The following is a 132535-nucleotide window of genomic DNA, read 5'->3' on the forward strand; positions in this document are numbered from 1 at the left end:
CCCCAATCGCTCTCTCTCTCTCTTCCCCCAGTCGCTCTCTCTCTCTCTTCCCCTAAGTCACTCTCTCTCCTCTTCCCCCCAGTCGCTCTCTCTCTCTCGTCCCCGCAGTCGCTCTCACTCTCTCTTCCCCCAGTCACTCTCTCTCTCTTCCCGCAGTCGCTCTCTCTTTCTCTCTTCCCCCCAATCGCGCCCTCACTCTCTCTTCCCTCCCAGTCGCCCTCTCTCTCTTCCCCCAGTCGCTCTCTCTCTCTCTCTTCCCCCAGTCACTCTCTCTCTCTCTCTTCCCCCAGTCGCTCTCTCTCTCTTCCCCCCAGTCGCTCTCTCTCTCTCTCATCCCCCCAGTCGCTCTCTCTCTCTCTTACCCCCAGATGCTCTCTCACTCTCTTCCCCCCAGTCGCTCTCTCTCTTCCCCCCAGTCGCTCTCTCTCTCTCTTCCCCCCACTCGCTCTCTCTCCCCCCCAATCGCTCCCTCTCTCTCTTCCCCACAGTCGCTCTCTCACTCTCTTCCCCCCAGTCCTTCTCTCTCTCTCTCTGTCCCCAGTTGCTCTCTCTCTCTATTCCCCCCAGTCGCACTCTCTCACTCTTCCCACCCAGTCGCACTCCCTCTCTCTTCCCCACAGTCGCTCTCACTCTCTCTTCCCCACAGTCGCTCTCTTTCTCTCTTCCCCCCAGTCGCTCTCTCTCTCTCTTTCCCCCAGTCGCTCTCCCTCTTTTTTCCCCCAGTCGCTCTATCACTCATCCCCCAGTCGCTCTCTCACTCTCGACTCCCCAGTCGCTCTCTCTTTCTCTTCCCCCCAGTCGCTCTCTCTCTCTCTTCCCCCCAGTCGCCCTCTCTCTCTTCCCCCAGTCACTCTCTCTCTCTCTTCCCCGCCGTCGCTCTCTCTCTCTCTCTTTCCCCCAGTCACTCTCTCTCTCTCTTCCCCCCAGTCGCTCTCTCTCTCTTCCCCCCAGTCGCTCTCTCTCTCTCATCCCCCCAGTCGCTCTCTCTCTCTCTTACCCCCAGATGCTCTCTCACTCTCTTCCCCCCAGTCGCTCTCTCTCTCTCTTCCCCCCAGTCGCTCTCTCACTCTCTTCCCCCCACTCGCTCTATCTCTCTCTTCCCCCCCAATCGCTCCCTCTCTCTCTTCCCCCCAGTCGCTCTCTCACTCTCTTCCCCCAGTCCTTCTCTCTCTCTCTCTTTCCCCAGTTGCTCTCTCTCTCTATTCCCCCCAGTCGCACTCTCTCTCTCTTCCCCCCAGTCGCTCTCCCTCTCTCTTCCCCACAGTCGCTCTCTCTCTCTCTTCCCCACAGTCGCTCTCTTTCTCTCTTCCCCCCAGTCGCTCCCTCTCTCTCTTTCCCCCAGTCGCTCTCCCTCTTTTTTCCCCAAGTCGCTCTATCACTCATCCCCCAGTCGCTCTCTCACTCTCGACTCCCCAGTCGCTCTCTCTTTCTCTTCCCCCCAGTCGCTCTCTCTCTCTCTTCCCCCCAGTCACGCTCTCTCTTGCCCCCAGACACTCTCTTTCTTCCCCCCAGTCGCTCTCTCTATTCCCCCCAGCCGCTCTCTCACTTCCGCAGTCGCTCTCTCTCTTCCCCCCAGTCACTCTCTCTCTTCCCCCAGTCGCTCTCTCTCTTCCCCCCAGTCGCTCTCTCTCTTCCCCCCAGTCGCTCTCTCTCTTCCCCCCAGTCGCTCTCTCTCTCTCTTCCCCCCACTCGCTCTCTCTCTCTCTTCCCCCCCAGTCGCTACCTCTCTCTCTTCCCACAGTCGCTCTCTCACTCTCTTCCCCCCCAGTCGCTACCTCTCTCTTCCCCCCAGTCGCTCTCTCACTCTCTTCCCCCCAGTCCTTCTCTCTCTCTCTCTTTCCCCAATCGCTCTCCCTCTTTTTTCCCCAAGTCGCTCTATCACTCATCCCCCAGTCGCTCTCTCACTCTCGACTCCCCAGTCGCTCTCTCTTTCTCTTCCCCCCAGTCGCTCTCTCTCTCTCTTCCCCCCAGTCACGCTCTCTCTTCCCACCAGTCACTCTCTCTCTTCCCCCCAGTCGCTCTCTCTCTTCCCCCCAGCCACTCTCTCACTTCCCCAGCCGCTCTCTCTCTTCCCCCCAGTCACTCTCTCTCTTCCCCCAATCGCTCTCTCTCTTCCCCCCAGTCGCTCTCTCTCTTACCCCCAGTCACTCTCTCTCTTCCCCCAGTCGCTCTCTCTCGCTCTTCCCCCCACTCGCTCTCTCTCTCTCTTCCCCCCAGTCGCTACCTCTCTCTCTTCCCACCAGTCGCTCTCTCACTCTCTTCCCCCCAGTCCTTCTCTCTCTCTCTCTTTCCCCAGTCGCTCTCTCTCTCTCTTCCCCCCAGTCGCACTCTCTCTCTCTTCCCCCCAGTCGCTCTCCCTCTCTCTTCCCCACAGTCGCTCTCTCTCTTTCTTCCCCACAGTCGCTCTCTCTCTCTCTTCCCCCCAGTCGCTCTCTCACTCTCTTCGCCCCAGTCCTTCTCTCTCTCTCTCTTTCCCCAGTCGCTCTCTCTCTCTATTCCCCCCAGTCGCACTCTCTCCTCCCCCCAGTCGCTCTCTCTCTTTCCCCCAGTCGCTCTCTCTCTTCCCCCCAGTCACCCTCTCTGTTCCCCCCAGTCGCTCTCTCTCTTCCCCCCAGTCGCTCTCTCACTCTCTTCCCCCTAGTCACACTCTCTCTCTCTTCCCCCCAGTCGCTCTCACTCTCTCTTCCCCCCAGTCGTTCTCCCTCTCTCTTCCCCCCAGACGGTCTCTCTCTCTCTTCCCCCCAGTCGCTCTCTCTCTCTCTTCCCCCCAATCGCTCACTCTCTCTCTTCCCCCAGTCGCTCTCTCTCTCTCTTCCCCTAAGTCACTCTCTCTCCTCTTCCCCCCAGTCGCTCTCTCTCTCTCTTCCCCGCAGTCGCTCTCACTCTCTCTTCCCCCAGTCACTCTCTCTCTCTTCCCCAGTCGCTCTCTCTTTCTCTCTTCCCCCCAATCGCGCTCTCACTCTCTCTTCCCTCCTAGTCGCCCTCTCTCTCTTCCCCCAGTCGCTCTCTCTCTCTCTTCCCCCCAGTCGCTCTCTCTCTCTCTCTTTCCCCCAGTCACTCTCTCTCTCTCTCTCTTCCCCCCAATCGCTCTCTCTCTCTTCCCCCCAGTCGCTCTCTCTCTCTCTCATCCCCCCAGTCGCTCTCTCTCTCTCTTACCCCCAGATGCTCTCTCACTCTCTTCCCCCCAGTCGCTCTCTCTCTCTCTTCCCCCCAGTCGCTCTCTCTCTCTCTTCCCCCCACTCGCTGTCTCTCTCTCTTCCCCCCCAATCGCTCCCTCTCTCTCTTCCCCCCAGTCGCTCTCTCACTCTCTTACCCCCAGTCCTTCTCTCTCTCTCTCTTTCCCCAGTTGCTCTCTCTCTCTATTCCCCCCAGTCGCACTCTCTCTCTCTTCCCCCCAGTCGCTCTCCCTCTCTCTTCCCCACAATCGCTCTCTTTCTCTCTTCCCCCCAGTCGCTCTCTCTCTCTCTTTCCCCCAGTCGCTCTCCCTCTTTTTTCCCCAAGTCGCTCTATCACTCATCCCCCAGTCGCTCTCTCACTCTTGACTCCCCAGTCGCTCTCTCTTTCTCTTCCCCCCAGTCGCTCTCTCTCTCTCTTCCCCCCAGTCACGCTCTCTCTTCCCCCCAGTCACTCTCTTTCTTCCCCCCAGTCGCTCTCTCTATTCCCCCCAGCCGCTCTCTCACTTCCGCAGTCGCTCTCTCTCTTCCCCCAGTCACTCTCTCTCTTCCCCCAGTCGCTCTCTCTCTTCCCCCCAGTCGCTCTCTCTCTTCCCCCCAGTCGCTCTCTCTCTTCCCCCCAGTCGCTCTCTCTCTCTCTTCCCCACCACTCGCTCTCTCTCTCTCTGCCCCCCCAGTCGCTACCTCTCTCTCTTCCCCACAGTCGCTCTCTCACTCTCTTCCCCCCCAGTCGCTACCTCTCTCTCTTCCCCCCAGTCGCTCTCTCACTCTCTTTCCCCCAGTCCTTCTCTCTCTCTCTCTTTCCCCAGTCGCTCTCCCTCTTTTTTCCCCAAGTCGCTCTATCACTCATCCCCCAGTCGCTCTCTCACTCTCGACTCCCCAGTCGCACTCTCTGTCTCTTCCCCCCAGTCGCTCTCTCTCTCTCTTCCCCCCAGTCACGCTCTCTCTTCCCCCCAGTCACTCTCTCTCTTCCCCCCAGTCGCTCTCTCTCTTCCCCCCAGCCGCTCTCTCACTTCCCCAGTCGCTCTCTCTCTTCCCCCCAGTCACTCTCTCTCTTCCCCCAATCGCTCTCTCTCTTCCCCCAAGCCGCTCTCTCTCTTCTCCCCAGTCACTCTCTCTCTTCCACCCAGTCGCTCTCTCTCGCTCTTCCCCCCACTCGCTCTCTCTCTCTCTTCCCCCCAGTCGCTACCTCTCTCTCTTCCCACCAGTCGCTCTCTCACTCTCTTCCCCCCAGTCCTTCTCTCTCTCTCTCTTTCCCCAGTCGCTCTCTCTCTCTCTTCCCCCCAGTCGCACTCTCTCTCTCTTCCCCCCAGTCGCTCTCCCTCTCTCTTCCCCACAGTTGCTCTCTCTCTTTCTTCCCCACAGTCGCTCTCTCTCTCTCTTCCCCCCAATCGCTCTCTCACTCTCTTCCCCCCAGTCCTTCTCTCTCTCTCTCTTTCCCCAGTCGCTCTCTCTCTCTATTCCCCCCAGTCGCACTCTCTCCTCCCCCCAGTCGCTCTCTCTCTTTCCCCCAGTCGCTCTCTCTCTTCCCCCCAGTCACCCTCTCTGTTCCCCCCAGTCGCTCTCTCTCTTCCCCCCAGTCGCTCTCTCACTCTCTTCCCCCCAGTCACACTCTCTCTCTCTTCCCCCCAGTCGCTCTCACTCTCTCTTCCCCCCAGTCGTTCTCCCTCTCTCTTCCCCCCAGACGGTCTCTCTCTCTCTTCCCCCCAGTCGCTCTCTCTCTCTCTTCCCCCAATCGCTCTCTCTCTCTCTTCCCCCAGTCGCTCTCTCTCTCTCTTCCCCTAAGTCACTCTCTCTCCTCTTCCCCCCAGTCGCTCTCTCTCTCTCTTCCCCGCAGTCGCTCTCACTCTCTCTTCCCCAGTCACTCTCTCTCTCTTCCCCCAGTCGCTCTCTCTTTCTCTCTTCCCCCCAATCGCGCTCTCACTCTCTCTTCCCTCCTAGTCGCCCTCTCTCTCTTCCCCCAGTCGCTCTCTCTCTCTCTTCCCCCCAGTCGCTCTCTCTCTCTCTCTTTCCCCCAGTCACTCTCTCTCTCTCTCTCTTCCCCCCAATCGCTCTCTCTCTCTTCCCCCCAGTCGCTCTCTCTCTCTCTCATCCCCCCAGTCGCTCTCTCTCTCTCTTACCCCCAGATGCTCTCTCACTCTCTTCCCCCCAGTCGCTCTCTCTCTCTCTTCCCCCCAGTCGCTCTCTCTCTCTCTTCCCCCCACTCGCTGTCTCTCTCTCTTCCCCCCCAATCGCTCCCTCTCTCTCTTCCCCCCAGTCGCTCTCTCACTCTCTTACCCCCAGTCCTTCTCTCTCTCTCTCTTTCCCCAGTTGCTCTCTCTCTCTATTCCCCCCAGTCGCACTCTCTCTCTCATCCCCCAGTCGCTCTCCCTCTCTCTTCCCCACAGTCGCTCTCTCTCTCTCTTCCCCACAGTCGCTCTCTTTCTCTCTTCCCCCCAGTCGCTCTCTCTCTCTCTTTCCCCCAGTCGCTCTCCCTCTTTTTTCCCCAAGTCGCTCTATCACTCATCCCCCAGTCGCTCTCTCACTCTTGACTCCCCAGTCGCTCTCTCTTTCTCTTCCCCCCAGTCGCTCTCTCTCTCTCTTCCCCCCAGTCACGCTCTCTCTTCCCCCCAGTCACTCTCTTTCTTCCCCCCAGTCGCTCTCTCTATTCCCCCCAGCCGCTCTCTCACTTCCGCAGTCGCTCTCTCTCTTCCCCCCAGTCACTCTCTCTCTTCCCCCAGTCGCTCTCTCTCTTCCCCCCAGTCGCTCTCTCTCTTCCCCCCAGTCGCTCTCTCTCTTCCCCCCAGTCGCTCTCTCTCTCTCTTCCCCCCACTCGCTCTCTCTCTCTCTTCCCCCCAGTTGTTCTCTCTCTCTCTTCCCCACAGTCGCACTCTCTCTCTCTTCCCCCCAGTCGCTCTCATTCTCTCTTCCCCACAGTCGCTCTCTCTCTTTCTTCCCCACAGTCGCTCTCTCTCTCTCTCCCCCCAGTCGCTCTCTCTCTCTCCTTCCCCCAGTCGCTCTCCCTCTTTTTTCCCCCAGTCGCTCTCCCTCTCATCCACCAGTCGCTCTCTCACTCTTGACTCCCCAGTCGCTCTCTCGTTCTCTTCCCCCCAGTCGCTCTCTCTCTCTCTTCCCCCCAGTCACGCTCTCTCTTCCCCCAGTCACTCTCTCTCTTCCCCCCAGTCGCTCTCCCTCTTCCCCCCAGTCGCTCTCTCACTTCCCCAGTCGCTCTCCCTCTTCCCCCCAGTCACTCTCTCTCTTCCCCCAGTCACTCTCTCTCTTCCCCCCAGTCGCTCTCTCTCTTCCCTCCAGTCGCTCTCTCTCTTCCCCCCAGTCACTATCTCTCTTCCCCCAGTCGCCCTCTCCCTTCCGCCCAGTCGCTCTCTGTCTTCCCCCCAGTCGCTCTCTCTCTTCCCCCCAGTCGCTCTCTCTCTTCCCCCCAGTCGCTCTCTCTCTTCCCCCCAGTCGCTCTCTCTCTTCCCCCCGTCACGCTCTCTCTCTCTCTCTTCCCCCCAGTCACTCTTTCTCTCTCTTCCCCCCAGTCGCTCTCTCTCTCTCTTCCCCCCAGTTGCTCTCTCTGTCACTTCCCCCCAGTCGCTCTCTCTCTCTTCCCCGCAGTCGCTCTCTCTCTCTCTTCCCCCCAGTCGCTCTCTCTTCCCCCAAGTCGCTCTCTCTGTTCCCCCCAGTCGCTCTCTCTCTTCCCCTCAGTCGCTCTCTCACTCTCTTCCCCCCAGTCACACTCTCTCTCTCTTCCCCCAGTCGCTCTCACTCTCTCTTCCCCCCAGTCGTTCTCTCTCTCTCTTCCCCCCAATCGCTCTCTCTCTCTCTTCCCCCAAGTCACTCTCTCTCTCTCTTCCCCCCAGTCGCTCTCTCTCTCTCCCCCGCAGTCGCTCTCACACTCTCTTCCCCCAGTCACTCTCTCTCTCTTCCCCCAGTCACTCTCTATTTCTCTCTTCCCCCCAATCGTGCTCTCACTCTCTCTTCCCCCCAGTCGCCCTCTCTCTCTTCCCCCAGTCGCTCTCTCTCTCTGTTCCCCCCAGTCGCTCTCTCTCTCTCTCTTCCCCCCAGTCGCTCTCTCTCTCTCTTCCCCCCAGTCGCTCCCTCTCTCTCTCGTCCCCCCAGTCACTCTCCCTCTCTCTTACCCCCAGTCGCTCTCTCTCTCCTGTCCCCCCAGTCGCTCTCTCTCTCTCTTCCCCCAGTCACTCTCTCTATCTCTTCCCCCCCCTCGCTCTCTCTCTCTCTTCCCCCCAGTCGCTCCCTCTCTCTCTTCCCCCCAGTCGCTCTCTCACTCTCTTCCCCCCAGTCCTTCTCTCTCTCTCTCTTTCCCTAGTCGCTCTCTCTCTCTCTTCACCCCAGTCGCACTCTCTCTCTCTTCCCCCCAGTCGCTCTCCCTCTCTCTTCCTCACAGTCGCTCTCTCTCTCTCTACCCCAAAGTCGCTCTCTCTCTCTCTTCCCCCCAGTCACTCTTTCTCTCTCTTCCCCCCAGTCGCTCTCTCTCTCTCTTCCCCCGAGTTGCTCTCTCTGTCACTTCCCCCCAGTCGCGCTCTCTCTCTTCCCCGCAGTCGCTCTCTCTCTCTCTTCCCCCAGTCACTCTCTCTCTCTTCCCCCCGTCGCTCTCTCTATTCCCCCCAGTCGCACTCTCTCCTCCCCCCAGTCGCTCTCTCTCTTTCCCCCAGTCGCTCTCTCTCTTCCCCCCAGTCACCCTCTCTGTTCCCCCCAGTCGCTCTCTCTCTTCCCCCCAGTCGCTCTCTCACTCTCTTCCCCCCAGTCACACTCTCTCTCTCTTCCCCCCGGTCGCTCTCAATCTCTCTTCCCCCCAGTCGTTCTCCCTCTCTCTTCCCCCCAGACGGTCTCTCTCTCTCTTCCCCCCAGTCGCTCTCTCTCTCTCTTCCCCCCAATCGCTCTCTCTTCCCCCAGTCGCTCTCTCTCTCTCTTTCCCGAAGTCACTCTCTCTCCTTTTCCCACCAGTCGCTCTCTCTCTCTCGTCCCCGCAGTCGCTCTCACTCTCTCTTCCCCCAGTCACTCTCTCTCTCTTCCCCCAGTCGCTCTCTCTTTCTCTCTTCCCCCCAATCGCGCTCTCGCTCTCTCTTCCCTCCCAGTCGCCCTCTCTCTCTTCCCCCAGTCGCTCTCTCTCTCTCTTCCCCCCAGTCGCTCTCTCTCTCTCTCTTTCCCCCAGTCACTCTCTCTCTCTCTCTTCCCCCAGTCGCTCTCTCTCTCTTCCCCCCAGTCGCTCTCTCTCTCTCTCATCCCCCCAGTCGCTCTCTCTCTCTCTTACCCCCAGATGCTCTCTCACTCTCTTCCCCCCAGTCGCTCTCTCTCTCTCTTCCCCCCAGTCGCTCTCTCTCTCTCTTCCCCCCACTCGCTCTCTCTCTCTTCCCCCCCAATCGCTCCCTCTCTCTCTTCCCCCCAGTCGCTCTCTCACTCTCTTCCCCCCAGTCCTTCTCTCTCTCTCTCTGTCCCCAGTTGCTCTCTCTCTCTATTCCCCCCAGTCGCACTCTCTCTCTCTTCCCCCCAGTCGCTCTCCCTCTCTCTTCCCCACAGTCGCTCTCTCTCTCTCTTCCCCACAGTCGCTCTCTTTCTCTCTTCCCCCCATTCGATCTCTCTCTCTCTTTCCCCCAGTCGCTCTCCCTCTTTTTTCCCCAAGTCGCTCTATCACTCATCCCCCAGTCGCTCTCTCACTCTTGACTCCCCAGTCGCTCTCTCTTTCTCTTCCCCCCAGTCGCTCTCTCTCTCTCTTCCCCCCAGTCACGCTCTCTCTTCCCCCCAGTCACTCTCTTTCTTCCCCCCAGTCGTTCCCTCTATTCCCCCCAGTCGCTCTCTCACTTCCGCAGTCGCTCTCTCTCTTCCCCCCAGTCACGCTCTCTCTTCCCCCAGTCGCTCTCTCTCTTCCCCCCAGTCGCTCTCTCTCTTCCCCCCAGTCGCTCTCTCTCTTCCCCCCAGTCGCTCTCTGTCTTCCCCCCAGTCGCTCTCTCTCTCTTTTCCCCCCACTCGCTCTCTCTCTCTCTTCCTCCCCAGTCGCTACCTCTCTCTCTTCCCCACAGTCGGTCTCTCACTCTCTTCCCCCCCAGTCGCTACCTCTCTCTCTTCCCCCCAGTCGCTCTCTCACTCTCTTCCCCCCAGTCCTTCTCTCTCTCTCTCTTTCCCCAGTCGCTCTCCCTCTTTTTTCCCCAAGTCGCTCTATCACTCATCCCCCAGTCGCTGTCTCACTCTCGACTCCCCAGTCGCTCTCTCTTTCTCTTCCCCCCAGTCGCTCTCTCTCTCTCTTCCCCCCAGTCACGCTCTCTCTTCCCCCCAATCACTCTCTCTCTTCCCCCCAGTCGCTCTCTCTCTTCCCCCCAGCCGCTCTCTCACTTCCCCAGTCGCTCTCTCTCTTCCCCCCAGTCACTCTCTCTCTTCCCCCAATCGCTCTCTCTCTTCCCCCCAGTCGCTCTCTCTCTTCCCCCCAGTCACTCTCTCTCTTCCACCCAGTCGCTCTCTCTCTCTCTTCCCCCCACTCGCTCTCTCTCTCTCTTCCCCCCAGTCGCTCTCTCTCTCTCTTCCCCCCAGTCGCACTCTCTCTCTGTTCCCCCCAGTCGCTCTCCCTCTCTCTTCCCCACAGTCGCTCTCTCTCTTTCTTCCCCACAGTCGCTCTCACTCTCTCTTCCCACCAGTCGCTCTCTCTCTCTCTTTCCCCCAGTCGCTCTCCCTCTTTTTCCCCCCAGTCGCTCTCCCACTCATCCACCAGTCGCTCTCTCACTCTTGACTCCCCAGTCGCTCTCTCTTTCTCCTCCCCCCAGTCACTCTCTCTCTCTCTTCCCCCCAGTCACGCTCTCTCTTCCCCCAGTCACTCTCTCTCTTCCCCCAGTCGCTCTCCCTCTTCCCCCCAGTCGCTCTCTCACTTCCCCAGTCGCTCTCTCTCTTCCCCCCAGTCACTCTCTCTCTTCCCCAGTCACTCTCTCTCTTCCCCCCAGTCGCTCTCTCTCTTCCCCCCAGTCGCTCTCTCTCTTCGCCCCAGTCACTATCTCTCTTCCCCCCAGTCGCCCTCTCCCTTCCGCCCAGTCACTCTCTCTTCCCCCCAATCGCTCTCTCTCTTCCCCCCAGTCGCTCTCTCTCTTCCCCCCGTCACGCTCTCTCTCTCTCTCTTCCCCCCAGTCACTCTTTCTCTCTCTACCCCCCAGTCGCTCTCTCTCTCTCTTCCCCCCAGTTGCTCTCTCTGTCACTTCCCCCCAGTCGCTCTCTCTCTCTTCCCCGCAGTCGCTCTCTCTCTCTCTTCCCCCCAGTCGCTCTCTCTCTTCCCCCCAGTCGCTCTCTCTGTTCCCCCCAGTCGCTCTCTCTCTTCCCCTCAGTCGCTCTCTCAGTCTCTTCCCCCCAGTCACACTCAGTTCAGTTCAGTTCAGTTCAAATGCTTAATGGCATGAAAGTTTACAGAGAACCATATTGCCAAAGCTTACATAGCAAAAAGGTACAGTTTTCCAACATTCTGTACGTGTCAATCGATTTGACATTTGTTGGGTATATACAATATTACTTTTAAACAATATTAATTTTAAACAGTCTTTCTACTTCATTTGGTACGTTCAATATTAATTTTAAACAGTCTTACTTTTAAACAGTCCTCAGGTTGTGACATGTTGTTACATATTTAGCCCCAAGGTATGGTCTGTCTCCTTCTCCTAGGACTAATCTCAATTTTGACAGATCATCCAATTCCTTGAAATCTGGGGTTGTTTGGCTTAGCTTGTTGAATAATATGTTTCTTGATGTGTTGAATTTTTCGCATTTTAGGAGGAAATGCATTTCTGTTTCAACCTCGCCAGCCAGACATTGATCGCATATTCTATTCTCTCTAGGCTGCCAGGATTTCTTGTATCTGCCTTTTTCAATTTCCAGTTGGTGGTCGCTTAGTCTGTACCTGGTGAGGGTCTGTCTCTGTTTTGTGTCTCTGATGGTCGTGAGGTAGTCTGCCAGTTTATATTCTCTTTTTAGGGCCCGGTAACATTCTAATCTGCTTTGGCTTTCGGTTATTTTGTTCCAATGTTCCAGGTAGGTTTCTTTGCATTGTTTAATGATTTGGTTCACTCGGATTGGTGTTTGGACGGCTGTGTTGGTCTGGGGCTGGTCAGGGTCCGGCTGAGTACTTAGTTTCAGTAGCAGCTGACTCAGGGGACTCTTTTCTGGGTTTAGCTCTTGGGTCTGAAAGGCTTTGAAATGAAGGGTGTCTGGGGAGCTAGATTTGAGGTGATTTAGGAAGTTTAGTGCTCGTTTTTGGATGTTTATTATCAGTGGGTATCTGCCTAGTTCGGCTCTGCATGCATTTGTTGGCGTTTTTCTTTGGGTGCGAAGGATGCTTCGGCAGAATTCTGCATGTAGGGCTTCCATTGTGTGTTTTTCTCATTTAGTGTAGCTTTGGTGATTTAGCGGGCCCCATACTTCACTACCGTACAGTGCAATGGGCAGGATTATGCTGTCAAAAATTTTGAGCCAGATTTTGATTGGGATTTGGATGTTGTAGAATTTTCTTTTTATTGCATATAGGGCTCTTCGGGCTTTTTCTTTTAGTGCATTCACTGCTATGCTGAAGCTCCCTGATGCTGTAATAGTTAGACCAAGGTAGGTGTAGCTCATAGTGTGTACTATAGTGGTATCACTGAGGGTAAACTGGTATTTGTTTTCCTGACATCTGGGTCTTTTCTGAAAAATCATGATGTTGGTTTTCTTTAGATTTACTGTTAGAGCCCAATTTTGGCAGTATTTGTCGAGTAGGTCTAGTTGTTGCTGTAATCCCTGTTCTGTGGGAGACAGCAGAACCAGGTCGTCCGCATAGAACAGGGACTTCACTTCTCCATCCAGGAGACGGAGACCTGGTGACTCGCTTTGCTCCAGCATGTCTGCTAATTCATTTATGTATATGTTGAACAGGGTCGGGCTCAAATTGCAGCCCTGCCGGACGCCTCTTCTCTGGGTGAAGAAATCGGTGCGTTTGTCTCCAATTTTGACCCCGCATTTGTTTTTCAGATACATTGATTTAATAAGGTCATAGACTTTGCCCCCTATTCCACACTGAAGAAGTTTATAATAGAGCCCTTCGTGCCATATAGAGTCAAAGGCTTTCTTGAAGTCGATGAAACAGGCGAATATTTTCCCATTTTTTGTTTGGTGTTTATGTTTTTCAATGAGGGTGTGAAGGGTATAGATATGGTCGGCGGTGCGGTGTTTTGGAAGAAAGCCTATTTGGTTTTTCTGAGGATATTATGTTTGTTAAGAAAATCAAGTAATCTACTATTTAGAATACTGCAGAATAACTTCCCTAGACAACTGTTGACACAGATGCCGCGGTAGTTATTTGGGTCTGATTTGTTTCCACTTTTATATATGGGGGAGATTAGTCCTTGGCACCAGATATCGGGAAAAAGCCTGAGCGTAATATGATGTCTTCCCCCAGTCGCTCTCACTCTCTCTTCCCCCCAGTCGTTCTCTCTCTCTCTTCCCCCCAGACGGTCTCTCTCTCTCTTCCCCCCAGTCGCTCTCTCTCTCTTCCCCGCAATCGCTCTCTCTCTCTCTTCCCACCAGTCGCTCTCTCTCTCTCTTCCCCAAGTCACTCTCTCTCTCTTCCCCCCAGTCACTCTCTCTCTCTCTTCCCCCAAGTCACTCTCTCTCTCTCTTCCCCCCAGTCACTCTCTCTCTCTCTTCTCCGCAGTCGCTCTCACTCTCTCTTCCCCCAGTCACTCTCTCTCTCTTCCCCCAGTCGCTCTCTATTTCTCTCTTCCCCCCAATCGTGCTCTCACTCTCTCTTCCCCCAGTCGCCCTCTCTCTCTTCCCCCAGTCGCTCTCTCTCTCTGTTCCCCCCAGTCGCTCTCTCTCTCTCTCTCTTCCCCCCAGTCGCTCTCTCTCTCTCTTCCCCCAGTCGCTTCCTCTCTCTCTCGTCCCCCCAGTCACTCTCCCTCTCTCTTACCCCCAGTCGCTCTCTCTCTCCTGTCCCCCCAGTCGCTCTCTCTCTCTCTTCCCCCAGTCACTCTCTCTATCTCTTCCCCCCCCTCGCTCTCTCTCTCTCTTCCCCCCCAGTCGCTCCCTCTCTCTCTTCCCCCCAGTCGCTCTCTCACTCTCTTCCCCCCAGTCCTTCTCTCTCTCTCTCTTTCCCTAGTCGCTCTCTCTCTCTCTTCACCCCAGTCGCACTCTCTCTCTCTTCCCCCCAGTCACTCTCCCTCTCTCTTCCTCACAGTCGCTCTCTCTCTCTCTACCCCAAAGTCGCTCCCTCTCTCTCTTCCCCCCAGTCACTCTTTCTCTCTCTTCCCCCAGTCGCTCTCTCTCTCTCTTCCCCGAGTTGCTCTCTCTGTCACTTCCCCCAGTCGCGCTCTCTCTCTTCCCCGCAGTCGCTCTCTCTCTCTCTTCCCCCCAGTCCTTCTCTCTCTCTCTCTGTCCCCAGTTGCTCTCTCTCTCTATTCCCCCCAGTCGCACTCTCTCTCTCTTCCCCCCAGTCGCTCTCCCTCTCTCTTCCCCACAGTCGCTCTCTCTCTCTCTTCCCCACAGTCGCTCTCTTTCTCTCTTCCCCCCATTCGATCTCTCTCTCTCTTTCCCCCAGTCGCTCTCCCTCTTTTTTCCCAAGTCGCTCTATCACTCATCCCCCAGTCGCTCTCTCACTCTTGACTCCCCAGTCGCTCTCTCTTTCTCTTCCCCCCAGTCGCTCTCTCTCTCTCTTCCCCCCAGTCACGCTCTCTCTTCCCCCCAGTCACTCTCTTTCTTCCCCCCAGTCGCTCTCTCTATTCCCCCCAGCCGCTCTCTCACTTCTGCAGTCGCTCTCTCTCTCCCCCCCAGTCACTCTCTCTCTTCCCCCAGTCGCTCTCTCTCTTCCCCCCAGTCGCTCTCTCTCTTCCCCCCAGTCGCTCTCTCTCTTCCCCCCAGTCGCTCTCTGTCTTCCCCCCAGTCGATCTCTCTCTCTCTTCCCCCCACTCGCTCTCTCTCTCTCTTCCCCCCCAGTCGCTACCTCTCTCTCTTCCCCACAGTCGGTCTCTCACTCTCTTCCCCCCCAGTCGCTACCTCTCTCTCTTCCCCCCAGTCGCTCTCTCACTCTCTTCCCCCAGTCCTTCTCTCTCTCTCTCTTTCCCCTGTCGCTCTCCCTCTTTTTTCCCCAAGTCGCTCTATCACTCATCCCCCAGTCGCTGTCTCACTCTCGACTCCCCAGTCGCTCTCTCTTTCTCTTCCCCCCAGTCGCTCTCTCTCTCTCTTCCCCCCAGTCACGCTCTCTCTTCCCCCAGTCACTCTCTCTCTTCCCCCCAGTCGCTCTCACTCTTCGCCCCAGCCGCTCTCTCACTTCCCCAGTCGCTCTCTCTCTTCCCCCCAGTCACTCTCTCTCTTCCCCAATCGCTCTCTCTCTTCCCCCCAGTCGCTCTCTCTCTTCCCCCCAGTCACTCTCTCTCTTCCACCCAGTCGCTCTCTCTCTCTCTTCCCCCCACTCGCTCTCTCTCTCTCTTCCCCCCCAGTCGCTCTCTCTCTCTCTTCCCCCAGTCGCACTCTCTCTCTGTTCCCCCAGTCGCTCTCCCTCTCTCTTCCCACAGTCGCTCTCTCTCTTTCTTCCCCACAGTCGCTCTCACACTCTCTTCCCCCAGTCGCTCTCTCTCTCTCTTTCCCCCAGTCGCTCTCCCTCTTTTTCCCCCCAGTCGCTCTCCCACTCATCCACCAGTCGCTCTCTCACTCTTGACTCCCCAGTCGCTCTCTCTTTCTCCTCCCCCCAGTCGCTCTCTCTCTCTCTTCCCCCCAGTCACGCTCTCTCTTCCCCCAGTCACTCTCTCTCTTCCCCCAGTCGCTCTCCCTCTTCCCCCAGTCGCTCTCTCACTTCCCCAGTCGCTCTCTCTCTTCCCCCAGTCACTCTCTCTCTTCCCCCAGTCACTCTCTCTCTTCCCCCCAGTCGCTCTCTCTCTTCCCCCCAGTCGCTCTCTCTCTTCGCCCCAGTCACTATCTCTCTTCCCCCCAGTCGCCCTCTCCCTTCCGCCCAGTCACTCTCTCTTCCCCCCAGTCGCTCTCTCTCTTCCCCCCAGTCGCTCTCTCTCTTCCCCCCGTCACGCTCTCTCTCTCTCTCTTCCCCCCAGTCACTCTTTCTCTCTCTTCCCCCCAGTCGCTCTCTCTCTCTCTTCCCCCCAGTTGCTCTCTCTGTCACTTCCCCCCAGTCGCTCTCTCTCTCTTCCCCGCAGTCGCTCTCTCTCTCTCTTCCCCCAGTCGCTCTCTCTCTTCCCCCCAGTCGCTCTCTCTGTTCCCCCCAGTCGCTCTCTCTCTTCCCCTCAGTCGCTCTCTCACTCTCTTCCCCCCAGTCACACTCTCTCTCTCTTCCCCCAGTCGCTCTCACTCTCTCTTCCCCCCAGTCGTTCTCTCTCTCTCTTCCCCCCAGACGGTCTCTCTCTCTCTTCCCCCCAGTCGCTCTCTCTCTCTTCCCCGCAATCGCTCTCTCTCTCTCTTCCCACCAGTCGCTCTCTCTCTCTCTTCCCCCAAGTCACTCTCTCTCTCTCTTCCCCCCAGTCGCTCTCTCTCTCTCTTCCCCGCAGTCGCTCTCACTCTCTCTTCCCCCAGTCACTCTCTCTCTCTTCCCCCAGTCGCTCTCTATTTCTCTCTTCCCCCCAATCGTGCTCTCACTCTCTCTTCCCCCCAGTCGCCCTCTCTCTCTTCCCCAGTCGCTCTCTCTCTCTGTTCCCCCCAGTCGCTCTCTCTCTCTCTCTCTTTCCCCCAGTCGCTCTCTCTCTCTCTTCCCCCCAGTCGCTCCCTCTCTCTCTCGTCCCCCCAGTCACTCTCCCTCTCTCTTACCCACAGTCGCTCTCTCTCTCCTGTCCCCCCAGTCGCTCTCTCTCTCTCTTCCCCCAGTCACTCTCTCTATCTCTTCCCCCCCCCCTCGCTCTCTCTCTCTCTTCCCCCCCAGTCGCTCCCTCTCTCTCTTCCCCCCAGTCGCTCTCTCACTCTCTTCCCCCCAGTCCTTCTCTCTCTCTCTCTTTCCCTAGTCGCTCTCTCTCTCTCTTCACCCCAGTCGCACTCTCTCTCTCTTCCCCCCAGTCGCTCTCCCTCTCTCTTCCTCACAGTCGCTCTCTCTCTCTACCCCAAAGTCGCTCCCTCTCTCTCTTCCCCCCAGTCACTCTTTCTCTCTCTTCCCCCCAGTCGCTCTCTCTCTCTCTTCCCCCGAGTTGCTCTCTCTGTCACTTCCCCCCAGTCGCGCTCTCTCTCTTCCCCGCAGTCGCTCTCTCTCTCTCTTCCCCCCAGTCGCTCTCTCTCTCTCTTCCCCCCGTCGCTCTCTCTATTCCCCCCAGTCGCACTCTCTCCTCCCCCAGTCGCTCTCTCTCTTTCCCCCAGTCGCTCTCTCTCTTCCCCCCAGTCACCCTCTCTGTTCCCCCCAGTCGCTCTCTCTCTTCCCCCCAGTCGCTCTCTCACTCTCTTCCCCCCAGTCACACTCTCTCTCTCTTCCCCCCAGTCGCTCTCACTCTCTCTTCCTCCCAGTCGTTCTCCCTCTCTCTTTCCCCCAGACGGTCTCTCTCTCTCTTCCCCCCAGTCGCTCTCTCTCTCTCTTCCCCCCAATCGCTCTCTCTCTCTCTTCCCCCAGTCGCTCTCTCTCTCTCTTCCCCTTAGTCACGCTCTCTCTCTCTTCCCCCCAGTCGCTCTCTCTCTCTCTTCCCCGCAGTCGCTCTCACTCTCTCTTCCCCCAGTCACTCTCTCTCTCTTCCCCCAGTCGCTCTCTCTTTCTCTCTTCCCCCCAATCGCGCTCTCACTCTCTCTTCCCTCCCAGTCGCCCTCTCTCTCTTCCCCCAGTCGCTCTCTCTCTCTCTTCCCCCCAGTCGCTCTCTCTCCCTCTCTTTCCCCCAGTCACTCTCTCTCTCTCTCTTCCCCCCAGTCGCTCTCTCTCTCTTCCCCCCAGTCGCTCTCTCTCTCTCTCATCCCCCCAGTCGCTCTCTCTCTCTTACCCCCAGATGCTCTCTCATCTCTTCCCCCCAGTCGCTCTCTCTCTCTCTTCCCCCCAGTCGCTCTCTCTCTCACTTCCCCCCACTCGCTCTCTCTCTCTCTTCCCCCCCAATCGCTCCCTCTCTCTCTTCCCCCCAGTCGCTCTCTCACTCTCTTCCCCCCAGTCCTTCTCTCTCTCTTTCTTTCCCCAGTTGCTCTCTCTCTCTATTCCCCCCAGTCGCACTCTCTCTCTCTTCCCCCCAGTCGCTCTCCCTCTCTCTTCCCCACAGTCGCTCTCTCTCTCTCTTCCCCACAGTCGCTCTCTTTCTCTCTTCCCCCCAGTCGCTCTCTCTCTCTCTTTCCCCCCGTCGCTCTCCCTCTTTTTTCCCCAAGTCGCTCTATCACTCATCCCCCAGTCGCTCTCTCACTCTTGGCTCCCCAGTCGCTCTCTCTTTCTCTTCCCCCCAGTCGCTCTCTCTCTCTCTTCCCCCCAGTCACGCTCTCTCTTCCCCCCAGTCACTCTCTTTCTTCCCCCCAGTCGCTCTCTCTATTCCCCCCAGCCGCTGTCTCACTTCCGCAGTCGCTCTCTCTCTTTCCCCCAGTCGCTCTCTCTCTTCCCCCCAGTCGCTCTCTCTCTCTCTTCCCCCCACTCGCTCTCTCTCTCTCTTCCCCCCCAGTCGCTACCTCTCTCTCTTCCCCACAGTCGCTCTCTCACTCTCTTCCCTCCAGTCCTTCTCTCTGTCTCTCATTCCCCAGTCGCTCTCTCTCTCTCTTCCCCGCAGTCGCACTCTCTCTCTCTTCCCCCCAGTCGCTCTCCCTCTCTCTTCCCCACAGTCTCTCTCTCTCTCTCTTCCCCACAGTCGCTCTCTCTCTCTCTTCCCCCCAGTCGCTCTCCCTCTCTCTTTCCCCCAGTCGCTCTCCCTCTTTTTTCCCCCCACTCACTCTCTCACTCATCCCCCAGTCGCTCTCTCACTCTTGACTCCTCAGTCGCTCTCTCTTTCTCTTCCCCCCAGTCGCTCTCTCTCTCTCTTCCCCCCAGTCACGCTCTCTCTTCCCTCAGTCACTCTCTCTCTTCCCCCCAGTCGCTCTCTCTCTTCCCCCCAGTCGCTCTCTCACTTCCCCAGTCGCTCTCTCTCTTCCCCCCAGTCACTCACTCTCTTCCCCCAGTCACTCTCTCTCTTCCCCCCAGTCGCTCTCTCTCTTCCCCCCAGTCGCTCTCTCTTCCCCCCAGTCGCTCTCTCTCTTCCCTCCAGTCGCTCTCTCTCGTCCCCCCAGTCACTATCTCTCTTCCCCCCAGTCGCCCTCTCCCTTCTGCCCTGTCACTCTCTCTTTCCCCCAGTCGCTCTCTGTCTTCCCCCCAGTCGCTCTCTCTCTTCCCCCCAGTCGCTCTCTCTCTTACCCCCAGTCGCTCTCTCTCTTCTCCCCAGTCACTCTTTATCTCTCTTTCCCCCAGTCGCTCTCCCTCTCTCTTCCCCCCAGTCGCTCTCTCTCTCTTCCCCGCAGTCGCTCTCTCTCTCTCTTCCCACCAGTCGCTCTCTCTCTCTCTTCCCCCCAGTCGCTCTCTCTCTCTCTCGTCCCCCCGTCACTCTCCCTCTCTCTTACCCCCAGTCGCTCTCTCTCTCTCTTCCCCCCAGTCGCTTACTCTCTCTCTTCCCCTAGTCACTCTCTCTCTCTCTTCCCCCCCTCGCTCTCTCTCTCTCTTCCCCCCCAGTCGCTCCCTCTCTCTCTTTCCCCCGTCGCTCTCTCACTCTCTTCCCCCCAGTCCTTCTCTCTCTCTCTCTTTCCCCAGTCGCTCTCTCTCTCTCTTCCCCCCAGTCGCACTCTCTCTCTCTTCCCCCCAGTCGCTCTCCCTCTCTCTTGCTCACAGTCGCTCTCTCACTCTCTTCCCCACAGTCGCTCTCTCTCTCTCTTCCCCCCAGTCGCTCTCTCTCTCTTTCCCCCAGTCGCTCTCCCTCTTTTTTCCCCCTGTCGCTATCTCTCATCCCCCAGTCGCTCTCTCACTCTCGACCCCCCAGTCGCTCTCTCTCTCTTACCCCCAGTCGCTCTCTCTCTCTCTTCCCCCAGTCACGCTCTCTCTTCCCCCCAATCACTCTCCCTCTTCCCCCCAGTCGCTCTCTCTCTTCCCCCCAGTCGATCTCTCTCTTCCCCAGTCGCTCTATCTCTTCCCCCCAGAAGCTCTCTCTCTTCCCCCCAGTCTCTCTCTCTCTTCCCAACATTCGCTCTCTCTCTTCCCCACAGTCGCTCTCCCTCTTCCCCACAGTCACTCTCTCTCTTCCCCCCAGTCGCACACTCTCTTCCCCCCAGTCACTCTCTGTCTTCCCCCCAGTCGCTCTCTCTCTACCCCCTAGTTGCTCTCTCTCTTCCCCCCAGTCGCTCTCTCTCTTCCCCCCGTCACTCTCTCTGTTCCCCCGTCGCTCTCTCTTTTCCCCCCAGTCGCTCTCTCTGTCTACACCCCAGTCGCTCTCTCTTTTCCCCCAGTCGCTCTCTCTCTTCCCCCCAGTCGCTCTCTCTCTCTCTTCCCCCCAGTCGCTCTTTCTCTCTCTCCCCCCCAGTCGCTCTCTCTCTCTCTTACCCCCAGTCGCTCTCTCTCTCTCTCTTCCCCCCAGTCGCTCCCTCTCTCTCTTCCCCCCAGTCGCTCTCTCTCTCTCTTCCCCCCAGTCGCTCTCTCACTCTCTCCTCCCCAGTCGCTCTCTCTCTCTCTCTCTGCCCCCAGTCACTCACTCTCTCTCTTCCCCCCAGTCGCACTCTCTCTCTCTTCCCCCAGTCGCTCTCCCTCTCTCTTCCCCACATTCGCTCTCTCTCTCTCTTCCCCCCAGTCGCTCTCTCTCTCTCTCTCTTCCCCCCAGTCGCTCTCTCGCTCTCTTCCCCCCAGTCGCACTCTCTCTCTCTTCCCCCAGTCGCTCTCTCTCTCTCTTCCCCCGGTCACTCTCTCTCTCTCTTCCCCCCAGTCGCTCTTTCTCTCTCTTCCCCCCAGTCACTCTCTCTCTCTCTTCCCCCCAGTCGCTCTCTCTCTCTCTTCCCCCTGTCACTCGCTCTCTCTCTTCACCAAGTCGCTCTCACTCTCTCTTCCCCCCAGTCGTTCTCTCTCTCTCTTCCCCCCAGACGCTCGCTCTCTCTCTTCCCCCCAGTCGCTCTCTCTCTCTTCCCCCCAGTCGCTCTTTCCCTCTCTTCCCCCCAGTCGCTCTCTCTCTCTCTTCCCCCAAGTCACTCTCTCTCTCTTTCACCCAGTTGCTCTCTCAATCTCTTCCCCCCAGTCGCTCTTTCTCTCTCAACCCCCCAGTCGCTCTCTCTCTCCCTTCCCCCCAGTCGCTCTCTCTCTCACTTCCCCCCAGTCGCTCTCTCTATCTTCCCCCCAGTCGCTCTCTCTCTCTCTTCCCCCCGTCACTCTCTCTATTCCCCACAGTCGCGCTCTCTCTTCCCCCCAGTCGCTCTCTCTCTTCCCCCCAGTCGCTCTCTCTCTTCCCCCCAGTCGCTCTCTCTCTTCCCCCCAGTCGCTCACTCTCTTCCCCCCAGTCACTCTCTCTCTCTCTTCCCCCCAGTCGCTCTCACTCTCTCTTCCCCCCAGTCATTCTCTCTCTCTCTTCCCCCCAGACGATCTCTCTCTCTCTTCCCCCCAGTCGCTCTCTCTCTCTCTTCCCCCAATCGCTCTCTCTCTCTCTTCCCCCCAGTCGCTCTCTCTCTCTCTTCCCCCAAGTCACTCTCTCTCTCTTCCCCCCAGTCATTCTCTCTCTCTCTTCCCCACAGTCACTCTCACTCTCTCTTCACCCAGTCACTCTCTCTCTCTTCCCCAAGTCGCTCTCTCTTTCTCTCTTCCCCCCAGTCGCTCTCTCTCTCTTCCCCCCAGTTGCCCTCTCTCTCTTCCCCCCAGTCGCTCTCTCTCTCTTCCCCCCAGTCGCTCTCTCTCTCTCTCTTCCCCCCTGTCGCCCTCTCTCTCCCTCTTCCCCCCAGTCGCTCTCTCTCTCTCTTCCCCCCAGTCGCTCTCTCTCTCTCTCATCCCCCCAGTTGATCTCTCTCTCTCTTACCCCCAGTCGCTCTCTCTCTCTCTCTTCCCCCCTGTCGCTCTCTCTCTTCCCCCCAGTCGCTCTCTCTCTTCCCCCCAGTCGCTCTCACTCTTCCCCCCAGTCGGTCTCTCTGTTCCCCTCCCGTCGCTCTCTCTCTTCCCCCCATCCCAGTCGCTCTCTCTCTTCCCTCCCCCCAAGTCGCTCTCTCTCTTCCCCCCCCCAATTCGCTCTCTCTCTCTCTTCCAACAACAACATGCCCTCGAAAAAGCCTCGGCACCGCCGGGCACTCCAGCTAGTCTATCTATCTATATATATATATAAACGAGTCGATCTGTCTGTCTATCTGTCTGTCTGTCCTTCTGTTCTCGGGTGTGCATCTGTCCGGCTATGCGCTCGAAAGTTATAGAGCGTACCGACGCGCGCGTTACCTCCGTTGAAAGCTTACGGTTCTGGGACAGTCGTAAGCGTATTTACTTTTCGGTCGGACGAAAATTGTTCGCACCTTATGCAAAAAACTTTCAAAATTTTACTCATTTTCTGCTACTTAGCATTGATTGACTGACGTCAGGGTTCGACCAATCCTGTGCCGTCACGATTGACCAATCCTGCAGTACGGTCCGCTGATGGTTGGCCAATCGGTGTGTGTGTGTGGGCGGGACTAATCGTTTTCATCTCAGGGATGTGGCAGCCATTGTTTCACTGCCATTACTTCAGCTTCCAGCTCAAACTACTTTGATCATCCAGCTTTGAAAAAGTTAGTACCTCTTTTAAAAATAACATAAAATTTACCAAAAACGTTTTATAAGTGCTTTCACTTTCATCTTTCAAGGTATTAAAAGGTAGAAATGTTGCCCGGCAGCAGATTGAGAGAGGGACACAGACAGGGCCCAAAAGCCTGGGACTCGATTTAAAATGTTGCCCGGCAGCAGATTCACAGAGTGACACAGAGAGGCCCCAAAGCTTGGCACTCGATTTATACCGCCCGGCCCAAAACAGCCCTGGCAATGCGGGACCCCCCCCAGCTAGTATCTATATATATAAATCGGTCCTTCTGTCTGTCCTTCTGTCTGTCCATCTGTCTGTCTGTCCTTCTGTCTGTCTGCACGTGTGCGTCTGGGCGGCTATGCGCTCGAAAGTTACAGGGCATACCTACGCGTGCGTTACGTCGAAAGAAAGCTTACCTTTCCAAAACGGTTTTAAGCGTATTTACGTTTCGGCCGGGCTAAAATCGCGCCCGCGGTATCCGAAACGCCTTAACATTCCGCTCATTAACATCTCATTATCCGCTCATTAGCGACAGAGTGACCTCGAGCTCGACCAATCGTACGCCGGGTTGCTGGCGTGTGCCGCCGGGCCAATCGGTGTGTGTCTGGGCGGGCGTTTTCGTTCTGAACCGAGGTGAGTCGTCCCCATTTTGATTCCAAGCTGTTCCTTTCTATTTCCCGCGTTCTGCGTCTTTAAAAAAAACGTTGCTTTTAAAACACATATTGGGCCAGAAATTCCAGGCCAGAAGCGTGAGTACGGTCGGCTTACTCACGCTTCTGGCCGTTGGAAATGCCGGCGTTCAGCATGACCAGCGCATGCGGGAAATGCCGGCATTTCCAGACCTCGAGCGCGTGCGACTGCACAGGCAGCGCTTGCGCAGTGAACTTCGTGGATTTCATTCATGAAATCCGTGAGGTTAAGTCCTTAGAAGTTACACTGAAAAAAAGCAAGTGTAAAGTGGTTCATTGGCTGCGGAGGAAGATATATTTTATCGTGGAGCTTTTGAAATGCAATATTTTTGTTTGGGAAAGGGAGGGAAGTTATTTTAAGAAATTTTAAGTAAGTTTTAAAGTTAAATTTTTTTTTTTTTAAAGGTTTTTCAGAATGGTAGGTAGAAGGAGCAATTGTGGCTGTGTGAATGGAATGTGAGAATGAGTTATGTATGTATGTCCACATATATTCCTTTACGTATATGTATGTATGTTTTATATTCCTTTACTATGAATGTATGTTTTTAATTATGATTTTCCAATAAGTTACTTTCTCTGAAAGTCATAATTAAATAATACATTAATGCACATAAGTAAAGGAATATATACATAACACGCACAGGAATATATACAGACATACATACTTTCAGAAGCTCCACGATAAGAAATATCTTCCTCCGCAGCCTCTGTAGCAACTGTACCCATGCTTTTTTCATGTGTAAGTTGTAATGACTGGACCTCACTGAAAGCATTAATGAAAGCGGCGAATTATACTGCGCACGCGCTGCCTGTGCAGTCGCACGCGTTCTGCCTCTGAACCCCTTCGTTCAGAGGACAGGAAATGCCGGTTTTCCCCACATGCACTGTGCATGCTGAAAACCGGCATTTCATCCGGCCAGATGCGTAAGTACCCCGACCATACCAGCGCATTTGGAAGGGAATTATTGGGCCAACATTTTACATGTCAATAAAATAAAAAAATTAACACTTGCACGACTTGTCCCCTCGCATCTGCGACTGAGGGTCCAAGGAGGTGCATTGCGCAAGAGGTCATCATCGCACGTATCCTCACACTGTTCCCTTTGGGGAACTGTATGAAGTGGTGGAAGGATTTATGGCCGTGATTAACGCTCATTCCGTGACCGTAACCATCTTTGAACCAGCCATTAGGGTGGTTAGTCCTATGGCGGGAGGGTTTTACGGGCTCCCACAACCCATCTGAGGGGGGGGGGCACCAACACCCACGGACGCAAGTATCCCGCTGGATGTCCACCCAGAATTTAAAGTTGGAGCTCCGACTCCACTTGCTGGGACTGTCTGGAGTGGGGTTCAAAACCCTACTCCTTCTGGCCCAGCGGCGGGGATGCTTACTGCTACGCAAATGGCCCACTCCGCACAAAAGGTGACACCCATACGTTTCCTGCGCCTTTTCCCTCCCCGTGACTGGAGCCCTATGCTGCCATTTCACGTTGCTAATCGGATTGGGCGTTTGTCATAGCGGTAGGATCCCCGCCGCTGGCCAGATCAGGGTAGGGTTTCGAACCCCGCTCCAGACAGTCCCGGCAAGTGGAGTCGGAACTCCGGCTCTAAATTCTGGGTTGACATCCAGTGGGATATTTGCGTCCGTGGGTGTTGGTGGCCCCCTCCTTGTATAGCTTGTGAGAGCCTGTAAAACCCTCCCGCCATAGGACTAACCGCCCTAATGGCTGGTTCAAAGATGGTTACGGTCACGGAATGAGCGTTAATCACGGCCATAAATCCTTCCACCACTTCATACAGTTCCCCAAAGGGAACAGTGTGAAGACACGTATGACGACGACATTGCTAAATAAATAAATGAAATTTAAAAAATTCTTTTAGGGCTTTTAAAAGTCTTTAAATTGCTTTAATTCTCTTTAAAACTACTTCTGATTACTCAAAATAATGTAAACATTTAAAAAAGTTTATAAAAGTTACCAAAATCTTCAAAAAACTTCCAAAAAACCTATTTAAACTGCTGCTTTGCATGTAAAAAAGCAAAGCAGCTTGACAGAAACATTGGGGGGCGTGTCCAGTGAAACTGAGACCTCAAGGGGCGTGTCTCACTTACACTGCACCCTCCTGGGTCCGCGCTGGCTGCACTCCTGGGCGGCATGACGTCATACGCTGCCCGGGAATGTGCTTTCTATTTTCTCCAAGTTCAGGCGTCCCAGAAGCTGATCGGCAGGAGCGCGGGGTAAGTGCAAATACGGGGCTTGCACGCGCTGCAAGCCCCATTCTGGAATTTCTGGCCCATCGTTTTAAAAAAAAATGATTTAGAAAGTAATTAACTTATCTAATCTCATTAATCTTCCTACCATTCCCCCGTTTTTTCCAGGTAGGCCTCGAAGCCTCGGCCTCTCCTCTGCACCCACGCCCGAGCTAGGCACCTCCCGGCCCCACTCGAAGGCTGGAGGGGCAGGCCTCAGCCCAGCGCCGCTACCTTACTAAAGGGTGCGCGGCGCGCAGCAGGAGCAGCTGAGACGCGGCGTCTCTCTCTCTGGCTCGGCCGGGTGGCGGGGCTTGGTGAGCGTCAAGGGTTACCCTGGCAACCGGGCCCGCCTGCCGTCTCGCACAGCCGCAATCTTGAAGCCAGCTCGGGAGGCCGGTGCTCGGAAGATCGCGCCTTTGGAGTTCGGTGCTTGGTTGGTGGGGGGGGGGGAGTCTCGGGGGGGCCGAACTCGGGAGTTCGGGGGATGGGGATCAGGGGGGCTCGGGAGTTTGGGGGGGACGGGGTTCAGGGGGCTCGGGGACTCTCCCCCTTCCCCTCCCTCCCCCTCCCCTCCCCTCCCCCCCTCCCTCCCCCCTCCTCTCTCCTCCTCCCTCCTCCCCCCCCCGCCCCTCCCACCCCCGCCCCTCCCTCCCCTCCCCACGCCCCTCCCTCCCATTCCCCCACCCCTCCCTCCCTCCCCCCTCTCTTCCCCCTCCCCTCCCCCCCGCCCTCCCCTCCCCAACCCTCCCCCCCGCCCTCCCCTCCCCAACCCTCCCCCCGCCCTCCCCTCCCCCCGCCCTCCCCCTCCCCCCCGCCCTCCCCTCCGCCCTCCCCTCCCCTCCCACCTGCCCTCCCCTCCCCTCCCACCTGCCCTCCCCTCCCCTCCCCCCTGCCCTCCCCTCCCCTCCCCCCTGCCCTCCCCTCCCCCCCTTCCCCCCCTCCCCCTCCCCTCCCCTCCCCCCTCCCCCCTCCTCTCTCCTCCTCCCTCCTCCCCCCCCGCCCCTCCCACCCCCGCCCCTCCCTCCCCTCCCCACGCCCCTCCCTCCCATTCCCCCACCCCTCCCTCCCTCCCCCCTCTCTTCCCCCTCCCCTCCCCCCCGCCCTCCCCTCCCCAACCCTCCCCCCCGCCCTCCCCTCCCCAACCCTCCCCCCGCCCTCCCCTCCCCCCGCCCTCCCCCTCCCCCCCGCCCTCCCCTCCGCCCTCCCCTCCCCTCCCACCTGCCCTCCCCTCCCCTCCCACCTGCCCTCCCCTCCCCTCCCCTCCCCCCTGCCCTCCCCTCCCCCCCTTCCCCCCCTCCCCTCTCCTCCTCCCCTCACCCCCGCCCTCCCCTTCCCCGCCCTCCCCCCTCCCTTCCCCCCGCCCTCCCTCCCCCTCCCCTCCCCTACCCCCCGCCCTCCCCCCGCCCTCCCCTCCCCTCCCCCCCGCCCTCCCCCCCTTCCCCCTCCCCTCCCCCCCGCCCTCCCCCCCTTCCCCCCTCCCCTCCCCTCCCCTCCCCTCCCCTCCCCTCTCTCTCTTCCCCCCAGTCGCTCTCTCTCTCCCCCAGTCGCTCTCTCTCTTCCACCCAGTCGCTCTGTCTCTTCCCACAGTCGCTCTCTCTCTTCCCCCCAGTCACTCTATCTCTTCCCCCCAGTCGCTCTCTCTCTCTCTCTTCCCCCCAATCGCTCTCTCTCTCTCCCTTCCCCCAGTCGCTCTCTCTATTCCCCCCAGTCGCTCTCTCTCTTCCCCCCAGTCGCTCTCTCTCTTCCCCCCCCGTCGCTCTCTCTCTTCCCCCCATCACAGTCGCTCTCTCTCTTCCCTCCCCCCAAGTTGCTCTCTCTCTTCCCCCCCACAAGTCGCTCTCTCTCTCTCTTCCAACAACAACATGCCCTCGAAAAAGCCTCGGCACTGCCGGGCACTCCAGCTAGTCTATCTATCTATATATATATATATAAACGAGTCGATCTGTCTGTCTATCTGTCTGTCTGTCCTTCTGTCCTCGGGTGTGCATCTGTCCGGCTATGCGCTCGAAAGTTATAGAGCGTACCGACGCGCGCGTTACCTCCGATGAAAGCTTACGGTTCTGGGACAGTCATAAGCGTATTTACTTTTCGGTCGGACGAAAATTGTTCGCACCATATGCAAAAAACCTTCAAAATTTTACTCATTTTCTGCTACTTAGCATTGATTGACTAATGTCAGGGTTCGACCAGTCCTGTGCCATCACGATTGACCAATCCTACAGTACAGTCCGCTGATGGTTGGCCAATCGGTGTGTGTGTGTGGGCGGGACTAATCGTTTTCATCTCAGGGATGTGGCAGCCATTGTTTCACTGCCATTACTTTAGCTTCCAGCTCAAACTACTTTGATCATCCAGCTTTGAAAAAGTTAGTATCTCTTTTAAAAATAACATAAATTTACCAAAAATGTTTTATAAGTACTTTCACTTTCATCTTTCAAGGTATTAAAAGGTAGAAATGTTGCCCGGCAGCAGATTGAGAGGGGACACAGACAGGGCCCAAAAGCCTGGGACTCGATTTAAAATGTTGCCCGGCAGCAGATTCACAGAGTGACACAGAGAGGCCCCAAAGCTTGGCACTCGATTTATACCGCCCGGCCTAAAACAGCCCTGGCAATGCGGGCTCCCCCCCAGCTAGTATCTATATATATAAATCGGTCCTTCTGTCTGTCCTTCTGTCTGTCTGTCCTTCTGTCTGTCTGCACGTGTGCGTCTGGGCGGCTATGCGCTCGAAAGTTACAGGGCGTACCTACGCGTGCGTTACGTCGAAAGAAAGCTTACCTTTCCAAAACGGTTTTAAGCGTATTTACGTTTCGGCCGGGCTAAAATCGCGCCCGCGGTATCCGAAACACCTTAACATTCCGCTCATTAGCATCTCATTATCCGCTCATTAGCGACAGAGTGACCTCGAGCTCGACCAATCGTGCGCCGGGTTGCTGGCGTGTGCCGCCGGGCCAATCAGTGCGTGTGTGGGCGGGCCTTATCGTTCTGAACCGAGGTGAGTCGTCGCCATCTTGATTCCAAGCTTTTCCTTTCTATATCCCGTTTTCTGCGTCTTTAAAAAAAAAACGTTGCTTTTAAAACACATATTGTTTTTAAAAAAAATGATTTAGAAAGTAATTAACTTATCTAATCTGATTAATTTTCCTACCATTCCCCGTTTTTCCAGGTAGGCCTCGAAGCCTCGTCCTCTCCTCCACACCCACGCCCGAGCTAGGCACCTCCCGGCCCCACTCGAAGGCTGGAGGGGCGGGCCTCAGCCCAGCGCCGCTACCTTACTAAAGGGTGCGCGCGCGCAGAAGGAGCAGCTGAGATGCGGCGTCTCTCTCTCTGGCTCAGCCAGGTGGCGGGGCTTGGTGAGCGTCAAGGGTTACCCTGGCAACCGGGCCCGCCGGCCGTCTCGCACAGCCGCAATCTTGAAGCCAGCTCGGGAGGCCGGTGCTCGGAAGATTGCGCCTCTGGAGTTCGGTGCTTGGTTGGTGGGGGGGGCGAGTCTCGGGGGGGCCAAACTCGGGAGTTCGGGGGATGGGGATCAGGGGGCTCGCGAGTTTGGGGGGACGGGGTTCAGGGGGCTCGGGGCTCTCCCCCTTCCCCTCCCCTCCCCCTCCCCTCCCCCCGCCCTCCCCTCCCCTCCCCCCTCCCTCCCCCGCCCCTCCCTCCCCCCTTCCTCTCTCCTCCTCCCTCCTCCCACCCTCCTCCCCTCCCACCCCCGCCCCTCCCTCCCCTCCCCCGCCCCTCCCCCCTCCCCTCCCCTGCCCTCCCCCCGCCCTCCCCCCTCCCTCCCCTCCCCACCCCTCCCCCCGCCCTCCCCTCCCCACCCTACCCCCCGCTCTCCCCTCCCCCCTGCCATCCCCTGCCCTCCCCTCCCCTCCCCCCCGCCCTCCCCTCCACTCCCCCCTGCCCTCCCTTCCCCCCTCCCCTCTCCTCCTCCCCTCCCCCCCGCCCTCCCCTCCCCCCCACCCTCCCCCCCTCCCCTCCCCTCCCCCCGCCCTCCCCTCCCCTCCCCCGCCCTCCCCTCCCCTCCCCCCCACCCTCCCCTCCCCCCTCCCCCCTCCCCTCCCCTCCCCTCCCCCGCCCTCCCCTCCCCCCCTTCCCCCCTCCCCTCCCCTCCCCTCCCTCTCTTCCCCCCAGTTGCTCTCCCTCTTCCCCCCAGTCGCTCTCTCTCTTCCCCCAGTCGCTCTCTCTCTTCCCCCATTCGCTCTCTCTCTCTCTTCCAACAACAACATGCCCTCGAAAAAGCCTTGGCTCCGCCGGGCACTTTAGCTAGTCTATCTATATATATAAAGCGGTTCCGTACGTTTTGTCTGTCTGGCTATACGCTCGAAAGTTATAGGGCGTACCTACACGCGCGTTACTTCCAAAGAAAGCTTCCGGTTCCGGGACGGTTGTAAGTGTATTTACTTTTCGCTCAGACAATAATTGTTCGAGCCTTATGCAAAAAACCTTCAAAATTCCACCGATTATCTGCTAATTAGCATTGAATGACTGACATCAAGGTTCGACCAAACCTGTGCCGTCATGATTGACCCATTCTACAGTTCAGTCACCTGATGGTTGACCAATCGGTGTGTGTGTGTGCGGCACTAATCGTTTTCATCTCAGGGATCTGGCAGCCATTGCCTCAAGCTAATAAACCCATTCCCTCAACCTAAAAATATGCTCATCAAGGTTAGTATCTTATTTTATTTCAAAATAATTTACCAAAAATGTTTTATAAGTACTTTAACTTTCATCTTTTAAGGTATTAAAAGCTAGAAATGTTTAGCTTAAAAACAGAGCAAAACGGGCCTAGGCTTCTCCAACTGCTGACAGCCCAAATCAAGTCCCAGTCTTCCAGCCCACACATCGACCAGGCCCGAGAGGGGGGACAGATAAGGGTAAGGAGACCGCACACCCCTAAATTGCCCTCACACCGTGGGGCTCCCCTGCTAGTCTTGATATATATTAATGACTTAGACTTAGGTGCATAGGGCACAGATTCAAAATTTGCAGATGACCCAAAACTTGGAATTTTACTGAACAGTGAGGAGGATAGTGATAGACTTCAAAAAGACATAGAAGGGCTGCTGGAATTGGCGGCCACGTGGCAGAAGAAACTTATTGCAGAAAAGTGCAAAATTATCGATTTTGATTGGAAGAATGAGGAGAGGAAATATAAACTAAAGCTTGCAGTTGTAAAGGCTGTGCATGAACAGAGAGACATGGGGTATACGTGAACAAATCATTGAATGTGGAAGGGCATGTTGAGAAAGCCGTTAAAAAAACATACAGGATCCTGGGCTTCATAAATAGAGGCATAGAGTACAAAAGCAAGGAAGTTATGATGAACCTTATCAAAAAAAAATTGGTTCGGCCAACAGTGGAGCATTGAGTCCAATTCTGGGCACCACACTTTAGGAAGGATGTGAAGGCCTTAGAGAAGATTCCAGGGATGAGGGACTTCAGTTACATGGATAGACTCGAGAAGCTGTTTTTTTTTCCTTAGAGCAGAGAAGTTTGAGAGGGTATTTGATTGAGGTGTTCAAATTCATGAGAGGGTCTCGACAGAGTAGATAGAGAGAAACTGTTCCCATTGGTGGAAGGGTCGAGAACCGGAGGAGAGAGATTTACGATGATTGGCAGAAGAATCAAATGCGACATGGGGAAAACCTTTTTACGCAGTGAGTGGTTAGGATCTGAAATGCACTGCCTGAAAGGGTGGTGGAGGCTGATTCAATCGTGGTTTTCAAAAGGGAATTGGATAAGTACCCGAAGGAAATAAAATGCAGGGCTATGGGAAAAGGGTGGGGGAGTGGGACTGGTTGAAGTTCTCTTGCAGAGTGTCGGCACGGGCTCGATGGGCCAATTGGCATCCTTATGTGCTGTAAACATTCTATGATTGTATCTTTCTATGATTCTACATTGCACGGGCTCATTAGCCAGGTGCTGACATCATGAGAGATGTTCAATATATTCAAATAGAAGCACCAACCAGGACACATCTCCATGGACACACGGACAATGTCACTTCCCATAGGCCCCAGAGGGATCACACCCATCTGTATATTGTGTATGTGGAGAGATATCATGTTCATAAAATACCAGAATTTAATATCAAAACTCAACAAATCAAAAATATTAAAAACAAACTTGTAAATAAAAATAATCCAACACAGCCACCCTGTGTAAAATCGAGTGCAGGATCATTGAATCCACCAATGATCACCCCGCTCCATATTTCCCTGCAGAATATTCTCTACCTCAGGAATAAGGCTGGTTTTTTCCTGCACTGTGTGAGTAAATCTCACCAATGGGTGCTCCCAGTGCAGAGTCTCGGCCGACGGGAGCCCGTCTGGAAGTGGGTTGTGGAGATCAGCGGGACTCACTGGATTTCACTGGGCAGCTGTCTGTGTCAAACCTGATGTGGAGAGTTGATCGTAACACTCGGGAAATGATCGATCCCGGAGCTAACAGCTGGTGTACTGATGGGGGAAGAGGGACTTGAAATCATGTTTAACAAGGCAGCGTTCTCCTTCTCATTTTAATATTTCTGTCTAACCCTCCTATTAATATATTTATTAGAGCATCAGAGCCTGGGAACGCCTGTCACCACCATGGCTGAATGTCCAAACAGGGGAGAAGATCCAACATCTTCAACAAGATTGAGAATGGACACAGGTGGGTTCACAAAATACGTTAAATATAATTTCTGTCCCGACAAATGGTCCAGATCTCGTGCAACAACCTGAGCTCACACAGGAAGATGAAACTTATGATAAGAAATAGGAGTAAGCCATTCGGCCCTTCGAGCCTGTTCTGCAATTAGTATCCAATAATCTATCGATCTTTGTCTCGAATATACTCAATGACTGAGCATCCACAGCCTCTGTGGTAGAGAATTCCAAAGATTCCCAACCCTTTGACTGAAGATATTTTTGTCGCTTTAGTCCTAAATGGCCGACCCCCTTATTCTGAGACTCTGACCCCTTGTACTAGACTCGCCAGGCAGAGGAAACATCCTCCCAGCATCTACCCTGTCAAGCCCCTTAAGAATTTTAAGTTTCAATGAAATCACCTCATGGAATTGGGCAGGGGCTGAGTTCAAAGCAGGAAGTGAGTGACCATCTAGAGGGGCACTGCAGTCACAGGTGGAGGGAGCCCCTGATTACTGGAACTGTCCAATAGATGCCTGGTATTGGTACACAGTCAGGAGAGAGTGGTACGGGGAGTTTTGAACATTGACTCCAGACCCCACAAAGTCTCATGGCACAGGTCAAGCATGGGCAAGGAAACCTCCTGCCGATTGCCACCTACCGCCCTCCCTCAGCTGATGAATCATTACTTCTCCATGTTGAACATCACTTGGAAGAAGCACTGAGATTAACAAGGGCACAGAATGTACTCTGGGTGGGGGACTTCAATGTCCATCACCAAGATTGGCTCGGTAGCACCACTGCTGGGTGAGTCCTGAAGGACATAACTGCCAGGCTGGGCCTGTGGACAGGTGGTGAGAGGACCAACTCGAGGGAAAACCTACAGGACTTCGGCCTCACCAATCTACTTGTCGCAGATGCATCTGTCCATGACAGTATTGTTAGCAGTGACTACCACAAAGTCATTGTGGAGACGACGTCCCGTCTTCACACTGAGGACACCCTCCATCGTGTTGTGTGGCACTACCAATGTGCGAAATGGGATAGATTGAGAATGGATCTTGCAGCTCAAAACTAGGTATCCATGAGGCTCTGTGGGCCATCATCAGCAGCAGCAGAATTGTATTCTACCACAATCTGTAACCTCATAGCCCGGCATATCCCTCACTCTAACATTACCATCAAGCCAGGGGACCAAACCTGGTTCAATGAAGAGTGCAGAAGAGCATGCCAGGAGCAGCAGCATGCGTACCTAAAAATGAGGTGCCAACCTGGGGAAGCTGCAACCCAGAAACAGCATGAACAGCATGCTATAGACATAACTAATTGATTCCACAACCAACGGATCAGAACAAAGCTCGGCAGTCCCTCCACCATCGGCGCACCCCAGATGCAGTGTGTACCATCTACAAGATGCACTGCAGCAACTCGCCAATGCTTCTTCGGCAGCACCTCCCAAACCAGCGACGTCTTCCAGCTAGAAGGAAAATGACATCCGGTGCACAGAAACACAATCATCATCTACACCCCACCCCCCCCAATCAAACACCATCCTGACTTGGAAGTATATCGCTATTCCTTCATCGTCGCTGGGTCAAAATCATGGATGTCAGTCAGTAACAGCACTGAGAGAGTACCTTAACCACATTGACTGCAGCGGTTCAAGAAGGTGGCTCACCACCTCCACATCAAGGTCAATTCGGGATGGACAATAACTGCTGGCCTTGCCAGCGACGCCCACATCCCAGGAAGGAAAAAAAATGTACAGTGCCTGACACTTGTGTGGTTCGAAAAGTTTTTGCCAGTTACCAGCCCAAACCTTGATGTTTTCCAGGTTTTGCTGCATGCAGGCATGGACTGTTTCATTATCTGAGGAATTGCCAACAGAGCCAAACACACTGAGCACTCATCAATGAGCAGCCCCACCTCTGACCTTATGATGGAGTGAAGGTGAATCAGCTTGAGATAGTTGTGGCTAGTACGCTGCCCTGTTTTGAGGAATATATTGAGGTAATTGAAAGTCAGGCAATAGATTGTAAAACAAGGCATTAAGATGGTGATCTCTGCAATTTTTAGCACTGGGCTGTTTAAGGAGGCTGGTCAATGTGTGACTTCAGTGCTGGAACAGCAGGGAAGGGTTCACGTTGTTGGGACATTAGAGTGAGTTCGGGGAAAAGGGAAGGGACGGCCGCAATCCGAACAGAACATTAATGGTTTTCAGAAAAGGTGGATGCAGCAGACGAAAGAGAATCAGTTGACATGACTGGAGTTTGGGGAAATCCAGATCTGAGAATAGGGAGTGTAATTAATACAACTTTTTTGGAGCAGGATCAGCAGATTTATGAAATAATGTAAAGATATTACTAGGAAAAAAGGAGGGAGATTTTGAAGTAATGCACGATAGTTATTTTATTTTTTCAGAAGGGAAACAAATGAGGATGAGCATTAAAAAGAACATTGACTGAATGTTACGTGGGTGAATGTAAACATCGTTCCAAACACATATGAAAGCTAAAAGGAAGATGATGGAGTCCAGTATCTATGCGACGTTTGTACAGGACTAGTAGAGAAATGCTTCTGGTTAGAACGTTTTCAGCAGTGAGATAACATTGTTGTGGGCGGCTGTATTAATAGCTGGTTTGTATCAGTCCCAAAATCAGACCAGATCACTCAATACTGCAGCAAATCATGAGGAATGTAGAACCTGTAGTAGCAAGGTGAAAAAGGAGATAGGGCGGGGGTAGTTAAAATGGTATATGGGACAAGGCCAACGGATAATATAAAAAGTCAGGGTTTATAAGAAGTGAAATAATAATTCAAGGCTGTAGGACTCGGGATGAAGGGGGAATCTAATTGTGGAGGATGAAGTTTTGAGGAGATACCATATATTTTCTTTACTTTCTAAGCATGATTTTGGTAGTGCGAATGTAGGTGTAATAGAGGAGGATCTGGGACTATAGTTAGAAATAACTGTAGAGAAGGATTTGGATATTAGAAAAATAGCAATGTGGATAAGTCACTGGTCCCCGAGAAAATGCACTCCAGGATATTAAAGGAAGTCACAGAGGCAATAGGAGAGAGACTGCGCATTTTTAAATCCTCTTTAGATATAAACAATATACTTGATCGCTGAAGGAGCCCAAGTAACGTCTCTGTTCAACAATGGAGGAGAGGGGAAAAATTGACTAACTAGCACAGTTAGTCTATGGCAGTCATGAGCAGACTCCTCAAGTTTGTAATTTAAGGTTGAATTAGTGAACGTTGAGACAGAGGGAATGATCAGGTGAGGCTGGAATGGTTTGATAAACACTTTTCTTCAAGAATTTACTGTAGATTGACGGCAAGTGCGTTGAATGTGGTTTTTCAGAAGGTGTTCGATGTAGCTCACAGGAGGCTTCAGCCGTCTGGTATAAGAGGAAATGTTGCAGCTTGGATATAAAGTGGATAATGTGTTTAGTTTTCTCCATTTGTTCACAGATCCGAACTCTAGAATCACTGAGTTCTTGACAAATTACAACGATTACCAGCTGTTCCAGTTGACGAAATTCTACCGCGAAAGACTGGAAGAGGCGATTGAAGGAGAAGTGGACGGAGTCAGCTCGTTGTTAACATTCGAGAGGCATTTCAGTGGACAAGAACATCGGGTGAGTGGCAGGGACAGAGAATGAGTTTGGATTATTTAAACATCACAGACCTGTTAGGATATCAGATGTTAGAACACATAATGTTACAGAAGAAAAACAGGCCAAATAGGAAAGAAAGGATTAAAACTGTTAATGGTGTAAATCTGAAACAACAACACAAATGCGAAAATACCCAGCAGATCTGTCAGTTCTACAAATAAAGGAGAGGGTAACAGGTACGATACAACCCTTCGTGGGCTGAAAAAAAGGGAACCAATAATTTTAGTAGCACTGCGAAACAGGCGGGAAACAACTGAAGGGATTTGGAAGGAAGTTCATGAGTTGACTGACCTACAAACTACTGAGGAACTGTGAGATGATAACCATGTGCCTGCTAGTGGACAAGTTTTGGTCCCAAACAGCACAAACAATCCAAAAAAAAACCTGTGGGGAGTGTTGGATCAACCGAATAGAATGATCCAACTTATATTGATTCAGATACCAGAGCTAAATCAACTTGTTGGTTCTATGAAGATCCTCAGGATGTTGAAGCAAATTATACAGCAATAGTTAGTAGAATCACAGAAATATATAGCACAGAAGGAGGCCATTCGACGTGTCATGCCTCTGCTCACTGTTTGAAATAACAGTCTTGCTTAGTCCCAAGTTTCAAATTTTTGTCCATAACCCTGTAAGTTCCTCATTCTCAAGTACTTGTCCAACTCCCTTTATAATTATTTATGGAATCAGCTTTCACCATCTTTTCAGGTAGAGCGTTCCTAATCCTGACGACTCTGAGTGAAAACAATTGTCCTCATCCTCCCTCTAGATCTTTTTCAGTGATTTGAAATCTATGACCTCTGGTTTTTGAACTACTCACCAGAGGGAATAGTTTTTCTCTATCTACTCCATCCAACCTCTCAGCATCTTTAAAACCACTATTAGGTCACCTTCTTTGTTACAAGGAGAACGTTCCTAACTTTACCAACCTCGTAGTAGGAAACCTTGGAGTCTGAATACTAACCAATCCAGACAGTTCTCAGCACGGGATACCAAACAATTACTGAAAGTGCCTCAATTTATACACCTAGATCAGGGGTGTCAAACAGACATTTCCATCCCGTCCATGTAACTGAAGTCACTCATCCCTGGTGCTGGCTGTAATTTATTAACATATGTCTTTCCAAGTGACAATTTTGTCCTGTATGATTATCTAACAGTTGCCCCACCACCGACATTAGGCCGATTGGCCTGTAGATGCGATACCTCTCCTCTTTTTTGAACAGAGGTGTGACATTGGCAACTTGCCAGTCCTCTGGCACCACTGACATGTCACAGAAATCACAGAAATCACGGAAACCCCACAGTGCAGATAGAGGCCATTTCGGCCCATCGAGCCTGCACCGACACATATCCCAGCCGATCCCCGTAACCCCTACACCAACACATATCCCACCCAACCCCGTAACCCCACATATTTAATCCCCCTAACACTAAGGGTCAATTTATCATAGCCAATCAACCTAACCCGCACATCTTTGGACTGTGGGAGGAAACCGGAGCACCCGGAGGAAACCCACGCAAACACGGGGAGGGTGTGCAAACTCCACACAGACAGTCACCCGAGGCCGGATTCGAACCCGGGTCTCTGGCGCTGTGAGGCAACAGTGCAAACCACTATGCCACCGTGCATGCCCGTGCCACCAAGGAGGATTGGAAGATTGTAACTAGAACAACGACCATTTCCACCCATGCTTCCCTCAGTAACTGAGGATGCATTTCATCCAGACAGGGTGGAGTTTATACTTTTGAGTGCTGCCAATAATTTAAGTGCCACCCCTTTACCTATTTGCATCTTGTCCAATTTCTCTATTATCGCTTCTTTTACTGTGACATTGGCAGCATGCTCTTCCTTTTGTGAAGACAGATGAAAAGTATTAATTTAGTACCTCAGCCATGCCCTTTGTCTCCACAAAAGATCCCCTTTTTGGTCGTAAATCGGCCCCACCCTTCGTTTGATTAACCTTTTACTATCTAAATATTTATAAATGACTACAGTATTCCCCATTACGTTAACCAATGATATTTTCTCATATCTCGTAGGCCCTCATATTTCCGGATTCAGTTCTCCTCTGCACTTTCTGTATTCTCCTCGATTCTCTCTAATGTATTATGAATATGACATTTATTATAAGCCAACTTTTTCTGTTTAATTTTAACCTCTATATCTTTAGTCACCCAGGGAGCTCTAGCTTCCTTCTCCCTCATAGGAACGTGTCTGGTCTGTACCTGTGATATCTCCTCTTTGAAGGCTTCCCATTGCTCATTTACAGTTTTACCTGCCAATTTGTTTCCAATTCAACTGATCCGTTTACAGCTCACTGAAGTAAGCCCTATTTCAGTTGAGCATCTTCACCTTAGATTGTTCATTGTCCCTTTCCATTACTACTCAAAACCTAATGATATTGTGATCGCTGTTCCCCAAATGCTGTCCCATTGAAACGTGCTCCACTTTCCCCACTTCACTGCCCATAACTAAATCGAGCACTGTTGCCTTCCTTGTTGGGCTGGAAATGTATTCATCAAAAATGTTCTCCTCTACACATTTCAGGAATTCCATCCCTCCTTGGCATTTACTCTGTGTTTTCCCCAGTCTAATGTCACCCTCCCCCACCCCACTTTTTTTCCTCATTCCCCCTGAACTCATTGTATCCAGGAATGCTAAGTTCTGATTCCTCCCCTTGTTTGAGCCAGGTCTCCATATTGCTATTATATCATAACCCATATATCTGCAGCTTACCAACATTATTGGTCATGCCCCGTGTATTGATGCAGAAGCATTCTAGACATGCCTTAGTCTGTTTTGCATATCTCCCCTCTCTGATTCCTCCACTTTCTGGATTGTTTCATATTCTAGTGCTATTTGTCTCTCGCGATGCTCAATACACCTTGTTTGTCCTCTGTAATTCATCATCCTGGTTCCCGTCCCCCTATCAAATTAGGTTAAACACTCCCATTCATGGCTAATATTTACTCAGAGCATTGCTGAGGCCACAAAGTATTGAGCCCCCTAACATGAACGAATAATGGGGAGTGGGGTCAGAGCAGGGCAGAACGGATCATACTAGGCCCGAGGACCTTCCATTATAAACCACAGTCAGAGAGCTGAATTTATCATCTAACCGGGGAAAAAAAACAGATGAGGGAACATGATCTGGGTCTTATGAATGCTTGAATCAATAAAACAGTCGAACGGTAGACAATACTGTGGACCATGGACCATAAGTACCAAACCAGAGACATGATACAAGCCTCAGATGAGACCAATGGTCTCCCTCAATTCACATTGAATTGAATGTGTAGCAGCCTGTGCAGTATCGAAAGCATTAATAGTGTGTCCAAAACATCTCTCAAAAAAATTGGTGTCAATTGAATAAAACTGAATTATCAAAATAAGTATAGAGTGAAAAAATACAAGAGGGAACACAATGTTGCTGCAGCAGAAGCAATAAGTATAAATAATCCAACCACAGCTAATTAGTGGAAATGTCACTAAGCAGATATTCAGGATTCCCCTTGGCATCATCAGCTGGATTCAGACAGCTGTGTTCAGATTAATGTGGGGAGATTGAGGTGTGGAGATTAAATACATGAAGTACAGTCCCTGGTGGGGTGGGGTCTACACGGTCTTAGCAGGAGCAGGCCTTCTAGGTAAAATGGCCTCACATATTCCTATGGAAAGGCGAGTTTATCCCACTGCGTCAGTAAATCCCTGCAGGAATCATTGAGATTTCATGGACCTCAGAGTATCTGCACTTCCTGAGACGGAGTAAAATTCTTGTGTGTGAGTATTTATAACCTGCTGTGCAATATTCTGCTCAACAGCGTCATTCATCCATGTAAAACAGACTGGCGAAGTTAGTGTCAAAAGATTAACCAATCGGTAACTAATATTCACTTCAATGAAATTAATTACCATGGTCCTGCTGTTGAACGGAATCAAAAATATCAAATTCAGTAAACCGGATGAGTATAACATAGAGATAGGAACAGGAGTAGGCCATTCGGCCCTTCGAGCCTGCTCTGCCATTCAATGAGATCATGGCTGATCCTCGTCTGAGATCATAGCTGATCTTACCAGTTCAGTACCCCGTCCCCGCCTTTTCTCCGTAACCCTTAATCCCCTTAGCCTTCAGAAATATATCCAATTCTCTCTTGAAAATATTTATTGAATTAGCCTTCACAGCCCTCTGTGGCAGGGAATTCCACAGGCTCACCACTCTTTGAGTGAAGAAATTCTTCCTCATCTCTGTTTTAAATGATTTGCCCGCTATTTTTAGACTGTGGCCCCTGGTTCTGTGCTCCCTGGCCATTGGAAACATTCTCTCTGAATTCAGCCTGTCCAGGCCTGCCATAATTTTATATGTTTCGATGAGATCCCCTCTCAATCTTCTAAACTCCAGTGAGTACAAGCCCAAACTATTTAATCTCTCTTCGTAGGTCATTCCCGCCATTCCAGTATCAGCCTGGTGAATCGCCGTTGCACTCTTTCCATGGCAAGAACATCCTTCCGCAGATGGGGCGACCAAAACTGTACACAATACTCCAGATGCGGTCTCACCAGCACCTTGTACAGCTGTAGTAAGGTATCCCTATTCCTATACTCGAACCCCCTTGATATGAAGGCCAACATACCATTTGCCTTCTTAATCGCCTGTTGCACCTGCATGCTCTCCTTCAGTGACTGGTGCACAAGAACACCCAGGTCCCTCTGCACTTCCCCATCTCCCAATCCATTGCCATTTAGATAATAATCTACCCTCCTGTTTTTACCCCCAAAGTGGATAACCTCGCATTTATCCACATTATAGTGCATCTGCCACGTATCCGCCCATTCCCCCAACCTGTCCAAATCGCACTGTAGCCTCCTGACATCCTCATCAGAGCCCACCCCTCCTCCTAGTTTAGTGTCGTCAGCGAATTTGGAAATATTGCATCCAATTCCCTGATCCAGATCATTTATATATATTGTGAACAGCTGGGGTCCCAGGACAGATCCTTGCGGCACCCCGCTGGTCACTGCCTGCCACTCTGAAAACGAGCCGTTTATTCCAACTCTCTGTTTTCTATCCGCCAGCCAGTTCTCTATCCACGTTAATACTTTGCCCCCAATCCCATGAGCCTTAATTTTGCATGACAATCTTTTGTGTGGAACCTTATCGAAGGCTTTCTGGAAGTCAAGGTACACCACATCCACTGGCTCTCCCCCATCTATTTTACCAGTTACTTCCTCAAAAAATTCCAGCAGATTAGTCAAACACGATTTACCCTTTGTAAATCCATGTTGACTCTGTCCGATCCTTTCCCCATTTGTCAAGTGCTCCGCTATTTTATCCTTAATAATGGACTCTAGCATTTTGCCCACAACCGATGTAAGGCTTACTGGTCTATAATTCCCTGCTTTCTCTCTACCCCCCTTTTTAAATATTGGGGTAACATTAGCTACCCTCCAATCCACGGGTACTGTTCCCGAGTCAATGGAGTTCCGGAAGATGATCCTTAGAGCATCTGCTATCTCCAGGGCCACCTCCTTAAGTACCCTAGGATGTAGTTTATCAGGCCCCGGGGATTTGTCGGCCTTCAGTCCCCTCAACTTACCCAACACCATATCCCTAGAGATACTAATTTCTGTCAGCTCCTCCCTCTCATTAGTCCCTATGTTTGCCGATATTCCTGGGAGGTTATTTGTGTCCTCCTTTGTGAATACAGAACCAAAGTATGAGTTTAATTGGTCTGCCATTTCCTTATTCTCCATTATATATTCTCCCGAATCGGACTGCAGGGGACCGACTTGGGATTTTACCAGTCTTTTACTCCTGATATACCGATAAAAGCTTTTGCAGTCTGTCTTTATTTTTGCTGCAAGTTTACTTTCGTATTCTATTTTCCCCTTCCTGATTAATCCCTTTGTCCTCTTCTGCTGTATCCTGTACTGCCCCCAATCTTCCGGTCTGGTGCTTTTTTTTGCCAGTTGATATGCCCTTTTTTTTGATTTTATGCTGTCCCTAATTTCCCTCGTTATCCACGGTTGAGTCACCTTTTTAGGTTTATTTTTATGCCAAACCGGTATAAACATGTTCTGGAATTCTTCCATTCTATCTTTGAATGCTTGCCATTGTCTATCCACTGTCAATCCCCCCAGAAACACCACCCAATCAATCTTACCCAATTCCCGTCTCATACCCTCGTAATTCCCTTTATTTAAGTTCTGGACCTTAGTCTCTGATTCAATTTCCTCACTCTCCATCTCGACTGAGAGCTCGATCATATTATGATCGCTCTGACCCAAGGGGCCTCGTACAAGAAGATTGGTGGTAAGTCCCTTCTCATTGCACAATACCCAGTCTAAAATGGCCTGATCTCGAGTCGGCTCCTCGACATATTGGTCCAGATAACCGTCCCGAAAACATTCCAGGAATTCCTCCTCCTCAGAATTTTTACTAATTTGGGTAGTCCAATCAATATGTAAATTAAAGTCACCCATGATGACAGCTGTGCTCTTATCGCACGCTTCTCTAATTTCCCTTTTTATGCCTTCCCTCACCTCCATATTACTATTTGGAGGCCTATATATCACACCCACTAACGTTTTTCTCCCCTTGCTATTTCTCATTTCTACCCATACAGATTCCGTTTCATCCGAGTTAATATCCTTCCTTTCCATTGCATTAATCCCCTCCTTTACCAGCAATGCTACCCCACCTCCCCTACCTTTTTGCCGATCCTTCCTAAATATTGTATATCCCTGGATGTTAAGTTCCCAGCCTTGCCCACCCTGCAGCCACGTTTCTGTAATCCCAATCAAATCATACTTGTTTACCTCTATTTCCACAACTAATTCATCCACCTTGTTCCTAATGCTTCTAGCATTAAGATACAAAGCCTTCAGGCTTGCTTTTTTCACACTCTCATTATGAATTAGTTTGGCCCTTTGTGTTTCTCTCCTTTGCTTATTGCTTCTCACCTTTCTACCATCTATTTCTGACTTCATATGACTTCCCTCTTTTCCACTACCTAGGTTCCCATCCCCCTGCCAAATTAGTTTAAATCCTCCCGAACCGTCCTAGAAAATATTACCCCGAGGACATCGGCTCCCTCACAGTTCAGGTGTAGACCGTCCCCTTGGTACAGGTCACTCCTCCCCAAGAACTGGTTCCAATGCCTCAAGAATTTAAATCCCTCTCCCTTGCACCACTGCTCAAGCCACGTATTTAGCTTATCTATCTTACTCTCTCTAATCTTATTAGCTCGTGGCACTGGTAGCAATCCAGAGATTACTACCTTTGAAGTCCTACTTTTCAATTTAGCTCCTAACTCCCTAAATTCAGCTTGTAGGACCTCCTCCCTCTTTTTACCTACATCGTTGGTACCTACATGTACCACGACAACTGGCTGATCCCCCTCCCCCTTCAGAATGCTCTGCACCCGCTCCGAGACATCCTTGACCCTTGCACCAGGGAGGCAACATACCATCTTGGAGTCTCGGTCTCGGCCACAGAAACTCCTATCTATCCCCCTTACATGTATGGGATGAAATTGATCTTTCACTCCGCTCATCAATATATTCATTATTATTCTTTACAGAAAGTCACTGAGCTCATGGAGAAGGGAAACCGGGCAGACAGTTCCAAACTTCTCTTAAATCTGGTGATGGAGAAAGGTTCTCGGGCCCGAAGGGTGATGTGGGAATCCTTTGTGAATATGCGCCATGGGGTACCAAAGTTGGACAAAATACTGAAAGAAATACAGGAACTTGGTACGGTAAAATCACACACTGAATTCAACTTCACATTTAAAATTACATATTTTACTAAAGTAGTGCATAGATTTGCTTTCATGAAATCTAATGTATTTACACAGGTTTCTTTCGATTTAATTACATGAAAGCCACAGAATGTTTATCCGAAGTTCCCAGTCAGCTGAAAGGTAGGTGATGGGTGAAGATTTCACTGATTATTTCGGTTCTTATTATCAGGGGCTTTAACTTTGACCATTGGTTTTGAGATGTCGAGAATCTGGGGGTTAAAATTCAAGAGCTGGGCAAACAGAATTCAACTTCATTTTCACTTGACACTGATTCTGAAATGTGTCATTGAAATGTGTGGGCTGATGTTACAATTCACACGAGGCTTGGGATTAGCTGTAAATTTGCAGATGTTGTCATTACTCCAGTAATTTATGCAGCTGGTCATTGACTGGCCTTTGCTGCCAGTGTACGTCACTGACTAGGATAAAACATAAAACCCCCAGTGGTCATTCGGTCTAATATAGCGATTAATCAGCAGAGAAAATGAATTGATTGGGGCTTCCCTGGATGACTCAATGGATGATGTACCAGTGAGTGTAGCGCTTAGCCATAGGCTTAGATATTCGGTTGCGCACTGCCCGTTTTTCAGCTGCTTCTCGGACTCCTGCGGCCAATATGGTGGACAGGAAGTGTACGCACATTTCCGGCCTGAAGTGCGGATCGGGCTTCGCTGTGATGTCGGGTGTGCACGTCATTATAATTTAGGAGTGGATATGTTATTTAAATAAGGGTCCTCCGCTTCCTGTGGAATTTTCCTGCTTTTGGTGCACCACAACATCTCACAACACATGCTGAATCCGCCCAGCATTGTACTGGGAGCAGTCATGACTTTCATCCTGCGCCAGTCCTCTGTGAAACCTCTATTCAAACCAGGCCCTCAAGTTTCAGGCTGGTGCTTGTCGACAAGGACTAGTCCCTCTAGAGAGGGCTCACTACTGTCAGGGACCCAAGCACAGCTGCAGATCCGGCCTACCATGAGAGCCATGCCGTTGTGAGAAATCTCACAGACCAAATAATGCAGCACCACTACTTCCCTAAGCTAGTGTTCAGATTTGTGGTCGTCTGCTGCATTTTGCAAATCATTGCCACATGAGGAGCAACGAGAAGTACTCAAGAAACAAGTGCAGCCCGAAGAGTGGAAGGAGGAGGAGAGGCATCGATCAAAGTGCCCCGAGCTGAGTCAGCTCTCGAATCAGTTCATCAAAGAGTGCTTCCTCTAAATCATCACTCCCATTCCCAATAAACCAAATGTCCCACAACCCTTACCACCGTGCATACTACCACCATCCTGTGGCCTTCCTTCAGCCTAGCCTACTGGGTCTACATAGAAATATAGAAGATAGGAGCAGGAGTAGGCCACTCGGCCCCTTGAGCCTGTTCCGCCATTCAATGAGATCATGGCTGATCATCCAAATTCAGTACCCTGCCCCTGCTTTCTCCCCATATCCCTTGATCCCTTTAGCGTTAAGAAATATGTCTAACTCCTTCTTGAATATATTTAATGAATGGGCCTCAACTGCCTTGTGTGGTAGAGGATTTCAAAGGTTCACCACTCTCTGGGTGAAGAAATTCCTCCTCATCTCAGTCCTAAATGGCTTACCCCTTATCCTTAGACTGTGACCCCTGGTGCTGGACTCCCCGGCCATCAGGAACATCCTTCCAGCATCTAGTCTGTCTAGTCCTGTTAGAATTATATAAGTTTCGATGAGATCCCCTCTCATTCTTCTAAACTATAGCGAATATAAGCCTAATCGAACAATCTCTCTTCATATGTCATTCCTGCCATCCCAGGTATCAGTCTGTTGAAATAACAACAGAAAATGCTGGAAAAACTCAGCAGGCCAGGCAGCATCAGTTCTGATGAAGGGTCCCAGACCTGAAACGTTAACTCTGTTTCTCTCTCCACGGATGCTGCCTGGCCTGCAGAGTTTTTCCAGCATTTTCTGTTTCAGATTTTCAGGATCCGCCGTGTTTTGCTGTTGTATCAGTCTGGTGAATCTTCGCTGCACTCTCTCCATGGCAAGAACATCCTTCCTCAGATAAGGTGAGCAAAACTGCACAGAATACTCAAGGTGTGGTCTCACCAAGGCCCTGTACAACTGCAGCAAGACATCCTTGCTCCTGTACTCGAATCCTCTCGCTATGAAGGCCAACATACCATTTGCCTTCTTAACCGCCTGCTGCAATTGCATGCTTACATTCAGCGACTGGTGCACAAGACACCCAGGTCTCATTGCACTTCCCCTTTTCCCAATCTATTGCGATTCGGATAATAATCTGTCTTCCTGTTTTTGCCACCAAAGTGGATAACCTCGCAGTTATCCACATTATACTGCATCTGCCATGAATCTGCCCAATCACCCAACCTGTCCAATTCATACTGGAGTTTCTCTGCATCCTCCTCACAGCACACCCGCCCACCCAGCTTTGTGTCATCTGCAAAGTTGGAGATATTACATCTAGTTCCCTCGTCTAGATCATATATATATATATAGATACTTGCTGAAGTGCCCAGCGGTGCCGAGGGATTTTTGAGGGCATGTTGCTGTTGGAAGATAGAGAGAGAGCGCGGCTGGGGGGGGTGGAGAGTGAGCGCGACTGGGGGGGTGGGGGTGGAAGAGTCAGCGCGACTGGGTGGGGGAAGAGAGAGCGTGACTGGGGGGGGGAGGGGAGAAGAGAGCGACTGGGGGGGGAAGAGAGAGGGCGACTGGGGGGGGGGAAGAGAGTGGGTGACTGTGGGGGGGGGGGGGCCGAAGAGAGAGGGCGACTGGGGGGGGGAAGAGAGAGGGGAGGGAGGGGCTTGTGGGGGAGCCAGGAGTGATATAACATTATTCACAATGTTTCAGTGTATTAGTTGAATAGGGAAATAAATGATACTATCACAGTCATTTAGATGTCAGTTTAGAAATCAACAGTGAACATTTATTTATGCCAATAATAATGTAGAACAATAGAACATTTTACAAAATGGTGTAGTTACAACCAAAGACTGAGTGAATACATGTTCTGGTAAAAGTTTGCAAACCCAATGGGTTTGGGATTGTACAGAGTGATTTTATAATGAGTAAAAATATATTCAAGATTACACTGTTAAATCTGTTATCTTGTAGTAGGCATGCAGCCGTTCAGATCTTGTAGAGTGCTGTTGAGTTCTTCAAGTGCACTCTTCTGGGTCTTTGTGCACTCAGCCTACACAATGACTTTAGACTTTGGATGCAGCTCAGCAGTTGCTGTGGTAATGTTACACACTGTGTGTTGTTGTCTATTCAGATCCAGAGGGAGAGGAAAGGTTGAGTGGGGAGTGCGACCTCCTTGGAGAAGAGTTGCAGCGATTCCTGATGAGGCAACAGGCAGTGGAATGAATCCCTTAGAGCGAAGGATCGCCACAAAGAGATGTCATAGCCTTTTGGGGGAATAAGACAGAGCAGCATCTGTGATCGTTGGATGCCAACGAATGTGATCCTGAAGGAGCCCTCTGTTGCTGCAAGCTTTTACAAAGGAGGCAAAGAGATGGCCAGTGAGAGTTTTGAGGTAATTAAATGAGGTTCAGCCAGCAACCTCATGGGAGGAGTAGATGAAGGTGGGAGCACTCTGTTATTTGAGAGCCTGTGGATAGACAACATTTTGTGTTTTTCCTGACGGTGTTAAAATGAACAGATTCCTGCATGCACCAACTCTGGAACATGCCACGTACAACTGCCCATGTGAAAAGCAGGGTGTGAGTAAGTTGATGCCAGCAACCTTCAAAGTCTGCCCCTGGGCCTTGTTGATCGACATAGCAAAATATATTTTCAGAGGGAACTGTTGCCTTCTGAATTGAAAGTGTAAGTCAGTTGGTATCAAAGGAATTCGAGGAAGGAGAACATCCTCCCCTCTGGCACAGCCTGAGATGATGGTAGCCTCAATGAAATGTTTCATGAGGTTTTTGACTACCAGTCTGGTTCCATTGCACAACTTTGGTGGAGATAAGTTTCTTAGGAGCATGATGGGGGTGCCTTCCTTCAGTGCCAGTTCGTGAAGAGGCGTTCCTGAAGGCTCCAATTTGTTGAGGAACTCAGTGGGGTAGTGTACCGCATTAGCACTCTCACAAACAGTATCAACGCTTTTGTAAATGTGCTCTTGGCCAGGGAGTTTTTGAAGAAGGAGCATGTTTATTTCTTTGACAGTATCATTCCTGGGTGCAAGTATTGACCGTTCACAGAGCCAGTTGTGATCTTTGAAGTGATTGAGGAGGTCTGGATATACGTTTGAGATCAAGTCATCAACTGTTTTTACTTGACTGCCAAAGTCTGGAGGAATTGTGATTTGTCCACTGCTGTCAATGGGCAACTTTCCTTCTCCCAATTGTAGTAAAAGTCGTGCAAAGGATTCTGACATCTCGTCACCATGCATATGAACACGCATGTTTGTCGTCAAATGGACTGTTTGCACAGATGGGATTCCTTGAGACATGCATTGAGTTCATCCGCTGCTGTTCCTCTGGGGACAACTGGCAGGATTTGGCGGAAATCACCTGCCAGCAACAGGGTGATGCCACCCATCAGCATATCGTTGCCTCTCAGATCTTGAAGAGTTCTGTTGAGTGCTTCAAGTGCCCTCTTGTGGGCCATTGTTCACTCATCCCACACAATCAATCGAGACTTTTGAAGCATCTCAGCAGCACCAGTTCCTTTGCTAATGTTACACACTGGTTGTTCTTGTCTTGTCAGATCCAGAGGGAGAGCAAAGGTTGAGTGGGCAGTGCGACCTCCTTGCAGAAGAGTTGCAGCGATTCCTGATGAGGCAACAGCCACTGCAATGAATCCCTTAGAGCGAACCGTGGCCAGCAAAAGATTGATCAGGAATGTCTTTCCTGTTCCACCAGGGGCATCGAGGAAGATAATGCCACCAGTGTTGTTTTGCACCATATCGAGAACCAACCTGTAAGTCTGTTTCTGCTCTGGAAGCAATTTAGGCTCAGTGACTGTGACAAAGGAGGTCAGTTCCTCAACATTGTAGGTGGTTTCTCTGAGGACCTCTCTGCTGAGACCTGCAGAATCATTCCTATTGGGAGATGGAAGGTTCAATGAGTCAGAGACTTGCCAGCCAATTCCAAAGTGTGGTCCTCCAAAAGGATCAATGCCTGATTGTACATTGCATCAGTGTAGTTGAGTGCCATTGTGGGGTTGGCTCTGGAGAGTTGGCGTAAGATGTCTTCTGTGAGGCTGTCTTTGTGATCTTGCCACAATTGCATTGGGTTGGAAGGCCTGCAGTGGGCAATTATAATGGCAAAGAGTTTTTATAGGCTATTGGCAGAGTAAGACACAGCAGCTTCTTTCATCGTTGCATGCCAATGATTGTCACCCTCAATGAGTCCTCTCCTGTGGCAAGCGTCTTGAAAAGACTCAGAGCTGGCCATCGACAGTCTTGAGGTCATTAAATAATGTGGGGCCAGCAACCTCATGAAGGAGTAGACGAAGGTGAAAGCACTCTGTGTTGTTTGGATGGACCGTGTAGACTCTGCCAAGTGCATCTGATGAGTACACACCTGTATGACCAGGAAGTTCCTTCTGACCTGCTCCACGGTGCCGAGCGTGCCATGTATTGTTTGGCTGCCATGTGTAGTACTTGGGCACCTGATGATAGAAAAGTGTCTTGGCAAAGTCATTAGTTTGGCACAACTGAAAGAATGCTGTAAGTTTTGTCTTTGGAGGTTGGTTGGCACGTTGGCTGGCATTTTCAGGTCGGAATAAAACCCTTTGTCCATTTTCCAAGTGAACATCCAATTTAGTGACACTGGGGTAACGGTTGTGTATGTCAAATCCAAAAGTTCGCCAGGCTGCTTCATTGCTGCAGATGTAACGGCCCATCAGATGTGTGGTGATCTCATTATTTTTATTCTGCTCTCCAGCCGCTTGAAGATCAAATACAGCTTGGCCAGTGCCCTTATGGAGCTACTTGCACACATATTTGATAGACTTAACTGAGTGGCAGTACTCCACATTGATGTGACATTTGAAGAGCCTGGATAGGAGTGGACAATAAGGAACAATCCAACGGTTGTCAACTTCAAATGTCTGTCTTTGCTGTGTTGTCTGAGTTCACGGACCAGGTTCACTCGAGTGGCTAGGTTTTTTAGTTCGCATTCTTATCTCAGTGCTGAAAACTCCACTGTCTTTGCCCCTTCTCCTGTACAAAGGATAGCCATCATCCCCATGCTGAGTTTCTTCGTGGAGTGGCTTTGGGTACCTTTTTGTACATGTATTTTTTTTCATGCAGGGAGAAAAAGGGTTGTGTCACCCACCAGGACCTTGAATCATATGTTTTACAACAACATCAAAGAGGATTGGATCCTGGTCCTTATCGGGTAGCTCTGCAGAAATGAAGGAATCAACTTGATTGGGGCGAATCTTTTCTTGAAGCCAGAGTAACAGATGAACATGAGGAAGTCCTCTCTTCTGCCACTCAATGCTGTACATGCAGCAATTGTGTGCACCAAAAAGTTTGGCCACAGTCAGCAATTTGAGCAGTTTTTTAACTTTGAGGTTGAACACCCGTGCTATGAGGTCATGCCTTTCAGTACAAGCTTTGGGTGGGAACTCCTGCCATTGGGGATTGCAAGTCATGGTGATGAAGAGGTCAGGTCTGCCATAGTTTCTGACATAGGTCATGGCATCTTGCGTGTGCTCATGCATGTACCTAGGAGCTCCAACGAAGGTGGATGGTAGGATGACCAGTTGACCAATGTCCTCAGTGTTGCCATCATTGGCCACAGCATCTCGTCAGTGTATATAGTCTGTGACTCTCAAATGATTTTGGTTATTCCGGAACCAATTAAGCCACTCTCCTTCTATTTTCGCATACATGTCAGTGAGGAACTGGTGGAGAAGTCGTCCAGAGTGAAGTAGGTGGTTTGAAGCAGTTTGTCATTCCATCAGCCTGTATGAATAGAATTCCATGGCAGAATCCATCTTTTGCCATTGGGCTGTAGGTGGCACACCAGTTTTGCGGTCAACATGTGGGACCTTGTTATAGACATCGTATCCATCTTCCCCATGGCAAAACAAAAGCGGGTATTGCAGAGGATCATATGACCTGTGAAGCTCAGAAATTCTTTTGAGTGGACCACCTCTGATATGCAAGACAATGTCCTGTTATTCAAATTCTTGGCCCACAATGACAATGGCTACCTCATTGGTGGTCGGCGCATTGAAGCGTCGCTCATGTTCACCTGCAGGAGTCTTGTCAGCTTTGATGACAACTCTGAGGTCCTCATCTGTTGATTTTTCGATGGCTGTTTTGAAAGTCTTAACATATGGGTTTTGGTCATTAAGCATCCGCTGTAACTCAACCAAAGTTGTTTGCTTGATTTGGTGTTGTTGTGCGGGCAGAACAGCAGCTTCCCTGTGGTGATTGGCTTGCTCTTCATCATCAGCCAAGAAGTAGATTTGCAGAAACTGAGGTCTTTCGTTTGGGAGAGGAATTGGTGAGCCAACTGTATGGTTCACCTGTCCATGAACTTTAAAAGTTGGGGAAAACCCTGATTCACGCACTCTGTTTGCACCAAAAGAGGTCATTGCAAAGCAGTTGTTGTACTTCCTGATGTGAGTGAGGAAATGTGTTGAAGCTGGATTTCGGCCAAACAGAAGTGAGTGTAGGGGTTCAGGTGGAGCGGTTAGTGGTGGCAGTTTAACCTTTCCTCCATTGCAGCATATCCCAGCAATTTCTCCTTCCCACTTCAGAGCGCCACAGTGAGGGCAAATGACAGCCATGTTGCCAATGATGACTGTGTGGTCAGCTTCATATTCGCTGGTGGGTGTATAGGAGAAGCCAGCTCGGAACCAATGACTCCAAATGTCAGCTCTGGCAATGCCCCTGCATCTACTGTCGGTCTGGCGACGTGAGCGAGTCTGGTCAGGAGTCTCTAATGCTATGGCTTGGGCATGTCTCGTCCGGTCATCAGCTTGACGTGACAGAGTCTCGTCAGGAGACACTGACGCTCTGGCAATGGCCCTGCATCTACTGTCGGTCTGGCGACGTGAGCGAGTCTGGTGAGTAGTTTCTAATGCTATGGCTTGGGAATGTCTCGTCCGGTCATCAGCCTGACGTGCCAGAGTCTCGTCAGAAGTCTCTGAAGCTCTTTTAGTCTTTTTTCGGGACGCATTAGAAGTGCTGGGCATAAGACTCATCCGCTTTTTTCACGGCATGCTGTTATGAAAAAAGAAAAAACAAAAAATAATTTTTATTAAATTATCTTATCTATTATTATAGAAGATATAAATAAATGAGTTTGTCTGTCTGTCTGGGGAGAGGAGAGGGGGGAGGGAGAGAGGGAGCGGAGGGGGGAAGGGAGCGGAGGGGGGAGGGAGAGGAGGGGGGAGGGAGAGGAGAGGTGGGGGGAGGGAGAGGGGGGGAGGGAGAGGAGAGGGGGGAGGGAGAGGAGAGGTGGGGGGAGGGAGAGGGGAGAGGAGAGGGGGAGGGAGAGGAGAGGGGAGGGGGTGGAGGGAGATGAGAGGGGGAGGGAGAGGAGAGGGGGTGGAGGGAGAGGAGAGGGGGAGGGAGAGGGGGGGAGAGGGGGAGGGAGGAGAGGGAGGGGAGGGAGAGGAGAGGGGGGAGGGGGGAGAGGAAGGGGGTAGAGTGGGGGGGAGAGGAGGAGGAGGGGGAGGGAGGGGAGGGGAGGGGATGGAGGGGAGGAGACGGGGGGAGGAGACGGAGGAGATGGGGGAGGGGAGCGAGAAGGTCAGGGAAACAGCAAAATTGTTTTTTAAGAAGTGGTGCTAGCGCGAGCAGAGGAGATACGAAAGGAGCTGCGTTTGTTTCCAGCTTCCCTAGTAACTTGCTAGCTGACGTCAGGAGAAAGACCGATTGGCAGCGGGGGAGGGGGGAGAGGAGCGAGGGAGGGGGAGAGGAGAGAGGGGAGGGGGAGAGGAGAGAGGGGAGGGGGAGAGGAGAGAGGGAGGGGGGAGGCAGGAGAGAGGGAGAGGGGAGGGGGGAGAGGAGAGAGGGAGGGGGAGGCAGGAGAGAGGGAGAGGGGAGGGGGGTGGGGGGAGAGGAGAGAGGGATGGGGGAGAGGGGAGGGGGGAGAGGAGAGGGGGAGGGGGGAGGCAGGAGAGGGAGAGGGGAGGGGGGAGGGGGGAGAGGAGAGAGGGAGGGGGGAGAGGGGAGGGGGGAGAGTGAGGGGGTGGGGGGAGAGGAGAGAGGGAGGGGGGAGGGAGGAGGAGAGAGGGAGGTGGGAGGGTGGAGAGGAGAGAGGGTGGGGGAGAGGAGAGAGGGGAGAGGAGAGAGGGAGAGGGAGAGGGAGAGGGGAGAGGAGAGAGGGAGGAGGGAGGAGGGGGGAGGGTAGAGAGAAACACCAAAAAGTTTTTTTTTAAACTGCTGCTGTGAAGACGGGACACCATCTTTATTTTTTTTTTATCTGTTTAAAAAAAACGGGGACGAACATATAGCTCGCATTGCTGCTGAAAAAACCCAAAAGTTTTTTTTTTAAACTGCTGTTATGAAGAAGGGACACCATCTTGAAATATTTTTTAACTGTTTAAAAAAAACGGGGATGGACATTTAGCTCGCATTGTTGCTGAAAACACCAAAAAATTTTTTTTTTTTAACTGGTGTTATGAAGACAGGATACCATCTTCAAATTTTAACTTTTTTAAAAACTGCCACGGAGAGTCAGCGCGCATTCTTGGTGAAAAAACCAAAAGTTAGAACACATTTTTAAAAAAAAGAATGGATCCTAACAAAGCATCAGAAATTGCACTCACTTGTCAATCCTCCAAGTGGCTCAGGTGTACTCAGGCCAGTGTCCGTATCTTTGTGGAGAAAAGAAGGCTAAACTAATGTATTTATAGTCTCTGAAGGATGAGGCCCCACCCAGACAATAAACACACAGAAAGTGGGGAAAAAAAAGTGATGAAACAAGATGGCTGCCACTCACCTCAGTTCAGAATGATAAGTCCCGCCCACACACGCACCGATTGGTCAACCGTCAGGTCACTGAACTGTAGGATTGGTCAATGATCATGTCACTCAACTGTAGCCCACGCGCACACAATGAACCCATCCCCACTCGATGCAAATGAGCGGATAATGAGAGGAATTTTGGAAGTTTTTTGGATACCGTCGGCAGAATTTTTGTCGGAGCAAAAAGTAAATACACCTACAAGAGTCCCCTAATGATGAGCTTTCTTTTGATATAACATATGTCTAGCTACGCTCTATAACATTTGATTGTATAGCCGACCAGAGAGGCAGACAGAGAGACAGACAGAGAGACAGACAGATAGACATATCCTTTTATATATATATATAGATATATATATATATATATATTGTGAATAGCTGGGGTCCTAGCACCGATCCCTGCAGTGCCCCACTAGTCACCGCCTGCCACTTGGAAAAAGAACTGTTTATTCCAACTCTTTGCTTCCTGTCTGCCAACCAGTTCATAGAAACATAGAAGATAGAAACATAGAAGATAGGAGCAGGAGTAGGCCATTCTGCCCTTCGAGCCTGCTCCACCATTCAATGAGATCATGGCTGATCATCCAAATTCAGTACCCTGTCCCTGCCTTCTCCCCATATCCCTTGATCCCTTTAGCCTTAAGAAATATAACCAACTCTTTCTTGAATATATTTAATGAACTGGCCTCCAAAGCCCTCTGTGGCAGAGAATTCCACAGGTTCACCACTCTCTGGGTGAAGAAATTCCTCCTCATTTCAGTCCTAAATGGCTTACCCCTTATCGTTAGACTATGACCCCTGGTTCTGGACTCCCCGGCCATCATAAACATCCTTCCTGCATCTAGTCTGCCCAGGCCTGACAGAATTTTATAGGTTTCAATGAGATCCCCTCTCAATCTTCTAAACTCCAGTGAGTATAAGCCCAATCGACACAATCTCTCCTCATACATCATGCCTGCCATCCCAGGTATCAGTCTGGTGAATCTTCGCTGCACTCCTTCCATGGCAAGAACGTCCTTCCTCAGGTAAGGCGACCAAAACTGCACACAATACTCAAGGTGCGGTCTCACCAAGGCCCTGTACAACTGTAGCAAGACATCCTTGTTCCTGTACTCGAAACCTCTAGCTACGAAAGCCAACATACCATTTGGCTTCTTAACCGCCTGCTGCACCTGCATGCTTACCTTCAGCGACTGGTGCAGAAGAGCACCCAGGTCTCTTTGCACTTCCCCTTCTCCCAATCTATTGCCATTCAAATAATAATCTGCCTTCCTGTTTTTGCCACCAACGTGGATAACCTCACATTTATCCACATTATAGTGCATTTGCCATGTTTCTGCCCAATCACCCAACCTGTCCAAATCGTACTGGAGTTTCACGACATCCTCCTCACAGCATACCCTCCCACCCAGCTTTGTGTCATCTGCAAATTTGGAGATATTACATCCAATTCCCTCGTCCAGATCATTAATATATATTGTGAACAGCTGGGGTCCTAGGACCGATCCTTGCGGTACCCCACTAGTCACTGCCTGCCACTCGGAAAACGACACGTTTATTCCAACTCTTTGCTTTCTGTCCGCCAACCAGTTCTCTATCCAAGTCAATACCCTGCCCCCAATCCCATGTGCCTTAATTTTGGACGCTAATCTCTTATGTGGGACCTTATCAAAAGCCTTCTGAAAGTCCAAATACACCACATCCACTGGCTCTCCGCTATCTATTTTACCAGTTACATCCTCAAAAAATTCCAGTAGGTTAGTCAAGCATGATTTGCCTTTTGTAAATCCATGTTGACTTTGTCCGATCCTGTCACTGCTTTCCAAGTGCTCTGCTTTTACATCTTTTATAATGGACTCTAGCATTTTCCCCACTACCGATGTCAGGCTTACCGGTCTATAATTCCCCACTTTTTCTCTACCACCTTTTTTGAATAGTGGGGTAACATTAGCTACCCTCCAATCCATGGGTACTGTTCCAGAGTCTATCGAGTTCTGGAAGATGACCAGCAATGCATCTACTATTTCTAGGGCCACTTCCTTAAGTACCCTGGGATGTAGATTATCAGGCCCTGGGGATTTACCGGCCTCCAGTCCCATCAATTTTCCTAACACCATTTCCCTACAAATACTGATTTCTTTCAGTTCCACACTTTCATCAGACCCTATGTTCCTCGGCATCTCTGGGAGGTTAATTGTGTCCTCCTTTGTGAAGACAGAACCAAAATATGTATTTAGTTGGACTGCCATTTCTTTGTTCCCCATTGTAAATTCCCCTGATTCTGACTGTAAGGGACCTACGCTTGACTTCACCAATCTTTTTCTCTTCACATATCTATAAAAACTTTAACAGTCAGTTTTTATGTTCCCTGAAAGCTTACTCTGATATTGTTTTTCCCCTTTCTTAATTAATCCCTTTGTCCTCCTTTGTTGAATCCTAAACTGCTCCCAATCCTCAGGATTATTGATTTTTCTGGCCAATTTATATGTCCTCTCCTTGGATCGTATGCTATCCCTAATTTCCCTTGTTAGCCTCGGTTGAGTCACCTTTTTTGTTTTATTTTTACTTTTTTGTTTTATTTTTATGCCAAACTGGGATGAACAAATTCTGTAGCTCATCCATTCGTTCTTTGAATGTTTGCCATTGCCTATCCACCATCAACCCTTTGAGTGCCATTCCCCAATCAATCCTACCCAACTCGCTCCTCAGATCATCGTAGTTTCCTTTATTTAAATTGAGGACCCTAGTCTCTGAGTCAACTACTTCATTCTCCATCTTAATGAAGAATTCGAACATATTATGATCGCTCCGACCCAAGCAGCCTCTTACAACAAGATTGCTAATTAATCCCTTCTCGTTACATAATACCCAGCCTAAGATGGCCTGATCTCTGGTTGGTTCCTCGACATATTGGTCCAGGAAGCCATCCCGTAAACACTCCAGGAATTCCTCCTCCACAGTATTGTTACTAATTTGGTTGGCCCAATCTATATGTAGATTAAAGTCACCCATGATGACTGCTGTGCCCTTATTTCACGCTTCTTTAATTTCCCTTTTAATGCCATCCCCAACCTCCGCCTTACTGTTTGGAGGTCTCTATACCACTCCCTCTAATTTTTTTTTCCCCTTAGCATTCCTCAATTCTACCCATACAGATTCCACATCATCAGAGCTAATATCCTTCATTACAAGTGTCTTAATCCCTTCTTTAACCAGTAATGTTACCCCACCTCCCTTTCCTTTTTGCCTATCAGTCCTGAATATCGAATACCCCTAGATGTTGAGTTCCCAATCTTGGCCATCCTTGAGCCACGTTTCCGTAATCCCAACCAAATCATATTCGTTTACCTCTATTTGCGCAGCCAATTCATGCACCTTATTACAAATATTCCTCGCATTAAGACACAAAGCCTTCAGGCTTGTTTTTTTAACGCTCTTAGAACTATTAGAATTATTATTTACTGTGGCCATGTTTGATTTAAACCGTTGATTTCTCTGACTGCCACTTTTGTTTTTCTCCTTCCTATCTTTTGCTTTTATCCTTGTTTCCCTTTCCTCTGTCTAGCTGCTCAGGTTCCCAACCCCCTGCCATTTTAGTTTAAACCCTCCCCCACAGCACTAGCAAACACTCCCCCAGGACATCGGTCCCGGCCCTGCCCAGGTGCAAACCGTCCGGTTTATACTGGTCCCACCTCCCCCAGAACTGGTTCCAGTGTCCCAGGAACTTGAATCCATCCCCCTGACACCATTCCTCTAGTCATGTATTCATATGACGTATCCTTCTACCTCTGCTCTGACTAGAACGTGGCACTGGTAGCAATCCTGAGATTACTACCTTTGAGGTCCTGTTTTATAATTTATCTCCTAACTCCCTATATTCTGCTTTTAGGACCTCCTCCCGCTTTTTACCTATATCGTTGGTGCCTATATGCACCACGACAACTGGCTGTTCACCCTCCCCTTCCATGATGTTCTGCAGCTGCTCGGAGACATCCCTGACCCTTGCACCAAGGAGGCAACACACCATCCTGGAGTCTCGTTTGCGGCCGCAGAAACGCCTATCTATTCCCCTTACAATAGAATCCCCTATTACTGTAGCTCTACCCCTCTTTTTCCTCCCATTCTGTGCAGCAGACCCACCCCTGGTGCCAGGAAGTTGGCTGCTGCTGCCTTCCTCTGATAAGCCATCCCCCCCAACAGTACTCAAAGTAGTGTATCTGTTGGAGAGGGGGATGGCCACAGGGGACCCCTGCACTACCTGCCTGCACCTAGTACTCTGCCTGTTGGTCACCCATTCCCTGTCTTCCTGTCCAACCTCTACCTGCGGTGTGTCCAACTCCATAAACGTGCTATTCACGATGTCCTGAGCATCGTGAATGCTCCAGTATGCATCCAATCACAGCTCGAGTGCCGCAATGCGGTCTGTCAGTAGCTGCAGCTGGATGCACTTCCTGCACATGTAGTTGTCAGGGACCCAGGAAGTGTCCCTGAGTTCCCACATATCGCAGGAGGAGCATATCACGTGGCCGGGCTGTCCTGCCATGAATTACCCTTTAATTAATTGAATTTAAATTAAATCAATCAATCCCGCTAATTACATTGGTTAACTGGTTTACCAACAGTCCCCGCTACACCAGAGAGACCTTAGAAACTATAAACCACACAGTAAAAGTTTTAAAAAAGGAGATAAATACTCACCAACCAATCACCTACCTGCTTCCTGGTGACGTCACACTTTGATTACTTTTTACCTCTCTCCCCCGCTGTTGAATTGGCAAGCCTCGTTCGCTGCTCCTTTTATCCTCTGCCTCACCTCGTTCCACACACAGCTCCGCTCTGGTCAGACCTCGTTCGCTGCTCCACTCCCAGGTCCAGCTGCTGTGGTCGGGCCTCACTGCTCGCTGCTCCTTTTATCCTCTGCCTCACCTCGTTCCACACACAGGTCCGCTCTGGTCGGGCCTCGTTCAATGCTCCACTCCCAGGTCCAGCTGCTGTGGTCGGGCCTCACTGCTTGCTGCTCCTTTAATCCTCCGCCTCACCTCGTTCCACACACAGGTCCGCTCTGGTTGGGCCTCGTGCAATGCTCCACTCCCAGGTCCAGCCGCTGTCACTCCCAGGTCCAGCCGCTGTCACTATTCAAGACAGTGCCATACCCCCAATCCCGTGTGCTTTAACATTACACGCTAATCTCTTAAGCAGGAACTGTCTCCACTCACACCACTATCCTTCACTCCACTACAAAGATCATCACCAACACCAAATTCAGTACAATAAACACTTTCATCAAACAATGCAAGTACATCTCAATCTAATAGTTAACAGAAATAATTAAGAATCATCCTGTGCCAGCTCTTTGGCCTGAATTGTGCTGGCGCTCAGAATGTAGGTTTGGAGGTGGGTCCACGGTCAAAAGCACAAAGATTGATGGTGGGTTGCTATCCCGCTGTAAACCCACCTCCTTATCAGTTTCCCAATTGTTGGTTCTGTCATCCCTGAACTGATCCGACACCAAGCGGCAGGTCGGCCAATTTAAATACTTAAAAGCTTGTTAAAAGGTAGTTAAGCATCATTTCCCCATGTACTTACCATTTGACCAGGTTTCTAACGAGGTTCCTGGAGAGCGGGTATTAGGTCAGTTAAGTATGTCATGTTCTCAATGACTCTCCATTGCTGTGAGTAGGTGACAGATTCCAAAGTTGTCTAAAACCTACCAGTTCATTTCAAAAACTTCGAAGCTGGAGCCTTCATGATTTGGAAATCAATGTTGTGCTTTATGCAGTTAGCAAGTGTTGGAGTAAACTCTCTATTCACTGTCACCTCCTTGGAGCAACCTCTCTTACCATTAACAGATCGCTTCTGTCATCTCAACTTCAGCTGCCATCTATTCCAGGTACCAATGCTGCTGGAATAGATGCTTGCTGGGGGAGCAGACATGCTGCCCTCCTGAGAGAGGACAGCAGGTGCCTCTCCCATGGAGCCAAGACCATCCTCCTGGGACTGTGCCTCAGCACTCCTAGCAGCAATGTCAGATGCCATGGAAGATGCCAGCAGCCAGTCCACCAGTGTTTCTGTTAGTGCCATCATGGTGGGCGCTGGTGTGCTGATGGAGCTGATCACTCGGCCCATATTGCACAGAGTGGACTCCAGGCCTGCGCAAAGCCTTGACACAAGTTGGAGCTGGACACCTCCATGCTTTGCAACACTGTGCACTGGCAGGCTGCCCCATGCAGTGAGCATTTCCTGATATATGTCCATCAACTTTCTTCCGTAGCCGGGCCCCTCGAAGTTAGTATCTGAGTCCACTGCAGCAAAGCTAGAAGGCGATCTCGCCCTCCACTGAGTACGTGCCCAATCCTCCACCCCCATTTCCTGCATATTCACCATGTGAGAACCCCTTATCTAGCCTAGCCTCTAAAGTACATGTGGTGCCAATATCTGAGCTGCTGCTTGCGATGGTTAGCTCGAGTAATGTTACATCTCCAGGAAGACTGGACTGCTGTTCCTCTACTGGCTGAAGGATGTCAACATCTTCAGCAGCTGAACTGAAAGAGACGGCCAATTGTTATATTTTAGATTAAAGTTGGAACACAGTTTCTGGTGAAAGCTTCTGGAGTTTGTCGTGCACAGTGTCAGGGTGAAATAGAAGTAAGAAGCGAAAAATAGGAAAAGGAGTGAGGAAAATCTGCAACGTTTCCTCCGATGATACCAGTCGCCACGGACATGGCTCTGTCGCTGCCGGAGATGGTCTGTACATATTCTCTGCGGTGGGAGAGTGTGTGCAGACAGGCTTGGCCTCTTCTGGTGATCGTTTCCATTCTCAAGTCCACTTGAACACCTGCAAGAAAGAAGGGAATGTGTTCGTAATATTCTTGTGAGGTGTTTGAAAATGCGCATATCATGGTAGAAAAGCTGGTATGAGCGTGAGATGTTAGATTTGGGGTGTGTGACTTTGAGGGGAAGGATATATAGTGAAGTGTGGCGCAGTGTTTGTAAGGGCTGTAGAGAAGTGGGTAGGGGAGTATTATGAGTATAGTGAGTAGTGAGACTGAAGATGGGGAAGGTGTGACCAGAGAGTAAGAGAGAATGTTCTTACCTTGACAACTCCAATGGTGTCATTACAGAACTGCAGCCATGTCCTGGGAGCTAAGCCTCCAGCACTGGTAAAATTATCAGGGAGGTGTATAAACTTATGAGGGGCTTAGATAGTGTGGATATGAAGCACCTAGTTAGCTAGAAGAGAGGTCAATAATCAGGGAGTAGAGATTTATAGTAATTGGTAGAAGGATTAGAGGGGAGTTGAGTGCATTTTTCACCCAGAGTGTGCCGGGGGTCTAGCACTCACTGCTTGAAAGTGTAGTAGAGGCAGAAACCCTCATTGCATTTACAAAGTACTTGGATGTGCACTTGATGTGCCAGGAACTGCTGGGCTACGGACCAAGAGCTGGAAAGTGGGATTAGGCCGGATCGCTCTTTATCGACCGGCACAGGCACGATGAGCCGAATGGCCTACTTCTGTGCTGTAAACGTCTGATTCTCTGATTCCTTGACTTGCTCTGCCGCCTCTTCCCACTGTCGATGGAATTGATGACTGGAGGGTTTCTTGCCCACTAGGGGACAGAGCATGTCCCTCCTCTTGTCCACTGCCATGACCAGGGACTCTAGGGCATTAACGGGCATAATCTAAGAACATAAGAAATGGGAACAGGAGTAGGCCATTTGATCCTTCGAGCCTGTTTCGCCATTCATTAAGATCATGGCTGATCTTCTACCTCATCTCCACTTTCCTGAACTATCCCCATTTCCCTTGATTACCTTAATATTCAAAAATCTATCGATCTCTGTCTTGAATATACTCAACGACTGAGCCTCGACAGGCCACTGTGGTAGAGAATTCCAAAGATTTATCAACCTCTGAGTGAAGAAATTTCTCCTCATCTCAGTCCTAAATGGGTGACCCCTTATTCTGAGACTGTGACCCCTGGTTCTAGACTCCCCAGCCAGGGGAAACCACCTTCCTGCATTTACCCTGTCAAGCCCTGTAAGAATTTTGTATGTTTCAATGAGATCATCCCTCATTCTTCTAAACTCTAGAGAATATAGGCCTAGTCTATTGAATCTCTCCTCATAAGAAAATCCCCCCATCCCAGGAACCAGTCTGGTGAACCTTTGTTGCACTCCCTCTATGGCAAGTATATCCTTCGTTAGGTGAGGAGACCAAAATTGTACACAATACTCCTGGTGTGGTCTCACCAGGGCCCTACATAATTGCAGCAAGATGTCTTTACTCGTATACTCAAAACTTCGAGTTATAAAGTCCAACATATCATTTGCTTTCCTAATTGCTTGCTGCTTCCTGTAGCTCTAGCAGCCATTTGACCAATTCACCATTGTCTTCCTAGTCTCTGTACCCGGAGAGTACCTTTACAATGTGCTGGTTACCTTTTCAATCACGTCAGGGCAGCCCGATATCTAGCACCCACCCCCGGACAAAAGAAAGCACAGGCGCACAGTCAGTGAATAGTCCAGGTAGTGCTAACTGCACCACTGGCTCATTACAATCAGAACAAATAGTACCTGCTGCCTGAGTCAACGCTGAGAGGCATTTACAGTGCACGTTCCGTTCACTGCACGCCCGATCAAATTCTAGGCCATGCAGTCTGTGCAACACCACTCAAAATCTATTTTCTGAAACAAAATTACAGCAGGAAAACTCTGAAAAGCAGAATCACTCCACTTGGCCCAAACAAGTCTGTCTCTGTAACAGTGAGAATCTCACCCGCCCACCTGTTCAGTTTCTCCACAAACACATCTAATTGTGTCTTGGACCCATTTACACTGCCCCAAATGCCCTTCCCTGGTAACCTGATCCCCTATTCTATTCCGCTTTGGGTGAAATAATTGAACCTCAATTCCATCTTACTCCTTGCCTCCTAATTGGAACTTTCTGTTAGTACCTGATTCTCTTCTCAGTGAGCCTCGCACCACCCGTCACCCATGGGTTCACTGACCTACTTTGGCTCCCGGTCTGGCAAAGCCTTGATTTTGAAATTAAACATTGTTTTCAATCCCTCCATGACCTCACCCATTCCTGTCTCTGTAATGTGCTCCAGGCCTACAACCCTCCGAGATCTCCGCACTCATCAATTTTGAACTTTGTGCATCCCTTATTTTCAGCTCTCCAATATTGGCGGCTGTGTTCTCAGCAGCCTCGACCCTGAACTCTGGAATTCCCTCTCCAAACCTATCCACCTCTACTTATTGCCTTTCACTCTTAAAATTCTACCTCTTTGACTAAGCTTTCGGTCACCCGTTCTAATATCTCTTTATTTGGATCAGTGTTTCATCTTATCTGATTACGCTCCTGCTAAGCCTCTTGGGAAGTTAATACTATTTACAGGGGCTATATCCATTGAAGCTTTATCCATTCAATCCCATTTTTACCTTCACAATAACATTAACATTTCCCTGTGACATGTTGACTGGAACTGTATAGCATTCCCCGAGAGCCTGTCCAAGACCTGACCAAATAATTGGGGAACATCAGTACATTGTGAGCCTGTCCCTCTCAGTGCTGGACACTCAGTACATTGTGAGTCTGTCCCTCTCTCAGTGCTGCCCAAACAGTACATTGTGAGCCTGTCCCTCTCTCAGAGCTGCCCAATCAGTACACTGTGAGCCTGCGCCTCTCTCAGTGCTGCCCAATCAGTACATTGTGAGCCTGTCCCTCTCAGTGCTGGACAATCAGTACATTGTGAGCCTGTCCCTCTCTCAGTGCTGCCCAATCAGTACATTGTGAGCCTGTCCCTCTCTCATTGCTGCCCAATCAGTACATTGGGAGCCTGTCCCTTTCTCAGTGCTGCCCAATCAGTACATTGTGAGGCTGCCCCTCTCTCAGTGCTGCCCAATCAGTACATTGTGAGTCTGTCCCTCTCTTAGTACTGGTCAATCAGTACATTGTGAGCCTGTCCCTCTCTCAGTGCTGGTCAATCAGTACATTGTGAGCCTGTCCCTCTCTTAGTACTGGTCAATCAGTACATTGTGAGTCTGTCCCTCTCTCAGTGCTGCCCAATCAGTACATTGTGAGCCTGTCCCTCTCTCAGTGCTGGTCAATCAGTACATTGTGAGTCTGTCCCTCTCTTAGTACTGGTCAATCAGTACATTGTGAGCCTGTCCCTCTCTCAGTGCTGGTCAATCAGTACATTGTGTTGCTGCCCCTCTCTCATTGCTGCCCAATCAGTACATTGTGAGTCTGTCCCTCTCTCAGTGCTGCCCAATCAGTACATTGTGAGCCTGTCCCTCTCTCAGTGCTGGTCAATCAGTACATTGTGAGTCTGTCCCTCTCTTAGTACTGGTCAATCAGTACATTGTGAGCCTGTCCCTCTCTCAGTGCTGGTCAATCAGTACATTGTGAGCCTGTCCCTCTCTCAGTGCTGGTCAATCAGTACATTGTGAGTCTGTCCCTCTCTCAGTGCTGCCCAATCAGTACATTGTGTTGCTGCCCCTCTCTCATTGCTGCCCAATCAGTACATTGTGAGTCTGTCCCTCTCTCAGTGCTGCCCAATCAGTACATTGTGAGCCTGTCCCTCTCTCAGTGCTGGTCAATCAGTACATTGTGAGCCTGTCCCTCTCTCAGTGCTGCCCAATCAGTACATTGTGAGTCTGTCCCTCTCTCAGTGCTGCCCAATCAGTACATTGTGAGTCTGTCCCTCTCTCAGTGCTGGTCAATCAGTACATTGTGAGTCTGTCCCTCTCTCAGTGCTGCCCAATCAGTACAGTGTGAGGCTGTCCCTCTCTCAGTGCTGGTCAATCAGTACATTGTGAGTCTGTCCCTCTCTCAGTTCTGCACAATTCCCGATTTGCTATCTGCTGGGTGGGAGGGTCAATCATTTATCCATTATAACCACTACAGCCATGTAACCAGAATCACCGGTGGATTTATAATGAGATGTCTGCAGTACATTTTGCAACAGACAGTATTCACCATCAGAGGCAACATTTCACCTTCACCCAGCTCGCCATGTAAAGTAATTATTAGTGTCCCATGTAGATTGAAAGTTCTCTCAGAAATTTCCTTTCAACCAAGGTTCTCATGAAATGTTAGTTTTGCTTTTGTAACTACGAAATAGATCGTGTTTCATTTTACAGAAAAGCAGAGCATGTCGGAACTTTCTTTGACAATATAACTAACATTGAGGCCACTTTCTCTTCTACTTGACGACCTTCAACAGAAACACAAGGAAACACTGCGGGTACAAACTGAAACACTGAGAGTGAACACTATCCTAATAAAGGAGAAGGTTAAGATTTTCCAGCTGGTTGAGCAATACGCTGAGCTAACGGTAATTTCTGCTGTTCGAGATCAGACACTTGTAGAACATAAACTGCTGGCAAGAGGCTGAGACCATGAAGAGTGGAGAGAGGAACATCTCCGGAAAGAGCTGGAAAAAATCCGAACTGATCAATTGTTCCAGAGCAGTTCTTCCCGGAGAAAATCCAAATCTGGGAGTTCAGGAGCAGTGAGCGGAGTCCCGGGGATTGGAAAAACAACAATGGTACAAAAGATTGTTCATGACTGGGCCACTGGGAAAATATACCCACACTTTCAATTTGTTTTCAGTTTTAAATTCCGAGATTTGAACGCTATTAACTGTGGAATAAACCTGAGGAATCTGATACTGGATCTGTATCCTTACTTTGGGAATATTCTGAGAGAACTCTGGAAGAACCCAGAGGGATTGTTGTTTATATTCGATGGTTTGGATGAATTCAAGGACAGGATCGATTTTGCTGACAATCGGAGAAATACAGAACCTCAGCACATGTGCACAGATCCCGAAGACTGGTGTGAAGTGTCTGACATTGTGTACAGTTTAATACAGCACAAGCTGCTCCCAGGATGTTCAGCGCTAGTGACCAGCCACCCCACTGCATTACATTTATTGGAAAAGGCTGAGATCAGTGTCTCGGCTGAAATCCTGGGATTTGTTGGTGCAGAACGGAAGGAATATTTCAACAAGTTTTTTGAAGATCAGACAGTGGCAGCAGCTGTTTGCAAACACGTGGAGGAGAACGAGATCCTGTACACCATGTGCTACAACCCTTCCTACTGCAAGATCCTCAGTCTGGCACTGGGCCCCTTCTTTACACAAAGAGATAGGAATCAGCAGCGAGTTTCAAAGACCATTACCCAACTATATTCCTACTATATTTACAACATTCTGAAAAACCATGGCCGAGAGATTGAAAGCCCCGTGATGTGATACTGAAGATTGGTGAGATGGCCTTCACAGGAGTCTCCGAGAAGAAGATTGTATTTGGAAATGGAGATTTGATCAAGTACAATCCGCAACCTTCCCAGTTCCTGTCTGGGTTCATGATAGAACTTTTGGAGAGAGATGATTCTGCACAGAGCGTGGTGTACACATTCCCGCACCTCACCATCCAAGAGTTTGTGGCCGCACTCGCACAATTCCTGACTCCAGATCCCGGGGACATCCTGAAACTCCTCCGTGAAGCCCACAGCAAGGAAGATGGGCAATTTGAGATATTTCTCTGTTTTGTTGCAGGTCTCTCCTCTCCACAGGCAGCTTGGCCCCTGGAGGAGTTTCTTGGTCCATTTCTTCATCAAACCACCTGCCGAGTGATTGAGTGGGTGACGGAGAAGGTTGAAACACAGTTCGGGGAGACAAAGAGTAAAACTCATAAAAGTGACGTCCTGAACACATTCCACTACCTGTTTGAGTCTCAGAATAAAGCACTGGCTCGGGCCACAGTGGGATCTGTGGAAAAACTTAAATTTAGTGGATTAACATTGACCCCGATTGACTGTGCGGTCCTCTCTCATATCATTGGACTCTGTGATACAATAAAAGTACTTGACCTGATGCTCTGTTCCATTCAGTGTGAAGGACTCCAGCGGCTGGGACCCATACTGCACACATGTCAGGTGTTGAGGTAACTGTTTATTTGTCTCTAACTGTTGGGGGAATTGTAGAACAGTCACGGATTGTGTTGTTGCTCCATAATGAAGCGAACCAAACAGTTCAGATAATCCAGAGAAAAGCAAATTCAACACAAATATGACCAATAATAAGAGGATCAGTTAGTAATTCCCTGAGGGCTGGAGAATCTAAAATTGACCCTTGTGAACAAGTAGGGATTGTACAGGATTTATCATATCAGCAAAGACAGGCCGCTGAGAGTCTGATAATTTAATTGCAATAAATCATATTTATTGCTATTTTCTAGTTGCCTAAGATACGTTCACTGAAGAGGGTCCTTCTCACTGTTACTCACATAGACAGACACTAACTGCAGCAGTCCGTGTGTCGGAGCATCCGAGCCTCTTCCCCAGGTGTTGGGCAAGTGACAGTCACCGGACTGTCAACGTGTGTAGGAGAGGGAATCAAACACCAAACATTCAGTAACAACGAGCGAAACACAGCCTGCGGTCAGTGAACCGCCAGTAGGCGAGCAGAGCATTCCCCGCAGGACGTCGGTACGTTATCTTAACTCATCAATGACACCGCCCTTGACACTCTCCAATCCATCCACCATCTCTTTGCCCAGCTGGCAACACTCGTGCCTCCGAGTCAGGGTCGTGGATTTAGGCCACACGCTCGTAATCCGGGCTGATACTTCGGTGACATTTGACAGCTAAAATCTGCTGATTAAAAAGGTTCCCATCTAATGTGTTGTGCGGTATTAACCCCGGAGTATAGACACACACCGGCCAGTGGTGGGGCCTCGCACACAGCGGGCAGCTCCTGGGTAAACCGGGGACAGTGAACCCGGGAATTCCCCATAATTCGCCCCCTTGGTGTGAGGCCCCGTTCGGGGAGGGAACTTCTGAAAATTCCCCAAAACTGGCCAGTTACACCTGAAATAAATGTAGAGACAGTTTAATGGGAATAAAGTGAGAGACTCAACTCCCCTATAAACTAGGAGCACAAGGACATTTAAAACTTATAACGGGACAGAATAAACTCCTTGTTGCATAAAATCCTGGGGGACGGATTTTACAGCAGCAGTTAGCGCCGTTTCACAATATAACTCCCCCTGAGATATTATACAGATTAATATAATGCACAGAGTATAAAGTACAGAGAATCACCGCTTTATCATTTAATTCCGGGAAAATCGCCGCATTCCCATAAAATCCGGGATGTAAGGAGCAGCAGAAATGAGGCAAGCTTTCCCAAACATGTTGGGGCCGGTCACTGAGCTCCAGGAGGGTAATTCAGATAATCAGGGAATGACACCGGAGTGATGGACATTTAAAGGCTTCACACAGACAGCACTTTATTTAATAAACACATTTACTGACTGACAGTCCCTAAATATATGGGGAGTTGGACAGAGTGAGATTCATTGTCAGTGACAGGAAAGCCGGATTATTAATTTCCTGAAGAACTTTCAATGATTGCTGTATTATCCGAAAGAGAAAAAATGTATCTGATCTGGGATTTCATTCAGTTTGTTTGTAAATCTGTCTGTTTGTGCTTAGACTGAGTCACAATAAACTGGGAGATTCAGGAGTGAAACTACTGTCTGCGGCTCTGATGAACCCAGACTGTAAAATACAGCAACTGGAGTAAGTACCAGACTCTCTGAGATTGTGTGTATAATAACTGAATGTCTGACACTGTACATTATTATTAGTATCAGTAATAGTGTTAGTAATAAACACACGGTGTTTGCACTGAATCCTATGTTTATTGGCCTTTCTCTCTTTCTCTTCCACCCTTTTTAACTCTGTTGCTGATCACCAGGCTAACTGAAAATGGTCTCTCAGAATCTTCTGCCGGGGATCTCGCCTCCGCTCTCAATACAAACCGGTTACTGATGGTTCTCAACCTGGATAATAATAAACTGGGAGATTCAGGAGTGAAACTATTGTCTGTGGCTCTGAGGAACCAGGAGTGTAAAATTCAGGAACTGGGGCAGCACAGTGGCATAGTGGTTAGCACTGTTGCCTCACAGCGCCAGGCACCTGGGTTCGAATCCGGCCTCGGGTGACTGTCTGTGTGGAGTTTGCACATTCTCCCCGTGTTTGCGTGGGTTTCCTCCGGGTGCTCCGGTTTCCTCCCACAGTCCAAAGATGTGCAGGTTAGGTTGATTGGCTATGATAAATTGACCCTTAGTGTTAGGGGGATTAAAATATGTGGGGTTATAGGGTGGGATATGTGTTGGTGTAGGGGTTACGGGGATCGGGTGGGATATGTGTCGGTGCAGGCTCGATGGGCCGAAATGGCCTCTATCTGCACTGTGGGGTTTCTGTGTGATTCTGTGTGTGTGTGTGGTAAGAACCAGCCTGTGAGATTATGTTTATAACTGGATGTCTAACACTACATTATTATTAGTATCGGTAATACTGCTGTTTATAAAGACAACATTATTATTAGAATCAGTAATAGTGTTGTTATTAAGCACTGTAAATTATTATTAGAATAAGTGATAGTGTTGTTAATAAACACTGTACATTATTATAGAGTCATAGAGTTATACAGCACAGAAAGAGGCCCTTTGGCCCATCGTGTCTGTGCCGGCCATCAAGCCCTATCTATTCTAATCCCATTTTCCAGCACTTGGTCCGTTGCCTTGTATGCAATGGCGTTTCAAGTGCTCACCTGAAAGCTTCTTGAATGTTCTGAGGGTTCCTGCATCTATCACCCTTTCAGGCACTGAGTTCCAGACTCCAACCACCCTCTGGGTGAATTTTTTTTCCCTCAAATCCCCTCTAAACCTCCTACCCCTTACCTTGAAACTATGCCCCCTGGTGATTAACCCCTCTACTAAGGGGAAAAGTTCCTTTCTATCTACACTATCTATGCCCCTCATAATTTTTTACAACTCAATCAGGTCCCCGCTCAGCCTTCTCTACTCTAAGGAAAACAACCCCAGCCTGTCCAGTCTCTCTTCCTAGCTGATGCGCTCCAGCCCAGGTAACATCCTGGTGAATCCCCTCTGCACCCTCTCCAATGCAATCACATCCTTCCTATAGTGTGACGACCAGAACTGCACACAGTATTCCAGCTGTGGCCTAACTAGCGTTTTGTACAGCTCTATCATAACCTCCCTGCTCTTATATTCTATGCCTCGGCTAATGAAGGCAAATATCCCATATGCCTTTTTAACCACCTTATCGACCTGTCCTGCTGCCTTCAGGGATCTATGTACATGCACACCAAGGCCCCTCTGACCCTCTCCTTCCGAGGGTCCTACCATTCATCGTGTATTCCCATGCCTTGTTAGTCCTCCCAAATTGCTTAACTTCACACTTTTCAGGGGTAAATTCCATTTGCTACTGTTCTGCCCATCTGAGCAACCCGTCTATATGGTCCTGTAGCCTAAGGCTTCCCTCCTCGCTATTTACCACTCCACCAATTTTCGTGTCATCTGCAAACTTACTGATCATAGCTCCTACATTCATATCTAAATCATTAATGTACACTACAAACTGTAAAGGTCCCAGCACCGATCCCTGCGGTACACCACTGGACAAAGGCTTCCAGTAACAAAAACAACCGTTGACCATCACCCTCTGCCTCCTGCCACTAAGCCACCTTATCTACGGCGGTGGTATAAAGTGAGACTGAGGCGCAGGTAGGCCCCACAGCAGCAGCAGCAGCGGTGGCACTGCAGACCTGGGAGGAGCGGCGAGCCGGTGGTACCAACTCAGCACCAGCAGAATTTTCAAAGAGTGATGTCAGAAGTCAAAAGTGACGTCAGCACAAGGGGAGGGAGCTGATTGAGGCTTACCAATCTCACAGAGCGGCGGCAAAGTTCCGGAGCCACGTCACGATTCAAAAAGTGATGCGGGCAAGAAGAAGCCGCTGATTGGGTGAGTACAGCCAGGTGAGTATTCATACTTTACTCTATAGTTTGATAGTTAAGATTAATAGTTTATAAAATTTAGAGGGTCTTAATTGTTGTGGTTATTGTTTCTAAGGTCACTGTTGTATATCGGGGAGTGCTAGTAACCAAGGGCCCTTGAGTATATCATTTAATTGTAGTGTAATTAGTGCTATGGATTTGAATTAAATTAATTTAAATTAATTAAAGGGTAAGTCATGGCAGGACAGCTCGGCCCCATGGCATGGTCCTCCTGCGCTATGTGGGAAATCAGGGCACTTCCTGTGTCCCTGACAACCATGTGTGCGGGAAGTGTATCCAGCTGCAGCTACTGGCAGACAGCATTGTGGCGCTGGAGCTGCGAATGGATACACACTGGAGCATTTGCGGTGCTGAGGACATCGTGGATAGCACGTTTAGGGAGTTGGTCACACCGCAGGTAAAGGCTGCACAGGCAGCAAGGGAATGGGTCACCACCAGGCAGAGTAGTAGGTGCAGGCAAGTAGTGCAGGGGTCCCCGGTGGCCATCCCCCTCTCAAACAGATATACCACTTTGGATATTGTTGAGGGAGCTGGTTTATCGGGGAAGGCAGCAGCAGCCAACTTCCTGGCACCATGGGTGGTTCTGCTGCACAGGACAGGAGGAAAAAGATTGGGAGAGCATTAGTGATAGGGGATTCTATTGTAAGGGGAATAGATAGGCGTTTCTGCAGCCACAAACGAGACCCCAGGATGGTACGATAGCAAAATACTGCGAATGCTGGAAATCAGAAATAACAACAGAAAAGCTGGAAAAATTCACAGGCCAGGCAACATCCGTGGAGAGAGAAATGGAGTCAACGTTTCATGTCGAAACACTTTGTCAGGACCGAAAAAACACGGGGAATGAAACAGATTAAAAGGCCAGTTTGGGGGCTGGGAAATGGGGATGAAAGAACAAAAGAGACATTAAGAGGTATTCAAACCAAGACGAACTGGTGATAGGACCATTCCCACTCAGACCTCACCGTACTCGGGCTCTTGCATTGTTCCACGGAAACCCAGTTCGAGGAACAGCACCTCATCTTCCGATTAGGCACTTTACAGCCTTTCGGACTCAATATCGAGTTCAACAATTTCAGATCATAACCTCGGCCCCTATTACATTTTTATATATATTTTTTATCCACACCTTTGTTTTGTGCCCTTCCCCCTTTTTTTCTCTCCCACACAGAAGCTGTCTCTCCTTCTGCCAGCGCATTTCACACCTAATCTAGAGCTGTCTTTTGTCTCTACTAGTCCTATCACCATCTCATTTCGTTTTGAATACCTCTTAATGGCCCAGAAATTCGTATCGCAGGCTTCCCGCAGGTGCAAGCCTCCAACCTGCACTTAACTTGCACGCCAGCCGTTGAGTTGTGGGTCCGCGTGGTATTCGATCCTGGGCCTCCTCCAACTGCCGGTGCGCAGTGCATGCGTATCCCAGGGGTGCAGTTAGTTCAAAGCGTCCCCTGGGATCACGTGGGCCATGGAGAGCCAATGGTAGCCGGGAATGCTTCATTCATAAATTTGACAGGAAGAGCTGTCAAACTTATAAATACTGTAAGCTCCAAAACAAAACTAAAACAACAAATAATTTTTTTTTAAATCTCCTTTATAAAAAGCTATAAATTACATGAAATAACTATTTTAAACAATAATTTAAATTTTTGAAAAAATTAATTACATTTTCTAACGGGGCTAAAAATAAACTTACCTTTCTTTAAAGTGTTTGAAAATAATAAACCTGTGGAAAAAATGTTTTAATTTTAATTAATTCACCACTTACCTTGTTAAAAGCAGGGCTTGCCCCTGCTTTTTAAAAGTGTAACTGCTGGAGACTTACCCTCCCGGAGAAACCTGCAAAAAAAATGTAAATTCGATGCACACGCGCTGCCTCTCCGGCGCATGCGTTCCACCTGTCAACCCCTTCTTTCAAGGGAACGGAAGTTCCGGTTTCCCGCGCATGCACAGTGCACACACGAAGCCGGCACTTTCGTTGGGCCTGTGCGTGAGTACCCAGTGCGTACTCACGTGTGGGGACCCGAATTTTTGGGCCATTGTCTCTTCACATCTCTTTTGTCTTTCATCCCCATTTCCCAGCCCCCAAACTGGCCTTTTAATCTGTTTCATTTCCCGTGTTTCTTCAGTCCTGACGAAGGGTTTCGACCTGAAACGTTGACACTCTTTCTCTCTCCACGGATGTTGCCTGGCCTGCTGAGTTTTTCCAGCATTTTCTGTTGTTATTTCGGATTTGCAGCATCCGCAGTATTTTGCTTTCATACTGGTGTTTGGTTCACTGCCACACCTCTTCTAGGAATGCCTACCTTGAAGAAGTTCTGCTCTTCTCTTTGATGGGATCTCCGTTTGGCTCTTCAAACTTGTTCATCTTCATTGCTTTGAGTTTCCCTTCTCCTGTTTGATCAGGTATCTGCCAAGACTCGGTTTCACAGCCAGATCATTTTCCTCAGCAACTGTCTCCGGTTCCGACTTATTCCACGTGGATCCAAATAAACTTCCACCCTTCGTGCTTCGGATCCACCCAGGATAACAAATGTCTCCAAGATATTCATCGTTCCTCGAACTACTGCTCTCGCCGCATCTTGAGATCCATGCTCAACGCCATATGGCTCCACATGAACACTCTCGACCTCTCTCTTCAGCAACACCGACGCACTCTATCTCAAAGCTGTCTGGGTCCACGGTTCCATTTCATCCATCGACTCATCCGACGCTTCAACAAAAAACTTTTTTTCTTCCTTTGCGATGTCAAGAATTGCAAGCTTCATCAACTCTTGAACAACAACGCCCCTCCGGAACTTTCTTCCCCTTCACTTTCCTCTGAGCCCCCTTCTCCCAATCTCACCCCCGGCCGCGTTTTCACTATCCCCTCTGACCTTCCCCTCGCTGACCCTGAACAATCAGTCCTCAGCAAAGGCCTGAGGTTCATCCCCTTACGCCCCCACCTCAATGAATTTTGAGCTTGGCACGATGTTGAGCTCTTTTTCCGCTGCCTTCGTCTCCATGCTCACTTCTCTGGCCAGGTTTCTTCCCCCCGCATGGCTGACCCTTTCTCCCACTTTCAGAATTCTTGTTCTACCTGGACCCTTCCCCTGGACTCTTACCCTCGCTAGATCTTTTCATTGCTAACTGCCGCTGTGACATCGGCCGTCTCCATTTCTCTGCTCCCCTCACTCATTCCAACCTACCTCCCTCTCAACTTGCAGCACTCCATTCTCTCAGATCAAACCCGACATTGTCATTAAACCCGCTGACTAGGGTGGTGCAGTTGTTGTTTGGCGAACCGACATCTAGCTAGTGGAAGCTGAATGCTAACTCTCCAACACCTCCTCCTACCTCCTCCTGGACCATGACCCCACTACCGAACATCAAACCACCGTTTCCAAGACTGCCACTGACCTAATCTCCTCTGGAGGTCTTCCCCCCCGTGGCCACCAACCTCATAGTCCCCCAACCCCGCACAGCCCACTTCTACCTTCTTCCCAAGAACCACAAGCAGGACTGCCCAGGTAGACCCATCGTTTCAGCCTGTTCTTGCCCCACGGAACTTATCTCTTCCTATCGCGACTCTATCTGTTCTCCCCTTGTCCAGTCTCTTCCCACCTACATCCGCGACTCTTCTGATGCCCTCTGCCACTTTAACAGTTTCCAGTTTCCTGGCCCCAACCACCTCCTTTTCTCCATGGACGTACAATTGCTCTAGACCTCCATCCCCCACCCGGATGGCCTGAGGGTGCTCTGCTTCTTCCTTGAACAGAGGCCCAACCAGTCCCCATTCACCACCACCAACCTCCTCTGCCTGGCTGAACTTGTTCTCACATTGAACAACTTCTCCTTTCACTCCACTCATTTCCACCAAATCAAAGGTGTTGCTATGGGTACCCGTATGGGTCCTAGCTACGCCTGCCTTTTCATGAGATATGTGGAACACTCTTTGTTCCAGTCCTACTTGGGTCCCCCCTCACCTCTTTTTCCGTTACATTGATGACTGTATCAGTGCCATTTCCTGCTGTCGCCCTGAACTGGAAAATTTCATTCACTTTGCCTCCACTTTCCACCCTTCCCTCACCTTCACACGGTCCATCTCCAACTCTTCCCTTCCCTTCCTCGACTTCTCTGTCTCCATCTCTGGGGATAGGTAATTGACCAACATTCACTACAAGCCCACTGACTCCCACAGCTACCTAGACTACACTTCCTCCCACCCCGCCTCCTGTAAGGACTCTATTCCAGTTTCTCCATCTCCGCCGCATCTGCCCTGATGATGCCACCTTCCACATCAGTGCTTCCGACATGTCTTCCTTTTTCCTCAACCGAGGATTCCCCTCTACCGTGGTTGACACGGCCCTCAACCGTGTCCATTCTATCTCCCACACTTCTGCCCTCACCCCTGCCCCTCCCTCCCGGAACTACGATAGGGTTCCCCTTGCCCTCACCTTTCACCCCACCAGCCTCCACATTCAACGGATAATCCTCCGCAATTTCCGCCACATCAAAAGTGATCCCACCACCAAAAGCATCTTCCCCTCCCCTCCCCTCCCCTTTCAGCATTCCGTAGGGACCGCTCCCTCCGAGACACCCTAGTCCACTCCTCTATCACCCCCAGCACCCCTTCCCCTTCGCCCAGCACCTTCCCGTGCAAGCACAGGAGATGCAACATCTGCTCTTATACCACCCCCCTTCCTACTGTCCAGGGCTCCAAACTCCCCTTCCAGGTGAAACAGCGATTTACTTGTACTTCTTGCAATCTAGTATACTGTATTCGCTGCTCACGATGTGGTTTCCACTACATTGGGGAGACCAAATGCAGAATGGGTGACCGCTTTGCGGAACACCTCTGTTCAGTCTGTAAGGGTGACCCCGAGCTTCCAGTCGCCTGCCATTTTAATTCACCACCCCATTCCCAATCAGACCTCACTGTACTCGGGCTCTTGCATTGTTCCACGGAAACCCAGCGTAAGCTCGAGAAACAGCACCTCATCTTCCGATAAGGCACTTTACAGCCTTCCGGACTTAATACCGAGTTCAACAATTTCTGATCATAACCTCTGCCCCTATTGCATTTTTATATATTTTTATCCACACCTTTGTTTTCTGCCCTTCCCCCTTTTTTTCTCTCCCACACGGCAGCTGTCTCTCTTTCTGCCAGCGCATGTCACACCTAATCTAGTGCCGCCTTTTGTCTCTTTACATGTCCTATCACCATCTCATCTCGTTTTGAATACCTATTAATGTCTCTTTTGTTCTTTTAACCCCATATCCCAGCCCCCAAACTGGCCTTTTAATCTGTTTCATTTCCTGTGTTTTTTCAGTCCTGGTGAAGGGTTTCGATCTGAAACGTTGACTCTATTTCTCTCTCCACGGATGTTGCCTGGCCTGCTGAGTTTTTCCATCATTTTCTGTTGTTACTCCAGGATGGTATGTTGCCTCCATGCTGCAAGGGTCAACGATGTCGCGGGGTGGCTGCAGGGCATTCTGGAGGGTGTTGTGTATGTAACCTGTTCCACCTTAAGAGAGCTTAAGCCTGTTCCACCTTAAGAGATGTACTACTTTCTCAGGCTGCTGTAGACGTAATACCGGGGGTGAACACACCGGTATATAAGCACTGTGCAGTAATCTTGTATTCAGTATAGTCCCTACCTCCAACCAGTAAAGACCTGTTTTTATTGTTACTCATTAGTCTGTTTTAATTAACTAAATAATTCACAGACTTTACACTGGCGACGAGTCAGGTTCTTACCCTGCGGCAGTTATTCCATGGCCGTTGAAGAGAGGTTTCAAACCTCACCACTCACCACCCCACTGGAAGTGACAGGCATTAGGACCCTGAAGCCTCCATCAGCTTGTGAACCGGAGTAGAAGACAGGACTGGGGAAGAGAGAGGTATAGGGCGATAGCGATCGGCAGATAAGGGCCGGGCCACTTTCAAGTTCGAGGCGCAGCCGGGCCATCGATCGCATCCGCTGATAAGGGCCGCACTCGGGGGCTGAAGGGAGACGGCGTCGGGGGACGGGTGAAGACCGCCAAGCACGGGAAAACCGCCATTTTGTGGGCGGAGGACGACGTCAAGAGCGGGAAGCCGCCATCTTTGATAACAAGTAAAGAAAAGAAAATCTGAGAAATTGCAAATCTACAATGCCTAAACACGGGAATATTAGCACCTTTGATAGTGACCTCGAAGATTGGGCCATATATGTTGAAAGAGTAAAAAATTATTGTAAGGCCAATAAAATTCGTGACCAAGATAAAGCTCTAACATTATTACATTTAATGGGTGCGAAGACATACGGGCAATTGAAACACCTGTTATCACCAGATGAACCGGCGGATAAGACGTTCGATGAGATTGTTGCTGTCCTGAAAGATCATCTAAACCCCACGCCGCTGATGCTAGAGGAACGATTTAAATTTTACGACCGAAGGCAGCTACAGCATGAAAGCAATGCTGAATATTTGCTGGAATTGCGTAAATTAGCGAAATATTGCCAGTTTGGAACGGGACTGACAGAGGCACTTCGAGACAAATTTGTGTGTGGTTTATTTAAACAGGATACACAAAAGCGACTGCTCGAGGAGAATGAGCTGACGCTTGAGAAGGCGGTCACTATGGCAGCAGCACACGAAGCCGCAGCGAGAGGCACGGCAGTAATGCAGCTACGGTCACCGGAGCTCAGTGCACACAAATTGGGTGTGAGTTCTGGCAAATGTTATCGTTGTGGAAAGACAACGCATGATCAGAACCAGTGTTGGTTTAAAAACCAAGAATGTAGAACTTGTGGTAGGCTTGGACATATAGCTAGAGTATGCAGGTCAGCGAAGAAGACCAGCAACAAGAAGTCACCGCAAGGGAAATACGCAAAGGTACACAAGGTGGCCGAACAGGAGTCCGATTCAGACGCAAGCAGTATTGAACTGGCTAGCTTAAGGGTACTCAACGTTGGTAAGGGTGCAGACCTCCAGACAATTTGGGTTACTCTTCAGATAGAAGGAGTCCAAGTAAAAATGGAATTGGACACTGGATCGGCATTGTCGGTCATGAATAAGAAAGATTACAGAAGGTTATTCCAACATATTCCCCTACAGGATACGGAGATTATATTGACAACCTACACGGGGCAGAGAGTGTACCCCATCGGGACAATAAAGGTTGCAGTGGCCAACAAGGGCGAAGGAAGTCAAATAATGGACTTATATGTGCTACCGGAGGGAGGTCCACCACTACTAGGCCGGGAGTGGTTTAGAAACATAAATATGGACTGGCATTCGCTAAAAGCCATAAAGAGTGAGAACTCGGTGCAGATAATCAGCCCAGACTCTAGAACTGATGATGGTAAGACCAACCCATGTGCAAAAGACAAAGTTTCAGCACAGAATTCCACTGAGCAACAACAACATAGTTTAACAGAGAATTCTGAGTCTGTCAAGTCTACTGATATGCAAATTTTTGAGGGACACTGGGCTCGAACTCAACTCAACTCCATTTCAAACTACAACAGCAATGGGCAGCACGGTGGCATAGTGGTTAGCACTGTTGCCTCACAGCGCCAGGGACCCGGGTTCGAATCCGGCCTCGGGCGACTGTCTGTGTGGAGTTTGCACATTCTCCCCGTGTTTGCGTGGGTTTACTCCGGGTGCTCCGGTTTCCTCCCACAGTCCAAAGATGTGCAGGTTAGGTTGATTGGCTATGATAAATTGACCCTTAGTGTTAGGGGGATTAAATACGTGGGGTTACGGGGATAGGGTGGGATATGTGTTGGTGTAGGGGTTACGGGGATCGGGTGGGATATGTGTCGGTGCAGGCTCGATGGGCCGAAATGGCCTCTATCTGCACTGTGGGGTTTTCTGTGATTCTGTGATTAGAACAAATGATTCGCCGTTTTGAGCAAGAGATGAATGAAATAAAAAAGTTCTTTGTTACAGAGTGGGAGAATCTGGAAAGTCAACAGAAGCAACTGATGGAGAAAATGGAGCAGGAGCACACCAACCATCTGCGCGAGGAGGCCGAACGAATCAAAGCTGATTCAGGTTCTGAAGGTGCGTGCCATAATCTGGTGTCAGAAGAGTTAACGGTCAGCCAACTCCTTCATATGCTGAGGGACAAGACTCTGAAATGGGAAAAACTTGAACACGAGCTGCGATCTTCAAAGGAAAAGGGTTCGGAGCTCTCAAAAGTAATTGAGATGGCTGATGTGACGACACAGACTGAAACGACTGCAACAGAGCAGCCATTGGATGCCAAAAGTACGCTGACTCACGTCAATGTAGAACAACAGACCGCTGAAACAGCTGCTCCGGTAGAGGGATTGCATAGTCCGATCAATCAATCTCCAAAGGAAGTTGAAGTATTAAAATCACAAATGAGGTCACTAGTAAACGACTTGCTGAAAGCCCAGAAAAAGCTGGATGCAGAGGTACACATGAAGAAGTCTCTTCAGGAAAGATGTCTGGATTTGGAACAAGAGCTGGCTAACGTCCAGCTGGGTATGGAGGAAATAGACGACCCTCTCACTGGTCTAGCTCAGGACGACACCGAATATTACCATGACCTGGTGGACGACACCGAATATTACGATGTCCTGTTCTGCCCAGCTTGTAACTTCGACTCCCAAAGTGCAGAAATCATGGAGGAGCACCAAAAGTCTACGGAACATCGGGAGAAGCTGGCTCTATGACGGAAACAGGAGGAAGAGAAGGAGGAACTGCGCATGCAGCTGGCAGCTGTGGCAGCTGACAATGGAGCCCAGAGAGTCTCCAAGAAGCAGAAAAGGAAAAGTAAAAACAGAAGATGACCCATCTGAACCATTATCACCTCTACCAGATCACACACGTGGTCCCTCCGAACGGAGCCAAATCAGTTCGGAAGTTCAAGCTGTTAAATCCATGAAAGGACTATTGAATGAGTAACGTGAACCGACTACACCACAGAGATTGAATCTGTGAACTGTTTTCCGCAGAGACTGAATCTGTGATATGTTACGTTAAACATGAAGTTATATATGTATATATGTTATTACGTTATGTTAAATGGGGGGGATGACTATAAAGCTAAGAAGGGAGGAGTGTTGTGTATGTAACCTGTTCCACCTTAAGAGAGCTTAAGCCTGTTCCACCTTAAGAGATGTACTACTTTCTCAGGCTGCTGTAGATGTAATACCGGGGGTGAACACACCGGTATATAAGCACTGTGCAGTAATCTTGTATTCAGTATAGTCCCTACCTCCAACCAGTAAAGACCTGTTTTTATTGTTACTCATTAGTCTGTTTTAATTAACTAAATAATTCACAGACTTAACAGAGGGGGAGGGGGAGCAACCAGTTATCGTGCATATAGGTACCAACGATATAGGTAAAAAATGGGATGAGGTCCTAAAAGCTGAATATAGGGAGTTAGGAGGTAAATTAAAAAATAGGACCTCAAAGGTAGTAATCTCAGAATTGCTACCAGTGCCATGTGCTAGTCAGAGTAGAAATAGAAGGATATTTCAGATGAATACATGGCTAGAGGAATGGTGCAAGGGGGAGGGGTTCAAATTCCTGGGACATTGGAACCGGTTCTGGGGGTGGTGAGACAAGTACAAACTGGACGGTTTGCACCTCGGCGGGACCGGGACCGATGTCCTAGGGGGAGTGTTTGCTCGTGCTCTGGGGGAGGGTTTAAACTAAAATGGCAGGGGGTTGGAAACCTCTGCAGGGAGACATAGGAAAGGGTAGCAAGGATCGAAACAAAAGACAGGAAGGAGAAAAGCAAAAGTGGATGCCAGAGAAATCAAGGGTGTAAAACAAACAGGGCTACAGTAAATAATAATTCCAAAATGATTAACTGTTAAAAAAACAAGCCTGAAGGCTTTGTGTCTTAACGCGAGGAGCATTCGTAATAAGGTGGATGAATTAGCTGCGCAAATAGATGTAAACGGATATGATGCAATTGGAATTACGGAGACATGGCTACAGGGTGACCAAGGCTGGGAATTCAACATCCAGGGCTATTCAATATTCCGGAAGGACAGGCAAAAAGGAAAAGGAGGTGGGGTAGCATTGCTGGTTAAAGAGGAGATTAACACAATAGTAAGTAAGGATATTAGCTCTGATGATGTGGAATCTGTATGGGTAGAGCTGAGAAATACCAAGGGACAGAAAACATTAGTGGGAGTTTTATACAGACCCCCAAACAGTAATGCTGAGGTTGGGGATGGCATTAAACGGGAATTTAGAGATGCGTGCAATATGGGCAAAGCAATTATCATGGGTGACTTTAATCTACATATAGAATGGGCTAACCAAATTAGTAACAATACTGTGGAGGAGGAATTCCTAGAGTGTATACCGGATGGTTTCCTGGACCAATATGTCGAGGCACCAACTAGAGATCAGGCCATCTTAGTCTGGTTATTATGTAATGAGAGGATTAATTAGCAATGTTGTTGTGCGAGGCCCCTTGGGGAGGAGCGATCATAATGTGATAGCATTTTTCATTAAGATGGAGAGTGAAGGAGTTGACTCACAGACTAGGGTCCTGTATTTAAATAAAGGAAACTACGATGGTATGAGGCGCAAGTTGGCTAGGATGAACTGGGGAATGTTACTTAAAGGGTTGACGGTGGATAGGCAATGGCAAACATTTAAAGATCACATGGATGTACTACAGAATTTGTTCATCCCTGTTTGGCATAAAAATAAAACAAAAAAGGTGACTCAACCATGGCTAACAAGGGAAATTAGGGATAGCATAAGATCCAAGGAGAGGACATATAAATTGGCCAGAAAAAGCAGCAAAACTGAGGATTGAGAGCAGTTTAGGATTCAGCAAAGGAGGACAAAGGGATTAATTAAGAGGGGGAAAATAGAATCTGAGAGTAAGCTTGCAGGGAACATATAAACTGACTGTAAAAGCTTCTATAAATATGTGAAGCGAAAAAGATTGGTAAAGTGAAGCGTAGGTCCCTTGCAGTCAGAATCAGGGGAATTAATACTGGGGAACAAAGAAATGGCGGACCAATTAAATACATACTTTGGTTCTGTCTTCACAAAGGAGGACACAAATAACCTTCCAGAGATTTCGGGGAACATAGGTTCTAATGAGAGGGAGGAATTGAATGAAATCAGTATTTGTAGGGAAATGGTGTTAGGGAAATAGATGGGATTGAAGGCTGACAAATTCCAAGGGCCTGATAATTTACATCCTAGGGGACTTAAGGAAGTGGCCCTAGAAATAGTAGATGCATTGCGGCTCATCTTCCAAAATTCTACAGATTCTGGAATAGTTCCCATGGATTGGAGGCTAGCTAATGTAACCCCACTATTTAAAAAAGGTGTTAGAGAGAAAACGGGGAATTATAGACTTGTAAGCTTGACATTGATAGTGCGGAAAATGGCAGAGTCCATTATAAAAGATGTAATAGCAGAGCACTTGGAGAACAGTGACAGGATTGGACAAAGTCAACATGGATTTACAAAAGGTAAATCATGCTTGACTAATCCACTGGAATTTTTTGAGGATGTAACTGTTAGAATAGATAAGGGAGATCTAGTGAATGGGATGTATATGGACTTTCAGAAGGCTTTCGATAAGGTCCTGCATAAGAGATTGGCGTGCAAAGTTAAAGCACATGGGATTGGGGGTAAGGTACTGACTTGGATAGAGAACTGGTTGGCAGACAGGAAGCAAAGAGTTGGAATAAACAGGTCTTTTTCCGAGTGCCAGGCAGTGACGAGTGGGGAACCGCAGGGATCGCTGCTAGGACCCCAGCTATTCACAATATATAATTAATGATCTAGACGAGGGAACTAGATGTAATATCTCCAAGTTTGCAGATGACACAAAGCTGGGTGGGCGTGTGTGCTGTGAGGAGGATGCAGAGAAACTCCAGTATGATTTGGACAGATTGGGTGATTTGGGCAGATGCATGGCAGATGCACTATAATGTGGATAAATGCGAGGTTATCCACTTTGGTGGCAAAAACAGGAAGAAAGATTGTTATCTGAACCGCAATAGATTGGGAAAAGGGGAAGTGCAACGAGGCCTGTGTGTCCTTGTGCACCAGTTGCTGAAGGTAAGCATGCAGGTGCAGCAGGCGGTTAAGAAGGCAAATGGCATGTTGGCCTTCATAGCGATAGGATTCGAGTACAGAAGCAAGGATGTCTTGCTGCAGTTGTACAGGGCCTTGGTGAGACAATACCTTGACTATTGTGTGCAGTTTTGGTCGCCTTATCCGAGGAAGGATGTTCTTGCCATGGAGGGAGTGCAGCGAAGATTCACCAGACTGATACCTGGGATGGCAGGAATGACGTATGAAGAGAGATTCAGTCAATTAGGCTTATATTCGCTAGAGTTTAGAAGATTGAGAGGGGATCTCATTGAAACTTATACAATTCTAACAGGTCTAGACAGGCTAGATGCAGGAAGGATGTTCCCGATGGCGGAGGAGTCCAGAACCAGGGGTCACAGTCTAAGGATAAGGGGTAAGCCATTTAGGACTTAAATGAGGAGGAATTTCTTCACCCGGAGAGTGGTGAACCTGTGGAATTCTCTACCTCAGAAGGCAGTTGAGGCCAATTCTTTAAATATATTCAAGAAGGAGTTAGATATATTTCTTAAGGCTAAAGGGATCAAGGGATATGGGGAGAAGGCCGGGACAGTGTACTGAATTTGGATGATCAGCCATGATCTCATTGAATGGTGGAGCAGGCTCAATGGCCGAATGGCCTACTCCTGCTCCTATCTTCTATGTTTCTATGTTGCTAAGCCAATTTTGGATCCAATGTGCCAAATTGCCCTGGATCCCATGGGCTCCTATCTTCTTGACCAGTCTCCCATGCGGGATTTGTTAAAACCTTACTGAAGTCCATGTAGACTACATGAACTCCACTACCCTCATCCAGGCACCGAGTCAACCCCTCGAAAAATTCAATCAAATTGGTTAGACATGATCTCCCCCTGACAAAGCCATGCTGACTATCTTTGATTAATCCTTGCCTCTCCAACTGGAGACTAATTCTGTCCCTCAAAATGTTTTCCAATAACTTCCCTACCACTGATGTTAGGCTCACTGGCCTGTAATTCCCTGGTTTATCCCTACTACCCTTCCTGAATAATGGTACTACGTTAGCTGTCCTCCAGTACTCTGGCACCTCCCCTGTGGCCAGAGAGGATCTGAAAATTTGTGTCAGAGCCCCTGCAATCTCCTCCCCTTTCTCACACAGCAGCCTGAGATACATCTTGTCTGGGCTGGGGATTTATCCACTTTTAAGCCTGCTAAAACCGCTAGTACCTCCTCCCTCTCAATACTTAATTCTTCAAGTATATCACAATCCCCCTGCCTGATTTCTATGCCTAAATCATCCTTCTCCATAGTGAACACAGATGCAAAATATTCATTTAAAATCTCACCCACATCTTCCGACTCAACACACAGATAGCCACTTTGGTCCCTAATGGGCCATACTCTTTTCCTGGTTATCCTCTTGCCCTTAATATACTTCTAAAACACCTTGGGATTTTCCTTTATTTTGCCCCCCAGTATTTTTTCATGCCCACTCTTCGCTCTCCTAATTTCTCTTTTAAGTACAGGTACACCCCTGCAGTTTCTTTACTCCTCTCGGGCTTCCACGGTTTTTAGTCCTTTGTATCTGCCAAAAGCCTCCCTTTTTTTCCTAATCCATTCTTTTATATCCCTTGACATCCAGGGTTCCCTGGGCTTGTTGGTCCCACCCTTGACCTTTACGGGAACATGTTGGCGTTGTACTCTCTATTTACTTTCTGAAAGACTCCCACTGCTCTGATGTGGATTTCCCTACAAGTAGCTGATCCCAGCCCACTTTGACCAGATCATGCCTTTATCCTATTAAAATAGGCCTTCCCCCAATTTAGAACTTTTATTTCCGGTCCACCTTTGTGCTTTTCCATGACTACATTAAATCTCATCGAATTATGGTCACTGTCACCAAAATGCTCTCCTACTGACACTTCTACCACTTGCCTGGCTACATTCCCTAGAATTAGGTCCAGTACCGCCCCCTCTCTTGTAAGACTTTCTATATGCTGGCTCAAAAAGCTCTCCTGGATACACTTTAAGAATTCTGCACCCTCTAAGCCTTTCACACTCTGACTATCCCAGTTAATATTGGGGAAGTTGAAATCCCCCACTATAATTACCCTATAATTACTACACTTATCTGAGATTTGCCTCCATATCTGTTCCTCTATCTCCCCCTGACTGTTTGCGGGACTAAAGTACACTCCCAGCAAAGTGCTTGCCCCCGTTTTGTTTTTATGTTCTACCCATATGGCCTCATTAGAGGAACCTGCTAAGATATCATCCCTCCTTACAGCAGTAATTGACTCCTTGATTAATATTGCAACTTCCCCTCCTCTTTTGCACCACGCTCTGTCTCGCCTGAGGATTCTATACCCTGGAATCTTGAGCTGCCAGTCCTGCCCCTCCCTCCACCATGTCTCTGTGATAGCAACAATATCATACTCCCATGTGTTCATCAACACTTTCAATTCATCTGCCTTACTCGCAAGACTCCTTGCATTAAATAAATGCCATCCAGCCTTGCCATACTCCCTTGTGCCATTACATATTTGCTCTGCCTTCCAGGCTAACTTGCTTTTTCCTCTATATTTGGCTGTGCATCACCCCCTACTATAGTTCCACTTCGTATCCCATTACACTGCTAAGTTAGTTTAAACACCCCCAACAGCAATAGTAAACCTCCCCGCAAGGATGTTGGTCCCGTTCCGGTTCATGTGCAACCCGTCCAACTTGTACAGGTCCCACCTTCCCCAGAAGCAGAACCAGTGATCCAGGAAACTAAAGCCCTCCCTCCTGCACCAACTCTTTAGCCACACATTCATCTTCTCTATCCTCCTCTTAGGCAGGCAGTCCCTTGGAGTCGAGGATGACTTGCTTCCACATTAAAAATGAGCTCGCAGATGACTGATGAGTCCAATCCGGGACCTACAGTCTCTGTCACAGGTGGGGCAGATGGTGGTTGAAGGTGCGGGTGGGTGAGGTTTCCGCTTGCTCCCGGTGAAGAGACTCGAGGTGTTCGGCGCCTTCCTGGATGCTTCTCCTCCACTTTGTGCGGTCTTGGGCCAGGGATTCCCAGGTGTTGGTGGGGATGTTACACTTTTTCAAGGAGGCTTTGAGGGTGTCCTTGAAGCGTTTCCTCTGCCCACCTGGGGCTCTCTTGCTGTGCCGGAGCTCCGAGTAGAGCGCTTGTTTTGGGAGCCTCGTATCGGGCATGCAGACAATGTGACCCGTCCATCGGAGCTCATTGAGTGTGGTCAGAGCTTCGATGTTGGCCTGAGCAAGAACACTGACGTTGGTGCGCCTATCCTGCCAATGGATTTGCAGGATCTTGTGGAGGCAGCGTTGGTGGTACCTCTCCAGTGCTTTGAGGTGCCTGCTGTACATGGTCCATGTCTCTGAGGCATACAGCAGGGCAGGTATCAATGCAGCCCTGTAGACCACGAGCTTAGTGCCAGGTTTGAGGTCCTGGTCTTCAAACACTCTCTTCCTCAGGCGACCGAAGGCTGTACTGGCACACTGAAGGCGGTGCTGGACTTCGTCGTTGACGTCTGCCCTTGTTGACAGTAGGTTCCCATGGTATGGAAAGTGGCCCACGTTGTCCAAGGCCTTGTCATGGATTTTCATAATCGGGGGGCAGCACTATGTGGCGGGGGCAGGTTGGTAGAGGACCTTTGTCTTACAGATGTTTAGTGTAAGGCCCATGTACTCGTATGCTTTGGTGAAGGTGTTTACGATGGTTTGGAGTTCGACTTCCGAGTGAGCGCAGACGCAAGCATCGTCTGCATACTGTAATTCGATGACAGAGGATGGGCCGACCTTGGATCTGGACTGGAGGCGACAGAGTTTGAACAGTTTCCCGTTTGTTCTGTAAATTAGCTCCACTCCAGTGGGAAGCTTACTGAGGGTGAGATGGAACATTGCAGCAAGGAAGATTGAGAAGAGCGTTGATGCGATGACACAGCCTTGCTTGACCCCGGTTCGTACGTGAATTGGGTCCGTGGTGGAACCGTTGGTCAGAATCACGGCTTGCATGTCGTCGTGGAGCAGGCGGAGGATAGTGACAAACTTTTGATGGCAGCCGAATTTGAGGAGGACACTCCGTAATCCCTCACGGTTGACAGTGTCGAAGGCATTGTGAGATCCAAGAAGGCCATGTACAGTGGTTGGTGCTGTTCCCTGCATTTCTCTTGTAATTGACGTGCAGTGAAGATCTACCCTTCTATTCCTATATTCACTAGCACGTGGCACCAGGAGTAATTCAGAGATTACAACCTTTGAGGTCCTGCTTTTTAATCTGCTACATAGCTCCCTAAGTACTTGTTGCAGGACCTCATCCCTCTTTCTACCTATGTCGTTGGTATCAATGTGAACCACGACCTCTGACCATTTGCCCTCCCCCTTCAGAATGCCCTGCAGCTTTTCAGTGACATCCGTGACCCTGGCACCAGGGAGGCAACATACCATCCTGGAGTCACGTCTGCGGCCACACAAACGTCTATCTGTTCCCCTTATGATAGAATCCCCTATCACTATTGCTCTCCCACTCCTTTTCCTCCCCAGCTGAGCCACTCGTAGTGCCATGGACTTAGCTCTTGTTGCATTCCCATGAGAAACCATCTCCTGCATCAGTATCCAGCACGGAAAATCTGTTGGCGAGGGAGTTGGACCCAGGGGACTCCTGCCACACCTTCCTAGTTCTTTTACTCTGTCTGGTGGTCACCCATTTCCTGTCTGCCTGTACACTCTTTACCTACGGTGTGACCCCCTTGTTAAACGTGCTATCCATGAAGATCTCAGCTTTGCGGATGCACCACAGTGACTCCAACCGCAGCTCCAGCTCCGAAACGCAGATTACGAGTAGCTGCAGCTGGAGACACTTCCTGCACATGTGTTCGCCCTGGACACCGAAAGTGTCCCTGAGTCCCCACATAACACAGGAGGAGCTCTTCACGTTGCTGAGCTGCCCTGCCCTGTCCTAACCTTAATTTACTCCCTTTGCTTCCTTTAAATTAAAGAATATTACATACACTAGGGACCTTACTTCCCTTTAAACACTACTTACTCTAAACTAGAGACCTTACTTTGACTTCAACGACTGGACTGTAGAAATACTCACCAGGTCCTCGTTACCAATCAGCTTCTTCCCTGGTTGTGATGTCACTTTAGTGGTTTTGCAGTTGTTGGTGTTAGACTGCTCCCGCTCGCGGACTCTTTCCTTGGTGTAAAGTAAGAACCAATTCCCAACTCGCAGCACTCTGTTTAAACCGCACTCAGGGCTCCGCCCAGGGCCGCTGCTGCTGCCGGTGAGTCTGGGTCTCGTTCGCTCGCTCTCCTGCTGCTTAAATCCTCGGTGTCCTCGCTCAGGCTCCAACCAGGGCCGCTGCTGCTGCCGGTGAGTCTGGATCTCGCTCGCTCGCTCTCCTGCTGCTTAAATCCTCGGTGTCCTCGCTCAGGCTCCACCCAGGGCCACTGCTCAAAAAAAACCCTGACTACTCCATCCTTGCAAATTACAGCCCCATCCCCAACTTTTCTTTCCTCTCCATAGTCCTTGAACGTGTTGTCTCCTCAAAAATCCGTGCCTGTATTTTCCAGAACTCCATGTTTGAATCTCTTCAATCTGTTTCCACCCCTGCCACAGCACCGAAATGGCTGTTCTCAAAGTAACAAATGACATCCTTTGTGACTGTGACAAAGATAAACTATTGCTCCTCGTCCATCCCGACCCACCTGCAGCCTTTGGCATGTTTTACCGCACCTTCTCTTCAAACACCTCTTCACTGTCATCCAGCTGGGTGGAACTGTATTCACCCGGTTCCATTCTTATCTGTCCAGTCGTACCTATAGAATCACCTGCAATGGCTTATTGTCGCATTCCCACACCATTACCTCTGGTGTCCCCCAAGGCCTATGATTGGCCCGCTCATCTACATGCTGCCCAATGCGACATAATCTGAAAATACAGCATCAGTGTCCACACGTATGCTGACTACACTCAGCTCTATCTCACCACCGCCTATCTCGAACACCCAACTTTTCCTAAATTCTCACACTGCTTGTCTGGCGCCCGGTTGGGATGAGCAGAAATTTCCTACAGCTAAATACTGGGAGGACCGAAGCCATTGTTTTTGTTCCCTGCCACAATCTGAATTCCCTAGCCACTGACTCCTTCCCTCTGCCTGGCAACTGACTGAGGCTGAACCAGACTGTTCGCAACCTTGGTGTCATATTTGACCCCGAGATGAACTTCCGACCACATATCAGCGCCATCATCAAGCGCACCTCCAAAACATCACCCGAATCCGCCTCCGCCTCAGCTCACTGCTGCTGAAACCCTGCTTCACGCCTTTATTACCTGTAGACTTGACTATTTCAAAGCACTGCTGGCTGGCCTCCCACTTTCTACCCTCATTAAACTTGAGGTCCTCCAAAACTCTGCTGCTTGTGTCCTAACTCTCACCAAGTCCCTTTCACCTTTCACCTATGAGCCCTGTGCTCGGTGACCTGCATTGGTTCCCGGTTAAGCAATGCCTCGAATTTAAAATGACCATCCTTGTTTTCGAATCCCTCCATGGCCTCGCCCTTCCCTATTTCTGTTACCTGCTCCAGCCCTACATCCCTCTGAGATATATCAGCACTGTTCCAGTTGTAGACTCTTGAACATCCCTGACTTTAATCGCTCCACCATTGGTGGTCATGACTTCAGCTGCCAAGTCCCTGAGCTCTGGAATTCCCTCCCTAAACTTTTCTTCTCTTTACTTACCTGTCCTCCTTTAAGACGCTCCTTAAAACTTACCTCTTTGACCAAGCTTTTGGTCATCTGCCCTAATATCTCCTTATTTGGTTCAGTGTTAAATTTTATTGGATAACGCTCCTGTGAAGCTCCCTGGGATGTTTTATTAAGTTAAAAGCGCGAGATAAATACATGTTGTTGTAGTATCAGTGATAGTGTTATTAATAAACACTGTACATTATTATTAGCATCAATTGTACTGTTATTAATAAATATTGGGGATTTACTCTGATTTTGTTAATTCTCTCTCTCTGATCCCAGGCTGTTTAAAAACGGTCTCACAGTTTCTTCAACCGAGGATCTCGCCTCTGCTCTCAGTACTAACCGATCACTGATGGCCCTGGACATGGGTTATAATAATGTGGGAGATTCAGGAGTGAAACTATTGTCTGCGGCTCTGAGGGACCCCCGCAGTAAAATTCAGAAACTGTGGTAAATGCCAGACTCTGAGCAATTGTGTTTATAATTTGTTAACTTTATCGCAGTTTCCATTCAGTTTTAGATCGATAAATACAATATCCAGTGCCTTTATTTAACTATTTACCATTTTACTATCTCAGTCTTTCAGAAGTCAGCTTCTCAGAATTTGAAGAATTTAAGAATTAGGAGCAGGAGTCGGCCATACGGCCTCTCGAGCCTGCTCCGCCAGTCAATAAGATCATGGCTGATGATTGACCTCAACTCCACTTCCCCACCTGATCACCATATTCCGTGATTCCCCTAAAGTCCAAAAACCTATCTTCTCTCAGCCTTGATTGTGCTCAATGACTCAGCTTCCACAGTCCTTTGGGGTGGAGCATTCCAAAGATTCACAACCCTCTGAGTGAAGAAATTCCTCCTTGTCATTTAACTGGCTGAACCCTTATCCTGAGACTATGCCCCTTAGTTCTAGATAATCCAGTCAGGGGAAACAACCTCAGCATCTACCCTGTCAGTCCCCCTCATTCTTATATGTTGCAATGAGTTCATCTCTCATTCTTCTAAACTCCAGAGAGTATCGGCGCAAACTACTGACTCTCTCCTCATAGGGCAACCCTCTCATACCAGAGATCAATCTAGTGAACCTTGGTTGCACTGCCTCCAAGACATGTATCTCCTTTCTCAGAGAAGGAGACCAAAACAGCGCACAGTACTGCAGGTGTGGCCTCACCAAAGCCCGGTACAATTGGAGTAAGCCTGACTTACTCTTGAACTTCACCCCCTTGCAATAAAGGCCAAAATGCTAGTTGCCTTCCTAATTGCTTGGTGTACCTGCATGCTAACTTTCTGTATTTCCTGTACGAGGACACCTAAAATGCTCTGAACACCAACGTTTAATAGTTTCTCATCATTTAAAAATATCCTGTTTTTCTAGTCTTCCTAGTGAAGTGAATAATCTCTCATTTCCTCACATATTCCATCTGGCACCTTATTGTCCACTCACTTAACTTGTCTAGGGCCTAGAAATTCATTTTGGGGCGCCCAGCTCGCCTGGGCACCGGAATTACCGCTGCGCACGGATCCACTTGCGCAAGCGGGATATTCAGTGTCAGCGCACCAAGTGGAAGGCGGCCGCTAAACAGGGGTTTCGGCGCCCCGCTTGGGCGCTGAAACTGATTATCAGCGCGCTAGTGGCCGCAGCGCCACCCGCAGCGGAGCGGCAGGCTGCGGTACTGCAGGCCTTCCTCCCTCTCTTAAGGGGGAGGTGCCTGCAGCAGCCGGAGCCCCGATCGCGAGTGCCGGCAAAAGAGCCCGGCAGAACAGAGAGTGCCGGGCTCCCGGAAACCAGCCGGCAATGCCGCGGGGGTGGTGGTGGAGGAGGCCGGGGAAGGAGGTGCGGGCAGGCGGCCGCCGAAGAAGCGGCCGGCCGCACCTCCACTTTAATTACCGCCACTACCACCACAGGTAGGCCCTGTGTACCAGTCGCTGTTTGCGGCCGGCACTGAAGAGGCGGGCGTGACTTAATATGGTGTTCTTCGCGGAAACGGGGCGCTGCGCACACCGATGACGTCATCGGTGGCGGCGCAGCGCTACAGCCTAACGCCGCCATTAGCGCACCGCTGAATTTCACCTGAAGTTTGCAGACTGGCGCAAAGCCCTCTTTGGGCGCAAACTGGTGGCGCAGGCCACTGAATTTCTAATTTCTAGGCCTATATGTCTTAGCGAAATCTGTGTCTCCGCCTCTCAGCTTACTTTCCCACCAACTTTGTATTGTCATCAAACTTGGATACATTGCACTCTGTCCCTTCATCTAGCTCATTAATATAGATTGTAAATAGCTGAGGCCCAAGCAATGACCCTTGTGGCACCCCACTCATTGCAGCCTGCCAACCTGAAAATGACACGTTTATCGCTACTTTCTGTTTTCTGTCCATTAACCAATCCTCTATCGGTGCTATTATATTATCCCCAAATCCATGAGCCCTTATCTTGCGTATCATTCATTGATGTGGCACCTTATCGAATGCCTTTTGGAAATCCAAATATACTACATCCACTGGTTACCCTTTATCTACCCTGCTAGTTACATCCTCAAAAGCTCTAATAAATTTGTCAAACATGATTTCACTTTCATAAAACCACGTTGACTCTGCCCAATCATGTTATGATTTTTCTAAGTTCCCTGATACCACTTCCCTAACAATGAATTCCAGCATTTTCCCGACAACTGATGTCAGGCTAATTTGCCAGTAGTTCCCTGTTTTCTCTCTCCCTCCTTTCTTGAATAACGTGATTACAGTTGCAATTTTATAGGTTAGAGTCTTAGACGTCGGTTTTTTTAGACTTTGAGTTTTCATAGTCAGCTCTCTGTGATTTACAGGTCAGTGGGTTGACTACCATGGCAGGCCAGCTGGGTCCCTTGTATCTGCATCCTGCTCTATGTGGGAACTCCAGGGCACTTCCTGACCACGTGTGCAGGAAGTGCCGTCAGTTGCTCGAGCTCAAGCTCCGAATTTCCGAGCATGGGGAGCGGCTGGATTCACTGCAATGAATCCGGGAGCTGGAGAGTTTCCTTGAACATACGCTTCAGGATGTGGTCACCCCACAGCTGCAGAAGGTGAAGCAATAGGTGACCACCAGACAGGATAGCAGGAATGCACAGGGACTGCAGGAATTCCCCAAGCCAGTGGCAATTGCTAACCGGTTTTCAGTTTTGAATACCCGGGAGGGTGACTGATCCACGAGAAATTTGACTGCAGACAGGGGAAAAAGAAAGAGTAGAAATGCAATAGGCACAGGGTATTCGATAGTTAAGGTCATTGTTTCTGTAACCGAAAACGTGATTCGCAATGGTATGTTGCCTCCCTGGTGACAGGGTAAAGGATATCAGCGAGTGGGTGCAGGACTTTCCATGAGGGGAAGGGGAACAGCAAGGGGTCGTGGTCCATGACAGAATAATGACATATGTAGATAAAGTATTGAGGTCCTTCAAGCAGAGTTTCAGGAGCTAGGAAAAAGATTTCAAAAACAGGACCTCAAAGGTAGTAATGTCAGGGTTACTCCCAGTGCCACGTGCTGGTGAATATAGAAACATGATGTTAGTGCAGGTAAATACGTGGCTGGGCAAGTAGTTCAGGAGAGAGGGTTTCAGATTCCTGGGTCAATGGGACCAGTTCTGGGGCAAGGGGAACCTGTAAAAGATGCATGGAATGCACCTGAACAAAAGCCGGGGCCAATGTTCTCAATGAGTGGTTAACTCGTACTGTTGGTGTTTAAAAACATTTGGCAGGGGAAGGGGAACCAGGAAATAGCAGAGAGGGGCAAAATAAGATTAGAGGGCAGAGTGATCTAAACAGTGGTGCAATTAGGAATGTCCCATAAATTGCAGGGAAAAGATTGAGGAACATAGTGAAAGTGATGAAGAAGGTATTAAATTGTATGTTGGCTTGAGTAGAGGAACAGAGGGAGAACTGTTATATTGTTGGGAGTTTTTATTTTTACAGAGCTCCAAACAGTGAGAAGAAGATAGGTGGGCAAAATTGTCAGCACTTTTCAAATGCGTGTTACAAAAATAGAGCAGTGATATTAGTAAACTTTAAATACCCTAATATAGACTGCGTAAACATAGTGCCAATGGAAGGGAGGGAGAGGGATTTCTGATATGTGCACAAGATAACCTTCTCAGTCAATATGGCTCCAGTCTAACAAGGAAGGAAGTAGTGTTGGGTCTGGTTCTGGGAAATGAAGTAGGACAGGTGGAGTGTGTTACAGTAGGAGAACATCTAGCTAACAGTGACCACAACATAATACGGTTTAAGGTAATTATGGGAAGAGAGCAGAAATGTCAAAGTTAAAATGTTAAACGGGGAGGAGATAATTTCAGTAATTGAAGAATCCAGCACAGGTAGCTTGGAAAATGCGATTGCAGGGTAAAACAGTAACGGAGCAATGGGGGGAATTCAGTGAAGAGATAGTTCAGGTAAAAACTAGGCATATTATTTTGAAGGGAAAAGATAGATTATCCAAAGCCAATGAGCACCTGGATGAAAAAAGAAATAAAAGTTAAAATAAGACAGAAAAAGGAGTCTTATGAAAAATGCCAGGAGCAAGATTCAGTTAAGAAACAGGAAGATTATGGAAAGTACGGGAGGGAATTGAAAAAAAAGTTGATACGTGAGGCAAAGAGATGTTACGAGAAGATTGGCAAGCAGACATTAAATTGAACCCTAAAATGTTTAATAAACCTCTAAAGTGTAAGCAGTTTGCTGGGGAAAAAGTTGTGCCTATTAAGGAACCAAAGGGAAATCTCCAGGTGGAGGCAGAGGACATGGCAAATGTATTAAGTCAGTCATTGCATCTCTCGTCACAAAGGAAGCGGATGATGTGAAGGTTACACTAAAATAGGAGAGAGAGGTTATGGTCAGGATAATGGTAGATAGTGAAGATGTACTAAACAGTTTAGTATTACAAAAAGCTGGTCGGTCACCTGGTCCAGATGGCAAGCATCCTAGGTTGATGAAAGAAGCAAAGGTAGAAATAGCAGAGGCAGTGGTCACATCCTTTTAGTTCTCAAGGTTAATCAAGGAGAGCCAGGATGGATTTGTTAAAGGCAATATTGTCTTGACGAACTTGATTGAACTCTTTGACGAGGTAATAGAGAAGGTGGATCAAGATAGCGCAGTAGATGTTGCAGATATGGGCTTTACAAGGGAATTCGACAATAGGCAATACAGGAGCTTATTAAGAAGACGGAAGTCCATGGAATTAAGGGGGATGTAGCGGAATGGATACAAAATTGGCTCAGTGACATGAAGCAAAGGGTAGTGGTGGATCGAAGTATTTTTCAGACAGGGAGGTGGTTTGCAGTGGTGTTCCCGAAGGGTCAGTTTTGGGTTCATTACTGTTTTCAGTTTTTTATAAATGAACTAGATTCTGGTGTAGGGAGCCGCATTATAACGTTTGCAGATGATACAGAACTTGGCAAAGTAGTAGATCATATATAAGATTGGTCTAGGCTTCAGTCTGACTTAGATGGTGAAATGGGCATGAAAAATGAAGTTCAATGCAGAGAAGTGTGAACACAGGAGCACAGACACAGGAGGAGGCCATTTAGCCCCTCGAGCCTGTACCACCATTCAATGAGACCATAGCTGATCACCAATCTAACTCCATATACCCGCCTTTGACCCATATCCCTAAAACCTTTGGTTAACAAACTGTAAAGAATCTGAGATTGAAAATTAATAATTGATCTGGCATCAATCGCCATTTGTGACAGAGTTCAAAACTTCTACCACACGTTGTGTGTAGCAGTGTTTCTTAATTTCACTCCTGAATGGTCTGGCTCTGATGTTTAGACTATGCCCCCAAGTCCTAGAATCTGCAACCAGCGGATATAATTTCTCTCTATCTTTATTTTTTATTCGGTCATGGCTTGTGGGTGTCGCTGGCATGAACAGAATTTATTGCCCATGACTAACTGCCCTTGAGAAGGTGGTGGTGAGCCGTCTCCTTGAACCGCTATGGTCCGTGTGGCGAATGTACTCCCACAGTGCTGTTAGGGAGGGTTGTTCCAGGATTTTGACCAAGTGATGATGAAGGAACAGCGATATACTTCCAAGTCAGAATGGCATGTAACTTGGAGTGGAACTTGTCTACTGCCCTTGTCCTTCAAGGTGCTAGAGGTCACAAGTTTGTGAGGTGCCAAAGAAGCCTTGGAGATTTGCTGCAGTGCATGTTATAGATGGTAAACACTGCAGCCACTGTATGCCGGTGGTGTAGGGAGTGAATACTTAGGTGGTGGGTGGGGTGCCAATCAAGCGGGCTGCTTTGTCTTGGATGGTGTCGAGCTTCTTGAGTGTTGTTGGAGCTGCTCTCATCAAGGCAAGTAGACAGTACTTCAACATACTCCTGACTTGTGACTTTTAGATGGTGGAAAGGCTTTGGGGAGTCAGGAGGTGAGACACTGCAGAATACCTAGCCTCTAACCTGCTCTTGTTGCCAGAGTTGTTATGTGGCTGGTCCCATTAAGTTTCTGATCAATGGTGACCCCCAAGATGCTTATGTTGGGGGATCCGACGATGGTAATGTCGTTGAATGTTAAGGGGCGCTGGTTAGACTCTCGCTTGTTGGAGCTAGTCATTGCCTGGCACTTCTGTGGCACAAATGTTACTTACCACATATCAGCCCAAGCCTGAATGTCCTCCAGGTCTCGTTGCATGCGGGCATGGACTGCTTCATTATCTGAGGAGTTGCAAATGGCACTGAACACTGCAATCATCAGCGAACATCCACACTGCTGACCTTATGATGGAGGGAAGGTCAATGATGTAGCAGATCAAGATGGCTGCGGCTAGGACACTGCCCTAAGGAACACCTGCAGTGATGTCCTGGGGCTGTGATGATTGACCTTCAACCACCACAACCATCTTCCTTTGTGCTATGTATGACTCCAGCCAGTGGACAGATTTCCCCCTGATTCCCGTTGACTTCAATTTTACTAGGGCTCATTGATGCCACAGCTAGTGAAATGCTGCCTTGATGTCAAAGGCAGTCACTCTCAGCTCACTTCTGGAATTCAGCTCTTTTGTCCATGTATGGACCAAGGCTGCAATGAGCTCTGGAGCTGTGCTGTCCTGATGACACAAATTGGGCATCGGTGTGCAGGTTATTAACGAGTAAGTGCCGCTTGATTGCACTGTAAACGACACCTTCCATGACTTTGCTGATGATTGAGAGTAGACTGATAGGGCAGTAATTGACTGGGTTGGATCTGTCCTGGATTTGTGGACAGGACATACCGGGGCAGTTTTCTGCATTTTTCAATAGATGCCAGTGTTGTAGCTGTACTGGAACAGCTTGGCTAGAGGTGCGGCTAGTTCTGGAGCACAAGTCTTCAGCACGACAGCTGAGATGTTGTCGGGGCCCATAGTCATAGAGTTATACAGCACAGAAAGAGGCCCATCATGTCTGTGCCGGCCATCAAGCCCTATCTTTTCTAATCCCAATTTCCAGCACTTGGTCCGTAGCCTTGTATGCTATGGCGTTTCAAGTGCTCATCTAAATGCTTCTTGAATGTTGAGGGTTCCTGCCTCTATCACCCTTTCAGGCAGTGAGTTTATGATTCCAACCACCCTCTGGGTGATTTTATTCCCCTCAAATCTACTCTAAACCTCATGCTCCTTACCTTGAATCTATGCCCCCTGGGTATTGACCCCTCTACTAAGGAGAAACGTTCCTTTCTATCTACCCTATCTATGCCCATCATAATTTTGTACACCTCAATCAGGTCCCCTCTCAGCCTTCTCTGCTCTAAGGAAAACAACCCCAGCCTGTCCAGTCTCTCTTCATAGCTGAAACACTCCAGCCCAGGTAACATCCTGGTGAATATCCTCTGCACCCTCTCAAATGCAATCACATCCTTCCTATAGTATGGCGACCAGAACTGCACACAGTATTCCAGCTATGGCCTAACTAACGTTTTGTACAGCTCCATCATAACCTCCCTGCTCTTATAATCTATGCCTTGGCTAATGAAGGCAAGTATCCTATATGCCTTTTAAACCACCTTATCTACCTGTCCTGGTGCCTTTAGGGATCTATGTACATGCACAGCAAGGTCCCTCTGATCCATGTCCGTGCTAGGATCCTACCATTCATTGTATATTCCCTTGCCTTGTTAGTCCTCCCAAAATGCATCACCTCACACTTTTCAGGGTTCAATTCCATTTGCCACTGTTCTGCCCATCTAACCATCCCATCTATATCGTCCTGTAGCCTGAGGCTTCCCTCCTCACTATTTACCACTCCAGCAATTTTCATGTCATCTGCGAACTTACTGATCATACCTCCTACATTCGTACCTAAATCATTAATGTACACTACAAACAGTAAGGGACCCAGCACCGTTCCCTGTGGTACACCACTGGACACAGGATTCCAGTCAAAAAAACAACCTTCGACCATCACCCTCTGCCTCCTGCCACTAAGCCAATTTTGGATCCAGTGTGCCAAATTGCCCTGGATCCCATGGGCTCTTCCCTTCTTGACCAGTCTCCCATGTGGGACATTGTCAAAAGCCTTACTGAAGTCCATGTAGACTACATCAACTGGACTACCCTCAGCCACACACCTAGTCAACCCCTCGAAAAATTCAATCAAATTGGTTAGACATTATCTCCCCCTGACAACGCCATGCTGACAATCCTTGATTAATCCTTGCCTCTCCAAGTGGAGACTTTGCTGTATCCAGTGCGCTCAGCCATTCTTGATATCACGTGACTCGAATTGGCTGAGTAATTTGTTTTGTGATGGTGGGGACCTGAGGAGGAGGAGGCTGATATGACTCATCCACTCGGCACTTCCGGTGAAGATGGTTGTTAACATTTCAGTGTTCTCTTTTGCCCTCACGTGCTGGGCACCACCATCATCGAGGATGAAGCCTCCTCCTCCAGTTAGTTGTTTAATGGTCCACCACCATTCACGAATGGATGTGGCAGGACTGCAGAGTTTTGATCTGATCCGTTGATCATGGGATCACTTAGCCCTGTCTATAGCATGCTGGTTCCGCTTTTTAGCATGCATGTAGTCCTGCGTTGCAGTTTCCCCAGGTTGCACATCATTTTTAGATACGCCTGGCGCTGCTCCTGGCATGCTCTTCTGCACTCCTTATTGAACCAGGGTTGGTCCCCTGGCTTGAGGGAACTGGTAGCGTGAGGAATATGCCGGGCCATGAGGTTACAGACTGTGGTGGAATACAATTCTGCTGCGGCTGATGGCACACAGAGCCTCATGGCTGCTCGGTTTTGAGCTGCTAGATCTGTACTGAATCTATTCCATTTAGCACGGTGGTAGTGCCACACAACACGATGGAGGTTGTCCTCAGTGCGAAGACTGGACTTCGTCTCCACAATGACTTTATGGTGGTCACTTCCAGCATTGCTGTCATGGACAGATGCATCTGCGACAAGTAGGTTGGTGAGGATGAGGTGAAGTAGGTTTTTCTCTCGTGTTCGTTCTCTCACCACCTGTCGCAGGCCCAGTCTGGCAGCTACATCCTTCGGTGCTCGGTCAGTAGTGGTGCTACCGAACCACTCTTGGTCATGGATATTGATGTTAGCCACGCAGAGTACATTTTGTGCCCGTGTTGCTCTCAGTGCTTCATGCAAGTGGTGTTCAACATGAAGGAGTACTGATTCATCAGCTGAGGGAGGGTGGTAGGTGGTAATCAGCAGGAATTTTCCTTGCCCATGCTTTTTTAGATGCCATGAGAGTTCATGGGGTCAGGATTCAGTGTTGAGGACTCCCAGGGCCACTCCCTCCCGACTGAATACCACTGTGCCGCCACCACTGTTGGGGCTGTCCTGCCGGTGGAACAGAACATACCCAGGGATGGTGATGGAGTCTGGGACACTCTCTGTTCCCCTTAATATCTTGAAAGCACCGAACAAATTACACCTTACCATTCTAAATTCAAGGGAATACAACCTCAGTTGTGTAATCTCTCCTTGTAATTTAACTATTGGAGTGCCGATATAATTCTGGTAAATTTGCGCTGCACTCCCTTCAAGGCCACTGTATCCTTCCTAGGGTTTGGTGTCCAGATCTGCTCACCGTGCTCCAAGTGTGGTCTAACCAGGGTTTTGTATAGTTGTAGCATAACTTCTACCCCCTTGTACTCTAGTCCTCTAGATATAAAGGTCAGCATTCCATTCGCCTTTTTGATTATTTTCTGTACCTCTTCATGACATTTTAATGATCTATATACCTTATCCCCCAGGTCTCTTTGGAACTCCACTGTTTTTAACACTTCACCATTTAGAAAGCACTCTGACCTCTCCTTTTTTGGTCCATATTGGATGACCTCACATTTTCCTACATTGAAATCCATTTGCCACAATTTTGCGCATTCACTTAATCTATTGATCATTTTGCAATTCTATGCTTTCAACTACACTACCTACAATGATGCCTACCTTTGTGTCGTCGGTAAAATTGGATATGTGGCTTTCTAGCCCATCGTGTAAGTCATTAATGAATAGAGCGAATAGTTGAAGCCTCAACACAGGTTACTGAGGGACACCACGAGTCCCATCATGTCAATTAGAGTTCCCGCCCATTATCCCTACTCTCTGCCTCCTGCCGTTCAGCCAATTTCCTAACCAGCTCAGTAATTTACCTTCAGTTCCATGGGCTTCAACTTTCGTTAACAGGCTCTTATGAGGGACTTTATCAAATGCCTTGTGGAAATCCATATAAATAACATCCATACAGATTCCACTGTCCACTGCTTTAGTCACCTCTTCAAAAAATTCAATCCGGCTCGTCAGGCATGACCTACCTTTTAGGTGAAGTGATGCACTTTGGGAGAAACAATATGGGAAGACAGTACACTATAAATGACATGGTTTTGAAAAGTGTAGATGAGGAAAGAGAACTTGCTGTCCATATACATCCTTAAAGGTGGCAGGGCCAGTTAATATGGTGGTCAAAAAGCACATGGGTTACTTGGTTTTATAAATAACGGAATAGAATATAAAAGCAAATAGATCATGCTAAATCTTTATAGCTGAAGTATTGTAGAAAATTCTGTGCACCACATTTCAGGAGAGATGCAAAGGCCGTAGAAAGGGTACAGAGGATGTTGCCAGGGATGAGGGAATGCAGTTATGAGGACAGGTTGGAAAAGTTAGAACTGTTCTCCTTGGAAAAGAGAATGTTAAGAGGAGACCTAATAGAGGTTTTCAAGATGATGAAATGTTTTGATACAGTAGATAGGAAAAAATTATTCCCTCTGGCGAGTGGGTCAACAACTAACAGTCAGAGATTCAAAATCATTGGAAATATATCCAAATAGGAGATGAGAACTTTTTTACGCAGAGACTAGTCGGGATCGGAAATGCTCTACCTGAAAAGTTGGTGGAAGCTGATTTCTTAAATAATTTTAACACAGTTGGAGAATTTCTTCAGGACGAGCAACTTACAGGGTTACGGACAAAAAGCGGGGATGTGGGACTGAGAACGATGCTCTTTCAAAGAGCCAGCACAGGCCCGCACCGAATGGCCTCCTGTGCTCTAAATTTCTAGGAACCTATAATAACTGTACATTATTATTAGTATCAGTAATAGTGTTATAAATCACACTGGGGATTTACTCTGATTCCTGTTATTTCTCTTTCTGATCCCAGGCTGTATGATGCTGATCTCACAGATTCCTGTGCCAGGGATCTCGCCTCCGTGCTCAGTACAAACCAGTCACTGATGAACCTGACCCTGGGATCAAACTCCTTCACAGACCAATCTGTCCCCGCTCTCTGCCGCCTCATACTGAATTGTAAAAGCCTGAAGTGGATCGAGTGAGTGTTGGTGTTAATTTGTAATGTTATATATAAAATATCAATGGGATTGAGTCACTTTTATGTGTAATATTTGTCTGTAATTATTATTGAAATATTAACCAGTTTAATATTTAATCTGTTTCAGGCTGAGTGGGCAGTTCAGTTCAAATGGACAGAATCAGATGAAGTCACTGCAGGGAACAAGACACGAACTGAGGGTGGATGTGTGAACATTTCAATTGATGACCATCACTGCTCTCATCACATGAACATTTTTGACGTATTTTCTGCCCCTCCGCATTAAGCGGCCCCTTTAAGGTATTCCAGCTCGAGCTGAGTGAGCGTCATCTCCCATTGTGATGTCAGAGGCCCAGCCACAGGGTCACGAGACTCAGCCGCCCGGCCCCACAGCGCTGCTTCTGCAGGATATCCGGGGCTGAATGTTCCCCAATGGGGCACTGGGGAAATGCACAGACAGGAAAGGCCCAGGGTGGGGCTCAGTCTGGGCTGCAGTGGGACACTGAATATTGCACTCAATATTCCTGGGTTTGCGGATAACATTATCCAAGGTTCCCACTGAGTATCAATGCCTATTGACCCTGCTGGATAGTGAACCTGTGTGGGTTCAGGATGGGGGCCGGTTCTGCTCAGTTGGGATGAGTTCCATGATCCAATAGGGACTAAGACCTAGGCCTAGAAATTCGGTTGGTAGCACCAGTGATTAGCGCCTGAAGAGCCCGAGAATTGGGGTGTTACCCAATTTTCGGGCGGGTGCAGTGAATATAGCGCCACCTCCCATATTGAGTATCCTTTTAGTGCCGGCGCTAACTCTTTGCACGTGCCCGCGGGCGCAGGCAGATCATGACGTAATGTCAGTGCAACGCCTTTTTGGTGCCCCGGACCGGATATTCGGTGGCGCCGCAACCTTTCCGCCTGGCGCTATTAGTGACAGTTGGATGGAGCATTCCCAGGCCCTTCTCGGACTCGGGGGGCGCTATTTAAAGGTGACAGCACTAGTATAAAAGCTGCAGCCATTTGGCCTGGCCATTCTGATCGCTGCTGGAGAGAGTTGCTGACTTTCTGTTGGACAGTAATTTTCTCATTGAGCCTTCGGAGGCACTGGCACTGGCAGCTTGAGGGCGCGGCTCCCGAGATGGTGATGCAGCATCTGAAAGCAGGGAGGTGGAAGAGTGGCTTTAGCAAAAGGACAGCTTGGCAGCAAGGGATGCCAGATTGCGGCAAGGCAATGACATGGGTCCACAGTGAGAAAGCATGCTGGCGGGGGGAACAAGTGGAAGGAGACAGTTGTAAAAGGTGAGAACCTTAGCATTACTGTCGACAATGGGGTCGGCAGCTACAGTGGTTACAGGACCACTCAGATGTCCTCCAGGAATCTGGTGGACTCTCTCCTCGAGATCCGTGAGAGTGACCACTTGTGGAGGTCCTCCACTGGTGCGAAGTTGGTCTTTGCCAATCCTCGCCAGCTTGGACTGCAGGGGAAAGGAGGGGAAGTTATGTTACCTGATGCCCTGAGTGATCATCTCATGCCCCCCCATGGTGCAAGAGCCCTTACATGACGCCTTGAGTCAAATGTGCATGTGTGTGCCCAGAAAGGGCCATGGGTGCTTGCTGGCAGATGGCCAATGGGGCACAGGCCACCCTGTAGCCATAAAGTCAGGTGCAAATGAAGGGATGCAGAAGTTTGCAGAAACAACACCCACCCTCACGACACGAGTGAGGTCATTGAATTTCTTTCTGTATTGGACAGGGCTCCTGGTCACCATGCTGCTGGAGTTGACCCTCTGACATACATTCCTCCAAGCTCATCGGTAGTCCTTATGATTCCACCTCCTGCCATTGTCTGGGTAGAGAACATCTCGCCGGCGCTCCACTGCGGTCACCAATTGCTCCAGAGCCTCATTGGTGAAGCGCTCTGCTGCTGTCTCACCTTCTCCATCTGGTCCAAGTTTTTAGAGCCAGAGAAGGGCCTGCACCGATTCTGAGGCCTGCAAGGCGCAGAGTGTGGATGCTGAAGCTGACTGATCCTCCCCTTTAAGAGCTGGCCGGTGCCTGGAAGTCTCGTGGTCATCGGTAATTGACAGCACCTGCGCTGCGCCCATCCGCTCTGATACTGGGTTGCGACGGAAGTTTAGCACCTTAGGAGTCCCGTGTAACGCCTGAGTTCGCACCTCAATCACCTTTAGGGGCGATGCAACCCAATATCACGCCGGGTGGCGATAAGTTGCGTCTGGCTATAAACTTTGCGCTGCGCCAATTCTAACGCCCCAAGCGGGGCTATACCCAATTTCTAGGCCCTAGTGTTTTCAGTCACCCTATCCTATTAGGAGAGGTTCCTGAGACTTATGCATCCGTGGAATCTGACTCCAGATTGGATCAGCACAAGGAGCGGAGAAATGGGGAAAGTTCCTGCTGTTGATTCCGCTGTTCATTGAGGGTGATTGTGAGGGTGAGCATTCTTTATCACCCTGAACTTTCGGTTTTTCTGGCACCAGCACGGGGGCAGTTACTGGTGTTACCATGGAAATTAAACTCCTCTGCTCACTGCGGGTAATGTTTAAAATGGAATCTCATGAGAAGGCAATCTCCCGCCATGAGATTGTGAAAAGACCTGATGACCCACGAAATGTCCTGAGGAAACGGAGGCGCCGGTGAACGGACGTGTCACCCACAGTCCTGGGCTTTGTATAATGTTTCCGACTTTGTTAAGCTTCACCTCTGTATCGCTGCTTTATGGATTATCTAACGGTACTTATGAGAAGTGTTAGCGTGTGATATTGAATTAAATGGTGCATTAACTTAACAGGAGCAATTCAGGTCTCCATACATGTTTTAAATGTGAGAATAGTTGGCCAAAAGGCCTCTAGTCATCCCCTTCACCAGATAAAGCTGAGTGTGGATCAGAAGCAGCTCACCTGAGGAAATTTCAAAGAGAGCCAGCTCAACGATGGATCGGTTGGACTTTCGCTCCAATATCCAGTTAATTCAGCTAATTTGCACATCAGGCCGAGTTCACCAGCTTCTGGGCCAGGAAGGTCACCATGGACCCCGGGCATAAGTTCCAGCTGGGTCAGAGCGCAGTGAAAGCAGTCTGCCTCAGTTCACAGTCACAAAGAGAGAAAGGTGCCCTTTGCTGGTGTAAAGGGAGAGTGAACAAACAAATCAATAGGTCCCCAAGTTGGGAAAGAATGTCAGGCCTGAATCACTGGTGCAGACCCTGCAGAGTTCACAGTGGCCGCTCACTGAGGGCTCGCCAGCGTGCGGGCTGCACCTGATCCCACAGAAGTCCCCTTATGTTGACAGTGGTGCAGTGCTGGTGGACAGTGGGCGGCACCATTTACTCTCTGACCGCATGAGAAATGAGGGAATGAGAGAGTCGAACACAGACTAATGGAAGAGGGAGAGAAGAGACGCAGGCTATGGTTGGGCAGGCGATCAAGAAGCGGGTTACGGAGGGGAGAGGGTGATTGCAGAATTGAGAAACGCATTTACCATCGGAACACAGCATACCCAGGATACCTGTCCCCAACTGCAGCCCAGTGAACATGTTGTTGAAAGAGCAATCATTCTACCAATCCCTTCCGCGTCCGGGCCAGGTGAGGTTTCCTGTGTTGAGACAACTTGACTCGCAAGCTCCACTCCTGCCCTTCCGCCAATGCCTTGAAATTTCAGACTCAGCCCGGGGCCCTTAGAGGTTAGATTCTCGGACGTTGCTCGGCATTTCATGGGACTAATGCGGCAGGATCACTTGTTTCCATTACCTATGGTGGGAAATACGACTACCTAATCATCTCCCTTCTCTCCTATATATTCCTCGTTCTCTAACGCTCCCCCAAATCCGACGCCGTGTTTATCATCGTGATAACCTCTGTGCACTGACTTCAGACTTCCCTCAATGTTTCTCACCTGCAGTCTCCTACCCATAGTCACCACCACCCTCTCGGCCTTGCCATCTCACTGCCCTGTCTACTCCTGTTGTCTCGAAAACAGACAGGGTCATCTCTGACCACTTCCTCGCATCCCTCACCACCCAAATTCCTCAGTTTCTTTTTCTATCTGCCGCTGCAATAAACGCCCTCCCCCCGCCACTCCCAAGTAATTTACAATTGCACTTTCAAAGTGCCAATGGTCTAGCCTTTGTCTTGCCATGACCCATCTGTTGCTGGCGATGTGCTCCTCCCCCTTTAATGACCTGGACCCCAGTAAAGTCCTCACTCTCTCCTACCGACGTCGTTCCTTCTGGTATGGCCCCATCTTCACTGTCTAATCCATGGTGAACAGCCGGGAACATATCCGGCACACACCTGGTTCAGCCATCCATCGGCAGCTCTCCCTGAACCACATCAACCACTGTCGGGCCCTGCTCTCCTCTGAGCAAACTGCTCACTATTCCAGGATCACCCTGGAGAGCAAAGATAACCCTGAGCTTATTGTCTCCACTATGAACTGAAACTCATTAAACTCTTTCCCTCCACTCACCTCCTGCTCAGGCTCAATATTTATCAGATCAGATTTCGGTGAAGCGCCAGTGGATGTTTTATTATGTTAAAGGCGCTATATAAGTGCAATTTGTTGTCTTTGAACTTCCGACTTCCATTCTTGCTTAATGAGATTATTTGTGGAAAATGCTTTCACATGTTTTCATCTTGCGGCAGTCCAATGTGTCGTTCCTTTGAATCACGGACCTAGTTCCACAAAATGTCAACACAGACCCGCTGTCCTATTCCATTACTCCAGGTGCAGTGTTCAGGTGCCCGGCCTGCTGTGGAAACTTTATTTGAAATGAAGGTTTCGAACCCCAGGGCATCAAGGCAGCGCCCAGATGCCGGAACTGCGACAGGAGGTCGCTCGTCTCACGGCCGAGCAGTAGCTCCATCCCAAGATCCAACTTGCAGATTTTTAACTGCAGCAGCTTTAAAATAGACTATTTGTGCTGGAATTACGGCGGCTGTTGGCCCCAGACATACCCTCCGATAGATCCTAATTAAAGGATTTACTGACAGATCAGTGAGTCACAAAGACACACGGAATGGGCAGGGATGCACCCCACCAGCCCCAGAGCCAGAGTGATGGGACCCTGTCCTGTGATAATGGTGCAAGGAGAATGGGCGGAGTACGGGGTGGGGAGCGCGAAAACCCCACACACCATAACTCTTAAAGACTTGGGTAATTTTATCATGTTTTTATGATTTCCTCAAAGTTAAGATGAGACTGGGGGAGGGTGTTGTTGTTCGCAGGTGCCTCCCCCCTCCAGGGGAGAGTGTTGATGTTTGCAGGGAGCCCACACTCTCTCAGGGGATAGTGTTGTTGCTTTCAGGGTCCTCTCCCACCCCCACCGCCCAGGGGAGGGTTTTGTTACTTTCAAGGTCCTCCCCCACACCCCAAATCACCACCGCCCAGGGGAGGGTGTTGTTGTTTGCAAGTGTCTCTCTCCACCAGGGGAGGGTGTTGTTGTTTGCAAGAGTCTCTCTCTCTCCCCCAGGGGAGGATGTTGTTTGCAGGGGTCGGTCTCGCTCCCCCAGGGGAGGGTGTTGTTGTTTGCAGGGGTCTCTCTCCCAGTGGAGGGTGTTGTTGTTTACAGGTGTCTCTCTCCCCCAGGGGAGGGTGTTGTTGTTTGCAGGGTTCTCTCTCTCCCCCAGGGGAGAGTGTTGTTGTTTACAGGGTTCTCTCTCTCCCCCAGGGGAGGGTGTTGTTGTTTGCAGGGGTCTCTCTCTCCCCCAGGGGAGGGTGTTGTTGTTTGCAGGGGTCTCTCTCCCAGTGGAGGGTGTTGTTGTTTGCAGGGGTCTCTCTCCCAGGGGAGGGTGTTGTTGTTTACAGGGTTCTCTCTCTCCCCCAGGGGAGGGTGTTGTTGTTTGCAGGGGTCTCTCTCTCCCGCAGGGGATGGTGTTGTTGTTTGCAGGGGTCTCTCTCTCCCCCAGGGGAGAGTGTTGTTGTTTGCAGGGGTCTCTCTCTCCCCCAGGGGAGGGTGTTGTTGTTTGCAGGGGTCTCTCTCCCCCAGGGGAGGGTGTTATTCTTTGCAGGGGTCTCTCTCTCCCCCAGGGGAGGGTGTTGTTCCTTGCAGGGGTCTCTCTCTCCCCCAAGGGAGGGTGTTGATCTTTGCAGGGGTCTCTCTCTCCCCCAGGGAGGGTTTTGTTCTTTGCAGGGGTCTCTCTCTCCCCAGGGGAGAATGTAGTTGTTTGCAGGGGTCTCTATCTCCCCAGGGGAGAGTGCAGTTGTTTGCAGGGGTCTCTCTCTCCCCAGGGGAGGGTGTTGTTTTTTGCAGGGGTCTCTCTCCCCCAGGGGAGGGTGTTTTTTTTTGCAGGGGTCTCGCCACCCCAGGGGAGGGTGTTGTTTTTTGCAGGGGTCTCTCCCCCCCAGGGGAGGGTGTTGTTTTTTACAGGGGTCCCTCCCCCCCAGGGGAGGGTGTTGTTTTTTGCACGGGCCTCTCCCTCCCAGGGGAGGGTGTTGTTTTTTGTAGGGGTCTCTCTCCCCCAGGGGAGGGTGTTGTTTTTTGCAGGGGTCTCTCTCCCCCAGGGGAGGGTGTTGTTTTTTGCAGGGGTCTCTCTCCCCCAGGGGCGGGTGTTGTTTTTTGCAGTGGTCTCTCTCCCCCAGGGGAGGGTGTTGTTTTTTGCAGGGGTCTCTCTCCCCCAGGGGAGGTGTTGTTTTTTGCAGGGGTCTCTCTCCCCCAGGGGAGTGTGTTGTTTTTTGCAGGGGTCTCTCTCCCCCAGGGGAGGGTGGTGTTTCTTGCAGTGGTCTCTCTCCCCCAGGGGAGGGTGTTGTTTTTTGCAGGGGTCTCTCTCCCCCAGGGGAGGTGTTGTTTTTTGCAGGGGTCTCTCTCCCCCAGGGGAGTGTGTTGTTTTTTGCAGGGGTCTCTCTCCCCCAGGGGAGGGTGTTGTTTATTGCAGGGGTCTCTCTCCCCCAGGGGAGGGTGTTGATTTTTGCAGGGGTCTCTCTCCCCCAGGGGAGGGTGGTGTTCTTTGCAGGGGTCTCTCTCCCCCAGGGGAGGGTGGTGTTGTTTACAGGGGTCTCTCTCTCCCCCAGGGGAAGGTGTTGTTGTTTACAAGGTTCTCTCCCCCAGGGGAGGGTGTTGTTGTTTACAGGGTTCTCTCCCCCAGGGGAGGGTGTTGTTGTTTACAAGGTTCTCTCCCCCAGGGGAGGGTGTTGTTGTTTACAGGGTTCTCTCCCCCAGGGGAGGGTGGTGTTGTTTACAGGGGTCTCTCTCTCCCCCAGGGGAGGGTGTTGTTGTTTACAAGGTTCTCTCCCCCAGGGGAGGGTGTTGTTGTTTACAGGGTTCTCTCCCCCAGGGGAGGGTGTTGTTGTTTACAGGGTTCTCTCCCCCAGGGGAGGGTGTTGTTGTTTACAGGGTTCTCTCCCCCAGGGGAGGGAGTTGTTGTTTACAGGGTTCTCTCCCCCAGGGGAGGGTGTTGTTTTTTGCAGTGGTCTCTCTCCCCCAGGGGAGGGTGTTGTTGTTTACAGGGTTCTCTCCCCCAGGGGAGGGTGGTGTTGTTTACAGGGTTCTCTCCCCCAGGGGAGGGTGTTGTTGTTTACAAGGTTCTCTCTCTCCCCCGGGGAGGGAGTTGTTGTTTGCAGGGGTCTCCCTCTGCCCCAGGGGAGGGTGTAGTTGTTTACAAGGGTCTCTCTCTCCCCAGGGGAGGGAGTTGTTGTTTGCAGGCGTCTCTGTCCACACAGGGTCTGTGTTAAGTATAAAGGCATTGATATGTAATTTAAAAGCAACATATTCAGAAATAAATAATTACAAAATACATTTGGAATGAAGAAAAAGCAGTAAACCTGAGGATTGGGAGAAGTATAGGATTCAGCAAAGGAGGACAAAGGGATTAATTAAGAGGGGGAAAATAGAGAATGAGAGTAAGCTAGCAGGGAACATAAAAACTGACTGTAAAAGCTGTTGTAGATATGTGAAGAGAAAAAGATTGGTGAAATCAAGCGTAGGGCCCTTGCAGTCAGCATCAGGGGAATTTATAATGGGGAACAAAGAAATGGTAGACCAATTAAATACATAACAACAGAAAATGCTGGAAATACTCAGTAGGCCAGGCAGTGTCCGTGGAGAGAGAAAGAGAGTTAACGTCAGATGTGTAACATTAACTCTGTTTCAATCTCCACGGATGCTGCCTGGCCTGCTGAGTGTTTCCAGCATTTTCTGCTGTTATTTCAGATTTCCATCAGCCGCAGTATTTTGCTATTAATTAAATACATACTTTGGTTCTGTCTTCACCAAGGAGGACACAAATAACCTCCCAGAGATGTCGGGGAACACAGGGTCTAATGAGAGGGAGGAATTGAAAGAAATCAGTATTTGTAGGGAAATGGTGTTGGGGAAATTGACGGGATGAAGGCCGATATATCCCCAGGGCCTGATAATCTACATCCTAGGGTACTTAAGGAAGTGGCCCTAGAAATAGTAGGTGCATTGCTGGTCATCTTCTAAAATTCGATAGACTGGAACAGTTCCCATGGATTGCAGGGTAGCTAATGTTACCCCACTATTCAAAAAAGGTGGTAGAGAGAAAACGGGGAATTATAAACCGGTTAGCCTGACATTGGTAGTGGGGAAAATGCTAGAATCTATTATAAAAGATGTAATAGCAGAGCATTTGGATAACAGTGACAGGATCAGACAAAGTCAACATGGATTTACAAAAGTTAAATCATGCTTGACTAATCTACTGGAATTTTTTGAGGATGTAACTGGTAGAATAGATAATGGAGAACCAGTGGATGTGGTGTATTTGGACTTTCAGAAGGCTTTCGATAAGGTCCCACATCAGAGATTAGCATGTAAAGTTAAGGCACATGGGATTGCGGGCAAGGTGCTGACTTGGATAAAGAACTGGTTGTCCGACAGGAAGGAAAGAGTTGGAATATACCCTTTTTCCGAGTGGCAGGCAGTGACTAGTGAGGTACCGCAGGGATCGGTCCTAGGACCCCAGCTATTCACAATTTATATGAATGATCTAGACGAGGGAACTACATGTAACATCTCCAAGTGTACAGACTACACAAAGTTGGGTGGGCGTGTCTGCTGTGAGGAAGATGCCAAAAAACTCCAGCATGATTTGGACAGGTTGGGGGATTTGGCAGATGCAGTGTAATGTGAATAACTGCGAGGTTATCCACTTTGCTGGCAAAAACAGGAAGGCAGTTTATTATCTGAACGGCAATAGATTGGGAGAAGGGGAAGTGCAACGAGACCTGGGTGTCCTTGTGCACCAGTCGCTGAAGGTAAGCATGCAGGTGCAGCAGGCGCTTAAGAAGGCAAATGGTATGTTCGCCTTCATAGCGAGAGGGTTCAAGTACTAGAACAAGGATGTCTTGCTGCAAGGTATTGACTTGGATAGAGGACTGGTTGGCAGACAGAAAGCAAAGAGTTGGAATAAACGTGTCTTTTTCCAAGTGGCAGGCAGTGACTAGTGGGGTACTGCAGGGATCGGTCCTTGGACACCAGCTATTCACAATATATATTAATGATCTAGACAAGGGAACTAGATGTAATATGTCCAAATTTGCAGACGACACAAAGCTGGGTGGGCGTGTGTGCTGTGAGGAGGATGCCGAGAAACTCCAGGATGGTTTGGACAGGTTGGGTGATTGGGCAAAAGCATGGCAAATGCAAAATAACGTGGATAAATGTGAGGTTATCCACTTTGGTGGCAAAAGCAGGAAGACAGATTATTATGTGAATGGCAATGGATTGGGAGAAGGGGAAGTGCAACGAGACCTGGGTGTCCTTGTGCACCAGTCGCTGAAGCTAAGCATGCAGGTGCAGCAGGCGGTTAAGAAGGCAAATGGTATGTTGGCCTTCATAGCGAGAGGGTTTGAGTACAGGAACAAGGATGTCTTGCTGCAGTTATATAGGGCCTTGGTGAGACCACATCTTGAGTGTTGTGTGCAGGTTTGGTCGCCTTATCTGAGGAAGGATGTTCTTGCCATGGAAGGAGTTCAGCGAAGATTCACCAGGCTGATACCTGGGATGGCAGGAATGACGTATGAGGAGAGATTGGGTCGATTGGGCTTGTACTCGCTGGAGTATAGAAGAATGAGAGGGGATCTCATTGAAAGTTATAACATTCTGACAGGACTGGACAGGCTAGATGCAGGAATGATGTTCCCGAGGGCTGGGGAGTCCAGAACCAGGGGTCACAGTCTAAGGATAAGGGGTAGGCCATTTAGGACAGAAATGGGGAGGAATTTCTTCACCCAGAGGGTGGTGAACCTGTGGAATTTTCTACCACAGAAGGCAGTAGAGGCCAATACATTAATTATATTCAAGAAGGATTTGGATATATTTCTTAAGGTTAAGGGGATCAAGGGGTATGGAGAGAAAGCAGGGACCGGGTACTGAATTTGGATGATCAGCCATGATCGCATTGAATGGCGGAGCAGGCTCGAGGGGCCGAATGGCCTACTCCTGCTCCTATCTTCTATGTTACAATAACCATTAAAAATGCCACGCCTGCAAAAGCAGGCATAAGGCCTGCTTTTACCAGCATAATATTTCAATAAAGTTAAAGAATATTTTTTTCACTCATTTATAATTCAAAATACTTTTAAAAAAGGTAAGTTTATTTTTAGCCTCGTAAAAACTTTAATTATTTTTTCAATAAATTAAATATTTGTTTAAAATAATGTAATGTTGTGGCGGTACCAGTGGTTGTCCCTTACATTGAGACACATAATTCCCTTTAACTTACCATATTGTATGTTTTACTTACCTTTTGGGGCCGTTGCCCTTTTAACTTACCTGTTGGGGCCATTGCCCCTTTAAGATGCGCCCTAGCGCGCTGACGTCACATCATGTACAATGTGATGTGCGTGCGCCGGCACAGCCCGGCCTAGCGTCTTCGGCCTCAACAGCCAGCCGATGGGAGCGACGCGATCTTCCGCTCCCGCGGCAGGCACCGGCACAGCCTGGCCTCCCGACGTCGGCCTCAACAGCCAGCGATGCAACGACGTGCATCATGTGACGCCCTAAGCGCGGGAAACGCGAACAACGTGATGACGTCACAACACAAACGCGATGATGTCATCACGCTCCCCACAGTACTGCGAACTCGGTCCTCGTGGAGTCCCCACTGGGAAAAGACCTACACCACGGTGCTCCTACAGTCAGCCATCTTACCTGCCATCTTACCTGCTGTAATTAGTCTGTTCCTGTAAATAAACAACTTATTTATAGTTCGTCGAAGTCAAACTCTCTTATTTAGTGGCGATCTACACAAACCGCTACAATGTAATTTTAACTAATTTTAAAAACGTGATGAATTTTTAAAAATGTATTTAATGTTTGTCTGTTTTTTGAGTGATCCCCATTCATACTTTTGACAGGTCTAAGGGGAGATTCCCTTCTTCCATTGGTTCCCCATGACCCACGTGATCCCAGGAACGCCTGCGAACCACCTGGGATACCTGAGCCTCCGTGCGGGCACCAGGAGAGGCCCAGGAGTGGAAATGTCCGGACCGCCGGAGCCCTCAGGTAAGGGTGTAGATTTTTTTTCCAGATCGGAATCATCTGCATGCAAGAAACCTCCGATCAGAAAATATGGGCCAATACAGGACTGAATGTAAAACATTTGTTCATCCCCAGTGCGACTGCGCACCAGGAGTCGAGCATGGTCATGTGACCCGGTGACACCACGACTGGGCTTTGTGACATTGTTACTGGCTGCTGTGTGATTGGCTCCTGGCTCCTTTGTGATGTCAACTGGAGAAAGGTTTCCGCCCCTGGTTACATTCCATCAGTGGTGAGTTACTGTGGGCGGAGCTGGAGTTGACAGCAGATATTGTTAGTGAGTAAAGTCCATATAAATATGGGCAAGGAAAGAAAATAGCAATTTAATATTAAATAAGTAATGCAACCAAATATAATTGATTGTAAATATATTCCAATTAAATATAAAATAGTCACAAAAAGAGTCCCATTATATTCCGAATACAGTTTATGGAATGAAGGTGAATAATTTTTATATTGATAGATTATTGGAGTCAGCAGCATCTCAGGAAGCTGGCAAGAGAGAAGTCGAATCTATGGAGTCCACACGGAATGTTATCCTGTAACTGCACCATGCTGTGCCTGAGTAGGTGAGTTTCACTTGGGTAGTGTCAGAGGAGCTTTACGCTGCATTGAGCACTTGCTGAGTTGACTCTGATTGATGAACCAAAAAACAGCGTGATTTACACTGAATTTAACACCTGCCGTACCTGCCCTGGTAGTATTTGGCAGGACAGTAGAAAGGAAGCTTTACTCTGTATCTGACCCGTTACGTACCTGCCCTGCAAGCGTTTGATGGGACAGTGTAGAGGGAGCTTTACTCTGTATCTGACCCGTTATGTACCTGCCCTGCGAGCATTTGGTGGGACAGAATAGAGGGAGCTTTACTCTGTAGCTAACCTGTCCTGTACCTACCATGGGAGTGATTGACGGGACAGTGTAGAGGGAGATTTACTCTGTATCTGACCCGTTATGTACCTGCCCTGCGAGCGTTTGGTGGGACAGTGTAGAGGGAGCTTTAATCTGTAACTAACCTGTCCTGTACCTATCATGGGAGTGTTTGATGCGGTAGTTCAGATGGAGATTTACTCTGGAACAAACCTGCCCTTGGAGGGTATGATTGTACATGTTAGATAGAACTTTATTCTGTGTTGAACCCTGCCCTGGGAGTGTTTGATAGTACAGTGTTGAGTGAACTTTACCTGTAATGATCAGTAACATGTCATCCTAAAATGGTACACTAGGTGGAGCTGTATGTTTAGCTGTATGTATATAAGAGTGGGCTACCCACGATGCACTAGGCTACCCACAAGGCAATAGTCAAGATGGATGCCTGTACATAGTCCACATGGCTGAGTAAAGTGACTAGCTCAAGCTAGCTGTTCATAATGAAAATGCCTAGATATTTATGAACATAACATGGTACCAGGATTGGTAAAATCTGCTAAACATTGTGAAACGCGACATGGAGCATTTGAAGCCACCGGAAAGTTTGAAACTCACGGGGAATGTCGACTGCAATTGGCTGACTTTCAAACAACAATTCGAACTCTACACTGCAGCCATCGGGTTCGGTACGATGAAGAGATGCAAGGAAAACAGCGTTACTGCTCACGGTTGCAGGCCCACAGGTGATAGAGGTATTTAATATGTTTATATTTGATCAAGAGGAGAACAGAGAAAAGTTGGATGATGTGCTAAAGAAATTTGATACACATTGTTCTCCCAAAAAGAATGAAACCTATCAGAGGTACATGTTCCATTCACGGACACAGCAGCAAAATGAGACTTTTGATAGCTTTGTGACCGATCTGAAACTGAAAGCACAGACATGTAATTTCTCTGAGCTGATATCATCCATGATGCGTGACCAGATTGTGTTTGGTATTCATGATAAAAAAGTCAGGGAACGTTTGTTGCGAGAAACCGAACTAATAATGGAAAATGCTGTGAAAATATGCCAAGCCAGTGAGCTAGCTCAAAAGCACGTGAAGACTTTCAGTGAAATTAATAATGATGCGACTGTAATGAGTGACTGTGTTGCCATCGGTGCTGGGTCCTACAAGGGGAAGAAACATGGGCAGAACAGAAATGAAAAGCAACCGGAGGAAGGAATTTTTAATTGTAAACGCTGTGGTTATAAACACCAGTCACGACAATGCCCAGCGTTTGAAAAAATGTGCACAAAATGTCATGGAAAGAATCACTTTGCCAAACAATGCTTTTCAAAAGTAAAAACAAAGAAAGGGCAACAAGTCAATGTGATTGAGGACACTGATTTAAGTGAGACATTTTTTGTACGAATGGTGTCATGTGACAATATAGAAAAGGATACAGAAAATGTGCAGCCCTCGGGAATCGACAATGCTGAACATAAAGTTAATGCAGTAAAAGAGGACAAATGGATGATCCCACTGCAGGTAAATGGAGCATTAGTTACATTGAAACTAGACAATGGGGCAAAAGCAAACTTAATTAGTATGAGTGACATCAAAAATATGAAAGAAAAGCCCAAAATACAGAAAAAGTCAGTACTACTGAAGAACTATAATGGACATAAAATAGATAGCTTAGGTGTATGCAGACTTAAAGTGACAGTCAAAGACAAAGTGCATCATCTCATGTTTTCTGTTGTGCCTGAAGGACTTGATTCACTACTAGGTGACAAAGCTTGAGAGGACTTAGAACTGGTCAAGAGATTCTACCGTATAAACTGTGCCATAAGCAGACCAGATGACTCGTTCGATTCTGTAGTGAGTAATTTCCAGGATGTGTTCAAAGGATTTGGAGTTCTACCATTTACATGCAAGATCCAGCTAAAGGAGGATGCTCAGTCAGTGGTACATGCTCCATGGAGAGTTCCAGCACCCCTGCATGACCGGCTCTAGAATAAACTGGCCAGAATGACCACACTAGGAATCATCCGGAAAGTCGAAGAGCCAACAGACTGGGTTAACTCCATGGTATGTGTAAAGAAAAAGAACAATGATCTAAGAATATGCATGGATCCAAAGGACTTAAATGCAAACATAAAACGTGAACACTACCAGATTCACAAGCGAGAAGAAATCACCAGTGAAATGGTAGGTGCCAGATACCTCACAAAGCTCGATGCCTCAGAAGGATTTTGGCAACTAAAACTGGATGAAGAGAGCACCAAATACTGTACCTTCAACACCCCATTTGGCAGGTATTGTTCCCTAAGAATGCCTTTCGGAATAATATCTGCATCTGAAATCTTTCATAGAGCGATGGAACACACAATTGAAGGTCTGGAAGGAGTTCAGGTCTATGTTGATGACATCATCATCATGGGCTCCACACTGAAAGAACACAATGAGAGACTGACTAAAGTGCTACAGAGCATACGCCAGAATGGACTGAAGCTCAACAAAGCCAAGTGTCAGTTTGGCATCCAGGAAGTCACTTTCCGAGGAGATAATCTATCTGGTAAAGGAATAGAGCCAGATATGGAAAAAGTAAACGCCATACTCAACATGCCCCGACCCACTGACAAAAAAGGAGTGCTATGCATCATGGGGATGATAAACTTCATTGGAAAGATCATTCCTAACTTGTCAGCCAAGACAGCCTGTCTGCAAGACCTGCTACATAAAACAAATGAGTTCTCATGGACAGAAAGACATGAACAAGAGTGGATGAACCTCAAAACAGTGCTGACAACCACACCTGTACTCACCTTCTTTGACCCAACAAAGAGAATCAAAGTGTCAATGGATGCATCAAAAGATGGCCTAGGTGCGGTCTTGCTACAAGCAGAGAGTGAAGATTGGAAGCCTGTTGCCTATGCCTCCAGGTCTATGACTGATTCTGAGTGTCGATAGCCCAGATTGAAAAGGAATGTCGAGGCTTGGTAGTTGGACTAGAAAAGTTCCATGGCTACATATATGGGCTTCCCACCTTCACAGTTGAGAGAGAACACAGCCCACTGGTTGCCATCATAAAAAAGAACCTGAATGAGATGTCGCCAAGGATTCAACGACTCATGATGAAGCTGCAAAGATATGACTTTGAACTGATGTACACACCAGGCAAATACATAGTGTTAGCAGATGCACTATCCTGAGCACCCATAATGAGTCATGTGAGCTCTACTGAGGAAGACATGGATGTTCATGTGAGTATGGTCACTGCTGCGCTGCCCGTGTCAGACACAAAATCAAAGCAAATAGCAGAAGAAACAGTAAAAGATACAGTGTTACAAACAGTAATAGAGAACATTCATCATGGTTGGCCAAAAGGTTCCTGTCTAAAAGTACTTTCACAGCAGGTCAGAGTTGTGTGTCGCAAGTGGACTATTACTAAAGCAGAACAGAATAGTCATTCCACAGGCTCTACGTCAAGACATGCTCAAAAGGATTCATGAGGGACACCTCGGAATTGAAAAGTGCAAAAGGAGAGCAAGAGACACTGTTTATTAGCCTGGCATAAATAAGGACATTGAGAACATGATAGGCAAATGTGAGACATGTCAGAAACACCAAAACAAACAAGCAAAGGAACCAATGAGAGTAGCTGACTTACCAACAGCACCATGGCAAAAGGTTGGTATGGACTTTTTTCATTTGAATGGTAAAGACTACTATTCTAACTGTCCTGAGATGGCGCTGCTCTCAAGCACCACAGCAAGCCGTGTCATAATGCATGTGAAATCCATCTTCGCCAGAAATGGAATTCCCAGGATTGCCATTAGCGACAATGGTCCGTGCTTCAACTGTAAGGAGTGGCAACAGTTTGCAGCACAGTATGACTTTCAGCATATCACATCCAGTCCTTTGTATGCTCAGTCGAATGGTAAGGCAGAGAAAGGTGTTCAAGTTCTCAAGCAGCTACTGAAGAAAGCGGCAGAAAGCAAGTCTGATCCTTATCTCGCCCTGCTGAGTTACCGAGCCTCACCTTTAGACTTTGGTTTTTCACCTGCTGAACTCCTAATGGGTCGCAAGATGTGTACCACGCTACCCTGCTGTGCAAAAGAAAAGCAGACTAAGGAACTGAGACAGAGACTCCAACTGTTAAAGCTGAAACAGAAATCATACGATGGCAAGTCATCCAAAACTCTAAAACCATTGACAAGGGATGATGTTGTCAGGATTGAGGATCCAGATGCATGGAACAGGAAAGCTACAGTTCCTGAGGAAGTAGGACCAAGGTCATACACTGTTAGAACTGAGGAAGGACAGATTCTCAGGAGCAACCACCGTTCCCTCCTGAAAACACAAGAAACTATCCAAGAGCAAATCGATGAAAATGCCGCAACTGCATCTTGTCACTCACCACCAGAACAATCTCATGAAAAAACATCAGACTTACCTGTGCTGAGAAGATCCACACGTGAAGTAAAGAAGCCTGATAGACTTAATCTTTGAGTACAAAGAAAACTACATTGAAAATGTATTGACTGTTGTGATGATGTTTATGTCATTATGATTGATATTGATTGATATTGATTTTGTTTAACCTCAAAGAAATGGGATGTAATGATCAGAAACTTGACATCCTACAATGGTACACTAGGTGGAGCTGTATGTTTAGCTGTATGTATATAAGAGTGGGCAACCCACGATGCACTAGGCTACCCACAAGGCAATAGTCAAGATGGATGCCTGTACGTGGTCCGCATGGCTGAATAAAGTGACTAGCTCAAGCTAGCTGTTCATAATGAAAATGTCGAGTTATTTATGAACATAAAATTACCCTATGTCTTACCGCTGCTGTTCAAAACCCAATGATTCATCCATTTGATACCACTGATGATCCCTCCAGTTATTGTCACTAATGCTCCATCTTGTTGAAGCAAGAACACGGAGGTGGTTGTAATATCCCTGTCTCATCCCAGCACTATTACTTAAAGCAGCCTCTCACTGCCAAAGCAGGAGGGAGACAAGCTGCCTGATATAAGGATAAGGGGAACTTTGGAATTTACAAAGCAAGTGATGGACATTGTAGTGTATGTACCTTTAAGGGGAGAACTACATTTTACAGCTCCTATATACTGTAGTACCGGCATTGACCACACCTCTATATAAACCCTGAGCAGGGATCTGTACTGTTAGTTTTAGAGCAACCCTCATCCAGTAAACACCTGTTGATTGTTCCTCTGCAGTCTCTGTCGATTATTTGAAGGACACACTACCTAATGATTCACGGATTTAACATTGGCGATGAGGCAATTTGAACCTACCTGCAACTTTGCAGAAGAAGGCCGATTCCATCAGTGCGGGCGTCGACCATCCAGAGAGGACTTCAGCAGGCAGAGGAGGCTGTGGAGAGCTGGGCTTGGTACTCCAGTCGCAACGATCCAGCGCAGCAGGCTGGCATCAGGTACGATGCAGACCCTTCCCGGAGAGCGGCGGCGGGAGCCGACCGATGGCACAGAAAAAGGCCGAGCAGCATCGACAGGTAAGAGAGAGGGTAAAGCACATAGGGTGCAGCCGGGGTTGAAGACCGAGTGGCGTCGACGGAAAAAAAAAGAGAGAGGGTAAAGCACACAGGGCGCAGCCGGGGTTCTGGACCGAGCGGCGTCAATGAGAGAGGCGCACAGGAAAATGCGCAGAGCGCGGCCGCTGTTCAAGGGCTGAGCAGCGCCCGCGGGGGAAGAAAGGAAGTGCGGGAGACGCCATTTGAGCTACAGTGGAGAAGAAAGGAAAGCGCAGGAGACGCCATTTTTAGCCAGTCTAACCACACCCAGGGATGCCGAAGAGTGGCAGTGTCACAGCGTTTGACAATGAAGTCAAAGATTGGGCGACATATATAGAATGCATAGAAGTGTACTGCAAGGAGATAGAAGTGCCAGATGCCAGGAAAGCACTGGTATTGTTGAATTCCATGGGTGCAAAAACGTACGGCTTACTGCAAAACCTAGTAACCCCAGAGAAGCCAGTGGAAAAGGATTTTGAAAGTATAGTGGCAATCCTACAGGACCACTTAAACCCCACACCGCTGCTGATAGCAGAAAGATTTAACTTTCACAAAAGGAACCAGCATAAAGACGAAAGTAATGCTGAGTATTTAACGGAACTGCGCAAGCTATCGAAACACTGCCAGTTTGGAGCGGGATTAGCAGATACTTTAAGGGACAAGTTTGTGTGTGGGCTTCAAAGTGAAGGAACCCAGAAACGGCTTCTATCAGAAAAGGATCTTACGCTGGACAAAGCTTTCAGCATGGCAGTTGTACAAGGTATTGGTGAGACCGCACCTGGAATACTGCATACAGTTTTGGTGTCCATACTTAAGAAAGGACATACTTGCTCTCGAGTCAGTACAAAGAAGGTTCACTCGGTTAATCCCGGGGATGAGGGGATGGACATATGAGGAGAGGTTGAGTAGATTGGGACTCTACTCATTGGAGTTCAGAAGAATGAGAGGCGATCTTATTGAAACATATAAGATTGTGAAGGGGTTGGATCGGGTGGATGCGGGGAAGATGTTCCCGATGATGGGTGAAACTAGAACTAGGGGGCATAGTCTTAGAATAAGGGGCTGCTCTTTCAAAACTGAGATGAGGAGGAACTACTTCACTCAGAGGGTGGTAGGTCCATGGAATATGCTGCCCCAAAAAGCTGTAGAAGCTACATCATTACATAAATTTAAAACAGAAATAGACAGTTTCCTAGAAGTAAAGGGTTTTAAAGGTTACGGGGAGCGGGCAGGAATTTGGACATGAGTCTAGGTTCGGATCGGTCATGGCCCTGTGGGTAGTGGAGCGGGCCCAGGGGCCGTGTAGCCTGATCCTGCTCCTATTTCGTGTGTCTAATTCTGTTAGATTCAGGAGATGGTTCTGCGATATTGGATTGGCGGTTAGGATCAGATCAGCCATGATCTTATTGAATGGCGGAGCAGGATCGAGGGGCCAATTGGCCTACTCCTGCTCCTATTTCTTATGTAGTATCACAGGAAGCAGCCGCACGGGGCGCTGCAGAGATACAATGGAGACCGCAAGAATATGGCACAAATGAAATGTCATATGGAACAGTGAAGTGCTATTGCTGCGGCAGAACAACACACAACCATAAGGATTGTTGGTTCAAGGACCAAGTGTGCAGACAGTGTGGAAAAGTAGGACACATAGCAAGAGTCTGCAGGTCGGGAAAGAAAACCAGCAGCAAGAAATCTCCACAGGAGAAGTACAAAAAGGTACATAAGGTGACGGAGAGTAGTTCAGAGAAACAGAAAAGTGATACAGACTCCGGAAGCAAGGAGCTGGGTTGTCTGAAACTACATAATGTAATCAAAATGGAGGATCACCAAACTATCTGGGTCACGCTCAAGATAGTCGGAGTCAAAGTGAAAATGGAATTGAACACAGGATCAGCCCTAACAGTCATAAACCGAAGGGACTACAAGCAGCTATTCTCACATATACCGTTGAGAGATACAGAGATTGTCTTGAAGATGTACACGGGGCAAAAGGTCTACCCCAAAGGAAAAATAAGGTTGAACATGATATACAATGGCAAGGAAACACCAAAAATGGACCTATATGTATTGCCAGATGGAGGACCACCACTACTAGGACGTGAATGGATCCGGAAGATACAGTTAGATTGGCATGCCATACAAGCACTGACGGTAGATGCCAAAAATGATGATGACGTCACACCTGGACGACTGTCAAAAATGCTAACTGACGCACAAGAAGTGTTCCAGGAGGGACTCGGAACACTAAAAGGCATAACAGCGATGATCAAAATAGAGGAAAATGCAAGCCCAAAGTTTTTTAAGGCCAGACCGGTGCCTTATGCGATCTACCCAGCCGTCGAAGCAGAGCTGGAAGGTTTGGAACGTTCTGGAGTACTGTCCAAAGTGGACTGGAGCGAGTGGGCTACACCCATCGTTCCTGTAATGAAGAGAACATTCAGTAATACGCCTGGGGAACCAAAGAAGGTTTGCATCTGTGGGGACTTTAAGGTGACAGTGAACCCAGTCCTTCACACGGTACAATATCCGCTTCCGCGGATTGAAGATATTTTCGCCTCGCTATCTGGAGTAAAACGCTTCACTAAGATTCATCTGGCCCAGGCGTACCTGCAAATGGAGGTAGAAGAAGCCTCGAAACAGTACCTCACGATCAACACTCACAAAGGTCTCTACCAATACAACCGGCTGGTGTTCGGGGTAGCATCAGCTCCAGGCTATTTGGCAAAGGGCAATGGATCAAGTCCTGCAAGGGATTCCAGGAACCCAGTGTTATTTGGACGACATCCTGGTCACGGGCGAAGATGACAGTGATCACCTCGCCAACCTGGAGCAGGTGCTCACTAGATTGAAGGAGTATGGGCTCCGAGCTAATCGCCACAAATGCGAGTTTTTCCAGAAGCAGATCTCGTATTGTGGCCACGTTATTGATGAAGAGGGGTTACATAAGTCCCCTGAAAAGATTGAGGCAGTAGTCAAGGCTCCAGCACCGGAAAATGTGTCACAACTGAGGTCGTTCCTCGGGCTGGTGAACTACTACCATAAGTTCTTGCCGAATTTGTCGACAGTACTACACCCACTGAACACCCTACTGCAAACGGGGGTACCATGGAAGTGGAATGGCGAATGTAAACGAGCTTTCCAGAAGTGCAAAGAATTGATCACATCAAAAGAGGTGTTGGCTCATTTCAACCCAGCACTACCAATTCGGTTGGCGTGTGATGCATCACCCTATGGTATTGGAGCGGTGCTGTTGCACAAATTCCCGGACGGCTTGGAGAGGCCAGTAACCTCTGCGTCTTGGTCACTAACCTCAGCCAAGCGTAACTATGCCCAGATTGACAGGGAGGCCCTCAGCCTAGTGTGGGGAGTGAAAAAGTTCAACCACTATCTGCACGGGCAGAAGTTCACCTTGCTGACTGACCACTAACCACTTGTCTCCATCTTTAATCCAAAGAAGGGCGTTCCGGTGATGACTGCGCAACGGCTACAAAGATGGTCCCGTGGCACGGTGGCATAGTGGTTAGCACTGTTGCCTCACAGCGCCAGGGACCCGGGTTCGAATTTGGCCTCGGGTGACTGTCTGTGTGGAGTTTGCACATTCTCCCCATGTTTGCGTGGGTTTTCTCCGGGTGCTCCGGTTTCCTCCCACAGTCCAAAGATGTGCGGGTTAGGTTGATTGGCTATGCTAAATTGACCCTTAGTGTTAGGGGGATTAAATACGTGGGGTTACGGGGATAGAGTGGGATATGTGTTGGTGTAGGGGTTATGGGGATCGGGTGGGATGTGTGTCGGTGCAGGCTCGATGGGCCGAAATGGCCTCTATCTGCACTGTGGGGTTTCTGTGTGATTCTGTGTTTTTCTAGGGGCGAACCAATATGAAATAGAGTATAAGGGCACGAAACAGCATGGAAACGCTGATGGGCTATCACGCCTGCCACTGCCTACTGCGGAGGAAGCACCAGCAGTGGACCCTGTCGAAATATTTTATTCGACTTTAATTGAACGCTTGGCAGAAACTAACGCGGATATAGAGAAGGAGACCCGAAATGACCCGACACTGTCTCGGGTATATGATTTGACGGTGAAGGGATGGCCAACACATGGCGACTCACTGTTGCCAGCATTCTCATCCAGAAGAGAGCACCTGTCAGTATGCCAGGGGACCTCGATGTGTGGATCCCGAGTGGTAATTCCACCCAAGTTAAGGGAGAGAGTGCTCAATGAGCTTCACGAAGGCCATCTGGGAGGGGTGAAAATGAAAAGCCTTGCTAGGGCTTATGTGTGGTGGCCGGGGATCGATCAGCAAATCGAGGACCTGACAAAGAGCTGCTCAGAATGCCAGAATGTCCAAAATGCACCACCACATGCCCCTCTACACCAATGGGAGTGGCCCTCCTCTCCATGGCAACGGGTGCATATTGATTTTGCTAGTCCATTCATGGACTCAATGTTCTTAATAGCTGTGGATGCGCACTCGAAATGGCCTGAGGTGATCAAAATGTCCTCCACCGCCACGGAGAAAACGATTGCAGTCCTACGGACCATATTTGCCAGGAACGGCTTGCCAGAGCAGATTTGCTCTGATAACGGACCACAGTTTGTGTCCTAAGAGTTTCGGAAATTTATGAGATGGAATGGGGTAAGGCATTACACATCCGCGCCGTATCATCCAGCCACAAATGGATTGGCTGAGAGGTTCGTACAAACCTTTAAAAAGGCAGTAAGGGCCATGTGCGACGACGACATTCCGCTGCAGCATAAGGTGGACAATTTCCTGTTAGCCTACAGAAATGTGACACATGCTGACCAACCAGACCCCGGCCATGATGTTCTTTAACCGAAGGTTGAGATCTCGTCTGGATTTGCTCAGACCAAATGTACGAAGAAATGTTGAGAATAAGCAATTCCAGCACATCAATGAGAAGCCGACAAGGAGCTTCAATGTAGGGCAACCAGTCTTGGCCCACGACTACCGAACAGAGAAATGGCAACCAGGAACTATATGCACACGGCAGGGGCTAATAATGTACACAGTGGATGTTGGGGAGAACATTGTGAGACGCCATGTCGACCAGATCCTAGCATCACAGGAACGAGTCAACCCCATGTCTCGCGTACCTGGTGATGAACCCGACATACAGGTAGCAGCTACCCCAGAAACAGTAGCATCGGAAGCTGATGAACCAACCGATGACAGGGGGGCAGAATTGCCTCCGCACCAAGGAAAGGTGCTATCCAGAAAGGATCAGGAAGCCGCCCCAAAGAGTGAATTTATAAATGGACTATTTTCAGTTAATGTTGCATGTTAAAAGTGTTAATTGTTAAATGAATGTTATGGTACTGTTAATCTAAAACGGGAGGAATTGTAGTGTATGTACCTTTAAGGGGAGAACTACTTTTTACAGCTCCTGTATACTGTAGTACCGGCAGTGACCACACCTGTATATAAACCCTGAGCAGGGATCTGTACTGTTAGTTTTAGAGCAACCCTCATCCAGTAAACACCTGTTGATTGTTCCTCTGCAGTCTCTGTCGATTATTTGAAGGACACACTACCTAAAGATTCACGGATTTAACCGACATGGGGTCCATTAAATAGTGGGACCTCGCATTTGGAATATGGGAGGGAGAATGTATACGGGGTAATTTGGGGAGGCTGTCCTTCCTGCCTCGAGTCTCAGTAAATGGGGAAGGCGTTGGAGACAGGACTGAGCGTTCAATCTGCGTTCATGCCCAGTGAGATTGCGCACCAGGAGCAGAGCCTGGCCATGTGGCACTGTGACACCTCTGCTGGGCGGAGCTCCGGCTGCTTTGTGACATCGTTACTGGCTGCTGTGTTTTTGGCTGCTGGCTCCTTTGTGATGTCACCTGGAAACAGGTTCCCCCCCCTGGTTACGCCCCATCAGTGGTGAGTTACTGTGGACGGAGCTGGAGATGGCAGCAGATATTGTGAGAGATTTTAGCGCCTATAGGGGCAAACAAAAGAACTATTTAACAGTAAAGTAAATCATTCAAAACAAACTGTAAATATTTCAAATTAAATATATTAATAGTCAAAAAAATAGTCCCATTGCTTTCCTGTAACAGATTCTCTAATTAAGGTGAATCATGTTTATCTTAAACGTTTGTTTAATTGAGCAGTATCCCAGGAAGGTGGAGAGAGAGAGAGAAGTCGAATCATCACCACACTAACTGGGACTGGAGAAAGGTCGCCAGGTTTATAGAGAGAATATAGTGGGACCAAGACCCCCGTTTTCAAAGACCGGGAATGGGAAGATTCAACAATGATTGGAAATGTGAGCAGCTTTACTGAGAATCTCTTCAGTTGATGATTTTGCCGAGGTGAGAATCTAACCAGCTATTGGGAAAAGTTTAGCATCTGGCATAAAACTCGGCCTTTGATGCGGCAAACTGACTGGGGATTCACTGTATGTAAAGTTAGATAACATCTCTAGATCTTGACCCACTTCGACAAACGGAATGGTTTACTCTACTTACTCTTACAAACCTCACATCATCTTGTAAATCTCTATTAGGCAACGAGTTAACCAGGTAACCTGTTCCAAGGAGAACAGTCCTACCTTTTGCAACGTCTCCTCATAACTGAAGTTCCTCATCCCTGGTAACATCCCGTTAAAATTCCTAAGTTACCTTTCTAAAGCCTTTACTTCTTTCCTGGAGGGTGATGCACAGAATTTACAACAATACTCAAGCTGATGCTTTATCAGTGATTTATTCTCTGATGCTCTGAGCGGGGTCAGAGACAGGACTAAATGTCCAACATGTATTCATCCCCAGTGAGACTGCGCACCAGGAACAGAGCCTGATCATGTGACCCTGTGACACCTCGACTGGGCGGAGCTCCGGCTGCTTTGTGATTGGCTCCTGGCTCCTTTGTGATATCACAGGGAGACAGGTTCCCGCCCCTGGTTACGCTCCATCAGTGGTGAGTTACTGTGGGCAGAGCTGGAGTTGGCAGCAGATATTGTGAGTGAGTGTAGTCCCTATAAATAGGGGTAAGGAAAGAAAAGAGCAACTTAATATTAAAGTAAGTAACTCAAACAAATTGTAATTATTTTAAAAATAAATATATTAATATTCACAAAAATAGTTCCATTGCTTTCCTGTAACATATTCGATAATTAAGATAAATCATGTTTATATTAAAAGTTTCTGTGATTAAGCAATATCCCAGGAAGGTGGAGAGAGAGAAGTCGAATCATCACTACACTAACTGGGACTGGAAGAAGATCGCTAGGTCAATAGAGAAGATCTGTTGTGACCAAGACACCCAGTGTCGAAGACCGGAAAGGGGAAGCTTCAACAATGATTGGAAATGTGGGGAGCTTTACTGAGAATCTCTTCAGTCGATGATTTTGCCGAGGTGAGAGTCTAACAAGCTATTGGGAGAAGTTTAGCAACTGGCATAAAATTCGGCCTTTGATGTGGTCATTTGACTGGGGATTCACTGGTATGTAAAACTAGCCAATATCTTTAGTTCTCGACCCACTCCCCAGAGGGAATAGTTTACTCTATCTGTTCTACTCAAAACTCACATCATCCTGAAAACCTCTATCAGGCCCCTCTTAACGTTCTTCATTCCAAGGAGAACAGTCCTAACTTTTCCATCCTCTCTCATAACTGAAGCCCCCCATCCCTGGTAACATCCCGTTAAAATTCCTGAGTTACCTTGCTAAGGCCTTTACATCTTTCCTGAAGGGTGGTGCTCAGAATTGTCAACAATATTCCAGCTGAGGCTTTACCAGTGATTTATAAATTGCTAGCATGAGCTTTTTCCTTTTATATTCTATTCCTCTGTTTAAAACCCAATTAAACCAGTTGATTTTTTAATCAACTTGCCCTGCCACCTTTAAGGATTTGTTGTATGGACATCTAAGTTCCTCTCATCATTTAAACGTTTCAGAATTGTGCCATTTATAGCACACTGTCTTTCTATTTTAGTCCTCCCAAAGCACATCACTTCACACTTCTCTGCAATTCTCTGCCATGATTCTTCCCATCGCACCATCCTTGCTATGTCATCCTGACGCCTATCACTATCCTCATCATTATCTGCTACCTTTCCAAGTGTTGTGTCATCTGCAAACTTTATAATGTTGCTGCCTAGGTTCTTTATGAATAAATGAAAAGAGAAATGGACCCAAAATGACCACGGCAAACTACCTCCCAGTCCGAAAAGCATCCATCCACTATCACCGTTTGCTTCCTATCACTGAGCCAATTTTGTATCCATACCACCACTTTCCACCTAATATCAACTTCTAAACAAGCCACATATCCAAGTTTGCCAATGACACAAAGATAGGCGGCATTGTAAGCAATATGGATGGAAACATGACATTACAAAGAGATATTAACAGATTAAGCGACTGGACAGAAATGTGACACATGGATTTTAACATAGGCAAATATGAGATCATTGACTTTTGACCTAAAAAGGATAGAACAGGGGACTTTCTAAATGGTGAAAAATTAGAAACGGTGAAGGTCCAAAGAAACTTATGGTTCCATGTACATAGATCAGTAAAATATCATGGACAGGTACAGAAAATAAGCAAAAAGGCTGATGGAATGCTGGGATTTTTATCTAGGGGACTAGAGTATAAGGGGTTGAAGTTTTGCTACAGCTATACAAATCCTTGGTTAAACCACACCTGGAAAACTGTGATCAGTCCTGGGCACCACACCTTAGGAAGGCTATATTATCTTGGAGACAGTGCAGCGTAGACTTACCAGAATGATACCCGAACTCCAAGGGTTATATTACATGGAGAGATTACACAAACGGTTGGATTCCCTGGAATTTAGTGCGTTGTGAGGTGAGTTGAATGAAGTTTCCATGATATTAAGGGGAACTGATAGGGTAAATAGAACAACACAATTTCCGATGATCGGGGAGTCTAGGTTTGGGGAACACTTCTATATGCAAAGGGTGTTAGACATTTGGAACATTCTTCCACAAACGGCAGTTGATGCTAGGTCAATTGTTAATTATAAATCTGAAATTGATGGATTTTTGTTAACTAAAGGTATTATGGGATATGGGCTAAAGGCAAGTATATGGAATGCGGTCCTAGATCAGCCATGATCTCAATGAATGGCGGAATCAGCTCGAGGGGCTAAATGAGCTACTGCCGTTGTGGGAATGGTGTATTTGCTTTGCAGGTATTAACACGAACTTATAGCATAAATAGAAAGAAACGATTTCCAATGGTTGTGAAGTCTAGGACTGGGGGACATAACCTAAAAAATTAGAGCTAGCAGTGAAGTTAGGAAACAATTCGACGTGCAAAAGGTGGTAGATATTTGAAATTCCCTTCCGCAAATGGCAGAGGTGAGGTGAGAGTGACTGCCCTTGACATCAAGGCAGCATTTGACCGAGTGTGGCACCAAGGTCAATGGGAATCAAAGGAAAAACTCTCCACTGGCTGGAGTCATACCAAGCACAAAGGAAGGTGGTTGTGGTTGTTCGAGGCCAATCATTTCAACCCCAAGTCATCGTTGCAGGAGTTCTGCAGGGCAGTGTCCTAGGCCCAACCATCTTCAGATAATTCATCAATGATCTTCCCTCCATCATAAGGTCAGAAGTGGGGATGTTCGCTGATGACTGCACAGTGTTCAGTTCCACTCGCAAATCCTCAGTTCATGAAGCAGTCCATTACCACATGCAGAAAAACCTGGATGACATTCAGGCCTGGGCTGATAAGCTGCAAGTATTATTCACACCACAGAAGTGCCAGGCAATGACTATCGCCAACAAGCGAGAGTCTAACCATCACCCTTGAGATTCAACGGGATTACTATCGCAGAATCCCCCACCATCAACATGCTGGGGTTGACCATTGACAAGAAACTAAACTGGACCAGCCATATAAATAATGTGGCTACAAGAACAGGTCAGAGGCAGGGTATTCTTTGGCTAGTGTCTCATCTCCTGACTCCCCAAAGCCTTTCCACCATCTACAAGGCACAAGTAAGGAGTGTGATGGATTATTTTCCACTTGCCTGGATGAGTGCAGCTCCAACAATGCACAGGACGCTCGACACCATCCAGGATAAAGCAGCCCGCTTGATTGTTTCCCCATCAACCACCTTAAACATTCTTTCCCTCCACCACCGGCACACCGTGGCTGCAGTGTGTACCATCTACAAGATGCATTGCGGCAACTCACCAAGGCTTCTCCTACAGCATTTCCCAAACCCGCGACCTCTTCCACCAAGAAGGGCAAGGGCAGCAAATGCATGGAAGCACTGAAAGAGGTTTTACACCTTAAAATTAATTATTCGAATGTGATGCCATATTGGCAACGATAGATGTTTTATTGGTATACTGTGGCAATTAATGCAGCTGGCAAAGACTAATACTAACTGACAGTAATTTACAGTTCCAAAGGATATTGCCAAATCCGTGACTGGACAGAGAAGTGTGCGGTGTCTTTATTGTTTCTTTAATCCATTCCAGTGGTTGTCTTATGAGCAGAGAAGAGCATTACAATTTCGCCAGCATGAATCCGCTGGTCAATACCAGTATACCAGAGAGGAGTTAAGTGAATTTGGCAAGAATGTATCCGCCTCTACAGGAACCATGGCCCATCTCTCTACATCTGCGCTGAATGTTCACAAATGCTATTTTAAACCCAAAGTTCTGATCAGCTCTCTTGAAAGGTTCAATTGTGTTTGTTCACATAATATTGGGCCGGATTTTCTGATCAGAGGCTTCCTGCCTGCAGATGCCTCTGATCGGAAAAAATCTATGCACTTATCTGCTGGCTCAATAGGTCCCGAGACTTCTGTTCCTGGGCCTATGCTCTTTGAAATGCACAGAGGCTCAGGTATCCCAGGGGCGCAGGCGGTTTGCAAGCGGACCTGAGAGGGAGTGAGAGTGGAGCCTGAGGATAGAAAAAGCACAGCACAGCGAGGCCCGAGAGCGGAGGCAGCGGACCTGAGGGGGAGCGAGAGCGGCGCCTGAGGATATAAAGAGTGCGGCAGAGCGAGGCCTGAGAGCGGAGGCAGCGGACCTGAGGGGGAGCGAGAGCGGAGCCTGAGGATATAAAGAGCACGGGAGAGCGAGGCCCGAGATTGGAGGCAGCAGACCTGACAACAAAACTAGGAGTGACATCACAGGAAAGCAGGGAAGTGATTGGTTGGTCAGTATTTCTCTCTTTATCTTGAACATTGGTTTAAATTAAGAGCTGGGATTAAAAACCAAATATTCAAAAAGAGGTTTGGTAATTGGTGAGTATCTGGTAAGAGTTTTTACTTGGCTTTCTTAAAGTTTTAAGTTTATTCCAGCAAGGTTAGTAAATAGTCTGTCAATTAGTGGTATGGCACGGCAGCTCACACCCATGGAATACACATCCTGTGCCATGTGGGAAATCTTGGACACCTCCCGTGGCCTGGACGGCCACATGTTCAGGATGTGTCACCAGCTGCAGCAGCTGGAGCACCGGGTTACAGAGCTTGAGCGGCTGCTGCAGTCACTGCTGTGCATCCGCGAGGCTCAGAGCTATGTGGATAGCACATTTCACGAGGTGGTCACCCCGCAGCTTAGGAGTGTGCAGGCAGAGACCGTTTATTAAAAAAAAAATTTTATTCATTGATGGGATGTGGGCGTCGCTGGCTAGGCCTGCATTTAGTGCCCATCCCTAATTGCCCTTGAGAAGATGGTGGTGAGCCGCCGCCTTGAACCGCTGCAGTTCATATGGTGTAGGTACACCCACAATGCTGTTAGGAAGGGAGTTCCAGGATTTTGGCCCAGCGACAGTGAAGGAACGGCGATACAGGTCCAAGTCAGGATGGTGTGTGGCTTGGAGGGAAACTTGTAGGTGGTGATGTTCCCATGCCTCTGCTGCCCTTGTCCTTCTAAGTGGTAGAGGTCGCGGGTTTGGAAGGTGCTGTTGAAGGAGCTTTGGCGAGTTGCTGCAGTGCATCTTGTAGATGGTACACACTGCAGCCACAGTGCACCGGTGGTGGAGGGAGTGAATGTTGAAGGTGGTGGATGGAGTGCCAATCAAGCGGGCTGCTTTGTCCTGGATGGTGCCGAGCTTCTTGAGTGTTGTTGGAGCTGCACTCATCCAGGCAAGTGGAGAGCATTCCATCACACTCCTGACTTTTGCCTTGTAGATGGTGGAAAGGCTTTGGGGAGTCAGGAGGTGAGCCACTCACCACAGAATTCCCAGCCTCTGGATTGCTCTTGTAGCCACAGTATTTGTATGGCTGGTCCAGTTCAGTTTCTGATCAATTGTAACCCCCAGGATGTTGATAGTGGGGGATTCAGTGATGGTAATGCCATTGAATGTCAAGTGGAGATGGGTAGAGTCTCGCTTGTTGGAGATGGTCATTGCCTGGCACTTGTGTGGTGCGAATGTTACTTGCCACTTGTCAGCCCAAGTCTGAATGTTGTCCAGGTCTTGCTGCAGATGGACACGGACAGAAGAGGAGGACCAGACAGTTAGTGTAGGAATCCCCTGAGCCCTTCTTGCTCACCAACCAGTATTTGGTGCTGAGTATTGGTGAGGGCCATGGTTCCTCTGGGGAGTGCAGCCAGAGCCAATTCCACAGCACCATGGAAGGCTCAGCTGCACAGGCGCGGTGGAAAAGATGAGGGAGAGCAATAGTGATAGGGGATTCAATACTGAGGGGAGCAGACAGGCATTTCTGCGGCCACAGACGTGAATCCAGGGTGGCATGTTGCCTCCCTGGTTCCAGGGTCAAGAATGTCACTGAACGGCTGCAGGGCATTCTGAGGGGGGACGGTGAACAGCCAGATATCGTGGTCCATATCGGTACCAATGACATAGGTAGGAAGAGGGATGAGGTCCTGCAGGCAGAGTTTAGGGAGCTAGGAAATAGGTTAAAAAGCTCCCGGTGCCACTTGCTAGTGAGTACAGGAATAGGAAGATCGAGCAGATGAATGCATGGCTGGAGAGATGGTGTAGGCGGGAGAGCTTTAGATTCCTGAGGAACTGGAACCGTTTCTGGGGGAGGTGGGACCTCTACAAGCCAGACTTGTTGCACTTCAATGGGAATGGGTTGCCTGTACTAAATGGTATATACTTCAATGCAAGGAGTATAGTGAACAAGGCGGATGAGCTGAGGGCACAGGTAGATACTTGTAACTATGATATTATAGCTGTTACAGAGACGTGGCTGAAATGTATGGCAGCTCAACATTCCTGGTTACAGGATTTTCAGACAGGATAGAGGGGGAGGTAAAAAGGGAGGGGGGTCGCGGTATTGATTAAAGAAACTATTACAACTGTGAGGAGGGATGAGATGTTTGAGGGATCATCAAACGAGGCCATATGGGTGGAACTGAAAAACAAAAAAGGAGCGATCACACTGCTGGGAGTGCATTACAGACCCCCAAACAGTGAGAGGGAGATAGAAGAACAAATATGTAGACAAATTTCTGAGAAGTGCAAAAACTATAGGGCAGTAATAGGAGGGGATTTCAACTACCCCAATATTAATTGGGATAAAATTAGTGTGAAGGGTATAGATGGTGTGGAATTCCTAAATTGCATCCAGGAGAACATTTTAGCCAGTACATAGCAAGCCCAACATGGAATGGGATGGTTCTGGACTTAGTTTTAGGGAATGAAGCTGGGCAGGTAGAAGGCATATCAATGGGGGAGCATTTTGGTGTGAGTGACCATAATTCTGTTAGAGTTAAGGTCGGTATGGAAAAGGGCAAGGATAGACCAGGAATAAAAATTCTAAACTTTGCTAAGCTCAGAGGAGATTTAGCCATAGTGGACTGGAAACAGCTACATGAAGGTGAATCCGTGTCAGAGCAGTGGGAGGCATTCTAGAAGGAGATCCGAAGGGTTCAGACCAAATATGTGCCCTTAAAGAAAAAATCTAGAGCCCCCTGGATGTCTAGAGACATACAGAGTAGGATAAAGAAAAACGGAGGCATATAACAGATACCGAGGGCTAAATCCTGCAGAATCTTTAGAGGAATAAAGAAAGCGCAGGTGTGCAATTAAAAAGGATATTAGGAAAGCAAAGAGAGAGCATGAAAAATTATTGGCACGTAAAATCAAGGAAAACTCAAAGATATCTTATAAATATATTAAGAGTAAGAGGATAACTAAAGAAAGGGTGGGGCCTATTAGAGATCAAGAGGGTAATCTATGTGTGGAGGCGGGAGACATCGGTAGGGTTCGTACTGAATACTTTGCGTCTGTTTTCACAAAGGAGAGGGGCGAAGCAGACATTGCTATCGGAGGGGGGGGGAGTGTAAAATATTAGATGAAATAAACATAGTGAGAGAGGAAGTATTAA

At 49.0% G+C, this 132535-nt stretch overlaps 1 protein-coding gene and 1 pseudogene across 2 annotated transcripts; one reads left to right on the forward strand and one right to left on the reverse strand.

Moving 5' to 3' along the window:
• The first annotated feature begins 31274 nt into the window (after positions 1-31274).
• LOC147092554 (NACHT, LRR and PYD domains-containing protein 3-like) lies at positions 31275-103080 on the forward strand (annotated as a pseudogene). The gene is made up of 10 exons (XR_015075052.1): positions 31275-31399; positions 34852-35018; positions 42642-42813; positions 42918-42987; positions 63998-65757; positions 67310-67396; positions 67575-67745; positions 88784-88954; positions 100129-100296; positions 100424-103080. The product of XR_015075052.1 is annotated as an NACHT, LRR and PYD domains-containing protein 3-like (transcript).
• On the reverse strand, positions 45734-52729 carry LOC147092555 (uncharacterized). The gene is made up of 2 exons (XM_085975945.1): positions 52605-52729; positions 45734-51051 (listed from the first exon to the last, which is right to left on the reverse strand). Exon 2 carries the CDS (start codon positions 51030-51032, stop codon positions 49998-50000), a length of 1035 nt encoding a protein of 344 aa, XP_085832071.1. The 5' UTR covers positions 51033-51051; positions 52605-52729; the 3' UTR covers positions 45734-49997.
• Positions 103081-132535: the final 29455 nt, after the last annotated feature.

Source organism: Somniosus microcephalus, unplaced genomic scaffold (genome assembly GCF_052327205.1).
Source record: "Somniosus microcephalus isolate GS21.2 unplaced genomic scaffold, FLI_Smic_1.0 unresolved_chr2, whole genome shotgun sequence".
NCBI classification, from domain to species: domain Eukaryota; kingdom Metazoa; phylum Chordata; class Chondrichthyes; order Squaliformes; family Somniosidae; genus Somniosus; species Somniosus microcephalus.

Excerpts from the sequence above, each read along its gene's own strand:
- LOC147092555 (XM_085975945.1), bottom strand. The coding sequence starts at position 51,032 with ATGAGTCTTATGCCCAGCACTTCTAATGCGTCCCGAAAAAAGACTAAA.